The sequence below is a fragment of the Canis aureus genome, chromosome 7 (assembly GCF_053574225.1).
Source record: "Canis aureus isolate CA01 chromosome 7, VMU_Caureus_v.1.0, whole genome shotgun sequence".
NCBI lineage: Eukaryota > Metazoa > Chordata > Mammalia > Carnivora > Canidae > Canis > Canis aureus.
In genome coordinates, this window is record NC_135617.1 from 73,169,715 (window position 1) to 73,313,893 (window position 144,179).

The following is a 144,179-nucleotide window of genomic DNA, read 5'->3' on the forward strand; positions in this document are numbered from 1 at the left end:
GAGCCTGCCTCCTGGTGTGGGTGTGGGTGTGGGTGGGGCCCACCAGCCTACCCCTCCTCTCCCCACCCTGGGGTGTACCGGGATCCCCCGGTCTGCCCTAGGTCAGCGACCTGGATCTGTGGGGCACGCCCAGTGCCCAGGATGCCACCTCCAACTGTGAGAAGGCTCGCTCAGACCGGGGCCAGAATCCAGGGCTGGCCAGGGCCATGGGGGGCTGGATCCCATTAGTCTTTGTGTTGGGCCTGGTGGGGGCTCAAATCAACCCAGCTCCCCAGAGCCTGGTGCCCAGTCAGCCCAGGTCCCTCTAGGTTAGGGGCTGGTGTCCTGTGCAGGGTGTGCCATGCTCCAGGATGGACAGTGGGGGGAGGCAGGGCACAGTGGGTCCTCTGCACCACTCACCTGCACACACCCTGTTGGGGGCTCCCTGTCTTCCCTCCTCCCTGCAACCCCTGGGTACTCTATGGAACACCCGGGCTTCTGATGGGAGCAGGGTATCCAGAGAACCCCGTGGAGGCTGAGCATGTCCCACAGGGAGCAGCTGCACCAGGTCCTTGCTCAGGGCCGATGGTGTGGTGGTGGATGGTGTGGGGGCATGGGTATGATGGTGGTGGAGTCTGGGGGCCAGTGTAGGGGGGATAGTGTTGAGGTATAGTGTGGGTGGGGATTGTGTGGGGCTTTGTGTGTGTGAGGGGGATGGTGTAGGGGCAATGCCATGGGGGATGATGATGTAGGGGGATGATGTGTTTCTGGCAAATTAGGGGATGGGGTGGGGGGCTGGCAGACACACGGCAAACCCTTTCTCTAAGATGCACAAGGAGACGTCTACAGATAAAGGTGACCCCAGTCTGGGGTTTGCTGTGACACCTGCCCCTGGGTCTCCGTGTGGTCAGTGCAGAGCCCTGGCTGGACCGGGGGCAATATCTTGGATCATCATACTCTGTATGTTTACAAATTGCATATTGTCTCAAATTAAATGCATAGAATTTAGAAATAAATAAAGCACTGAGAAGGGGTGACACCCTGACCCGTCCGACCCTCATCGGATCGATGTGTGTCCTCCTCCAGTCACAGCCATGCACCCAGCCCACAGATCCCCTTACTGCCCCCCACGGCCCGCAACCCCGCCCCCTGCTTTTCAGAGGGCCGTCCCTCACACCTTTGGGGTTCAGCTCACATGGCAACCCCTGGAGCCCCCATCCTAGTGGCCTCCTCATCCCTGAGGCCCCGGTGGAGGGGGCACGGGGGTTATCCCCAGCACCTTACCATGCAGCTGTGTGTTGCTGGCTGCTGTTCTTCTCCCGGCCTCAGAAACCCTGTGTTCCCGACCCAGAAGCCCCTGGTCTTCCCCTGGAGCCCAATCCCACCTGGCCCCTCAACCTCACCCTACCCTTTAGAAGTACCAAAACATGATGTGACTGCTGAATGTCCTGTTGACGTCCAGGTCTACCTGCGTGATGTCCTACGAAGAGACCAGGGCCTCCTCCTTCATTTCCTGTGGGAAAACCGGGGAGGAGGAGCAGGTGTCAGGAATACAGACCCCCACCTGTCACGAGCTGCTGTGCTCGACAGGGAGCCCTGGGGCAACCATGGGAGTGTGTCCTGCAGAAACCTCCTTCCTTCCTCTGGGAGGCCGGGGAAGGTGGGAGTGCCCTCTGTGCCCGTGGAACTGTGTGAGGGCCTGTGCCCAGCTGTTGTGGGCAGGGAGGTGACTGAGGGTCAGCCTGGGTGGGATGGCATAGGGGTTCAGCCCAGGTGGGAGGGGACATAGGGTTGTTGTGCTCAGGATTGCGAATCTGAGAAACCACTACGGAGTTGATACCAATGCAAACACATGAGGGTTGATTTCCAAACTCGAGCTTGTGTCCAAGTACACCCGAACCCAACACAGCGGAGCAGGGACCTGGACCCCGAGTTGGGTTTTAGCTTATTTTTAAGGCCTTGTCTCACGGACCTCCAGAAGGGCTGGAACAATTCCTCAAGTTCTGTTTACATTTTGATATGGGGCCTTCATGGGCATTGAGCTCTGTTCTCATTCTAATAGGTGCTTCCAGCCCTTGGTGTGGGCTCAGTTCTTATTCTATTGTGGGACTTTCCAGGGCAATAAGCTGTAAACTTTTGTTTTTTTCCTGTAACTGAAGTAATGTAAATTTCAGCTGTTCTTCACAGGGTCCTGGGATGGCTGGACGTGTTCGAACGCTGAACTTAAAGTGGAAAGGCCTTTATTTTGTCGGCTTCTTGCGTCCATTCCCATCCTATCTAGCTCCTTCCCCCTTACCTGGAGCTCCTAAGAGATTAATTGCAAATGACCTCAGCCTGACAGCCAGTGTTGGGGGACAGGCCCAGGGATTTGGGATCAGGAAGACCTGGCTCCTGGGCGTCCCAGCTGTGCAGTGGGATTCGATGCTGCAGACTCTTACTCCCTGAGGCTATCTTGACAACTGACTTTGTACATACAAAACCTGTCCTTTCTCTTTAGAAGATGAAGAGTGAGTCAAAGTGTTTTTTCTCCGCACTTCTGATTGCTCAGATTCCAATCTGAGACGTATTTCCTGTTAATAAGGATAATTTACTATCCGTAGTACTATGGTTAAAATATTCTGACACAAGTAAATCAGAGGGATGAGGGATTGTCTTCTCTTTCTTCACAGCTCAGTCACTCATTAGGAAGTGCATCTTTATCATTTGGAAAGAACTGAGAGACATTATTACCAATGGTCCTATTCTTATCTGAAGGATTCTTCCCTGAGATTCTTCCCCTTTTTCAACTGGCACTGAAACACTGTTAACTTTTTGGAAGACAAATGTCCAGGAAATAAATGTTATGCATTGCTAATTTTAAATGCACTTGCAATATGGTGTCTATTATAAAAGAAGTATTTTTATCTGATTTTTGCTATTTATTATCCGTTCCTGCTTTTCAGGTTGAGGAGGCATTATACGTGTTCATAAGTGTTTTTCTTTCCTTCTGATATAAAATTCTTACTTTGTTCCCATCGAAGGAACTCTTTTAGAATAAGGCAAAAGTTAATTCAACGATTCTTAAAATGTCTTTACACTTGGAGGCTGATTCATTTAAGTCAATTTTCAAAATAAATCTTATTTATTAGGAAAAAACAAAGATTTATAGGGAAATTGAGAAGATAGTACAGAGCATTCACATGCACTTGCACTCAATTTCTCCAATTATTGATATATTAGTACGGTACAAATATTAGCTAATGAATCAATATTAAAATATTCGCATTAAAAAAATATTCGCATTAACCAAAGACCATACTTTATTCAGATTTCCTTAGTTTTTGCTAAGTTACCACCCCTCATATGACATTCCATTTGTCCTCCTGTTTTCTTAGGCTCCTCTGGATTGTGACAGTCTTTCAGCCTTTCCTTGTTTTTGTTGAACTGGAACACTTTGAGAAGTAGAGTATTTTGTAAAATTTCCCTCAGTTGGGACATGTCTGTTGTTTATATCATGATTTAAATATTTCTGTGGATTATATACAGAGATATACTCCCATTTTCATCATATCATATAAAGAATAGATACTATCTACATGATTTATCAGTCTTGGCATCATTCTGGTCATCTTGCTGAAGTAGGGTTTGTCAGCTTTCTCCGTAGTAAACTGATTCTTTTATTATTATTATTATTATTATTATTATTATTATTATTCTATTAGCATTATTATTTTAAGTTTTTCATAATATATTTTGTAGAAGGAAGTTACTATGTGTATTGCACACATAAGAGTGGGAAGCTATGCTCATGAACTTGACGGTGGAATGTCTGCACAAATTGTTTGAAATTCTTCTACATGGGAGATTTCTCTTCCCTCTAGGTTTGTTTCATTGTTTTTCTTCAAAGATGTTATTTATTTATTTTAGAGAGAGTGGAGAGAAAAAGCATGAGTGAGCGGGACAGAGGGAGAGGGAGAAGCAGGTTCCCAGATGAACTGGGAGCCTGCCTTGGGACCTGGATCATGATCCGAGCCTAAGACAGAAGCTTAACTGACTGAGCAACCCAGGTGCCACACTTTGTTTCTTTCTTTTTTTTAATAATAAATTGACTTTTTATTAGTGTTCTATTTGCCAGCATACAGAATAACACCCAGTGCTCATCCCGTCTAGTGCCCCCCTCAGTGCCCGTCACCCATTGACCCCCACCCACCGCCCTCTTCTCCTTCAATCACCCCTAGTTTTTTTCCCAGAGTTAGGAGTCTTTATGTTCTGTCTCCCTTTCTGATATTTCCCACTCATTTCTTCTCCCTTCCCCTATATTCCCTTTCACTATTATCTATATTCCCCAAATGAATGAGAACATACAATGTTTGTCCTCCTCCAATTGACTTACGTCACTCAGGATAATAGCTTCCAGTTCCATCCATGTTGAAGCAAATGGTGGGTATTTGTCGCTTCTAATGGCTGAGCAAGGCCCACCTTTTCTCTCTCTTCATCTTCTCAGTCTCCTATGATATGAATATTATTGTTTTAATAAGTGGCTGAGTTCCCAAAATCTGCCTCTATGGTCCATAAAGTTTCTTGTTTTTAAGGCTTCCACTTGGGACTGCATCAGAGTTATAGCATTTTTAACGTTGGCCTGACTAGATTTTACTTCTTTTATTTCTCCAGTAAGGGATTTTCTAGTTTTCTTCTGTGCTCTTTTTCCAGCCTAGCTGCTATCTTGATAATCATTGTTTTATTTTTATTTATTTATTTATTTTTTTTGATAATCATTGTTTTAAACTGTATTTAGACATTATATATGTGTATTGATGAACTTCCTGGCTGTGAGTAATACCTCATGTTATTTTATGGAGGAGAATTTCTCCATTTCATTATTTTTTCCAGAAAAGAAAGAAGGAAGAAAAAGAAAAACCAAGAAAAACAATAACAACTGCCCCCCCCCAAAAAAAACCCACCAGATTATTTTGGCCTGCTCATTAAAAGATTCTAAATCCCAAACTATGAAACCCAATTAAAGTACCATGAAAGTAAAAATAAGAAATATATAAGGTACATACATAAAAGTTAAAATAAGGCAATTAATAAAATAGAATCAAAGAAAATAAATGCAAAAAGAGCACAAACTACAAAGGAATCTAGACTCTACTTTCGAGGAGGAGCTGAAGCCCTGCAGCCTCTCTGGTCTGACAACTTGGTGGCAGCAAATGGTCTGTGTGGGGTCTGGGCATGGGCCATGGCGCTGATTGTCAGGTGCACATCTGCCTGGGAGTTGCACCTGTGGGGGTCAGAAGCGGGGTGGGCGTCAGCGCCTCTGGGCTCCAGCGGGCGGCGCTGTGCTGATGGGCGGGATGCGGGTGGGGTCTCTGTGTCCTCTGGCTCTGGGGCTGAGTATCCTGCCCCCCAGTCAGCTGGCGCCTCCACAGGAGAGCTCCCAAGCCCCCGGGTCTCCGCTGCTTCTCTCAAAACCCTGCGTTCACTCTACCTGCGTCCGAGCTTCTTTTGGTTTTGTTTTTTCATCTCAGACTGTTGTGCCCAAGATTGCGAATCCGAGAAACCACCGAGAAGCTGACACTGATGCAAACACACGAGGATTTATTTACAAACTCGAGCTTGTGTCCATGTATACCCTACACAATGGAGCAGGGACTAGGAACCGGAGGTGGTTTTTAGCTCAGTTTTAAGGGCTGGTCTCGGGGAACTCCCGAAGGGCTGGAGCAATTCCTCAAGTTCTGTTTACATTTTGATATGGGGCCTTCAAAGGCATTGAGATCTGTTCTAATAGGGGCTTCTTGCATTTGGCCTGGGCTCAGTTTTTATTCTATTGTGGGGCTTCCTGTGTCCTGACAATGAGCACCCAGGAAGGAAATGACGGATGTGACTCCCTTCTCAGGAGCATCACAGAGAATAAATAATCAGACAGGACCAAAGGAGCACAAGACTTGTGCACTGAGCCATACCAGGCTCTGGGAGGCCATCTTGGGCTCGTGGTTTGGGAGCCTCATCTTGTGAAAATGTCCGCAGTTCCTGAAGCCACCCTCTATTTCAATGTCATTCCTGTCAAGTCATGGTGACAGATCCTATAAATAGGAAAAAAAAACCCCATAACATCCATCTGCCCCCACAAATGACCCCAGAGAGCAAATCAGTATTGGAGAAGCAGGACAGAGCGGGACGCAGCACTTTCCTATTTCAAACGATGTCACAGAGACACAGGATAAAGCAGTGTTGTCCTCGGGACCCCGCCTGGCTCCGTCGGTTAAGCATCCGACACTTGACCTCACCTCCCGTCCTGATCTCGGGGTCGTGAGTTCTAGCCCTGGGCTGGTCCATGGACGAGGCCTAACGCCTACTTAAACAAACCAGACCCACGAGAGTTGGTCCCACCATAAGCTGAAGGAGCAGAACAGAGAGTCCAGAAGGAAACGTGCTCTGATACAACTGATTTTTTTAACTTAATTTAATTTAAACCCAATTAATTAACGTATAGTGTATTATACTTTCAGAGGAAGAATTCAGAGATTCACCAGTTGGAGATAACCGCAGTGCACGTGACATCACATGCCCTCCTTCATGCCAGTCCCGTTATGCTCTCCCACGTCCCCTCCCCTGTTGTGACACTCAGTTTGTTTCCTAAATATAAGAGTCTGTATTCGCTGCATCTGTTTTCATCTTATTTGTTTTTCCTTCCCTGCACAGATGTTCATCTGCTTTGCTTCTTTAATTCCACCTATGAATGACACCACACGGTCATTCTCTTTTCCGACTGACCTATTTCACTTAAGATGATCCCTCTCCTTCTATCCACGTCATTGAAATGGCAAGATTTCCTGCTCTTTGATAGCTGAGTACCATTCCTCTCTCTATGACCATCATCTCTCTATCATCCTCTTTATCCATCATCTGCCACAGGGCACCGAGGGTCCTCCCGCAGTGTGGCTACTGTGGACCCGGCTGCTGTGGACATTGGGGTGCAGTTGTCCCATGTCTCACTGCATCTGTATCTTCGGAGTGAGCTCTAGGCTTTACACATGCTGGTCGCAGGTCGGCTCTATTTGTAACTTCAGGAGGCGCCTCCACACTGTTTCCATGGCGTCTGCATCACCCCGCGGTCCTGCCCACAGCGGAAGAGGGTTGAGTGAGTTTTGCAGGACATGGTAAAAGTCTGGTCCACATTTCGTTTCGCGTCCTTTGGGCTCCAGTTCCTTCTCCTTAAGTATTTTTGGGGAAGCTGTGTGTTGGGCTCCTTTTCAGTCAGACGTTTCCAAAGCTAACAGGCCACAGCTGGAGCGTGGAAGGAGGCAGAGGTGGGCCTGGGGACGGGCACGTGCCTCCTGTAGCGCCTGAGGATCCCACAGGGGTGCCTGAGCCCAGGCACCGCCAAGGGGCAAGCATGTGCAGTAGGCCTCATCTGCCTGCACTAACAGGAGCCAGCCTGTGCTGGGTAGGCCTGAGGAAGACGGGGGGACATGTCCACACTGATGAGCCACAGCCTCCTCAGAACCTGCAGGGAGTCTTCAGGGGGATATTGGGCAGCCTTCATGCTGACAGGAGCCCCGGTCTCCTCAGGACACACGGTGAGGCTTCAGGAAGATGTGGGCCCACATCCACCCTGACAGGAGCCCTTGGACCACTTCAGGACCTGAGGGGAGACATCAGGAAATTGTGGGCCCGCACCCACCCTGACAGGAGCTCCTGGGCTGCCTCAGGACCCGCGGGGAGGCTTCAGTAAGATGTGGGCCCCCATCCACGCTGACAGGAGCCCCTGGGCCGCCTCAGAACGTGGGGAGGCTTCTGAAAGATGGGGCACCGCTTCCACTCCGGCAGGAGCTAATTGGCCCTTCAGGACATAAGTTGAGTCTTCTGGAAGCTGGGGGCCGCATCCACAGTGACAGGAGCCTCGGCCACCTCAGAACCTGCGGTGACACTTCGGGAGGATGTGGGGCCTCGTCCACACAACCGGACGCTGATGTCCTCAGGACCCCCGGTGTAGACATCGGGAAATATGGGGATGCGTCCATGCGGACAGAAGACCCCAGCCTTGTCATAGCCAGTGGTGAGGCCTAAGAAATATGTGGATGCCAACACTGATAGAAGTCTCCAGCCTCCTCAGGACACACTGAACGATTCGGATGATTTGGGACCAGGTCCATTCTGACAAGAGCCCCCAGCCTCCTCAGGTCTTATGGTGAGGCTGAGGAAAATGTGGGGCCACGTCAAGACTGAGAGGACCCCCCGTCCTCCTCAGGACCTGCACTTTGGCTTCGGGACACATGGGGTTGTGTCTAAGCTGACAGGAACCCACAGCCTCCTCAGGACCCGGGGTGAATTTTCAGGGGACATGGGGCCATGTCCAGGCTGACAGGAGCCCCCGGCCTCCTGAGAACCTGCTGTGAGGCTTCCAGAGGATGTGAGGCATCCAGAAGGATGTTCCTTCTCCTTCCAGAGGTGGCATACTCCACATTGACAGGAGACCCGGCGTACTCAGTACCCGCTGACTATGACTCTGGAACACGTGGGGCCACGTCTGCATTCACAGCAGCCCGGCTTCCTCAGGACCCCTTGGAGGACTCTGGAGGCACCGTTGGGGGCCACGTCCATGTCAGAAGGGACTCCTCAGAACCATAGGATAAGTGAATGGGTAGAATGAATGGTAGGGTCAGGGGAGGGGAGGTGGTTGGTGGTTAGGCTTAGGTTAGATGTTGGGATAGTGATTATGCTTATGGTTACAGATTAGAGGTTAGGGTGAGGGATAAGGGTAAGGTCAGTGGTTAGGAGTTAGGATGGGGGTTTGGGTTAGGGACAGGAGTTAGAGTTAGGGTTAGGGTTTAGACTTTAGGGATTAGGGCACGAGGTTAGGAGTTGGGGTTTGGGTTATGTTTAGAGTTAGGGTTCGGCTACGCTTGCAGTTAGGGTTAGGGGTTAGGATGTGAATTAGGGTTAAGGGTTAGCGTTAGGGGTTAGTTAAAGTTAGGGCTAGGTTTAGGGTTAGGGTGAGGGTTAGGTTTAGGATACGGGTTAGGGCTAGGATTAGGGTTAGAGTTTGGTTAGGGGTTATGGTTAGGGTCAGGTCAGGGTCAGGGTACGGTTTTGGAAAAGGGTAAGAAAGTGTTAGGCAGTGGGTTAGGGATTAGTTTTAGGGTCCGGGTTAGGGTACAGTTTGGGATATGAGATAGAATTAGTATTAGAGGGTTAGGGTTAGGGTACAGGTTAAGGTTAAGAAAAGGATTTGATTACACTAAGTTGAGGTTATGGTTAGAGGTTAGGTTAAGGGTTAGATTTAAGATAAGGGTCAGGGTTAAAGGTTTAAAAGAGGTTTAGGAGTTAGGGTGAGGGTTGGCAGGAAGGTTCAGTGAATGTGTTTTGGTCTTGGGGTTTGTGTTTGGTTTTTGATTAGTGATAGTACTTGTTTAAGGGTTAGGTTAACATTAGGCTTAAGTTTAGGGTTAGGGTTATGTCTCTGTATGGTTAGAGTTTGTGTCTTGGCATGTGCCTGCAGTGGGACTCCTAGCATCTTGGGCAGTTTATTTTTATGCACTCTATTTAGATTTTGGTTTCAAAGATAGCCTGACTCCACCAAGTCAGCGGCCTTCCCTGAGAATCAAAATCCAGGCTTCTCTGGGGTGAGAATAGGCATAGCAGGCTTCTCCTGAGCTCAGCTTAGGGGAGGGGATTTGTGGCTCTAAAGACTCTAAGGATTTTCAGTTTCCTTTCTGATTTTATCTCTTGTGTGCCCATGTTTCCTCTATACTACTAATTATTATTTTAAAGTTTTACTTGAAGTCCTGTTTATAAACATATGATATAGTTTCAGTTTTACCACATAGTGATTCAACCCTTGAATACAACGCCTGGTACTGGTCAGAAGTGACCTCCACAATCCCCATCCCCTGATTCCCCATCCCCCCCACCTTCCCCTGGTATTTATTAGTTTATTCTCTGTGGTTAAGAGTGTGTTTTTTTGTTTGCTTCTCTCATCCCCCCCCTCTTCCCCTTTACCAGTTTGTTTGGTTTCTTAAAATTCACATGTGAATGCAATTGTATGGTATTTGGTATCTGTCTTTCTCTGACTGACTGAGTTCATTTAGCATAAGTCCCTTCCACTTCTCCCACGTCATTGTAAATGGCTTCATTTCATCCCTTCTGATGACCGAGTGATGTCGCAGTGTGTATATTTACCACATCGTCTCTGCCCATTCTTCTGTCGATGGACATCTGGGCTCTATACACAGTTTTGCTGTTGGTAACGCTGCTACCAACACTGGGCTGTGTGTTCCTCTTCGAATCTACTAAACTACTTTTGTATTCTCGGGGTAAATACCTGGGTTTGCAATTTTGGAATCGTAGGGTAGCTCTATTTTTAACTACTTTTTTTAAATTTTTTTTTATGATAGTCACAGAAAGAGAGGCAGAGACACAGGCAGAGGGAGAAGCAGGCTCCATTCACCGGGATTCTGACGTGGGATTCGATCCTGGGTCTCCAGGATCACGCCCTGGGCCAAAGGCAGGTGTCAAATCACTGCGCCACCCAGGGATCCCCTATTTTTAACTTCTCGAGGACCCTCCAGACTGTTTTCCACAGTGGCTGCACCTTTATTTATGTATTCATGAGAGACACAGAGAGGCAGAGGTATAGACACAGGGAAAATGAGGCTCCATGCAGGAAGCCTGATGTGGGACTTGATTCCCCAGGACCTCGGGATCATGACCTGAGCCAAAGCACATGCTCCACCACTGAGGCACCCAGGTGCCTTGCTGATTCAATTTCTTTGTTACTCATGGGTCTGTTCATATTTTATATTTCTTCCTATTTCAGTTTTGCTCGTTTGCACATTTCTAGGGATTTTTCCATTTCTTCCAGGTCTCCCAGTTTGTTAGCATATAATCTTTCATAGTATTCCCTTATCATTGTCTTATTTTTCTGGTGTTGATTGTGATCTCTCTTCTCTCATTTGTGATTTTATTTATTTAGTTCTTTTCTCTTTTCTCATTGATAAGGCTGGCTAGGGCTTGATCCATTTTATTAATTATTTTAAAGAACTAGCTCTTAGTTTTGTTACTCCATTCTACTGTTTTGTTGTTTCTGTATTGTTTATTTCTGCTCTCATCTTTATTTTTTCCCTTCTTCTTAGGCTTTAGGCTTTGTTTGCTATTCCTTTTTCAGCTCCTTCAGGTGTAGGGTTAGGATGTGTATTGGAGACTTTTGTTTCTTGAGGTAGGCCTGTATTGCTATGTACTTCCCTCTTAGGACTGCCTTTGCTACATTCCAGAGGTTTGGAGAAACATGTTTTCATTTTCATTTGTTTTAAATTTCCTCTTTAATTTCCTGGTTGCTCCATTCATTCTCTAGTAGGATGATTATAAACTTAACATATTTTTGGTCTGTCCAAATTTTTTCTTACTGTCGACTTCCAGTTTCATAGTGCTGTGTTCCGAAAATGTACATGGTGTGTTATCAACCTTCTTGTACCTGTTGTACCTGTTGAAGGCTGATTTGTGGGCCCTGATATGATCTGTTCTGGAGAATGTCCTATGTGCACTTGAAAGGAATGTGTATTCTGCTTTCGGATCTAATGTTCTGACTATATCTGTTGAGTCCCTGTGGTCCAGTGTGTCAAGGCTTTGTTCCCTTGTTGATTTTCTGCTAGACGATTGGTCCATTGCCATAAGTGGGTGTTGAAATCCCGTCATTGTATTATTATCAGTGAGTTCCTCTACATTTGTTGTTAATTGGTTTCTATATTTAGGTACTCCCATGTTGGCAGCATAAATATTTAGTTCTTTGATCTTGATAGTCTTTTTAATTATGAAATAATGTTCTTCTTCATTTCTTCCTACAGTATTTGTTTTTTCTTTTTGAGATTTAAATATTTTATTTATTTTTTCATAAGAGATACACAGAGAAGCAGAGGCAGAAACATAGGCTGAGGGAGAGGCAGGCTCGCCTAAGGGAGGCCGATGTGGGACTCGATCCTGTGATCCCAGGTTCACACCCTGTGCTGAAGGCAGATGCTCAACCACTGAGCCACCAGGTGTCCCCCAGTGTTTGGATTCAAATCTCGTTTGTCTGATATAAGTATGGTTCCTCCAGCTTTCGTTTGATATCCATTAGCGTGGTAGATGTTTTTCCCTCCCCTGACTATCAATCTGCTGGTGTGTATAGGTCTAAGGTGAGCATCTTGTGGGCAGCGTAAGGATGGATCATGTTTTTTTAATAACGATTTTATTTATGAGAGACAGAGAGAGAGAGAGAGAGAGAGAGAAAATTAGGGAGAAAGAGAAGCAGACTCCCCACCAGGAGCCCAATATGGGACTCGATCCCAGACTCCAGGATCACAGCCTGAGTCAAAGGCAGATGCTCAACCCCTTGAGCCACCCAGGCATCCCGGATCCTGTGTTTTAAGCCACTCTGATATGCTATATCTTTTGAATGGAGCACTTAGTCTATCAGCATTCAGAGTGATTATTCAAAGATATGAACTTTGTGCCTTTGTGTTACAGGAGGAGTTGGAGTTTCTGGTGACGTTCTCTGGTCCTTTCTAGTCTTTGTTGCTTTTGGTCTCTTTTTTTCCCCCACTAGAAGAGTCCCTCTGAAAATTCCTTACAGGACATGTTAAGTGGTAATGAACTCCTTTATATTTTGCCTATCTGGGAATTCATGATCTCTCCTTCTCTCCTGAATGACACCCTTGCTGAAGCATGAATTCATACAAATTGGACTCCAATAAAAAGAAATTTAAAAACATAAAATAAATTTTTGGTTTTATGATTGAGGAAAATGGCATTTAGGAGGAAAACCCGAAGCTGAAAGAGAGCAGGACAGATTTCACCATCCGTAGCCTTCACAGGGACATGATGTCCTTTCCAAGGAGGGGCCTCCCCTCCGTAGGATGCTTCCTGCCCCTCTGTGTTCCTTGTTGGCACCCAGCAGGCACATCTCTGTGCCTACAGCACCTCTGCAGTCGTGGTTTATTGCGTCTTTCATGTATCCTATTGGGGACCACAGCATCGTGTATGTAACCATCCAGCTGGTGTTAGACAACATTGGGGGGATTCCGACTTTTGTTGGTTTTGTGGTGTGTGTGTCTCTATCACATGCAGCTATCATGTGCAGCTACTAATCCTCTGGCTGGGTCACCCAAATGCCGAAATGGTTAGCACAACATCATTTCTGGTGCTGGCGCTGGGTTGCTAGCTAGGCTCTCCTGGCAGACCCGGGGCTGGCTCTTGCAGTGACTTTCTGCTGGAGGGTCACCTGAGCTGGAAGGACCGGCTTGGCCATATTCCCATGTGTAGCAGTGGGTCGTGCCATGCGCTGGCTGCTTATCTTCTTCCCAATGTCTCTCCAGCAGGGAGCCAGACCTCGGGGCCGCCCTGGTGGAAACTCCTGAGGATCCAGCTGCCCATTGGGGGGAGCCCTGGGACTGCCTGTGTTTGGGAGTCTGGGTAGGGACGGGGCTGGGGTTCCTTGGTCCCCTGTGCTGCCTGGCCTTCAGGCCGAGCCCCATGCTCACCCAGCCCCTATTCACTAAAGCGAGGAGGGTACCCTGAACCTGCTAGTGTGAGAGATCTAGCACCACAAGGTGTGCAGGCTGAGTACACCTTGCGAAGGTGGCCCACGTGCATTAGCTGCAGTGTGGGACCCTGGAATTTTAACAAAAATCCCTTACCCCTGGACAGGCAGAGCAGGACTGATTCCATTTTGTGCTCCAAATAATCATAGGCCATCTCCCCTATGACCGGACATGACCTACTTATGGCTTAAGGCACTGCTCCACCCTACTCAAGCCACTGGGCACACCCTAATCCGAAATCCGTTCATAACAATGCAACCCTGCTTTGTGCCCCACAAAGCTGTGCGCCAATTCTGACCAAAGTAATAGGCCAGTTCAAGTCGATACTATAGGATAAAATGTAATTCAATCAGCCACCTGCGTGTGGACCGACATGACTACGCATCTTTCAGCGTTCCCTTGGGCCACTGGCTCCTATAAAGCTGCTACACGTCTTAGTCTTGGGGTCCAAGTCCCTACTCCTCTGTGTCGGGTGCACTTGGACCCAAGCTCCAGCTTGTAGAGAAACCCTCGGGAGTTTGCATCAGTGTGGTCTCCTTGGTGGTTTCGAATTCGAATTGCGAATTCGCAATCTTGGGCACAACACAAGGGCCTGTTGTCCTGACATCCCTTCCAGGGCCACGCTACCGTCCTGCAGGCCCTCTGTGCCCCAGGCACACAGGCACGGGGTTGCGGGGAGGGGAGGAAGTGCCCCGGAACCCGGCCAGCCCCGGCCCCCTGGACAGGCGGAGAACAGACCTCCCAGGTCACTTCCACAGACCCTGGTGACCTGAGGCTCCCTGGCTGTCACTCTGTCCCAGCCCCTCCTGGCCTGCTGGGCACAGGCTGAGTCCCAGTAAAGTCTGTAGGGCCTGACCCTGGCGTCTGGGCACCCCTGGAAGGCATGTGGGAACGTCAGCTGTGTGTGCCTGGCAGCGCCACTGCAGGAGCTGTTTGGGGTGTGGATGTAGCCCCCTCCTCGTCTCTTGGGGTCTCTCCAAGCCCTCTGCTCAGAGTTCTGGGAGACACAGAAACGGGCTGGCTGTGCAATTCCGCACCACAACACTTTATTGACTTTCTACAGCAAAGGGGCTCAGAGCCAAGGGTGCGTGCTTTCCCCTGGGGAGGGAGAACATTCTGTCCTTTAGGGGAGAGCAAGAGTCACATGTGGGGTGGGGGCGGGTGCTGGAGTCCCCCACCTGGGAGCATGTTTGGACTCAGGGTGGGTTCGTGTCCTGAGGTTTCATCATGAGAGACAGTTCTGAGGGCAGCAGACCTGACCTGGACCTGCAGTTCATGGGCTCCTGCTTTGGGTCCCCGCAGGGCAGCTGGACCCCGGTCTCAGGCCCCCTGGGGCCTCAGAACCTGGTGGACCCTGTCTCCTGCTGTGGGTGCGGGTGGGGCCCACTGGCTTACCCCTCCTCTCCCCAACCTGGGGTGTCCCGGGATCCCCAGGGCTGCCCTAGGTCAGCGACTTGGATCTGTGGGGCACGCCCAGTCCCCAAGAGGCCACATCCAGCTGTGGGAGGGCTCTCTCAGCCTGGGGCCAGAATCCCGGGCTGGCCAGAGCCATGGGGGGCTGGATCCCATTAGTCTTTGTGTTGGGCCTGGGGGAGGCTCAAATCAACCTAGCCCACACAGACCCTGGGGCCAGGCCAGCCCTTGTCCCTCTGGGTTAGGGGTTGGTGTCCTTTACAGGGTGTGCCTCCCTCCAGGAGGGACAGTGGGTGGAGGCCGGGCACAGTGGGTCCTCTGCACCACTCACCTGCACCCATCCTGTCGGGGATTCCCTGCCTTCCCTCCTTCCTGCAACCCCTGGGTACACTATGGGAAACCCGGTCTTCTGGTGGGAGCAGGGTATCCAGAGAACCCCGGTGAGGCTGAGTATGTCCCACAGGGGGCAGCTAAACTGGGTCCTTGCTGGAGGCAGATAGAGTGGGGGTGGATGTTGTGGGGGCAGGGGCATGATGGTGGTGGAGTGTGGGTGATGGAGCAGGGGGGATGGTGGGGGTATAGTGTGGGTGGGGATTGTGTGGGGCTGTGTGGGTGTGAGGGGGATGGTATGGGTCGGAGCCATTTGGGATGATGATGAAGGGGGATGGTGTGGGGGTGTGGAATGAGGGGAATGACATGGGGGCCTGCCGACACAGGGCATCCACTTTCTCTCAGACGCACATGGATACATCTACAGATAAAGGTGACCCCAGTCTGGGGTTTGATGTGACACCTGCCCCTGGGGCCCTGTGTGGTCAGTGCCGGGCGCTGGCTGTACCGGGGGCATTATCTGGTGGTCATCATACTATGTATGTTTACAAAGTGCAAATTGTCTCAAATGCATAGAATTTAGATATATATAAAACACCGAGTGTGGGTGTCACCCTGACCCGTCCGACCCTCATGGGATCGATGTGTGTCCTGCTCCAGCCACGGCCATGCCGCCTGGCCCCCAGGTCCGGTTACTGCCCTCCACGGGCCGTCCCTCGCCCCTCTGGGGTTCAGCTCCCATGGAAACCCCTGGAGGCACCGACCTAGTGACCTCCTCATCCCCGAAGCTCCGGGGGTTGAGGCATGGGGGTTATCCCCGGCACCCTACCATACAGTGGTGTGTTGCTGGCTGCTGTTGCTAAACCCGGCCTCTTAAGACCCGTGTTCCCTACCCAGAAGCCCCTGAGCCTCCCCCAGGGCCCTGAAGCCCCCTAACTCAACAGCCTCACCCCACTCTCTAGCAGTCCCGAAATATGATTTGGCTGCTGAACATCCTGTTGATGTCCAGGTCTATCTGCATGATGTCCCTGGAGGAGAGGAGGCCTCCTCCTTCATTTCCTGTGGGAAAACCAGGGAAGAGGAGCCGGTGTCAGGGACACAGATACCGGCCTGTCACCAGCTGCCATCCTGGGCAGGGAGCCCTGGGGCCACCATGGGAGTGTGTCCTGCCAAAACCTCCTTTCTTCTCCTTGGAGGCAGGGGACATCCAGAGTGCCCACCGTGGCCCTGGGACCTCTGTGAGGGGCTGTGGTGAGCTGCTGTGGGCGGGAGTTTACTGAGGGTCAGCCTGGGTTGGAGGGGACAGGGGACCAGCCCAGGTGGGGAGGGGACTTGCGGGTGTTGTGCCCAAGATTGCGAATCAGAGAAACAACTAAGGAGCCGACACCGATGCAAACAAACAAGGGTTGATTTACAAACTCGAGCTTGGGTCCAAGTATACCCCCACACAGCGGAGCAGGGACTTGGACCCCGAGGTGGATTTTAGCTTAGTTTTAAGGGCTGGTCTCAGGGTCCTCCAGAAGGGCTGGAGAAATTCCTCAAGTTCTGTTTACATTTTGATATGAGGCCTTCAAGGGCATTGAGCTCTGTTCTCATTCTAATATGGGGCTTTCTGGGACCTTAAGCTGTAAGCTGTTTTTTTCTTTTTTCCTGTAACTGAAGTAATGTAAATTTTAGCTCTTATTCACAGGGTCCTGGGATGGCAGTACTTGTGCTAACAGTGAACTTAAGGTGGAACAGCCTCAATTTTCTCAGCCTCCCCACAGACAAGTGACTGAATTATAAAACTCCAAATTTTAGGGGCTACCCTGGTGGAGACCTGTTCTCTTCCTGCCGGGAGGGTGTCCTCGCACTCCTGGCCTTTGCTGGCCTGTCCCAGGAACTGGGCCCCGTGACTGCACAGGGGTTTGTAGCTTATGGCCACACAGGGCAGACAGCTGGCCCGAGTGCGCTGCTCTCAGCCGGGTTCCTCCTGTGACTGGGAACAGTTGGCGCCACTGTCCTTGGGACCCCTGGGAACCTGAGCCCACCCTGTCGTTCCAGGGACTGCCCCCCACTTCTCCACCTGAACACCTTAAGGCTGGTGTGTCCCCCATCTAGGAGACTTCTGAAAGTTCAGATTTTGTGCACTGCTGCATATAATATTGTGCGTAGAACTGTCAGTTGGCTCTCTGCCCTTGTGGGATCCAGGGCTGTGTCTCACCAAGATCAACTGATTGACTTTTTTCAAGATTTTATTTTTCTGTAATCTCTACAGCCAACATGGGGCTAGAACTTGCTACCCCAAGAACAAGAGTCCCATGTTCTTACGAACCACACAGAACCGGTCAGGCTCTCTTTGATTGATTGATACATGTTAATTGAAGCAGGGGTCTTGCATGTGTCAGGGCAGAAACTGAGGCCACGCTTTGAGGTGTGGTAGAGTCATTTGGACCTGATCAATGTGAAAGAAACCATAGCTTCCCTGGGAGCCCAGGGAGCAGGGCCCACACACGTGAAAAGTTGATAATTTCCTTTACGGTAGTAGTTATTTTACTATTTATTTAAAGTGCTATTCAATGGTAAATGTCAATCTAGGATTGGGATACAGTGAGAACGTTCTAGGATTCGGAGGTAACTAAAGCTTCCTGTCAAGGACTTAATGTTCCAGTTGGATGCAGAGATAGGCAAGGAAGCAAAGAGTTATGAAACATGGCACTGGGGTGCCTGGCTGGTCTGGTTGGTGGATCTTGATCTCAGGGTTGTGGGTTTGAACTCCATGTTGGGTATAGAGAGGACATTAAATGAAAATATTTAACAAATAATAAATGGATGAACAAATAAAGCCTGACATCAAAGGTAAGTGTTTGCTTATGTCTCACCTGCAAACTATTCTTGATCGCCCCGCTTGCACTACTTGGCCCAGATGACGTCCTCCAGAAATAATAGTCCCGCCCGAGTGGAAGTGGGCGTCTTTCATTGTAAGACCTGTGGTTCCCCTCATTCTGCAGGGAGAGAAGAGCCGTGAAGCCACAAGTTCGGGGGATCAGCATACACCTAGGCAATGACCATTTCTGAACTCGGTAGCCAAAACTCGGCCTCCTTTTAGGATGTGATGTCATAACGAAGCCTCTTTGGTCATTGTCTTGGATGCAGGGTGGAGGCTAAACTAGAATTAGGAAGAACAAAAGAGGAAGAAAACCAGAAGCTGAAAGAGAGGAGGACAGATCCATCCATAGCCTACACAGGGACCTGGTGTCCTTTCCTAGGAGGGGCACCCCCTCCGTAGGATGCTTTCTGCCTCTCTGTGCTCCTTTTTGAAACCCAGCAGGCACATCTCCGTGCCTCCAGTACCTCGGCAGTCATGGTTTATAGCGACTTCTATGTATCCTATTGGGGACCACAGCGTCGTGTATGTAACCATCGGCTGCTGTTTGACAACATTGGGGGGATTCCGACTTTTTTTTTTTTTAAACTACTATTAACATGCTAAGAATTCTAAATTTTTTTTAAATTTTTTATTTATTTATGATAGTCACAGAGAGAGAGAGGCAGAGACACAGGCAGAGGGAGAAGCAGGCTCCATGCACCGGGAGCCCGACGTGGGATTCGATCCCGGGTCTCCAGGATCGCGCCCTGGGCCAAAGGCAGGCGCTAAACCGCTGCGCCACCCAGGGATCCCGGATTCCGACTTTTGTTGGTTTTGGGTGTGTGTGTGTGTGTGTGTGTGTGTGTGTGTGTGTGTGTGTCTATCACAGGCAGATACCAAGTGCAGCTATCTGATCCTCTGGCTGGGTCACCCAAATGGCAGAATGGTTGGCACAACATCATTTCTTGTGGTGGCGCTGAGCAGATAGCTGGGTTCTCCTTGCCGACTCGGGGCTCGCTCCTGCAGTGATTCAGCTGCAGGGTCAGCTGAGCTGGAACATGCGACTTGGCCAAATTCCCATGTCAGGCAGGGGATCCTGCTGAGCGCTGGCTGCTTCTCTTCTCCCTGATGCCTCTCCAGCAGGAACCCGGACCTCAGCGCCACCCTGTGGGGAGATCCTGAGGACCTGGCTGCCCATGGCGGAAAGCCCTGTTGCTGCCTGTGTGTGGGAGTCGAGTTGGGGTCAGGGCTGGGATTCCCGGTCCCCTGTGCTGCCTGGCCTCTGGCAAGCCCCATGCTCACCCAGCCCCTACTCACTAGAGCGAGGAAGGTGCTCTCCACACGCTGGTGTAAGAGATCCAGCACCACAAGGTGTGCAGTCTGAGTCCACCAGGTGAGGGTGGCCCAGGTTCGTGAGCTGCAAGTGTGGGACCCAGGAAAGTTAACAAAAATCCCCTACCCCTGGACAAGCAGGATAGGACTGATTCTACTTTGTGCTACACCCGCCACCTCCCTTATGACCCCGACATGACCTGCTTATTGCTTAAGGCACTGCCCCACCCTAGTCAGGCCTCTGGGCACACCCTAATTGGAAATCGGCTCATAACAATGTAACACTGCTTTGTGCCCCCCAAAACTGTGCGACGATTCTGACCAAAGTAATAGGCCAGCTCAAGTGGATAGTATAGGGTAAGGTGTAATTCAGTCAGCCACCGACGTGTGGACTGGCATGATTGTGGAACTTTCTGCGTTTCCCATGGGCCACTAGCCCCTATAAAGCTGCTATGCCTCTTAGTCTTGGGATCCACGTCCCTGCTCCGCTGTGTCCGGTGCAATTAGACCCAAGCTCCACCTTGTAAAGAAACCCTTGGGAGTTTCCATCGGTGTGGGCTCCTTAGTGGTTTCCCTGATTTGAAATCTTGGGCACAACACCAGGGCCTGGTGTCCTGGCATCCCTTCCAGGGCCACGCTGACGGCCCCACAAGCCCTCTGTGCCCCAGGCACACAGGCACAGGGATGTGGGGAGGGGAGGAAGTGCCCCAGAACTTGGCCATCCGCAGCCCTCTGGACAGAGAGAGCACAGACCTCCCACGTCGCTGTTCACAGACCCTGGTGACCTGAAGCTCCTTGGCTGTCACTCTGTCCCAGCCCCTCCTGGCCCGGGGGGCAGAGCCTGAGTCCCAGTAAAGTCTGTGGGTCCTGACCCTGGCGTCTGGCCGCCCCTGTAAGGCACATGGGGACGTCAGCTGTGTTTACCTGGCGGCGCCCCTGCAGGATCTGTTTGGGGTCTGGATGGTGCCTCCTCCTCCTCTCTGGGTGTCTCTCCACACCCCATGCACAGAGTTCTGGGAGACACAGAAATGGCCTGGCTGTGCATTTTCGCATCACAACACTTTATTGATTTCTACAGCAAACAGGCTCAGAGCCTATTGTGCGCCTTCCCTTGGGGAGGGAGACCTTTCTGTCCTTTAGGGGAGGGCAAGAATCCCACGGTGTGGGGGGGCGCGTGCTAGAGTCCACATCGTGGGAGCATGTGTGGACTCTGGGTGGGGGCGTTTGCCCTGAGATTTCAGCCTGAGTGAGTAACTGTTCTGAGGACAGCAGAGATGACCTGGACCTGCAGCTCATGGGGTCTTGCACTGGGCCCCCGCAGGGCAGCTGGACCCCGGCCTTGGGCCCTCTGGGCCCCAATACCTGGAGGAGCCTGCCTCCTGGAGTGGGGTCGGGTGGGGCCAACTGGACTATCCATCCTGTCCCCATTCTGGGGTGTCCCGGGATCCCACAGCCTGCCCTAGGTCAGCGACCTGGATCTGTGGGGCACGCCCAGGGCTCAGGAGGCCACATCCAGCTGTGAGAGGGCTGGCTCACCCTGGGGCCAGAATCCAGGGCTAGACAGGACCATGGGGGCCTGGATCCCATTAGTCTTTGTGTTGGGCCTGGGGGTGGCTCAAATCAACTCAGCCCCCACAGAGCGTGGGTCCAGGTCAGCCCAGGTCCCTCTGGGTTAGGGGCTGGTGTCCTGTGCAGGGTGTACCCGCCCTCCAGGAAGGACAGTGGGCGGAGGCAGGGCCCAATGTGTCCTCTGCTCCACTCACCTGCACCCACCATTTCGGGGATCACTGCCTTCCCTCCTCCCTGCAACCCCTGGGTTCTCTACGGGACAATCGGGCTTCTGATGGGAGCAGGGTATGCAGAGAACCCTGGGGAGGCTGAGCATGTCCCACCGGGCAGCTGCACTGGGTCCTTCTGGGGGCCGATGGTGTGAGGGTGGATGGTGTGGGGCAGGGATATGACTGTGGTGGTATATTAGTGCGGTACAAATATTAGCTAATGAATCAATATTAAAATAGTTGCATTAACCAAAGACCATACTTTATTCAGATTTCCTTAGTTTTTGCTAAGTTACCATCCCTCATATCCCATTCCATTTGTACTCATGTTTTCTTAGGCTCCTCTGGATTGTGACAGTCTTTCAGCCTTTCCTTGTTGTCGTTGAACTGGAACACTTTGAGAAGTATTTTTAAAATTTACCTTAGTTGGGAAATGTCTGTTGTTTATCTCATGATTGAACTGTTTTTGTGGATTATATATAGAGAGATAATGCCATTTTTATTATATAAAGTATAGATATTATCAACATGATTTATCAGTCTTGGTATTGATCTGATCATCTTGCTGAGGTAGTGTTTGTCAGCTTTCTCCATAGTAAAGTGATTCTTTTTATTATTATTATTATTATTATTATTTATTATCATTTTTATATTAAGATTTTCATATTATATTTTGTAGAAGGAAGTTACTATGTGTATTCGACACATAAGAGTGGGAGGCTATGCTAATCAACTTGAGGGTGGAATGTCTGCACAACTTCTTTGAAATTATTCTACATGGGAGATTTCTCTTCCTTCTGGGTTTGTTTGTTTCTTTTTCAGGATGTTATTTATTTATTTGAGAGAGAGAGGAGAGAAAAACCATGAGCGAGAAGGGCAGATGGAAAAGGACAAGCAGGTTCCCTGCTGAACAGGGAGCCTGCCTTGGGACCTGGATCATGATCTGAGCCTAAGGCAGAAGGTTAACTGACTGAGTCAACCAGATGCCACTTTTTCTTTCTTTCAAACTTTTTTTTTAATAATAAATTTACTTTTAATTGGTGTTCAATTTGCCCACATACAGAATAACACCCAGTGCTCATCCCGTCAAGTGCCCCCCTCAGTACACGTCACCCATTCACCCCCACCCCCGCCCTCCTCCCCTTCCATAACCCCTAGTTTATTTCCTAGAGTTAGGAGTCTTTATGTTTTGTCTCTCTTTCTGATATTTCCCACACATTTCTTCTCCGTTCCCTTATTTTCCCTTTCACTCTTATTTATATTCACCAAGTGAATGAGAACATACAATGTTTGTCCTTCTCCGATTGACTTACTTCACTCAGCATGATACCATCCAGTTCCATCCAAGTTGAATCAAATGGTGGGTATTTGTCGTTTCTAATGGCTGAGCAAGGCCCGCCTTTTCTCTCTCTTCATCATCTGAGTCTCCTATGATATGAATGTTATTGTTTTAATAAGTGGCTGAGTTCCCTATGTCTGCCTTTGTGGTCCATAACCTTTCTTGTTTTGAAGGCATCCACTTGGGACTGCATCTCAGTTATAGCATTTTTAACATTGGCCTGACTAGATTTTAGTTCTTTTATTTCTACAGTAAGGGATTCTCTAGTTTTCTTCTGTGCTTTTTTTCCAGCCCAGCTGCTATCTTTATAATCATTGTTTTAAACAGTAGTTAGACATCATATATGTGTATTGATGAACTTCCTGGCTGTGAGTACTACCTCATGTTATTTTATGGAGGAGAATTTATCCATCTCACTTTTTTTTTCAGAAAAGAAAGAAGGAAGAAAAAGGAAAACCAAGAAAAACAATAACTATCCTCCCAAAAAAAAATCAGATTATTTTGGCCTGCTTGTTAAAGATTCTAAATCCCAAAATAAGAAACACAATTAAAGTACCATGATAGTAAAAGTAAGAAATATATAAGGTACATACATAAAAATTAAGTTAAGCAATTAATAAAATAGAATCAAATAAAATAAATGAAAATAAAGCACAAAGTACAAAGGAAGCTACACCCTACTTTCCAGGCAGAGCTGAGGCTCTGCTGCCTCTGTAGTCTGACAACTTGGTGGCAGTGAGTGGTCTGTGCAGGGTCTCGGGAAGGGCCTTGGCGCTGATTCTCAGGTGCACATCTGCCTGGGAGATGCACCTGCGGGTCAGAGGCTGGGTGGGTGTCATCGCCTCTGGCCTCCAGTGGGCGGCGCTGTGCTGCTCCCTTAGACTCTGCGCTGATGGCCGGGATTCCCGTGGGGACACTGGGTCCTCTGGCTCTGGGGCTGAGTATCCCCCCCCATCTGCAGGGGCCTCCACAGAAGAGCCACCAACCCCCCGGGTCTCCGCTGTTCCTCTTAGAACCCTGCTTTTAGTGGAGACTTTTGGGTTTTCTATGTAGAGTATCATGTCATCGGCGAAGAGGGAGAGTTTGACTTCTTCTTTGCCAATTTGAATGCCTTTAATGTCTTTTTGTTGTCTGATTGCTGAGGCTAGGACTTCCAGTACTATGTTGAATAGCAGTATTACTCAGCTATTAGAAATGACAAATACCCACCATTTGCTTCAACGTGGATGGAACTGGAGGGTATTATGCTGAGTGAAGTAAGTCAGTCGGAGAAGGACAAACATTATATGTTCTCATTCATTTGGGGAATATAAATAATAGTGAAAGGGAAAAGAAGGGAAGGGGGAAGAAATGTGTGGGAAATATCAGAAAGGGAGACAGAACGTAAAGACTGCTAACTCTGGGAAACGAACTAGGGGTGGTAGAAGGGGAGGAGGGCGGGGGGTGGGAGTGAATGGGTGACGGGCACTGGGTGTTATTCTGTATGTTAGTAAATTGAACACCAATAAAAAAAAAAAAAAAAAAAAAAAAAGAACCCTGCTTTTACTCTGCGTGAGTCTGAGCTTCTTTTGGTTTTGATTTTTTATCTCAGACTGGTTTGCCCAAGATTGGGAATCCGAGATACCACCGAGAAGCTGACACTGATGCAAACACACGAGGGTTTATTTACAAGCTCGAGCTTGTGTCCCAGCGCCCCCGACATAGCGGAGCAGGGACTTGGACCCCGAGATGGGTTTTAGCTTAGTTTTAAGTGCTGGTCCTGGGACCTCCAGGAGGGCTGGAGCAATTCCTCAAGTTCTGTATACATTTTGATATGGGGCCTTCTAGGGCATTGAGCTCTGTTCTCATTCTAATAGGGGCTTCCTGCCCTTTGCCTGGACTCAGTTTTTATTCTATTGTGGGGCTTTCTAGGGCATTAAGCTGTAAACAGCAAAGGTTACACAACTGGAAGGGGAACTCACACTGTCCCTATATGCTGAAGATGTGGTACTAGAAACAGGAAACTCGAGAGCCTCCACCAAGCCTCTTAGAACTAACAAGTGAGTTCAGTAAAGTCAGGGGACACAAACTGACCCTACAGAGCAGAGTAGCCTTGCTGTGTCCTGGCAATGAGCATTCAGGAAGGAAATGAAGGATGTGACTTCCTTCTCAGGAGCATCACAGAGAATAAATAATGAGACAGAACCAAAGGAGCACAAGACTTGTGCACTGAGCCATACCAGGCTCTGGCAGGCCTTCCTGGGCTCGTGGGGTGGGAGCCTCATCTTGGAAAATGTCCGCAGTTCCTGAAGCCACCCTCAGTTTCAATGTCATTCGTATCAAAATCATGGTGGCAGATCTTAGAAATAGGAAAAAAAAAAAAAAACCTTAACATCCATCTGCCCCCACAAATGACCCCGGACAGGAAATCAGTATTGGAGAAGCAGGACAGAGTGGGACATAGCACTTTCCTATTTCAAATGATGTCACAGAGACACAGGATATAGCAGTGTTGTTCTCGGGCCCCTGGCTGGCTCTGTGGGTTAAGCATTCGACACCTAACCTCACCTTCTGTCCTGACCTTGGGGTCCTGAGTTCTAGCCCTGGGCTGGGCCATGGACGAGGCGTGGAGTCTACTTAAACAAACCAGACTCAAGGGTGGTATTCTTGACATAAGCTGAAGGAGCAGAACAGAGAGTCCAGAAAGAATTGTGCTCTGATACAACTTATTTTTTTAACTTAATTTAAACCCAATTAATTAATGTATAGTGTATTATACTTTCAGAGGAAGAATTCAGGAATTCACCAGTTGGAGATAACAGCAATGCACATGACATCACATGCCCTCCTTCATGCTGGTCCCCTGTGATCCCCTCACCTGTCCCCTACTCTCCAGCGACCCTCATTTTTTCCCTATAATTAAGAGTCTGTATCCTGCATCTGTTTTCATCTTATTTTTCCTTCCCTTCACAGATGTTCATCTGCTTTGCTTCTTTAATTCCACCTATGAATGACACCTCACGGTCATTCTCTTTCCCGACTGACTTATTTCACTTAACATGATTTCTCTAGTTCTATCCACGTCATTGCAAATGGCAAGATTTCCTTCTCTTTGATAGCTGAGTACCATTCCTCTCTTTATGACCATCACCTATCTCCCATCCTCTTTATACATCATCTGCCTGTGGGCACCGAGACTCCTCACACAGTGTGACTACTCTGGACACGGCTGTTGTGGACATTGGGGTACAGGTGTCCTGAGTCTCACTGCATTTGTATCTTCGAAGTCAGCTCCTGTCCCTGCACCTGCTGGTTGCAGGGCGGCTCTATTTGTACCTTCCTGAGGAGCCTCCACACTGTTTCCAGGGCGGCTGCACCAGCCCGCGTTCCCATCCACAGTGGAAGAGGGTTGAGTGAGTTTTGCAGGACTTGCTCAAAGTCTTGTCCACATTTCATTTTGCGGTCTGTGGGCTCCAACTCCTTGTCCTTAATATTTCTGGGGAAGCCGGGTGTTGGGCTCCGTTTCAGTGAGACATTTCCGATGCTAACAGGCCACAGCTGGAGCCTGGAAGGAGGCAGGTGCCGCCCCGTGCACCAGCAAGCCACCTCCTACACAGCTTCCTGTACTGCCTAGCATCCCAAAGGGGGCGCCCGAGACCAGGCCCCACCCACGGGACCCGCATGTGCAGTAGGCCTCCTCTGCCAGCATTAACAGGAGCCAGCCTATGCTGGGGAGGCCTGAGGAGGACATGGGGATGCATTGACCCTGATGAGCCGCAGCATCCTCAGGTCGCTCAGGGAGTCTAAAGGGGGACATTGGGCTGCATTCACGCTGACAGGAGCCCGGGTCTCCTCAGGACCCGCAGTGAGGCTTCTGGAAGATGTGGGCCCGCATCCACGCTGACAGGAGACCCTGGGCCACCTCAGGACCTGCGGGGAGGCTTCAGGAAGATATGGCACTGCGTCCACGCTGACAGGAGCACTTGGCCGCCTCAGGACCCACGTGGAGGCTTCAGGAAATTGTGGGCCCGCATCCAGGCTGACAGGAGCCCCTGGGCCGCCTCAGGACCCGCGGGGAGGCTTCAGGAAGATGTGGCACCGCGTCCACTCTGGCAGGAATTCCCAGGCCCCTCAGGATATAAGTTGAGGCTTCTGGAAGCTGGGGGCCGCATTCAGGATGACAGGAGCCGTGGCCTCCTAGATCCATCGGTGACAATTCGGGAGTATGTGTGGTAACGTCCACACAACAGGACGCTGATGTCCTCAGGACCCCTGGTGTAGTCTTTGGGAAATATGGGGATGCGTCCATGCTGACAGAAGAGCCCAGCCTCGTCAGGGCCTCTGGTGAGGCCTAAGAAAGATGTGGGTGCTGCATCCACACTGACAGGAATCTCTGGCCTCCTCAGGACGAACTGTGAAGTTTTGGGAATATTTGGGGCCACGTCCATGCTGACAGGAGCCCCCAGCCTCCTCAGGGCTTATGGTGAGGCTGAGGAAAATGTGGGTCCACCTCAACACTGACAAGACCCCCGTTGTCCTCAGGACCTGCACTTTGGCTTTGGGATATATGAGGCTGGGTCTTTGCTGACAGGAGCCCACAACCTCCTCAGGACCCACGGTGAGTGTTCTGGGTGGCGTGGGGCCATGTGCAGGCTGACAGAAGCCCCCGGCCTCCTGAGGACCTGCTGTGAGGCTTTCAGAGGATGTGAAGCATAGTCCACAGTGACAGGAGACCCGGCGTCTTCAGGACCCACTGACTATGGCTCAGGAACACGTGGGGCCACGTGCACGCTCACAGGAGCCTGGTTTCCTCAGGACCCCCTGGAGGACTCTGGAGGCGCTGTTGGGGGCCACGTCCATATCAGAAGGGACTCCTCAGAATCACAGAGTAAGTGAATGGGTAGAATGAATGGTTGGGTCAGGGGAGGGGAGGCAATTGGTGGTTAGCCTTACGTTAGATGTTAGGTGTTAGTGATTATGTTTATGGTTATGGATTAGAGGTTAGGGTGAGGAATAAGGGTAAGGGTCAGTGGTTAGGAGTTAGGATGTGGGTTAGGGCTAGGGACAGGATTTGGTGTTAGGGTTAGGGTTTAGGCTTTAGGGATTAGGGCAGGAGGTTCGGAGTTGGGGTTAGTGTTATGGTTAGAGTTAGGGTTGAGCTTAGGTTTGCAGTTAGGGTGAGGGGTTAGAGTTAGGGGTTTGAGTTAAGGGTTAGAGTTAAAGCTAGGGCTGGGTTTAGGATAGAGGTTAGGGCTAGGGTTAGGGTTAAGGTTTGGTTAGGGTTTAGGGTTAGGGTCAGGTCAGGGTCACGGTACGGTTTTGGAAAAGGGTCAGATATAGGGTTAGGGAGTGTATTAGGGGTTGGTTTTAGGGTACGGGTTAGGGTACAGTTTGGGGTATGAGATAGGATTAGTATTAGAGGGTTAGTGTTATGGTAAAGGTTAAGATTAGGAATAGGATTTGAATACCTTATTTTAAGGTTACGTACGGTTAGAGGTTAGGGTTCGGGTTAGATTTAACTTAGGGTTCAGGGTTAAGGAAACCTAAGCTTAGGTGAACCGACGTTTAGGAGTTAGGGTGAGGGTTGGCAGGAAGGTTCAGTGAATGTGTTTCGGTCTTGGGGTTTGTGTTTGGTTTTCGACTAGTGATAGGTCTTGTTTAAGGGTTAGGTTAACATTAGGATTAAGTGTAGGGTTAGGGTTATGTCTGTGTATGGTTAGTTTGGGTCTTGGCATGTGCTTGCACTGGGACTCCTAGTATCTTGGGTAGTTTAGTTTTATGCACTCTATTTAGGTTTTGGGTTCAAAGATAGCTTGACTCCACCAAGTCACTGGCCTCCCCAGAGAATCAAAATCCAGGGTTTTACTTGGGTGAGAATAGGCATGGCAGTCTTCTCCCGAGCTGAGGTAAGGAGGGGTTTTGTGGCTCTAAAAACTCTTTATTTGGATTTTCAGTTGCCTTTCTGATTTTATCTCTAGTGTGTACATGTTTCATCAATACTACCAATTATAATTTTAAAGTTTTACTTGAAGTCCTCTTTGTAAACACAGTATGATATAGCTTCAGGTTTACCACATAGTGATTCAACCCTTGAATACAACACCTGGTACTGGTCACAGGTGCCCTCCACTATCCCCATCCCCTGATTCCCCATCCCCCCACCTTCCTCTGGTATTTATTAGTTTATTCTCTGTGGTTAAGAGTGTGTTTTTTTGTTTGCTTCTCTCATCCCCCTCTGCCCCTTTGCCAGTTTTTTTGGTTTCCTAATATTCACATGTGAATGCAATTGTATGGTATGTGGTATCTGTCTTTCTATGACTGACTGAGTTCATTTAGCATAAGTCCTTTCCACTTCTCCCACGTCATTGTAAATGGCTTCATTTCATCCTTTCTGATGACTGAGTGATGTCGCAGTGTGTATATTTACCACATCTTTCTGCCCATTCATCTGCCAATGGACATCTGTGCTGTATCCACAGTTTGGCTGTTGTTGATAATGCTGCTAAAAACACTGGGCTATGTGTCCCTCTTGGAATCTACTAAATGACTTTTGTATCCTCGGGGTAAATACCTAGCTCTGCAATTTTGGAATCTTAGTGTAGCTCTATTTTTAACTTCTTTTTATATTTTTTTTATGATAGTCACGGAGAGAGAGGCAGAGACACAGGCAGAGGGAGAAGCAGGATCCATGCACTGTGAGTCCGGCGTGGGATTCGATCCCGGGTCTCCAGGATCACGACATGGGCAAAGGCAGGTGCCAAACCAGTGCGCCACTCAGGGATCCCCTATTTTTAACTTCTTGAGGACCCTCCACAGTGTTTTCCACAGTGGCTGCACGTGTTCGCATGCCCACCAGGAGTGTAAGGGGGCTACCCTTTCTCCAAAGCCTCAACAACACCTGTTGTTTCTTCTCTTGTTAATTTTAGCCATTCTGATGGCTGTCAGGTGACATCTTATTGTGGTTTTGATTTGCATTTCCCTGATGATGGGTGACGCTGAGTGTCTTTCGGTGTCTGGTGGCCATCTGGATGTCTTGTCAGAGACAAAGTCCATTAATGTCTTCTGCCCATCTGCAGTTGGATAATTTGTGTTTAGGATGCTGAGATTTATATTTGCTTTATGTATTTTGCATACTAACTGTTTATTGGATGTGTTGTTTACAAATATCTCGTTTCATTTTGTATGTTGCCTTTTAGCGTTGGTTGTGTCTTTCAATTTGCAGAAGCTTTTGAATTTGATGAAGTCCCAATAGTATTTTTGCTTTTGTTTCCCTCAACTCAGAGGCATATCTAGAAAGAAGATCCAATGGACAACGTCAAAGATGTTCCTGCCTATCTTTTCTTCTTTGTATGGTTTCAAGTCTCACATTTAGGTCTTTCATCCATTTTGAATTTATTTTTTATATATATGGTGTAAGAAAGTGGTCCAGTTTCATTCTTCTGCATGTGGCTGCCTGGTTTTCCCAACACCATTTGTTCTTATCCTGGGGTCAGGTTAGGGTTTGTTGAAGAGACTGTCTTTGTGCCATTGGATATTCCTTCCTGCCTTGTTGTCGATTAATGGATCATAGAGTTACAGGTTTGTATCTTGTTTCGGCTGTGCATTCTGTTCTATTGATCTAAGCGTCTCATGTTGGGAGATTCTTGAGTGCTGATTCAATATCTTTGCTGGTTATCTGTCTGTTCAAGTTTCTTATTTCTTCATTTCTCCTTTTTGCTATGTTATATATTTCCAGGAATTGATCTATGTCTTCTAGGTTCTAGGTTGCTGGCATATACTTTTTTATCATATTCTCTTATTATCGTTTGTATTTCTCTAGTGTTGGTTGTTATTTCTCTTTTCTCATCTGTGATTTTATTTGGCTCCTTTCTCATCTTTTTATCTTTTTTTTTTAAAGATTTTATTTATGGATTCATGCGAGATGCAGAGAGGCAGAGGTATAGGCAGAGGAAAAATGAGGCTCCATGCAGGGAGGCTGATGTGGGACTTGATCCACCAGGATCCTGGGATCATGACCTAAGCCAAAGCACATGCTCAACCACTGAGGCACCCAGGTGCCTTGCTGATTCAATTCCTTTGCTAGTTATGGGTCTCTTCACATTTTCTATTTTTTCCTATTTCTGTTTTGCTCATTTGCACATTTCTAGGGATTTGTCCATTTCTTCCAGGTATCCCAGTTTGTTAGCATATAATCTTTTATAGTATTCCCTTATAATTGTCTTATTTTTCTGGTGTTGATTGTGATCACTCTTCTCTCATTTGTAATTTTATTCATTTAGTTCTTTTCTCTTTTCTCGTTCCTAAGGCTGGATAGGGTTTGATCCATTTTATTAATTATTTTAAAGAAATAGCTCTTAGTTTCATTATTCCATTCTAATGTTTTTATTTCTGTATTGTTTATTTCTGCTCTCATATTTATTTTTTCCCTTCTTCTGTAGGCTTTAGGATTTGTTTTCTATTCCTTTTCCAGCTCCTTTAGGTGTAGGGTTAAGCTGTGTATTGGAAACCTCTTGTTTCTTGAGGTAGGCCTGTATTGCTATGTACTTTCCTCTTTGGACTGCCTTTTCTACATCCCAGAGGTTTGGAGAAACATGTTTTCATTTTCATTTGTTTTAAATTTCCTCTTTAATTTCCTGTTTGCTCTATTCATTCTCTAGTAGGATGTTCATAATCTCCAAGTATTTTTGGTCTGTCCAAATTTTTTCTTACTGTTGACTTCGAGTTTCATAGCGTCATGGTCCGAAAAGGTAAAGGGTGTGATATCAACCTTCTTGTACCTGTTGTACCTGTTGAGGGCTGATTTGTGGCCCATATGATCTGTTCTGGAGAATGTCCCATGTGCACTTGAAAGGAATGTGTATTCTGTTTTAGGAAGAAATGTTCAGACTATATCTGTTGAGTCCCTGTGGTCTAGTGTGTCTAGGCTATTGTTCCCCTGTTGATTTTCTGCATAGAAGATCAGTCCATTGCCATTACTGGGTAGGTGATAAAATCCCCTGTCATTGTATCATTATCAGTGAGTTTCTGTACGTTTATTGGTAATTGGGTTCCATATTTAGGTACTCCCATGTTGGCAGCATAAATATTTAGTTGTTTGAATCTGATAGAGAGTCTTTTTAATTATGAAATAATGCCCTCCTTCATCTCTTCTTACAGTATTTGTTCTTTCTTTTTGAGATTTAAATATTTTATTTATTTATTCATGAGAGATACACGGAGAAGCAGAGGCAGAAACATAGGCAGAGGGAGAGGTAGGCTCCCCAAAGGGATGCCAATGTGGGACTCGATCCTAGGATCCCAGGATCACCCCCTGAACCGAAGGCAGATGCTCAACCACTGAGCCACCAGGTGTCCCCCAGGGTTTGGTTTCAAATCTAGTTTGTCTAATATAAGTATTGGTCCTCCAGCTTTCTTTTCATAACCATTAGCGTGATAGATGATTTTCCATCCCCTAACTTTCAAACTGCTGGTGTCTATAGGTCTAAGGTGAGCCTCTAGTAGGCAGCATACTGATGGATCTTGATTTTTTAATAAAAATTTTATTTTTGAGAGCATGAGAGAGAGAGAGAGAGGAGAGAGAGAGCGAGGCAGAAAATTAGGCAGAGAGAGAAGCATGCTCCCCACCAGGAGCACAATATGGGACTCGATCCCAGACTCCAGGATCACACCCTGAGTCAAAGGCAGAGGCTCAACCCCTGAGCCACCCAGGCATCCCAGATACTGTTTTTTAAGCCACTCTGACACCCTATATCTTTTGATTGGAGCATTTAGTATCAGCATTTAGAGTGCTTATTCAAAGATATGAACTTGTGCCTTGTTGTTAGTGGTAGAGTTGGTGTTTCTGGTGACGTTCTCTGGTCCTTTCTAGTCTTTGTTGCTTTTGGTCTCTTTTTTTCCCCCACTAGAAGAGTCCCTCTTAAAATTCCTTACTGGACTGGTTTAGCGGTCATGAATGCCTTTATACTTTGCCTGTCAGGGAAAATCTTTCTCTCTAGTTCTTTCCTGAATGACACACTTCCTGAAGAAATAATTCATACAAATTGGACTCCATTCTGTAGGTTGTCTTTGAGTTTTGTTGACTGTATCCTTTGCTGTGCAAAAGCTTCTTATCTTGATGAAGTCCCAATAGTTCATTTTTGCTTTTGTTTCTTTTGCCTTCGTGGATGTATCTTGCAAGAAGTTACTATGGCCGAGTTCAAAAAGGGTGTTGCCTGTGTTCTTCTCTAGGATTTTGATGGAATCTTGTCTCACATTTAGATCTTTCATCCATTTTGAGTTTATCTTTGTGTATGGTGAAAGAGAGTGGTCTAGTTTCATTCTTCTGCATGTGGATGTCCAATTTTCCCAGCACCATTTATTGAAGAGACTGTCTTTCTTCCAATGGATAGTCTTTCCTCCTTTATCGAATATTAGTTGCCCATAAAGTTCAGGGTCCACTTCTGGATTCTCTATTCTGTTCCACTGATCTATGTGTCTGTGTTTGTGCCAGTACCACACTGTCTTGATGACCACAGCTTTGTAGTACAACCTGAAATCTGGCATTGTGATGCCCTCAGATATGGTTTTCTTTTTTAAAATTCCCCTGGCTATTCGGGGTCTTTTCTGATTCCACACAAATCTTAAAATAATTTGTTCTAACTCTCTTAAGAAAGTCCATGGTATTTTGATAGGGATTGCATTAAACGTGTATATTGCCCTGGGTAACATTGACATTTTCACAATATTAATTCTCAACATCAAAGAAACAAACAATCCAATCATGAAATGGGCAAAAGACATGAACAGAAATCTCACAGACGAAGACATAGACATGGCCAACATGCACATGAGAAAATGCTCTGCATCACTTGCCATCCGGGAAATACAAATCAAAACCACAATGAGATACCACCTCACACCAGTGAGAATGGGGAAAATTAACAAGGCAGGAAACAACAAATGTTGGAGAGGATGCGGAGAAAAGCGAACCCTCATACACTGTTGGTGGGAATGTGAACTGGTGCAGCCACTCTGGAAAACTGTGTGGAGGTTCCTCAAACAGTTAAAAATATACCTGCCCTACGACCCAGCAATTGCACTGTTGGGGATTTATCCCAAAGATACAAATGCAATGAAACGCCGGGACACCTGCACCCCGATGTTTATTGCAGCAATGGCCACGATAGCCAAACTGTGGAAGGAGCCTCGGTGTCCAACGAAAGATGAATGGATAAAGAAGCTGTGGTTTATGTATACAATGGAATATTACTCAGCTATTAGAAATGACAAATACCCACCATTTGCTTCAACGTGGATGGAACTGGAGGGTATTATGCTGAGTGAAGTAAGCCAGTTGGAGAAGGACAAACATTATATGTTCTCATTCATGTGGGGAATATAAATAATAGTGAAAGGGAATATAAGGGAAGGGGGAAGAAATGTGTGGGAAATATCAGAAAGGGAGACAGAACGTAAAGACTGCTAACTCTGGGAAACGAACTAGGGGTGGTAGAAGGGGAGGAGGGCGGGGGGTGGGAGTGAATTGGTGACGGCCACTGGGGGTTATTCTGTATGTTAGTAAATTGAACACCAATAAAAAATAAATTAACTTTTAAAATAAAATTTACGTTTTAAAAACGTAAAATAAAATAAAAAAAACATAAAATAAATTTTTGCTCGTATGACTGAGGAAAATGGCATTTAGGAGGAAAACCAGATGCTGAAAGGGAGGAGGACAGATTTCACCATCTTTACCCTTCACTGGGACCTGGTGTCCTTTCCTAAGGGGACCCCCTCTGTAGGATGCTTCCTGCCCCTCTGCGCTCCTTTTTGGAACCCAGCTGGCACATCTCCGTGCCTCCAGCACCTCTGCAGTCGTGGTTTATAGCGTCTTCCATGTATCCTATTGGGGACCACGGTGTCATGTATGTAACCATCCAGCTGCTGTTTGACAGCATTGGGGTGATTCTGACTTTTGTTCGTTGTGGGGTGTGTGTGTGTCTATCACATGAATCTATGATGTGTAGCTATCGGATCCTCTGGCTGGGTAACCCAAACACCGAAATGGTTGGTACAACATCATTTCTGGTGCTGGTGCTGGGTGGCTAGCTGGGCTCTCCTGGCTGACCCGGGGCTCGCTCCTGCAGTGAATTTCAGCTAGAGGTTCAGCTGAGGTGGAAGGACTGGCTCGGCCAAATTACCATGTCCGACAGTGGGTCTTGCCGAGCGCCGGCTGCTTCTATTCTCACCGATGCCTCTCCAGAAGGGAGTCAGACCTCAGAGCAACCCTGGGGGGAGCTCCTCAGCAGTCGGGTACCCATGGCAGGGAGCCCTGTGGCGGCCTGTGTGTGGGGGTCGGGGTGGGGACGGGGCTGGGATTCTTTGGTCCCCTGTGCTGCCTGGCTTTCAGGCCGAGCCCCATGTTCACCCAGCCCTTACTAGGGCAAGGAGGGTGCCCTCCACACGCTGGTGTGAGAGATCCAGCACCACAAGGTGTGCACGCTGAGTCCACCTGGTGAGAATTGCCCAGGTTGGTGAGCTGCAAGTTGGGACACAGGAAATTTAATAAAAATCCCCTACCCCTGGACAAGCAGCGCAGGACTGATTCCATTTTGTGCTACACCCGCCACCCCCCCTATGACCCCCACATGACCTGCTTATGGCTTAAGGCGCTGCCCCACCCGAGTCAAACCACTGGGTAAACCCTAATTGGAAATCGGCTTATAACAATGTAACCCTGCTTTGTACCCCCCAAAACTGTGAGCCAATTCTGACCAAAGTAATAGGCTAGCTCAAGTGGATACTATAGGGTAAGGTGTAATTCAATCAGCCTCTTGTGTGTGAACGAACATGACTGTGCAAATTTCTGCATATTCCACGGTCCACTGCCCCTATAAAGCTGCTATGCCTCTTAGTCTTGGGGTCCAAGTCCCTGCTCCGCTGTGTCAGGTGCACTTGGACCCAAGCTACAGCTTGTAGAGAAACCCTCAGGAGTTTGCATCGGTGTCAGCTCATCGGTGGTTTCTCAGATTCGCAGTCTTGGCACAACACAAGGGCCTGCTGTCCTTACATCCCTTCCAGGGCCACTCTGAGCGCCCCACAGGCCTTCAGTGCCCAGGCACACTGGCACGGGGATGCAGGGAGGGGAGTATGTGCCCCGGAACCGGGCCAGCCTCAGCCCCCTGGACAGAGGGAGCACAGACCCTCCAGGTCGCTTTTCACAGACCCTGGTGACCTGAGGCTCCCTGGCTGTCACTCTGTCCCAGGCCCTCCTGGCCCATGGGGCACAGGCTGAGTCTCAGTATAGTCTGTGGGGTCCTGACCCTGGCATCTGGCCGTCCCTGGAAGGCACGTGGGGACGTCAGCTGTGCCTTGCAGTGCCCATGCGGGGCTGTTGGGGCCTGGGTGGTTCCCCCTCCTCCTCTCTGGGGGTCTCTCCATGCTCCATACACAGAGTTCTGGGAGACACAGAAACAGGCTGGCTGTGCATTTTCACACCACAATACTTTATTGACATTCTACAGCAAATGGGCTCAGAGCCAAGGGTGCATGCCTTCCCCTGGGAAGGGACCATATGTCCTTTAGGGGAGGACAAGAATCACATGGGTGGGGCGGCAAGTGCTGGAGTCCCCCACCGGGGAGCATGTGTGGACTCCGGGTGGGGGCGTGTGTCCTGAGGTTTCAGCATGAGAGATGGTTGTGAGGACAGCAGAGCTGACCTTGACCTGCAGCTCATGGGTTCCTGCACTGGGTCCCCGCAGGGCAGGTGGACCCCAGTCGTGGGGACCCTGTGGCCCCAGCCCCTGGAGGAGCCTGCCTCCTGGTGTGGGTGTGGGTAGGGTCCACCGGCCTACCTCTGCTCTCCCCAACCTTGGGTGTCCCGGGATCCCCAGGGCTGCCCTAGGTCAGCGACCTGGATCTGTGTGGCACCCCCAGGACCCAGGAGGCCACATCCAGCTGTGAGAAGGCTCGCTCAATGTAGGGTCAGAATCCAGGTCTAGACAGGGCCATGGGGGGCTGGATCCCATTAGTCTTTTTGTTGGGCCTGGGGCGGGGTCTCAAATCACCCCCACCTTCACAGAGCCTGGGGCCAGGCCAGCCCAGATCCCCCTGGGTTATGGGCTGGTGTCCTGTGAAGGGTGTGCCACCCTCCAGGAGGGACAGTGCATCCTCTGCACCACTCACCTGCACACACCCTGTCGGGGGCCCCTTGTCTTTGCTCCTCCCTGCAACCCCTGGGTACTCTATGGGACCCCTGGGCTTCTGATGGGAGCAGGGTATCGAGAGATCCCCGGGGAGGCTGAGCATGTCCCACAGGGGGCACGTGCACCGGGTCCTTGATGGGGGCTCATGGTGTGGGGGTGGATGGTGTGGGGGCATGGTGTTGGGGTATAGTGTGGGTGGGGATTGTGTGGGGCTGTGTGGGTTTGAGGGGGATGGTGTAGGTGGGATGTCATGGGGAATGATGATGTAGGGGGATGGAGTGGGAGTGGGGAATGAGGGGGATGTCATGGGGGGCCTGCGGACACAGGGCATCCCCTTCCTCTAAGATGCACAAGGAGATGTCTACACTTAAAGGCAACTCCAGTCTGGGGTTTGCTGTGACACCTGCCCCTGGGGCGGGGTGTGGTCACTGCAGGACCCTGGCTGGACCGGGGGCATTATCTGGGGTTCATCATACTATGTGTGTTTTCAAATTGCAAAATGTCTCAAATTAAAAGCATAGAACTTAGAAATATATAAATCACCCAGAGTGGGTGTCACTCTGACCCGTCCGACCCTCATGGGATCAATGTGTATCCTGCTCCAGCCGTGCCCATGCCGCCTGGCACCCAGGTCCGGTTCCTGCCCCCCACGTCCCCCACCCCATCCCGTGCTACTCAGAGGGCCGTCCCTCTCCCCTTTGGGGTTCAGCTCCCATGGCAAGCCCTGGAAACCCCATCCTAGTGGCCTCCTCATGTCCGAGGCCCCGGAGGTGGGGGCACAGAGGTCATCCCCAACACCCTACCATGGAGCGGTGTGTTGTTGGCTTCTGTTCTGCCCTCCGACTCATCATCCCCGTTTTCCCTACCCAGAATCCCCCGGTCCTCCACTGGGTCCTGATACCCCCTGGCCCCTCAACCTCACCCTATCCCGTAGTAGTCCCAAAATATGATGTGACTGCTGAACGTCCTGTTGACATCCAGGTCCACCTGTGTGATGTCCCTGGAGGAGACCAGTGCCTCCTCCTTCATTTCCTGTGGGAAAACCGGGTGGAGGAGCTGGCGTCAGGGACACAGACCCCGACATGTCACCAGGTGCTCTCCTGGGCTGGGAGCCCTGGGGCCACCATGGGAGTGTGTCCTGCCGAAACCTCCTTCATCCCCTGGGAGTCCAGGGATGGCGGGAGTGCCCACCATGCCCGTGGAACTGTGTGAGGGCCTGTGCCCAGCTGTGGTGGGTGGGTGGTGACTGAGGGTCAGCCTGGGTGGGAGGGGACAGGAGGTCATTCCAGGTGGGGAGGGGTCATGCGGGTGTTGTGTCCAAGATTGCGAATCCGGGAAACCACTAAGGAGCCGACACTTATGCAAACACACGTGGGTTGTTTTACAAACTCAAGCAAGGGTCCATGTATACCCCACACAGTGGAGCAGGGACTTGGACCCTGAGGAGGGTTTTAGCTTAGTTTTAAGGGCTGGTCTCGGGGACTTCCAGAAGGGCTGGAGCAATTCCTCAAGTTCTGTTTACATTTTGTTATTGGGCCTTCAAGGGCATTGAGCTCTCTTCTCATTCTAATTGGGGCTTCCAGCTCTTGGCTTAGGCTCAGTTTTTATTCTATTGTGGGGCTTTCTAAGACATTAAGCTGTCAACTTTTGTTTTATCCAGTAACTGAAGTTATGCAAATTTCAGCTTTTCTTCACAGGGGCCTGGGATTGCTGGACGTGTGCTAATACGGAACTTAAAGTAGAATGGCCGTAATGTTCTCGGCCTCCACGCATCCCGTCCTGTCCTATCTAGCCCGTGCCCCCCTCCCTGGAGCTCCTAAGAGAGAAATTGCAAATGACCTCAGCCTGGCAGCCTGTGTTCGGGGACAGGCCCAGGGATTTGGGAACAGGAAGACCTGGGGCTCGGGCGTCCCGGCAGTGCAGCAGGATTCGATGCTGCAGAATCTTATTCCCTAAGGCTATCTTGACAACTGACTTTGTACATAGAAAAGTTCTCCTTTGTCTTTAAAACTTGAGGAGCGTGATCCCTGGGTGGCGTAGCGGTTTGGCGCCTGCCTTTGGCCCAGGGCGCGATCCTGGAGACCCGGGATCGAATCCCACATCAGGCTCCCAGTGCATGGAGCCTGCTTCTCCCTCTGCCTGTGTCTCTGCCTCTCTCTCTCTCTCTCTCTGTGACTATCATAAATAAATAAAAAAAATTAAAAAAAATAAAACTTGAGCGATTTAAGGCATTTTTCTCTGCCCATCTGATTTCTCAGATTTTAATCTGAGATGTATTTCCTGTTAATAAGGATAATTTACTATCCGTAGTACTATGGTTAAAATATTCTGACACAAGTAATTCAGAGGGATGAGGCTTTCTCATCTATTTCTTCACAGCTCAGTCATTCATCAGGAAATGAATCTTTATGGATTTGGAAATAATTGAGAGACAATAGTACCAATGGTCCTATTATTAAGTTACGGATTCTTCCCTGAGATTCTTCCCCTGTTTCAACTGACACTGAAACACTATGAACTCTTTGGAAGACAAATGTCAAGGAAATAAATGTTATACATTGCTAATTTTAAATGCACTTGCAATATGGTGTCTATTATACTAGAAGTATTTTTACTGATTTTTGCTCTTTATTATCCTTTCCTGCTTTTCAGGTTGAAGAGGCATTATACATGTTCATAAGTGTTTTTCTTTCCTTCTGATATAAAATTCTTACTATGTTCCCATCGAAGGAACTCTTTAAGAATAAGGCAAAAGTTAATTCAACGATTCTTAAAATGTCTTCACACTGGAGCCTGATTCATTTAAGTCAATTTTCAAATTAAATCTTATTTCTTAGAAAGAAAACAAAGCTTCATAGGGAAATTGAGAAGATAGTACAGAGCATTCTCATGCACTTGCACTCAATTTCTCCAATTATTGATATCTTATATCAGTACGGTACAAATATTAGCAAATGAATCAATATTAAAATATTCGCAATAACCAAAGACCATACTTTATTCAGATTTCCTTAGTTTTTGCTAAGTCACCATCCCTTATATCACACTCCATTTGTCCTCATGTTTTCTTAGGCTCCTCTGGATTGTGAGAGTCTTTCAGCCTTTCCTTGCTTTTGGTGAACTGGAAAACTTTGAGAAGTAGAGTATTTTGTAAAATTTCCCTCAGTTGGGACATGTCTGTTGTTTATCTCATGATTGAACTGTTTTGGTGGATTATATATAGAGATATAGTGTCATTTTTATTATATCATGTAAAGGATAGATACTATCAACACGATTTATCAGTCTTGGTATCGATCTGATCATCTTGCTGAGGTAGTGTTAGTCAGGTTTCTCCATAGTAAAGTGAATCTTTATTGTTATTAATATTATTATTATTATTATATTATCATTATTAAGTTTTTCATAATATATTTTGTAGAAGGAAGTTACTATGTGTATTACACACATAAGAGTGGGAAGCTATGCTCATGAACTTGAGTGTGGAATGTCTACACAAATTGTTTGAAAATCTTCTACATGGGAGATTTCTCATCCCTCTGGGTTTGTTTGTTTCTTTATCAAAGATGCTATTTATTTATTTGAGAGAGAGAAGAGTGAAAAACATGTGCTAGAGGGGCAGAGGGAGAGGGAGAAGCAGGATCCCTGCTGAACAGGGAGCCTTCCTTGGGACCTGGATCATGATCTGACCCTAAGGCAGAAGCTTAAGAGACTAGGACACCCAGGTGCCACTTTCTTTCTTTCTTTCTTTCTTTCTTTCTTTCTTTCTTTCTTTCTTTCTTTCTTTCTTTCTTTCTTTCTTCCTTTCTTTCTATTCTTAATAATAAATTTACTTTTTATTGGTGTTCAATTTGCCAACATACAGAATAACACCCAGTGCTCATCGCGTCAAGTGCCCCCCTCAGTGCCGGTCACACATTCACCCCCACCCCCTCCTCCTCACCTTACATCACCCCTAGTTCGTTTCCCAGAGTTAGGAGTCTTTATGTTCTGTCTCCCTTTCTGATATTTCCCACACATTTCTTCTCCCTTCCCTAATATTCCCTTTCACTATTATCTATATTCCCCAAGTGAATGAGAACATACAATATTTGTCGTTCTCTGATTGACTTACTTCACTCAGGATAATACCCTCCAGTTCCATCCACATTGAAGGAAATGGTGGGTATTTGTCATTTCTAATGGCTGAGCAAGGCCCACCTTTTCTCTCTCTTCATCTTCTGAGTCTCCCATGATATGAATGTTATTGTTTTAGTAAGTGGCTGAGTTCCGAAGTCTTCCTTTGTGGTCCATAACCTTCCTTGTTTTAAGGCTCCACTTGGGACTGCATCTCAGTTATAGCATTTTTAACGATGGCCTGACTAGATTTTAGTTCTTTTATTTCTACAGTAAGGGATTCTCTACTTTTCTGTTGTGCTCTTTTTCCAGCCCAGCTGCTATCTTTATAATCATTGTTTTAAACTGTAGTTAGACATCATATATTTGTATTGATGGACTTTCTGGCTGTGAGTACTACCTCATGTTTTTTTATGGAGGTGAGTTTCTCCATCTCATTATTTTTTCCAGAAAAGAAAGAAGGAAGAAAAAGAAAAACCAAGAAAAACAATAACAACTGCCCTCCCCAAAAAAACCCACCGGATTATTTTGGCCTGGTTGTTAAAAGATTATAAATCCCAAAATAAGAAACACAATTAAAATACCATGAAACTAAAAATAAGAAATATATAAGGTACATACATAAAAATTAAAATAAGGCAATTAATATAAAAGAATCAAAGAAAATAAATGAGGGATCCCTGGGTGGCGCAGCGGTTTGGCACCTGCCTTTGGCCCAGGGCGTGATCCCGGAGACCCGGGATCGAATCCCACGTCGGGCTCCCGGTGCATGGAGCCTGCTTCTCCCTCTCTCTGCCTGTGTCTCTGCCTCTCTCTCTCTCTGTAACTATCATAAATAAATAAAAATTAAAAAAAAGAAAATAAATGAAAATAAAGCACAAAGTACAAAGGAATCTAGACCCTACTTTCCAGGCAGAGCTGAATCACTGCAGCCTCTGTGGTCTGACACAATGGTGGCAGTGATTGGTCTGTGTGGGGTCTGGGGATTGGCCATGGCTCTGATTGTCAGGTGCACATATGCCTGGGGGATGGACATGCGGGGTCAGAGGCGTGGTGGGCGTCAGCACTTCTGGCCTCCAGTGGGCAGTGCTGTGCTGCTCCCTGAGACTCTGCGCTGATGGGCGGGATGCGGGTGGGGACACTGGGTCCTCTGGCTCTGGGGCTGAGCATTCCGTCCCTCAGTCTGCAGGCCCTCCACAGAAGATCACCAAAGCCCCCGAGTCTCTGCTGATTCTCTCAGAACCCTGCTTTCACTCTGCTGCGTCCGAGCTCCTTTTGTTTTTGTTTTTTTATCTCAGACTTTGGGCCCAAGATTGCAAATCTGAGAAACCACCGAGAAGCTGATTCCGATACAAACACATGAGGGATTATTTACATGCTCGATCTTGTGTCCAAGTATACCCGACACAGCGGAGCAAGGACTTGCACCCCGAGGAGGGTTTTAGCTTAGTTTTAAGGGCTGGTCTCGGGGACCTCCAGAAGGGTTGGAGCAATTCCTCAAGTTCTGTTTACATTTTGATATGGGGCCTTCAAGGGCATTGAGCTCTGTTCTCATTCTAATAGGGGCATCCTGCCCTTGACCTGGGCTCAGTTTTGATTCAATTGTGGGGCTTTCTAGGACATTAAGCTGTAAACAGCAAAGGTTCCACACCTGGAAGGGGGACGTCAAACTGTCCCTACATGCTGAAGATGCAGTACTTGAAACAGGAAACCCGAGAGCCTCCACCAAAACTTGTTAGAACTTAGGAGTGAGTTCAGTAAAGTCACGGGACACAAACTGACCCTACAAAGCAGAGTAGCCTTGCTGTGTCCTGACAATGAGCACTCAGGAAGGAAAGGAAGGACATGAAGGCCTTCTCAAGAGCATCAAGGAGAAGAAATAATGAGACTGAACCAAAGGAGCACAAGACTTGTGCACTGAGCCTACCAGGCTCTGGGAGGCCGTCCTGGGCTTGTGGGGTGGGAGCCTCATCTTGTGAAAATGTCCGCAGTTCCTGAAGCTACCCTCAGTTTCAATGTCATTCCTATCAAAATCATGGTGGCAGATCTTAGAAATAGGAAAAAAAAAAAACTATAACATCCATCCCCCCCAACAAATGACCCCGAACAGCGTATCGGTACGGGAGAAGCATGACACAGTGGGATGCAGCACTTTCCGATTTCAAATGATATCACAGAGACACAGGATAAAGCAGTGTGGTTCCAGGCCCCTGGCTGGCTCCATCGGTTAAGCATCCGACTCCTGACCTCACCTCTGGTCCTGATCTCAGGGGTCTTGAGTTCTAGCCCTGGGCTGGGCCATGGACGAGGCGTGGAGCCTACTTAAACAAACCAGACCCACGTGGGGTGGTCCCGGCATAAGCTGAATGAGCAAAACAGTCCAGAAGGAAATGTGCTCTGATACAACTGATTTTTTTAATTTAATTTAAACCCAATTAATTAATGTATAGTGTATTATACTTTCAGAGGAAGAATTCAGGGATTCACCAATTGGAGATAACAGCAGTGCCCGTGACATCACGTGCCCTTCTTCATGCCGGTCCCATGTTATCCTCCCCCCTCCAGCGACCCTCAGTTCATTTCTTATCGTTAAGAGTCTGTATTTCCTGCATCTGTTTTCATCTTATTTGTTTTTCCTTCCCTTCACAGTAGTTCATCTGCTTTGCTTCTATAATTCCATCTATGAGTGACACCACACGGTCATTCTTTCCGACTGACTTACTTTCACTTAACATGATCCCTTTAGTTCTATCCACATCATTGCAGATGGCAAGATTTCCTTCTCTTTGATAGCTGAGTACCATTCCTCTCTCTATGACCATCATTTATCTCCCATCCTCTTTATCCATCATCTGCCACAGGGCACCGAGTCTCCTCCCACAGTGTGACTACTTTGGACCCGGCTGCTGTGGACATTGGGGTGCAGGTGTCCCGAGTCTCACTGCATCTGTGTCTTCGGAGTGAGCTCCAGGCTGTTCACCTGCTGGTCGCAGGGCGGCTCTATTTGTAACTTCCTGAGGGGCCTCCACACTGTTTCCATTGCGGCTGCACCAACCCGCTGTCCCGCCCACAGTGGAAGAGGATTGAGGAGTTTTGCAGGACGTGGTAAAAGTCCGTTCCACATTTTATTCGCGTTCTGTGGGCTCCAATTCCTTGTCCTTAAGTATTACTGGGGAAGCCGGGTGTTGGGCTCCTTTTCAGTGAGATGTATCCGAAGCTAACAGCCCCAGCTGGAGCCTGAAAGAGGCAGGTGTGGCCCATGAAGCACCCGCTGCCTCCTACACAGCCTCCTGCAGCACCTGAGCATCCCGCACGGGGCGCGGGAGACCGGAACCCTCCCATGGGGTGCGCATGTGCAGTAGGCCTCCTCTGCCTGCACTAACAGGAGCCAGCCTGTGCTGGGGAGGCCTGAGGAGGAGGTGGGGACGCATCTATGCTGATGAGCCGCAGCCTCCTCAGGACCCGCAGGGAGTCTTCAGGGGGAAATTGGGCCGTGTTCACGCTGTCAGGAACCCCGGTCTCCTCAGGACCCAAGGTGAGGCTTTAGGAAAATGTGGGCCCGCATCCACCCTGACAGGAGCCCCTGGGTGCCTCAGGACCCGCGGGGTACTTCAGGAATATGTGGCTGACATCCTCACTGACAGGAACCCTGAGCCTCCTCAGGACCCCCGGGAGGCTTCAGGAATTGTGGGCCCACATTCATGCTGACAGGAGCCCCTGAGCAGCCTCAGGACCCGCGGGGAGGGTTCAGGAAGATATGAGCCCACATCCATGCGGACAGGAGCCCCTGAGCAACCTCAGGACTTGCGGGGAGGCTTCAGGAAAATGTGGCACCACGTCCACTCTGGCAGGAGCTCCCGGGCCCTTCAGGACATAAGTTGAGACATCTGGAAGCTGGGGCCGCATTCATGGTTACAGGAGCCCCGGCCTCCTCAGAACCCTCGGTGATGCTTCGGGAGGACTTGGGGCCACATGGACACAACAGGACGCTGACTTCCTCAGGACCCCCAGTGTAGACTTTGCGAAATATGGGGATGTGTCCATGCGGACAAAAGACCCCAGCCTTGTCAGAGCCTGTGGTGAGGCCTAAGAAAGATGTGGATGCCGAATCCACACTGACAGGTTTCTCCAGCCTCCTCAGGATGCACTGTGAAGGATTGGGATGATTTGAGGCCACGTCCATGCTGACAGGAGCCCCCAGCCTCCTCAGGTCTTATGGTGAGGCTGAGGAAAATATGGGGCCACGTCAAGACTGAGAGGACCCCCGTCCTCCTCAGGACCTGCACTTTGGCTTCGGGACACATGGGGCTCCATCAAGGCTGACAGGAACCCACAGCCTCCTCAGGATGCGCGGTGAGTTTTCAGGGGATGTGGGGGCATGTCCAGGCTGACGGGAGCCCCCGGCCTCCTGAGAACCTGCTGCGAGGCTTCCAGAGGATGTGAGGCATACTCCACGGTGACAGGAGACCCGGCGTACTCAGGACCCGCTGACTATGACTCTGGAACACGTGGGGCCACGTGCGCACTCACAGGAGCCCAGCTTCCTCAGGACCCTCTAGAAGACTCTGGAGGCGCCGTTGGGGGCCACGTCCACATCAGAAGTGACTACTCAGAACCACAGGGTAAGTGAATGGGTAGAATGAATGATAGGATCAGGGGAGGGGAGTCAGTTGGTGGTTAGGCTTAGGTTAGATGTTAGGGGTTAGTGATTATGCTTATGGTTACGGATTAGAGGTTAGGGTGAGGGATAAGGGTAAGGGTCAGTGTTTAGGAGTTCGGATGGGGGTTTGGGTAACGGACAGGAGTTAATGTTAGGGTTAGGGTTAAGATTTTAGGGATTAGGGCAGGAGGTTAGGAGTTGGGGTTTGGGTTATGGTTAGATTTAGGGTTGGGCTAGGTTTGCAGTTAGGGTTAGGGGTTAGGGTGTGAGTTAGGGTTAGGGTTAGGGGTTAGAGTTAAAGTTAGGTTAGGTTTAGGGTTAGGGCGAGGGTTAGTTTTAGGATAGGGATTAGGGCTACGATTAGGGTTAGTGTTTGGTTAGGGGTTAGGTATAGGGTCAGGTCAGGGTCAGGGTACGGTTTTGGAAAAGGGTAAGAGAGGGTTCGGCAGTGGGTTAGAGATTAGTTTTAGGGTACTGGTTAGGGTACACTTTGGGGTACGAGATAGGATTAGTATTAGAGGGTTAGTGTTAGGGTATAGGTAAAGGTTAGGAATAGAATTTGAGTACATTAAGTTAAGGTTATTGGTAGAGGTTAGGGTTAGGGTGAGATTTAAGGTAAGGGTCAGGGTTAAGGGTTTAGAATAGGTTTAGGAGTTAAGGTGAGGGTAGGCAGGGAGGCTCAGTAAATGTGTTTCGGTTTTGGGGTTTGTGATTGGTTTTTGATTAGTGATAGTTCTTTTTTTTAATTTTTATTTATTTATGATAGTCACAGAGAAGGAGAGAGAGGCAGAGACACAGGCAGAGGGAGAAGCAGGCTCCATGCACCGGAAGCCCGATGTGGGATTAGATCCCGGGTCTCCAGGATCGCGCCCTGGGCCAAAGGCAGGCGCCAAATCGCTGCGCCACCCAGGGATCCCGTGATAGTTCTTGTTAAAGGTTTAGGTTAACATTAGGCTTAAGTGTAGGGTTAGGTTATGTCTGTGTATTGTTAGAGTTTGGGTCTTGGCATGTGCCTGCACTGGGACTCCTAGCTTCTTTGGCAGTTTAGTTTTATGCACTCTATTTAGGTTTTGGTTTCAAAGATAGCCTGACTCTACCACGTCAGTGGCCTCCCCAGAGAATCAAAATCCAGGTTTCTCTGGGGTGAGAATAGGCATAGCAGGCTTCTCCTGAGCTGAGCTAAGGAGGGGATTTGTGGTTCTAAAGACTCTTTGGATTTTCAGTTGTCTTTCTGATTTATCTCTTGTGCGCACATGTTTCCTCTATACTACCAATTATTATTTTAAAGTTTTAATTGAATTCCTCTTTGTAAACACAGTATGATATAGTTTCAGGTTTACCACATAGTGATAACACAGTATGATATAGTTTCAGGTTTACCACATAGTGACTCAACCCTTGAATACAATGCCTGGTACTGGTCAGAGGTGACCTCCACTATCCCCATCCCCTGATTCCCCATCCCCCCCCACTTTCCTCTGGTATTTATTAGTTTATTCTCTGTGGTTAAGAGTGTGTTTCTTGGTTTGCATCTCTCATCCCTCCTTCGCCCCTTGACAGTTTGTTTGGTTTCTTAAAATTCACATATGAATGCAATTGTATGGTATTTAGTATCTGTCTTTCTCAGACTGACTGAGTTCATTGTGCATAAGTCCCTTCCACTTCTCCCATGTCATTGAAAATGGCTTCATTTCATCCCTTCTGATGAACGAGTGATGACGCAGTGTGTATATTTATCACATTGTCTCTGACCATTCATCTGTCGATGGACATCTCGGCTCTATACACAGTTTCGCTGTTGTTGATAACACTGCGACCAACACTGGGCTGCGTGTTCCTCTTCGAATCTACTAAACTACTTTTGTATCCTTTGTGTATCCTCTGTGCAATTTTGGAATCATAGGGTAGCTCTATTTTTAACTTCTTTTTAATTTTTTTTTATTATAGTCACAGAGAGAGAGGCAGAGACACAGGCAGAGGGAGAAGCACGCTTCATGCCAGGAGCCCGATGTGGGATTCGATCCCGGGTCTCCAGGATCGCGCCCTGGGACAAAGGCAGGCGCCAAACTGCTGTGCCACCCAGGGATCCCCTATTTTTAACTTCTCGAGGACCCTCCAGACTGTTTTCCACAGTGGCGGCACCTTTATTTATGTATTCATGCGAGACACAGAGAGGCAGAGTTATAGGCAGAGGGAAAGTGAGGCTCTATGCGGGGAGCCGGATGTGGGACGTGATCCCCTAGACCCCGGGATCATGACCTGAGCCAAAGCCGATGCTCAACCACTGAGGCACCCAGGTGCCTTCCTGATTCAATTTCCTTGCTAGTTATGGGTCTGTTCATATTTTCTATTTCTTCCTCTTTCAGTTTTGCTCATTTGCACATTTCTAGGGATTTGTCCATTTCTTCCAGGTCTCCCAGTTTGTTAGTGTATAATCTTGCATAGTATTCCCTTATAATTGTCTTATTTTTCTGGTGTTGATTTGATCTCTCTTCTCTCATTTGTGATTTTATTCATTTAAGTTTTCTCTTTTCTCGTTGATAAGGCTGGCTAGGGCTTGATCCATTTTATTAATTACTTTGAAGAACCAGCTCTTATTTTCGTTATTCCATTCTACTGTTTTGTTCATTCTGCATTGTTTATTTCTGCTCTCATCTTTATTTTTTCTCTTTTTCTGTTGGCTTTAGGCTTTCTTTGCTATTCCTTTTCCAGCTCCTTTAGGTGTATGGTTAGGTTGTGTATTGGAGACTTCTTGTTTCTTGAGGTAGGCCTGTATTGCTATGTACTTCCCGTTAGGACTGCCTTTGCTACAACCCAGAGGTTTGGAGAAACATGTTTTCATTTTCATTTGTTTCAAATTTCCTCTTTAATTTCGTGGTTGCTCCATTCATTCTCTATTTGGATGTTCATAATCTCCACGTATTTTTGGTATGTCCAATATTTTTTCTTACTGTCGACGTCGAGTTTCATAGCGTCATGGTTCGAAAATGTACAGGGTTGATATCAACCTTGTTGATATCAACCATGTACCTGTTGTACCTGTTGAGGGCTGATTTGTGGCCATGATATGATCTGTCCCATGTGCACTTGGAAGGAATGTGTATTCTGCTTTAGGTTGAAATGTTCAGACATTATCTGTTGAGTCCCTGTGGTCCATTGTGTCAAGGCTATTGTTCCCCGGTTGATTTTCTGCATAGACGATCGGCTCATTGTCATGAGTGGGTGTTAAAATCCCCTGTAATTGTATTATTATCAGTGAGTTCCTGTACGTTTGTTGCTAATTGGTTTCTATATTTAGGTACTGCCATGTTGGCAGCATAAATATTTATTTGTTTGAACTTTCTTTTTAAATAAATTTATTTTTTATTGGTGTTCAATTTACCAACAAGCAGAGTAACACCCATGATCATCCCGGCAAGTGCCCTTCTCAATGCCCGTCACCCATTCACCCGTACCCCCTGCCCTCCTCCTCTTCCAGCTCCCTAGTTCCTTTCTCAGAGTTAGGAGTCTTTATGTTCTCTCTCCCTTTCTGATATTTCCCACACATTTCTTCTCCATTCCCTTATATTCCATTTCACTATTTTTTATATTAACCAATTGAATGAAAACATACGTTTGTCCTTCTCCAATTGCCTTACTTCACTCAGCATAATACCCTCCAGTTCCATCCACGTTGAAGCAAATGGTGGGTATTTGTCGTTTCTAATGGCTGAGTAATATTCCATTGTATACATAAACCACATCTTTATCCATTCATCTTTCAGTGGACACCATGGCTCTGTCCACAGTTTCGCCTTTGTGGACATTCCTGCTAAAAGCATCAGGGTGCAGGTGTCCCGGCGTTTCAGTGCATCTGAATCTTTGAGGTAAATTCCCAACAGTGCAATTGCTGGGTCATAGGGCAGGTCTATTTTTAACTCTTTGAGGAACCTCCACACAGTTTTCCAGAGTGGCTGCACCAGTTCACACTCCCATCAACAGTGTAAGAGTCTTCCCTTTTCTCCGCATCCTCTCCAACATTTGTTCTTTCTTGCTTGTTAATTATCCCCATTCAGTGGTGTGAGGTGGTATCTCATTGTGGTTTTGAGTTGTATTTCCCTGATGGCAGTGATGCAGAACGTTTTTTCATGTTCATGTTGGCCATGTCTATGTCTTCCTCTGTGAGATTTCTCTTCATGTATTTTGCCCATTTCATGATTGGATTCTTTGTCTCTTTGGAGTTGATTTTAAGAAGTTCTGTATAGATCTTTGAAACTGGCCCTTTATCTGATACGTCATTTGCAAATATCTTCTCCCATTCTGTAGGTTGTCTTTTAGTTTGGTTGACTGTATCCTTTGCTGTGCAAAAGCTTCTTATCTTGATGAAATCACAACAGTTCATTTTTGCTTTTGTTTCTTTTGCCTTCGTGGATGTATCTTGCAAGCAGTTACTGTGGCCAAGTTCAAAAAGTATGTTGCCTGTGTTCTCCTCTACGATTTTGATGGACTCTTGTCTCACATTTAGATCTTCCATCCATTTTGAGTTTATCTTTGTGTATCATGAAAGAGAGTGGTCTAGTTTCATTCTTCTGCATGTGGATGTCCATTATCCCTGCACCATGTAGTGAAGAGACTGTCTTTCTTCCATGGATAGTCTTTCCATCTTTATCGAATATTTGTTTACCATGAAGTTCAGGGTCCACTTCTGGGTTCTCTATTCTGTTCCATTGATCTATTTGTTTTTGTGCCAGTACCACACTGTATTGAACCACAGCTTTGTCGTACAACCTGAAATCTGCCATTGTGATGCCCTCAGATATTGTTGTTTTTTTTTTTTTAAATTCCCCTGGCTATTCAGGGTCTTTTCTGATTCCACAAAAGTCTATTTTTTATGATAGTCACACACACAGAGAGAGAGAGACAGAGAGAGAGAGAGAGGCAGAGACACAGGCAGAGGGAGAAGCAGGATTCATGAACCGGGGTCCTGAAATGGGATTCGATTCCGGGTCTCCAGGATCGTGCCCTCGGCCAAAGGCAGGCGCCAAACTGCTGTACCACCCAGGGATCCCGATTCCACACAAATTTTAAAATAATTTGTTCTAACTCTCTGAAGAAAGTCCATGATATTTTGATAGGGTTTGCATTAAACCTATACATTGTCTTGGTAACATTGACATTTTCACAATGTTAATTCTGCCAATCCATAAGCATGGAATATTGTTCCATTTCTTTGTGTCTTCCTCAATTTCTTTCAGAAGTGTTCTATAGTTTTTAGGGTATAGATCCTTTGCCTCCTTGGTTAGGTTTATTCCGAGGTATCTTATGCTTTTGGGTGCAATTGTAATTGAGATTGACTCCTTAATTTCTCTTTCTTCAGTCTCATTGTTAGTGTATAGAAATGCCATTGATTTCTGGGCATTGATTTTGTATCTGGCAATGCTACCATTTGCTGTATGAGTTCTAGCAATCGTGGGGTGGAGGCTTTTGGCTTTTCTAGGTAGAGTATCATGTCATCAGCGAAGAGGGAGAGTTCGACTTCTTCTTTGCCAATTTGAATGCCTTTAATGTCTTTTTGTTGTCTGATTGCTGAGGCTAGGACTTCCAGTAATATGTTGAATAGCAGTGGTGAGAGTGGATATCCCTGTCTTGTTCCTGATCTTAGGGGAAAGGCTCCCAGTGCTTCCCCATTGAGAATGATATTTGCTGTTGGCTTTTGTAGATGGCTTTTAAGATGTTGATGCATGTTCCCTCTATACCTACTCTCTGAAGTGTTTTGATCAGGAATGGATGCTCTATTTTGTCAAATTCTTTCTCTGCATCTAATGAGAAAATCATATGGTTCTTGGTTTTTCTCTTGATGATATGATGAATCACATTGTTTGTTTGACGAGTGTTGAACCAGCCTTGTGTCCCTGGGATAAGTCCTACTTGTTCATGGTGAATAATTTTCTTAGTGTACTGTTGGATCCTATTGGCTAGTATCTTGTTGAGAATTTTTGCATCCATGTTCATCAGGGATATTGGTCTATAATTCTCCTTTTTAGTGGGGTCTTTGTCTGGTTTTGGAATTAAGGTGATGCTGGCTTCATAGAACTAATTTGGAAGTACTCCATCTCTTTCTATCTTTCCAAACAGGTTTAGTAAGATAGGTATGGTTTCTTCCTTAAACGTTTGATAGAATTCCCCTGGGAAGCAATCAGGTTCTGGAGTTTTGTGTCTTGGGAGGTTTTGGATGACTGCTTCAATATCCTCCCTGGTTATTGGCCTGTTCAGGTTTTCTATTTCTTCCTGTTCCAGTTTTTGTAGTTTCTGGCTTTCCAGGAATGCGTCCATTTCTTCTAGATTTCCTAATTTATTGGTGTATGGCTTTTCATAATATGTTTTTATAATTGTTTGTATTTCCTTGGTGTTGGTAGTGACCTCTCCTTTCTCATTCATGATTTTATTAATTTAAATATTCTCTCTTCTTTTTAGTAAGTTTGGCTAATGGTTTATCTATCTTATTAATTCGTTCAAAGAACCAACTCCTCGTTCCATTGATCTGTTCCACCATTCTTCTGGTCTCGATTTCCTTTAATTCTGCTCGAATTTTAATTAACTCTATTCTTCTGTTGGGTGTAGGATCTATCTGCTGTTTTTTCTCTAGCCTCTTTATGTGTAAGTTTAGCTTTTGTATTTGAGTAGTTTCCGGTTTTTGAATGGATGCTTGTATTGTTATGTATTTCCCCCTTAGGACTGCTTTTGCTGCATCTCAAGGATTTTGAACGGTTGTATGTTCATTCTCATTAGTTTCCATGAATATTTTTAATTCTTCCTTAATTTCCTGGTTGACCCTTTCGTCTTGTAGCAGGATGATCCTTCACCTCCACATGTTTGAGGTCCTTCCAAACTTCTTGTTGTTATTTAGTTCTAATTTCAAGGCATATGGTCTCAGTATATGCATGGGGTGATCCCAATACTTTGATATCAGTTCAGACCCTATTTGTGACCCAGTATGTGGTCTATTCTGGAGAAAGTTCCATGTGCACTTAAGAAGAATGTGTATTCATTTGAGTTTGGATGTAAAGTTCTGTAGATATCTGTGAAATCCAACTGGTCCAGAGTATCATTTAAAGCTCTTGTTTCTTTGGAGATGTTGTGCTTAGAAAACCTATTGAGGGTAGAAAGAGCTGGATTGATGTCACCAAGTGTAAGTGTATTATTATCTAAATTTTCTTCACTTAAGTTATTAATTGGTTTAAATATTTGACAGCTCCTACATTCGGGGCATATATTGAGGATTGTTAAGTCCTCTTGTTGTATAGATCCCTTAAGTGTGATTTAGTGTCCCTCTTCATCTCTCACTACAGTCTTTGGGGTAAATTTTAGTTTATCTGATATAAGGATGGCTACCCCTGCTTTCTTTTGAGGAACATTTGAATGGTAAATGGTTCTCCAATATTTTATTTTCAGATTGTAGGTGTCCTTCTGTCTAAAATGAGTCTCTTGTAGACAACAAATTGATGGGTCCTGCTTTTTTATCCAGTCTGAAACCCGGCGCCTTTTGATGGAGTCATTAAGCCCATTCACGTTCAGAGTTACTATTGACAGATATGAGTCTAGTGTCATCATGATATGTATTCAGTCCTTGTTTTTGTCGATTGTTCCACTGAACTTCTTCTGAAAGGGGAATTTTAAGAGTCCCCCTTAAAATTTCTTGCAGACCTGGTTTGGAGATCACATATTCTTTCATTTCCTTCCTGTCTTGGAAGCTCTTTATCTCTCCTTCCATTTTGAATGAGATCCTTGTTGGATAAAGTATTTTTGGTTGCATGTTCTTCTCATTGAGGACCCTGAATATATCCTGCCAGCCTTTTCTGGGCTGCCAGGTCGCTGTGGAGACATCTGCTGTTACCGTAATGCTCCTTCCCATAAAGGTCAGGGATTTCTTGTCTCTTGCTGCTTTAAGGATCTTCTCTTTATCCTTGGAATCTGCAAATTTCACTATTAAATGTCAAGGTGTTGGACGGTTTTTATTGATTTTAGGGGGGATCTCTCTATTTCCTGGATCTGAATGCCTGTCTACCTTCCCAGATTAGGAAAGTTTTCAGCTATGATTTGTTCAAATAACTACTCTGGCCCTCTGTCCATTTAGGCACCCTCGGGAACCCCAATTACACATAGCTTTTTCTTCCTCAGGTTGTTGTTTATTTCCCTTAATCTGTCTTCCTGGTCTTTTAATTGTCTGTCTCTTTATTCCTCAGTTTCCCTCTTTGCCATAAACTTTTCTTCTATGTCACTCACTCGTTCTTCCACCTCGTTAACCCTCATCGTTAGGACTTCTAGTTTGGATTGCATCTCATTCAATTGATTTTTACTTTCTGCCTGATTGGATCTAAATTCTGCAGTCATGAAGTCTCTTGAGTCTTTATGCTTTTTTCTAGAGCCACCAGTAGCTGTATAATAGTGCTTCTGAATTGGCTTTCTGACATTGAATTGTAATCCAGATTTTGTAACTCTGTGTGAGAGGGGACTGTTTCTGATTCTTTCTTTTGAGGAGAGCTTTTCCATCTAGTCATTTTGCTGAGTGCAGTGTGGCCAAAAACAAATTGTATTGGGAAAAGGAGAAAAAGAGAGGAGAGAAAGAAGGAAAGAAAAGAGAAAAAGAAAAAAGAATAAAGGAAGAAAGAAGGAAAAAAGAGAATAAAAGAGAAAGAAAAAGAAAGAAAGGGGGAAAAGGTTGGGGGAAGCAATCAGAAATGAAAAAAAATATGGGGGAGTATCTTCTGATTCTGTATACTTTAAGTCCCTTGACTTCCCCTGGAACTTGTCCGTCTAGCTGATCTTCTGGGGGAGGGGCCTGTTGTGCTGATTTTCAGGTGTTAGCACTTGGGGGAGCTGCTCTGTCCCCTGCCTGGTGCAGGGCTCAGTGGGTGTAGTTTACACCGTGAGGCCCCAGGAGGAACAACCCCAGTGTCAGCGGCCATCTCTGGAAACCTGTATTCAGCCCCCGCAGTAACTCGGGAGTAGTCCATCTGAAGGGCCTGGAGGCTCTGGGGCGGGGCCGCTGATCTGCTCAGCTCTGGGAAGGAGCGGCCTTGCTGTCCTGGGCCCTCTGGGCCTCTGCCTGTCCTGGGGGAGGCCGAATCCTGGGCTGTATCCCGAAGCCCTGTACTCCGGGGCCTGCGCTGTTGGATTCTCGCTCCCGGCCGCAAAGCCGCCTCACTGCAGAGCCACCGCCCAAGCCCCTCTGAGTTGCTCCCGGAGCCCCACAGCACCCTCCACACGGAGCCTCTTCCTCTGCAGGAGGAGCCGCTGCCAAGCTGCTCCTGGGGACATGCAAACCCCTCCTCACAGATCCGCCACCCGAGGCCCACAGAGCTGCTCCCGGGTCAATGCATGTGCCCTGCAGCCCTCAGGGAGCTCGGTGGACTCTCCTGGGAGTGCAGGTGTCTGTCAGAGTCCCAGGGAGCCCTAGGGCATCCCCACCTTCCTGGGGTCCTGCTCTGACTCCTTGAAGGCGCTATTCCGCCCTGGAAGATTGGTGCAGCTCCTCCTTCTCTCAGCACAGAGCTCTTCTGTCCTGGGGGAACTCGCCCCGGCCTTAGCCGGGCTCCTCGCAGTGCTCCTCACACTTGGATGCCTTTTGTTTCTTTATTTCTTTTTCCCGTCTTCCTACCTTGATAGAATCATGAACTTTTCTCACTGTAGCATTCTATCTGGTCTCTGTTTAAATCTCAGGCCAAATTCGTAGATTTTCTGGATGATTTGAAGGTTATCTAGGTAATTTCGTGGGGACAGGTGATTTGGAGACACTACACTTCTGCCATCTTGCCCCTCCTCCTGTATGTTGCCATTTACCTTTGGTTGTTTCCTTCACTTTGTGGGTACTTTTCAATCTGATGAAGCCCCAATAGTATTTTTGCTTTTGTTTCCCTCACCTCAGAGGCATATCTGAAAGAACATTCAACGGCCAATGTCAAAGTCATTGCTGCCTATCTTTTCTTCTTTGTATGGTTTCAGGTTTCACTTTTAGGTCTTTCATCCATTTTGAATTTATGTTTTATATATATGGTGTAAGAAAGTGGTCCAGTTTCATTCTTCTGCATTTGGCTGCCTGGTTTTCCCAACACCATTTGTTCTTATCCTGGGGTCAGGGTTAGGGTTTGTTGAAGAGACTTGTCTTTGTGCCATTGGATATTCCTTCCTGCCTTGTTGTCGATTAATGGATCATAGAGTTACAGGTTTGTATCTTGTTTCAGATTTCCATTCTGTTCTATTGATCTAAGCGTCTCCTGTTGGGAGATTCTTTTTTTTTTTTTTTTTTCTGTTGGGAGATTCTTGATTGCTGATTCAGTTTCTCTGCTGATTATCTGTCTGTTCAGGTTTCTTATTTCTTCCTTTTTCATTTTTGCAATGTTATATATTTCCAGGAATTTATCTATTTCTTCCAGGTTCTTGGTTGCTGGCATATAATTTTTCATAATGTTCACTTATAATTTTTTGTATTTCTCTAGTGTTGGTTGTTATTTCTCTTTTCTCATTTGTGATTTTATTTGGGCCCTTTCTCATCTTCTTATCTTTTTTCTTTTTTAAAGATTTTATTTATGTATTCATGAGAGACACAGAGAGGCAGAGGTATAGGCAGAGGGAAAATGAGGCTCCATACGGGGAGCCTGATGTCAGACTTGATCCCCCAGGTCTGCGGGATCATGAACTGAGCCAAAGCACATGCTCAACCACTGAGGCACCCAGGTGCCTTGCTGATTCAATTCCTTTGCTAGTTATGGGTCTGTTCACATTTTCTATTTCTTCCTATTTCAGTTTTGCTTGTTTGCACATTTCTGGAGAATTTTCCTATTCTTCCCGGTCTCCCAGTTTGTTAGCGTATAATTTCTTAGTATTCCCTTATAATTGTCTAATTTTTCTGGTGTTTAATTGATCTCTCTTCTCTCATTTGTGATTTTATTTATTTAGGTCATTTCTGTTTTCTCACTGATAAGGCTGGCTAGGGCTTGATCCATTTTATTATTTATTTTGAAGAACCAGCTCTTAGTTTCGTTATTCCATTCTACTGTTTTATTGTTTCTGCATTGTTTATTTCTGCTCTCATCTTTATTTTTTCCTTTCTGTAGGCTTTCGGATTTGTTTGCTATTCCTTTTCCAGCTCCTTTAGGTGTAGGGTTAGGTTGTTTATTGGAGACGTCTTGTTTCTTGAGCTAGGCCTGTATTGCTATGTGTTTCCCTCTTAGGACTGCCTTTGCTACATCCCAGAGCTTTGGAGAAACATGTTTTCATTTTCATTTGTTTTAAATTTCCTCGTTAATTTCCTGGTTGCTCCATTCATTCTCTAGTAGGATGTTCATAATCTCCACGTATTTTTGGTCTGTCTAATTTTTTTCTTACTGTCGACTTCAAGTTTCATAGCGTCATGTTCCAAAAATGTACAGCCTGTGATATCAACCTTCTTGTACCTGTTGTACCTGTTGACGGCTGCTTTGTGGGCCATGATATGATCTGATCTGGAGAATGTCCCATGTGCACTTGAAAGGAGTGTGTATTCTGCTTTAGGATGAAATGTTCATACTATATCTGTTGAGTCCCTGTGGTCCAGTGTTTCAAGGCTATTGTCCCCGGTTGATTTTCTGCATAGATGATCAGTCCATTGCCATAAGTGGGTGTTAAAATCCCCTGTCATTGTATTATTATCAGTGAGTTCCTGTACGTTTGTTGTTAATAGGTTTCTATATTTAGGTACTGCCATGTAGGCAGCATAAATATTTAGTTGTTTGATCTTGATAGAGAGTCTTTTTAATTATGAAATAATGCCCTTCTTCATCTCTTCTTGCAGTATTTGTTCTTTCTTGTTTGAAATTTAAATATTTTATTTATTTATTCATGAGAGATACACAGAGGAACAGAGGAAGAAACATAGCAGAGTGAGAGGCAGGCTCCCTAAGGGGAGGCAGATGTGGGACTCGATCCTGGGATCCCAGGATCACCCCCTGATCTGAAGGCAGATGCTCAAACACTGAGCCACCAGGTGCCCCCCTGGGTTTGGTCTCAAATCTCGTTTGTCTGATATAAGTATGTGTCCTCCAGCTTTCTTTTGATATCCATTAGTGTGATAGATGATTTTCTATTCCCTGACTTTCAATCATTGGTGTCTATAGGTCTAAGGTGAGCAACTTGTTGGCAGCGTACAGATGGATGTTGTTTTTTTAATAATAATTTTATTTATCAGAGAGACAGAGAGAGAGAGAGAGGCAGGAAATTATGCAGAGAGAGAAGCAGTCTCCCCACCAGGAGCCCAGTATGGGACTCGATCCCAGACTCCAGGATCACACCCTGAGTTAAAGGCAGAGGCTCAACCCCTGAGCCACCCAGGCATCCCGGATCCTGATTTTTACCTACTCTGTTACCCTATATCTTTTGATTGGAGCATTTAGTCTATCATCATTCAGAGTGACTATTTAAAAATATGAACTTTGTGCCTCTGTGTTACCGGAAGAGTTGGTGTTTCTGGTGACGTTCTCTGGGCCTTTCTAGTCTTTGTTGCATTTGGTCTCTTTTTTTCCCCCCACTAGAGGAGTCCCTCTTAAAATTCCTTACTGGACTGGTTAAGTGGTCCTGAACTCCTTTATATGTTGCCTGTCTGGGAAAATCTTTATCTCTCCTGAATGACACCCTTGCTGAAGCATGAATTTATACAAATTGGACTGCAATAAAAAGAAATTTAAAAACATAAAATAAATTCTTGCTAATATGATTGAGGAAAATGGCATTTAGGAGGAAAACCAGAAGCAGAAAGAGAGGAGGACATATTTCACCCTCCGTAACCTTTACAGGGACCTGATGTCCTTTCCTAGGAGGGGACCCCCTCCGGAGGATGCTTCCTGCCCCTCTGCCTCCTTGTTGGAACACAGCAGGCACATCTCTAGCACCTCTGCAGTCGTGGCTTATAGCGTTTTCCCTGTATCCTATTGGGGACCACAGCATTGTGTAAGTAACCATCTGGCTGCTGTTTGACAGTATTGGGGGGATTCCGTCTTTTGTTGCTTTTTTGTTGTTGTTGCTTTTGAGGTGTGTGTGTGTCTATCCCATGCAGCTATCAAGTGCAGCAATCAGATCCTCTGGCTGGGTCACCAAAAAAACCCAAAATGGTTGGCACAACATCATTTCCGGTGCTGGCGCTGGGCAGTTAGCTGGGCTCTCCTGGCAGCGCTGGGGCTCGCTCATGCAGTGACTTTCAGCTGGAGGGTCAGCTGAGCTTGAAGTTACGGCTCGGCCACATTCCCATGTCCAGCAGTGGGTCTGGCCGCTCCTGGAAGGCACGTGGGGACGTCTGCTGTGTGTGCCTGGTGGCGCCCCTGCACAGGCTTGTTGGGGCCTAGGTGGTGCCCCCTCCTCCTCTCTGGGGGTCTCTGCACACCCTGTGCACAGAGTTCTGGGAGACACAGAAACGGGCTGGCTGTGCATTTTCGCACCACAACATTTTATTGACTTTCTACAGCAAATGGGCTCAGAGCTGTGGGTGCATGCCTTCACCTGGGGAGGGAGACCTTTCTGTCCTTTACGGGAGGACAAGTATCACATGGGTTGGGGGTCGAGTGCTGGAGTCCCCCACCTGGGAACATGTGTGGACTCCGTGTGGGGGCGTGTGTCCTGAGGTTTCAGCCTGAGAGATGGTTCTGAGGACAGCAAAGCTGAACTGGACCTGCAGCTCATGGGCTCCTGCACTGGGTTCCCGCAGGGCAGCTGGACCCCAGCCTTGTGCCCTCTGGGGCCCCAGCAGCTGGAGGAGCCTGCCTCCTGGTGTGGGTGTGGGTGGGGCCCACCGGCTTGCCCCTCCTCTCCCCACACTGGGGTGTCCCAGGATCCCCAGGGCTGCCCTAGATCAGCGACCTGGATCTGTGGGGCACGCCCAGGGCCCAGCAGGCCACATCCAGCTGTGAGAGGGCTTGCTCAGCCCGGGGCCAGAATCCAGGGCTGGCCAGGGCCATGTGGGCCTGATTCCATTAGTCTTTGTATTGAGACTGGTGGGGGCTCAAATCAACCCAGCCCCCACAGAGCCTGGGCCCAATCAGCCCAGGTACCTCTGGGTTAGGGCCTGGTGTCCTGTGCAGGGTGTCCCACCCTCCAGGAGTGACAGTGGGTGGAGGCAGGGCACAGTGGGTCCTCTGATTCACTCACCTGCTCACACACTGTTGGGGGCTCCCTGCCGTCCCTCCTCCCTGCAACCCCTGGGTACTCTATGGGATACCCGGGCTTCTGATGGGAGCAGGGTATCCAGAGAACCCCGGGGAGGCTGATCATGTCCCACAGGGGGCAGCTGCACCGGGTCCTTGCTCGGGGTCGATGGTGTGGGGGCATGGGTATGATGGTGGTGGAATGTGGGGGATGGTATAGGGGGGATAGTGTTGGGGTATACTGTGGGTGGGGATTATGTGAGGCTGTGTGTGTGTGAGGGGGATGGGGTAGTGGCGATGCCATGGGGGATGATGATGTAGGGGGATGGTGTGGGTCGGGGGAATGGGGGGATGGCGTGGGGGGCCGGCGGACACAGGGCATCCCTGTTCTCTAAGATGCACACACATCTACAGATAAAGGCGACCCCACTCTGGGGTTTGTTGTGACACCTGCCCCTGGGGCCCCATGTGGTGAGTGCAGGGCCCTGGCTGGACCGGGGGCATTATCTGGGGGTCATCATAATATGTATGTTTAAAATTGCAAATTGTCTCAAATTAAATGCACAGAATTTAGAAATATATAAAGCACCGAGAGTGGGTGTCACTCTGAACCGTCTGACCCTCTTGGGATCGATGTGTGTCTTGCTCCAGCCGCGGACATGCCGCCTGGCCCCCAGGTCCGGTTCATGCCCCTCACGTCCCCCACCCCATCCTCTGCTTCTCAGGGGGCCGTCCCTCTCCCCTTTGGTGTTCAGGTCCCATGGCAACCTTTGGAGGCCCCATCCTTGTGGCCTCCTCATCCCTGAGGCCCCAGGGGTGTGGTCATCCCCATCACCCTACCATGGAGCGGTGTGTTGTTGGTTACTATTGCTCTCCCTGGCCTCAGAGGCCCCGTTTTCCTTACCCAGAAGCCTCCAGGGTCCCAAAGCCCCCTGGCCCAGCAGCCTCATCCGACCCCCTAGCAGTCCTAAAACATGATGTGGCTGCTGAACTTCCTGATGATGTCCAGGTCTACCTGCGTGATGTCCCTGGAGGAGACCAGGGCGTCCTCCTTCATTTCCTGTGGGAAAACCGGGGAGGAAGAGCAGGCGTCATGGACACAGACCCGACCTGTCACGAGGTGCCGTGCTGGGCAGGGAGCCCTGGGACCACCATGGGAGTGTGTCCTGCCAAAACCTCCTTCCTTCCTCTGGGAGGGCAGGGAAGGCGGGAGTGCCCACCATGCCCATGGGACCTGTGTGACGGCCTGTGCCCAGCTGTTGTAGGCGGGGAGGTGACTGAGTGTCACCCTGGGTGGGAGGGGATAGGGGTTCAGCCAAGGTGGGAGAGGACATGGTGGTGTTGTGCCCAAGATTGTGAATCCGAGAAACCACTAAGGAACTGACAACAATGCAAACACACAAGGGTTGATTTCCAAATTCGAGCTTGTGTCCAAGTACACCCAACACAGCGGAGCAGGGACTTGGACCCCGAGGTGGTGTTTTGCTTTTAAGGGCTTGTCTCGGGGACCTACAAAAGGGCTGGAGTAATTCCTCAAGTTGTGTTTACATTTTGATATGGGGCCTTCAAGGGCATTGAGCTCTGTTCTCATTCTAATAGGCGCTTCCAGCCTTTGACGTGGGCTCTGTTCTTATTCTATTGTGGGGCTTTCCAGGGCATTAAGCTGTAAACTTTTGTTTTTTTCCTGTAACTGAAATAATGTAAATTTCAGCTCTTCTTCACAGGGGCCTGGGATGGCTGGACTTGTGCGAACACTAAACTTAAAGTAGAAAGGCCTTCATTTTAACAGCCTCTTTGCATTCTGTCCCATCCTATCTAACTCTTTCCCCCTTCCCTGGAGCTCCTAAGAGAGCAATTGCAAATGACCTCAGCTTGGCAGCATGTGTTGGGGGACAGGACCAGGGATTTGGGATCAGGAAGAACTGGCTCGTGGGCGTCCCAGCTGTGCACCGGGATTCCATGCTGCAGACTCTTTTTCCCTAAGGCTATCTTGACAACCGACTTTGTACATAGAAAAGCTCTCCTTTATCTTTAAAAGATGAGGAGCGAGTAAAAGTGTTTTTACTCTGCCCATCTGATTGCTCAGATTCCAATCTGAGACGTATTTCCTGTTAATAAGGATAATTTACTATCCGTAGTACTATGGTTAAAATATTCTGACACAAGTAATTCAGAGGAATGAGGGTTTCTCATCTCTTTCTTCACAGCTCAGTCACTCATCAGGAAATGCATCTGTATGGATTTGGAAATAATTGAGAGACATTAGTACCAATGGTCCTATTATTATGTGAAGGATTCTTCCCTGAGATTCTTCCCCTGTTTCAACTGACACTGAAACACTGTGAACTCTTTGGAAGACAAATGTCAAGGAAATAAATGTTATGCATTGCTAATTTTAAATGCACTTGCAATATGGTGCCTATTAGAAGTATTTTATCTGATTTTTGCATTTATTACCCTTTCTTGCTTTTCAGGTTGAGGAGGCATTATACGTCTTCATAAGTGTTGTTATTTCCTTCTGATATAAAATTATTACTTTGTTCCCATCGAAGGAACTCTATAAGAATAAGGCAAAAGATAATTCAACAATTCTTAAAATATCTTCACACTTGGAGCCTGATTCATTTAAGTCAATTTTCAAAATAAATCTTATTTATTAGGAAAAAAACAAAGATTTATAGGGAAATTGAGAAGATAGTACAGAGCATTCGCATGCACTTGCACTCAGTTTCTCCAATTATTGATATCTTATATTAGTATGGTACAAATGTTAGCTAATGAATCAAGAGTAAAAAATTCGCATTAACCAAAGACCATACTTTATTCAGATTTCCTTAGTTTTTGCTAAGTTACCATCCCTCATATCACATTCCATTTGTCCTCCTGTTTTCTTAGGCTTCTCTGGATTGTGACAGTCTTTCAGGCTTTCCTTGTTGTTCTTGAACTGGAACACTTTGAGAAGTAGAGTATTTTGTAAAATTTCCCTCAGTTGGGATATGTCTTTCGTTTATCTCATGACTGAACTGTTTTTGTAGATTATATACAGAGATATACTGCCATTTTCATTATATCATATAAAGGATAGATACTATCAACATGATTTATCAGTCTTGGTATCGATCTGATCATCTTGCTGAGGTAGTATTTCTCAGCTTTCTCCGTAGTAAAGTGATTCTTTATTATTATTGTTATTAATTATTATTATTATTATCAATATTATTTTAAGTTTTTCATATTATATTTTCTAGAAGGAAGTTACTATGTGTATTCCGGAAATAAGAGTGGGAAGCTATGCTCATTAACTTGACGGTGAAATGTATGCACAAATTGTTTGAAATTCTTCTACATTGGAGATTTTTCTTCCTTCTGGGTTTTTTGTTTGTTTCTTTTTCAAAGATGTTTTCTATTTATTAGAGAGAGGGGAGAGAAAAAGCATGAGCGAGAGGGGCAGAGGGAGAGGGAGAAGCAGGTTCCCTGCTAAACAGGGAGCCTGCCTTGGGACCTGGATCATGATCTGAGCCTAAGGCAGAAGCTTAACTGACTGAGCCACCCAGGTGCCACTCTTTCTCTTTTTCTTTCTTTTTTAATAATAAATTTATTTTTTTATTGGTGTTCAGTTTGCCATCATACAGAAGAACACCAAGTGCTCATCACCCATTCACCCCCACCGCCTGCCCTCCTCCCCTTCCATTACCCCTAGTTCGTTTCCCTGAGTTAGGAGTCTATGTTATGTCTCCCTTTCTGATATTTCTCACACATTTCTACTCCCTTCCCTTATATTTCCTTTCACTATTACCTATATTCCCCAAACGAATGAGAACATACAATATTTGTCCTTCTCTGATTGACTTACTTTACTTAGCATAATACCTTCCAGTTCCATCCACGTTGAAGGAAATGGTGGGTATTTGTCATTTCTGATGGCTGAGCAAGGCCCACCTTTTCTCTCTCTTCATCTTCTGAGTCTCCTATGATATGAATGTTATTGTTTTAATAAGTGGCTGACTTCCCTACGTCTGCCTCTGTGGTCCATAACCTTTCTTGTTTTTAAGGCTTCCACTTGGGACTGCATCTCAGTTATAGCATTTTTAACATTGGCCTGACTAGATTTTAGTTCTTTTATTTCTACAGTAAGGGATTCTCTAGTTTTCTTCTGTGTTCTTTTTCCAGTCCAGCTGCTATCTTTATAATCATTGTTTTAAACTGTAGTTAGACATCATATATGTGTATTGATGGACTTCCTGGCTGTGAGTATTACCTCATGTTATTTTATGGAGGTGAATTTCTCCATCTCATTATTTTTTCCAGAAAAGAAAATGGGAAGAAAAAGAAAACCAAGAAAAACAATAACAACTGCCCTTTAAAAAAAAACACCAAATTATTTTGGCCTGCTTGTTAAAAGATTCTAAATCCCAAAATATGAAACACAATTAAAGTAACATGAAAGTAAAAATAAGAAATATATAAGGTAGATACATAAAAATTAAATAAGGCAATTAATAAAAAAGAATCAAAGAAAATAAATGAAAATAAAGCACAAAGTACAAAGGAAGCTAGACCCTACTTTCCAGGCAGAGCTGAAGCTCTGCAGCATCAGTGGTCCAACAACTTGGTGGCAGTGAGTGGTCTGTGTGGGGTCTGGGGATGGGCTGTGGCACTGATTATCAGGTGCACATCTGCCTGGTAGATGGAACTGAGGGGTGAGAGGCGGGTTGGGCGTCAGCGTCTCTGGAGTCTAGCAGGAGGCGCTGTGCTGCTCCCTGAGACCTGACCCTGATGGGCGGGATGCGGGAGGGGTCTCTGGGTCCTCTGGCTCTGGGGCTGAGCATACTGCCCCCCAGTCTGCAGGGGCCTCCACAGAAGAGCCCCCAAGCCCCCAGGTCTCTGCTGCTTCTCTCAGAACCCTGTGTTCACTCTACCTGCGTCCGAGCTTCTTTTGTTTTTGTTTTTTTATCTCAGACTGTTGTGCCCAAGATTGCGAATCTGAGAAATCACCGAGAAGCCGACACTGATGAAAACACACGAGGGTTTACTTACAAGCTCGAGCTTGTGTCCAAGTATACCTGACAGAGCGGAGCAGGGAGTTGGACCCCGAGGAAGGTTTTAGCTTAGTTTTATTTTATTTTTTTTTAAATTTTTATTTATTTAGAATAGTCACAGAGAGAGAGGCAGAGACACAGGCAGAGGGAGAAGCAGGCTCCATGCACCTGGAGCCCGACGTGGGATTCATTCCCGGGTCTCCAGGATCGTGCCCTGGGCCAAAGGCAGGAGATAAACCGCTGCGCCACCCAGGGATCCCTAGCTTAGTTTTAAGGGCTTGTCTCTGGGACCTCCAGAAGGGCTGGAGCAATTCCTCAATTTCTGTTTACATTTTGATATGGGGCCTTCAAGGGATTGAGCTCTCTTCCCATTCTAATAGGGACTTCCTGCCCTTGGCCTGGGCTCAGTTTTGATTCAATAGTGGGGCTTTTTAGGTCATTAAGCTGTAAACTTTTGTTTTTTTCCTGTAACTGAAGTAATGTAAAATTCAGCTCTTCTTCACAGGAGCCTGGGATGGCTGGGCATGTGCTAACAGTGAATTTAAATTGGAATGGCCTTAATTTTCTAGGCCTCCATGTGTCCTGTCCCATCCTATCTAGCTCCTTCCCCCTTCCCCAGAGCTCCTAAGAGAGCCATTGCAAATGACCTCAGCATGGCATCCTGTGTTAAGGGACAGGCCCAGGGATTTGGGATCAGGAAGACCTGTAGCGCGAGCGTCCTAGCTGTGCAGCGGGGTTCGATGCTGCAGACTCTTATTCCCTAAGGCTATCTTGACAACTGTCTTTGTACATAGAAAACCTCTCCTTTAGGGATCCCTGGGTGGCACAGCGGTTTGGCGCCTGCCTTTGGCCCGGGGCGCGATCCTGGAGACCCGGGATCGAATCCCACGTTGGGCTCCCTGCATGGAGCCTGCTTCTCCCTCTGCCTGTGTCTCTGCCTCTCTGTCTCTCTCTGTGTGGCTATCATGAATAAATAAATAAAATCTTAAAAAAAAAAAGAAAAAGAAAACCTCTCCTTTATCTTTAAAAGACGAGGAGCGAGTTAAAGCATTTTTTCTCAGCCCATCTCATTGCTGAGATTCCAATCTGAGACATATTTCCTGTTAATAAGGATAATTTACTACTATCCGTAGTACTATGGTTAAAATATTCTGACACAAGTAATTCAGAGGGATGAGGGTTTCTCATCTCTTTCTTCACAGTTCAGTCACTCATCAGGAAATGCATCTTTATGGATTTGGTACGAACTGAGAGACATTATTGCCAATGGTCCTATTATTATGTGAAGGATTCTTCCCTGAGATTCTTCCCCTGTTTCAACTGACACTGAAACACTGTGAACTCTTTGGAAGACAAATGTCAAGGAAATTAATGTTATGCATTGCTAATTTTAAATGCACTTGCAGTATGGTGTCTATTATACTAGAATTATTTTTATCTGAGTTTTGTTATTTATTATCCGTTCCTGCTTTTCAGGTTGAGGAGGCATTATACGTGTTCATAAGTGTTTTTCTTTCCTTCTGATCTAAAATTCTTACTTTGTTTCCATCAAAGGAACTCTTTAAGAATAAGGCAAAAGTTAATTATTCTTAAAATATTCTTAAAATGTCTTCACACTTGGAGCCTGATTCATTTAAGTCAATTTTCAAAATAAATCTTATTTATTAGGAAAAAAACAAAGATTTATAGGGAAATTGAGAAGATAGTACAGAGCATTCGCATGCACTTGCACTCAGTTTCTCCAATTATTGATATCTTATATTAGTACGGTACAAATATTAGCTAATGAATCAAGAGTAAAAAATTCGCATTAACCAAAGACCATACTTTATTCAGATTTCCTTAGTTTTTGCTAAGTTACCAACCCTCATATCACATTCCGTTTGTCCTCCTGTTTTCTTAGGCTCCTCTGGATTGTGACAGTCTTTCAGCCTTTCCTTGTTGTTGTTGAACTGGAACACTTTGAGAAGTAGAGTATTTTGAAAAATTTCCTTCAGTGGGACATGTCTGTTGTTTATCTCATGATTGAACTGTTTTTGTGGATTATATACAGAGATATAATGCCATTTTCATTATATCATATAAAGGATAGATACTATCAACATGATTTATCAGTCTTGGTATCAATCTGATCATCTTGCTGAGGTAGTGTTTCTCAGCTTTCTCCGTAGTAAACTGATTCATTATTGTTATTATTTTATTATTATTATTATGTTATCATTATTATTTTAGGTTTTTCTAAATATATTTTGTAGAGGAAAGTTACTTTGTGTATTGCACACTTAAGAGTGGGAAGCTATGCTCATGATCTTGTGGGTGGAATGTCTGCACAAATTGTTTGAAATTCTTCTACATGGGAGATTTCTCTTCCTTCTGGGTTTGTTTGTTTCTTTTTCAAAGATGTTATTTATTTATAGGAGAGAGAGAGGAGAAAAACATGAGCGATAGGGGCAGAGGGAGGGGGAGAAGCAGGTTCCCTGCTGAACAGGGAGCCTGCCTTGGGACCTGGATCATGATCTGTGCCTAAGTCAGAAGCGTAACTGAGCCACCCAGGTGCCACTCTTTCTTTCTTTCTTTTTTTAAATAATAAATTTATTTTTTATTGGTGTTCAGTTTGCCAAATCAGAATAACACCCAGTGCTCATCCCGTCTAGTGCCCCCCTCAGTTCCCGTCACCCATTTACCCTCAACCCTGCCCTCCTCCCCTTCAGTCACCCCTAGTTCAATTCCAAGTTAGGAGTCTTTATGTTCTGCCTTCCTTTCTGATATTTCCAACATATTTCTACTCCCTTCTCTTATATTCCCTTTCACTATTACCTATATTCCCCAAATGAATGAGAACATACAATGTTTGTCCTTCTCCGATTGTCCGACTTCACTCAGCATAATACCTTCCAGTTCCATCCACCTTGAAGCAAATGGTGGGTATTTGTCATTTCTGATGGCTGAGTAACGCCCACCATTTCTCTCTCTTCATCTTCTGAGTCTCTATGATATGAATGTTATTGTTTTAATAAGTGGCTAACTTCCCTACGTCTGCCTCTGTCATCCATAACCTTTCTTGTTTTTAAGGCTTCCACTTGGGACTGCATCTCAGTTATAGCATTTTTAACATTGGACTGACTTGATTTTAGTTCTTTTATTTCTACAGTAAGGGATTCTCTAGTTTTCTTCTGTGCTCTTTTTCCAGCCCAGCTGCTAACTTTATAATCATTGTTTTAAACTGTAGTTAGATACCATATATGTTTATTGATGAACTTCCTGGCTGTGAGTACTACCTCATGTTATTTTATGATGGAGATTTTCTCCATCTCATTATTTTTTCCAGAAAAGAAAGAAGAAAAAGAAAAACCAAGAAAAACAATAACAACTGCCCTCCAAAAAAACCACCAATTTATTTTGGCCTGATTGTTAAAAGATTCTAAATCCCAAAATATGAAACTCAATTAAACTACCATAAAAGTAAAAATAAGAAATATATAAGGTAGATACATAAAAATTAAAATAAGGCAATTAATAAAAAAGAATCAAAGAAAATAATTGAAATTAGAGCAGAAACTACAAAGGAATAGACCCTACTTTCCAGGTAGAGCTGAAGTTCTGAAGCCTCTGTGGTCTAACAACTTGGTGGCAGCGAATGGTCTGTGTGGGGTCTGGGGATGGGCCTTGGCGCTGATTGTCAGGTGCACATCTGCCTGGGATTTGCACCTGCGGGGGTCAGAGACAGGGTGTGCGTCAGTGCCTCTGGGCTCCAGCGGGCGGCGCTGTGCTGCTCCCTGAGTCCTGGCTCTGATGGGCGGGATGCTGGTGGGGACTCTGGGTCCTCTGGCTCTGGGGCTGAGCATCCCGCCCCCCAGTCTGCTGGGGCCTCCACAGAAGAGCCCCGAAGCCCCGGGTCTCCGCCGCTTCTCTCAGAACCCTGTGTTCACTCTACCTGAGTCCGAGCTTCTTTTGTTGTTTTTTTTTTTTTATCTCAGACTGTTGTGCCCAAGATTGCGAATCTGAGAAATCACCGAGAAGCCAACACCAATGCAAACACACGAGGGTTTATTTACAAGCTCGAGCTTGTGTCCAAGTATACCCGACAGAGCGGAGCAGGGACTTGGACCCCGAGGTGGGTATTAGCTTATTTTTAAGGGCTGGTCTCGGGGAATTCCCGAAGGGCTGGAGTAATTCCTCAAGTTCTGTTTACATTTTGGTATGGGGCCATCAAGGGCATTGAGATCTGTTCTAATAGGGGCTTCCTGCCCTTGGCCTGGGCTCAGTTTTTATTCTATTGTGGGGTTTGCTGTGTCCTGACAATGAGCATTCAGGAAGGAAATGATGGATGTGACTCCCTTCTCAGGAGCATCACAGAGAATAAATAATGAGACTGAACCAAAAGAGCACAAGACTTGTGCACTGAGCCATGCCAGGCTATGGGAGGCCGTCCTGGGCTCGTGGGTTGGAACCCTCATCTTGTAAAAATGTCCGCAGTTCCTGAAGCACCCTCAATTACAATGTTATTCCTGTCAAATCATGGTGACAGATCCTATAAATAGGGGGAAAAACCCCATAACATCCATCTGCCCCGAAATATGACACCGGACAGCAAATCAGTATTGGAGAAGCAGTACAGATCTGGATGCAGCAGTTTCCTATTTCAAACGATGTCACAGAGACACAGGATAAAGCAGTGTTGTCCTCGGGACCCCGCCTGGCTCTGTTAAGCATTGGACTCCTGTCCTCACCTCCGGTCCTGATCTCCTGGTTGTGGGTTCTAGCCCTGGGCTGGTCCATGGACGAGGCCTGACGCCTACTTAAACAAACCAGACCCACGAGGGTTGGTCCCAGCATAAGCTGGAGGAGCAGAATAGAGAGTCCAGAAGGAAACGTGCTCTGATACAACTGATGTTTTAACTTAATTTAATTTAAACCCAATTAATTAACATATAGTGTATTATACTTTCAGAGGAAGAATTCAGGGATTCACCAGTTGGAGATAACCACAGTGCTCATGACATCACGTGCCCTCCTTCATGCCGGTCCCCTGTTAACTCCCCCACCCTGCTTCCAATGACCATAAGTTTGTTTCCTATCACTAAGTCTGTATTTCCTGCATCTGTTTTCATCTTATTTGTTTTTCCTTCCCTTCACATTTGTTATCTGCTTTGCTTCTTTAATTCCACCTATGAGTGACACCACACGGTCATTCTCTTTCCCGTCTGACTTATTTCACTGAACCTGATCCCTCTAGTTCTATCCACGTCATTGCAAATGGCAAGATTTCCTTCTCTTTGATAGCTGAGTACCATTCCTCTCTCTATGACCATCATCTATCTCCCATCCTTTTTATCCATCATCTGCCAAAGGGCACCGAGGCTCCTCCCACAGTGTGACTACTGTGGACCCGGATGCTGTGGACATCGGGACATGCAGGTGTCCCGATTCTCACTGCATCTGTATCTTCGGAGTGAGCTCAGGCCATTCACCTGCTGGTCGCAGGGAGGCTCTATTTGTAACTCCTGAGGAGCCTCCACACTCTTTCCAGGGCGGCTGCACCAACCAGCCCGCAGTCCCGCCGACAGTGGAAGAGGGTTGAGTGAGTTTTACGGGACGTGGTAAAAGTCTGGTCCACATTTCATTTCGCATTCTGTGGGCTCCAATTCCTTGTCCTTAAGTATTTCTGGGGAAGCCGGGTGTTGGGCTCTATTTCAGTGAGACGTTTCTGAAACTAACAGGCCACAGCTGGAGCCTGGAAGGAGGCAGGTGTGGCCGCTGGAGTGCCCGCTGCCTCCTGCAGCGCCTGAGCATCCCACAGGGGGCGCTGGAGCCCAGGCCTCACCCAGGGGGCATGAATGTGCAGTACGCCTCCTCTGCCTGCACTGACAGGAGCCAGCCTGTGCTGGGAAGGCCTGAGGAGGACCTGGGGACGCGTCCATGCTGATGAGCCGCAGCTTCAGGAAATTGTGGGCTCACATCCACACTGAAAGGAGCCCCTGGGCCGCCTCACACCCAGGGGTTGTTTTCAGGAAGATGTGGGCCCGCATCCACACTGATAGGAGCACCTGGGCCACCTCAGGACATAAGTTGAGGCTTCTGGAAGCTGGGGGCCGCATTCACGGTGACAGGAGCCCCTGCCTCCTCAGAACCCTCGGTGACGCTTTGGGAGGACGTTGGGTGACATCGACACAACAGGATGCTGATTTCCTTAGGACCCCCGGTGTTGACTTGGGGAAATATGGGATGCGTCCATGCAGACAGAAGACCCCCGCCTTGTCAGGGCCTTTGGTGAGGCCTAAGAAAAATGTGGCTGCCTCATCCACACTGACAGGATTCTCCAGCCTCCTCAGGACCCACTGTGAAGGTTTGGGATGATTTGGGGCCACATCTATGCTGACAGGAGCCCCAGCCTCCTCAGGTCTTATGGTGAGGCTTGAGGAAAATGTGGGTCACCTCAACACTGACAGGACCCCCGTCCTCCTCAGGACCTGCACTAAAGCTTCAGGAAATATGGGGCTGCATCTCTGCTGACAGGAGCCCACAGCCTCCTCAGGATCCGCGGTGAGTTTTCAGGGGACGTGGGACCATGTCCAGGCTGACAGGAGCCCCCGTCCACCTGAGAATCTTCTGTGAGTCTTCCAGAGGATGTGAGGCATAGTCCACAGTGACAGGAGACCCGCCGTCCTCAGGACCCGCTGACTATGACTCAGGAACACGTGGGGCCATGTCCACACTCACAGGAGCCCTGCTTCCTCAGGACCCCCTGGAGGACTTTGGAGGCGCTGTTGGGGGCCTCATCCACATCAGAAGGGAATCCTCAGAACCACAGGGTAAGTGAATGGGTAGAATGAATGATAGGATCAGGGGAGGGGAGTCACTTGGTGGTTAGGCTTAGGTTAGATGTTAGGTGTTTGTGATTAAGCTTATGGTTACGGATTACAGGTTAGGGTGAGGGATAAGGGTAAGGGTCAGTGGTTAGGAGTTAGGATGCGGGTTAGGGATTAGGGAACGAGGTTAGGGTTAGTGACAGTATTTAGAGTTAGGGTTAGGGTTTAGGCTTTAGGGATAAGGCAGGAGGTTTGGAGGTGGGGTTAGGGTTATGGTTACAGTTAGGGTTGGGCTTAGGTTTGCAGTTAGGGTGAGGTGTTAGGGTGTGAGTTAGGGTTAGGGGTAAGGGTTAGGGGTTAGGGTAAAATTTAGGGCTAGGTTTAGTGTTAGGGCGAGGGTTAGGTTTAGGATAGGGGTTAGGGCTAGGGTTATGATTAGTGTTTAGTTAGGGTTTAGGGTCAGGTCAGGGTCAGGGTATGGTTTTGGAAAAGGGTAAGAGATAGGTATAGGGAGTGGTTTAGGAGTTAGTTTTAGGGTACAGGTTAGAGTACCATTTGGGGTATGAGATAAGATTAGTATTAGAGGGTTAGGGTTAGGGTACAGGTTAAGGTTAGGAATAGGATTTGAGTACATTAAGTTAAGGTTAGGGTTAGAGGTTAGGGTTAGATTTAAGGTAGGGGTCAGGGTTAAGGGTTTAGAATAGGTTTAGGATTTAGGGTGAGGGTTGGCAGGAAGGTTCAGTGAATGTGTTTTGTCTTGGGTTTGTGTTTGGTTTTCGATTAGTGATGGGTCTTAAGGGTTAGGTTAACATTAGGCTTAAGAGTAGGGTTACGGTTATGTCTGTATATGGTTAGAGTTTCTGTCTTGGCATGTGCCTGCGCTGGGACTCCTAATATCTTGGGCAGTTTAGTTTTATGCACTCTATTTAGGTTTTGGGTTCAAAGATAGCCTGACTCCACCAAGTCAGTGGCCTCCCCAGAGAATCAAAATCCAGGCTTCTGCTGGGGTCAGAATAGAAATGGCAGGATTCTCCTGAGCTGAGCTAAGGAGGGGATTTGTGGCTCTAAAGACTCTTTATTTGGATTTACAGTTGCCTTTCTGATTTTATCTCTTGTGTGCACATGTTTCCTCTATACTACCAATTATTATTTTAAAGTTTTATTGAATTCCTGTTTCTGAACACAGTATGATATATTTTCAGGTTTACCACATAGTGGTTAGACCCTTGGATACAACGCCTGGTACTTGTCACAGGTGCCCTCCACTGTCCCTATCCCCTGACTCACCATCCCCCCCCACCTTCCCCTGGTATGTATTAGTTTATTCTCTGTGGTTAAGAGTGTGTATCTTGGTTTGCTACTCTCAAAAAATTCACATGTGAATGCAACTGTATGGTATTTGGTATCTGTCTTTCTCTGACTGACTGAGTTCATTTAGCATAAATCCTTTCCACTCCTTCCACGTCATTGTAAATGGCTTCATTTCATCCCTTCTGATGACCCAGTGATGTCGCAGTGTGTATATTTACCACATCTTTCTGCCCATACATCTGTCGATGGACATCTGGGCTGTATCCACAGTTTGGCTCTTGTTGATAATGCTGCTACAAACACTGGGCTGCGTGTCCCTCCTCGAATCTACTAAAGTACTTCTGTATCCTCGGGGTAAATACCTAGCTCTGCAATTTTGGAATCATAGGGTAGCTTTATTTTTAACTTCTTTTTTTTTAATTTTTTTATTATAGTCACAGAGAGAGAGGCAGAGACACAGGCAGAGGGAGAAGCAGGCTCCATGCACCGGGAGCCCAAAGTGGGATTCGATTCCAGGTCTCCAGGATCGCGCCCTGGGCCAAAGACAGGCACCAAACCACTTCACCACCCAGGGATCCCCTTTTTTTTTAACTTCTCGGGGACCCTCCACAATGTTTTCCACAGTGGCTAAATGTGTTCGCATGCCCACCATGAATGTAAGGAGGCTACCCTTTCTCCAAAGCCTCACCAACACACCAACACCTGTTGTTTCTTGTGTTGTTAATTTTAGCCATTATGACAGCTCTCAGGTGACATATCATTGTGGTTTTGGTTTGCATTTCCCTGATGATGGGTGACGCTTTGTGTCTTTCCATATGTCTGGTGCCATCTGGCTGTCTTGTCAGAGACAAAGTCCATTCATTTTTCTGCCCATTTCCAGTTGCATAATTTGTTTTTAGGATCTTGAGATTTATATTTCCTTTGTGTGTTTTTCATACTAACTCTTTATTGGATGTGTTGTTTACCAATATCTCCTTTCATTTTGTATGTTGCCTTTCAGCTTTGGTTGTTTCCTTCACTTTGTGGAAGCTTTTCATTTTGATGAAGTCCCAATAGCATTTTTGCTTTTGTTCCCTCACCTCAGTGGCATATCTAGAAAGAAAATTCATTGTCCAATGTCAAAGACTTTGCCGCCTATCTTTTCGTCTTTGATTGGTTTCAGGTCTCACATTTAGGTCTTTCATCCATTTTGAATTTATTTTTTATATATATGGTGTAAGAAAGTGGTCCAGTTTGATTTTTCTGCATGTGGCTGCCTGGTTTTCCCAACACCATTTGTTCTTATCCTGGGGTCAGGGTTAGGGTTTGTTGAAGAGACTTGTCTTTGTGCCATTGGATATTCCCCCCTGCCTTGTTGTCGATTAATGGATCATAGAGTTACAGGCTTGTTTCGGCTTTCCATTCAACTCTATTGATCTAAGCATCTCCTGTTGGGAGATTCTTCATTGCTGATTAATTTCGTTGCTGGTTATCTGTGTGTTCAAGTTTCTTATTTCTTCATCATTTTTGCTATGTTATATATTTCCAGGAATTGATCTATTTCTTCCAGGTTCTTGGTTGCTGGCATATAATTTTTCATAATGTTCTCTTATTATCTTTTGTATTTCTCTAGTGTTGGTTGTTATTTCTCTTTTTTCAGTTGTGATTTTACTTGGGTCCTTTCACATCTTTGTATCTGTTCTCTTTTTTAAAGATTTTATTTATGTATTCATGCGAGACACATAGAGGCAGAGGTATAGGCAGAGGGAAATGAGGCTCCATGCGGGGAGCCTGATGTGGGACTTGATCCCCCAGGACCCCAGGATCATGACCTGAGCCAAATCAGATGCTCAACCACTGAGGCACCCAGGTGCCTTGCTGATTCAATTCCTTTGCTAGTTATGGGTCTGTTTATATTTTCTATTTCTTCGTATTTCAGTTTTGCTCGTTTGCACATTTCTAGGGATTTTTCCATTTCTTTCAGGTCTTACAGTTTGTTAGCGTATAATCTTTCATAGTATTCCCTTATAATTGTCTTATTTTTCTGGTGTTGATTTGATCTCTCTTCTCTGATTTGTGATTTTATTTATTTAGGTCTTTTCTCTTTTCTCATTGATAAGGCTGGCTAGAGCTTGATCCATTTTATTATTTATTTTGAAGAACCAGCTCTTAGTTCTGTTTTTCCATTCTACTGTTTTGTTGTTACTGTATTGTTTATTTCTGCTGTCATCTTAAATTTTTCCCTTATTCTGTAGCCTTTAGGCTTTGTTTGCTATTACTTTTTCAGCTCCTTCAGGTGTAGGGTTAGGTTGTGTATTGGAGACTTCTTGTTTCTTGAGGTAGGCCTGTATTGCTATGTACTTCCCTCTTAGGACTACCTTTGGTACATCCCAGAGGTTTGGAGAAACATGTTTTCATTTTCATTTGTTTTAAATTTCCTCTTTAATTTTCTGGTTGCTCCATTCATTCTCTAGTAGGATGACCATAAACTCCAAGTACTTTTGGTCTGTCCAATTTTTTTCTTACTGTCGACTTCCAGTTTCATAGCGCCTTGGTCCGAAAATGTACATGGTGTGATATCAACCTTCTTGTACCGGTTGTACCTGTTGAGGGCTAATTTGTGGGCCCTGATATGATCTGTTCTGGAGAATGTCCCATATGCAATTCAACGGAATGTGTATTCTGCTTTTGGATCTAATATTCTAACTATATCTGTTGAGTACCTGTGGTCCAGTGTGTCAAGGCTATTGTTCCCTTGTTGATTTTCTGCATAGACGATTGGTCCATTGCCATAAGTGGGTGTTGAAATCCTCTGTCAGGATATTATTATCAGTGAGTTCCTGTACGTTTGTTGCTAATTGGTTTCTCTATTTAGGAACTCCCGTGTTGGCAGCATAAATAATTAGTTCTTTGATCTTGATAGAGAGTCTTTTTAATTATGAAATAATGTTCTTCTTCATCTCTTCTTACAGTATTTGTTCTTTCTTTTTGAGATTTAAATATTTTATTTATTTATTCATGAGAGATACACAGAGAAGCAGAGGCAGAAACATAGGCAGAGGGAGAGGCAGGCTCCCCTAAGGGAGGCCGATGTGGGACTCGATCCTGGGATTACAGGATCACACCCTGAGCCGAAGGCAGATGCTCAACCACTGAGCCACCAGGTGTCCCCCAGGGTTTCGTTTCAAATCTCGTTTGTCTGATATAAGTATGAGTCCTCCAGCTTTCTTTTCATATCCATTAGCGTGATAGATGATTTTCCATCCCCTGATTTTCAATCTGTTGGTGTCTATAGGTCTAAGGTGAGCATCTTGTAGGCAGCATACAGATGGATCTTGTTTTTTTAATAACAATTTTATTTATGAGAGAGAGAGAGAGACAGAGAGAGAGACAGAAAATTAGGCAGAGAGAGAAGCAGACTCCCCACTCGATCCCAGACTCCAGGATCACAGCCTGAGTCAAAGGCAGATGCTCAACCCCTGAGCCACCCAGGCATCCCGGATCCTGTGTTTAAGCCACTCTGATACGCTATATCTTTTGATTGGAACATTTAGTCTATCAGCATTCAGAGTGATTATTCAAAGATATGAACTTGTGCTTTTGTGTTACAGGAGGAGTTGTAGTTTCTGGTGATGTTCTCTGGTCCTTTCTAGTCTTTGTTGCTTTTGGTCTCTTTTTTTCCCCCACTAGAAGAGTCCCTCTTAAAATTCCTTACTGGACTGGTTAAGTGGTCACTGGTTAAGTGAAATCCTTTATATTTTGCCTGTCTGGGAATTCATGATCTCTCCTTCTCTCCTGAATGACACCCTTGCTGAAGGAAGAATTCATATAAATTGGACTCCAATAAAAAGAAATTTAAAAACATAAAATAAATTTTTGGTCTTATGATTGAGGAAAATGGCATTTAGGAGGAAAACCAGAAGCTAAGAGAGAGGAGGACAGATTTCACCCTCTGTAGCCTTCACAGGGACATGATGTCCTTTCCAAGGAGGGGCCTCCCTCCGTAGGATGCTTCCTGCCCCTCTGTCCTCCTTGTTGGAAACCAGCAGGCACATCTCTGTGCCTCTAGCACCTCTGCAGTCATGGTTTTTTGCGTCTTCCATGTTTCCTACTGGGGACAAGAGCATCGTGTCTGTAACTATCTGGCTGCTGTTAGACAACATTGGGGGGGTTTCTGACTTTGGAATTGGTTTTGGGGTGTGTGTGTGTCTATCACATGTTGCTATACGTGCAGCTATCTGATCCTCTGGCTGGGTCACCAAATGGCGAAATGGTTGGTACAACATCATTTCTGGTCCTGGCGTTGGGCGGGTAGCTAGGCTCTCCTAGCACACCCAGGGCTCACTCGTGCAGTGACTTTCAGCTGGAGAGTCAGCTGAGCTGGAAGGTGCGGCTTGGCCATATTCCCATGTGCTGCAGTGGGTCCTGCCATGCGCTGGCTGCTTATCTTCTCCCTGATGTCTCTCCAGCAGGGAGCCAGACCTTGAGGCCGCCCTGGCAAGAGCTCCTGAGGATTCAGCTGCAAATGGCGGGGAGTCCTGGGGCTGCCTGTGTTTGGGAGTCTGGGTGGGGACGGGGCTGGGTTTCCTTGGTCCCCTGTGTTGCCTGGCCTTCAGGCAGAGCCCCATGCTTACCCAGCCCCTACTCACTAGGGCGAGGAGGGTACCCTCCACACCCTGGTGTGAGAGATCTAGCACCACGTGGTGTGCACGCTGAGTACACCATGTGAGGGTGGCCCACGTTTGTGAGCTGCAGTGAGGGATGCAGGAAATTTTTTTTTTTTGATGCAGGAAATTTAACAAAAATCCCTTACCCCTGGACAAGCAGAGAAGGACTGATTCCATTTTGTGCTCCACCTGCCATCTCCCCTATGACCCCACATGGCTTGCTGAGGTGTAAGGTGCTGCCCCACCCGACTCAAGCCGCTGGGCACACCCTAATCCGAAATCGACTCATAACAATGTAACCCTGCTTTGTGCCCCACAAAACTGCGTGCCAATTCTGACCAAAGTAATAGGCCAGTTCAAGTCGATACTATAGAGTAAAGTGTAATTCAATCGGCCACCCGCGTGTGGACCAACATGACTACGCATCTTTCAACATTCCCATGGGCCACTGAGTCCTATAAATCTGCTACGCCTCTTAGTCTCAGGGTCCAAGTCCCTACTCCTCTGTGTTGGGTGCACTTGGACCCAAGCTCCAGCTTGTCAAGAAACCCTCGGGAGTTTGCATCGGTGTGGGCTCCTTGGTGGTTTCTCGGATTTGCCATCTTGGGCAAAGCACAAGGCCCTGTTGTCCTGACATCTCTTCTTGGGCCACGCTACCGCCCCACAGGCCCTCTGTGCCCCAGGCACAGGGATGCGGGGAGGGGAGGAAGTACCCCGGAACACAGCCAACCCTGGCCCCCTGGACAGAGGGAGCACAGACCACCCAGGTCACTTTCCACAGACCCTGGTGACCTGAGGCTCCCTGGCTGTCACTCTGTCCCAGCCCCTCCTGGCCTGCGGGGCACTGGCTGAGTCCCAGTAAAGTCTGTGGGGCCTGACCCTGGCTTCTGGCCGCCCCTTGAATGCATGTGGGGATGTCAGCTGGGTGTGCCTGGCAGCGCCACTGCAGGGGCTGTTTGGGGCATGGATGTACCCCCTCCTCCTCTCTCGGGGTCTCTCCTCACCCTCTGCACAGAGTTCTGGGAGACACAGAAAGGGGCTGGCTGTGCATTTTTGCACCACAGTACTCTATTGACTTTCTACAGCAAACGGGCTCAGAGCAATGGTGCGTGCCTTCCCCTGGGGAGGGAGACCATTCTGTCCTTTAGGGGAGGGCAAGAATCACATGTGGGGCGGGGGCTAGTGCTGGATTCCCCCACCTGGGAGCATGTTTGGACTCAGGGTGGGGACGTGTCCTGAGGTTTCAGCCTGAGAGACGGTTCTTAGGACAGCAGAGCTGACCTGGACCTACAGCTCATGGGCTCCTGTGCTGGGTCCCCACAGGGCAGCTGGACCCGGACATGGGTCCCCTGGGGTCCCAGAACCTGGTGGAGCCTGTCCCCTGGTGTTGGTGTGGGTGGGGCCCACCAGCCTACCCCTCCGCTCCCCAACCTGGGGTGTCCCGGCATCCACAGGCCTGCCCTAATTCAGCGACCTAGGCACGTGTTGGGCACGCCCAGGCCCCAAGAGGCCACATCCAGCTGTGGGAGGGCTCTCTCAGCCTGGGGCTAGAATCCAGGGCTGGCCAGGGCCATGCGGGGCTGGATCCCATTGATTGTTTTTAAGATTTTATTTTTCTGTAATCTCTACAGCCAACATGGGGCTAGAACTTGCTACCCCAAGAACAAGAGTCCCATGTTCTTACGAACAACACCAAGCCAGTCAGGCTCTCTTTGATTGATTGATTGATTGATACATGTTAATTGAAGCAGGGGTCTTGCATGTGTCAGGGCAGAAACTGAGCCCACGCTTTGAGGTGTGGTGGAGTCATTTGGACCTGATCAATGTGAAAGAAACCATAGCTTCCCTTGGAGCCCAGGGAGCAGGGCCCACACATGTGAAAAGTTGATAATTTCCTTTACTGTAGTAGTTATTTTACTGACTATTTATTTAAAGTGCTATTCAATGGTAAATGTCAATCTAGGAATGGGATACAGTGAGAACGTTCTAGGATTCGGAGGTAACTAAAGCTTCCCGTCAAGGACTTAATGTTCCAGTTCGATGCAGAGATAGGCAAGGAAGCAAAGAGTTATGAAACATGGCACTGGGGTGCCTGGCTGGCCTGCTTGGGGGATCTTGATCTCAGGGTTGTGAGTTTGAACTCCATGTTGGGTATAGAGAGGACATGAAACGAAAATATTTAACAAATAATAAATGGATGAACAAATAAAGCCTGACATCAAAGGTAAGTGTTTGCTTATGTCTCACCTGCAAACTACTCTTGATCGCCCCGCTTGTACTACTTAGCCCAGATGACGTCCTCCACAAGGGATAGTCCCGCCCGATGGGAAGTGGGCGTCTTTCATTGTAAGACCTGTGGTTCCCCTCTTTCTGTAGGGAGAGAAGAGCCATGAAGGCATGAGTTCGGGGGATCAGCATACACCTAGGCAATGACCATTTCTGAACCCGAGAGCCAGAGCTCGGCCTCCTTTTAGGACGGGATGTCATAACGAAGCCTCTTTGGTCATTGTCTTGGATGCAGGGTGGAGGCTAAACTAGAATTAGGAAGAACAAAAGAGGAGGAAAACCAGAAGCTGAAAGAGAGGAGGAAAGATTTCACCATTTGTAGCTTACACAGGGACCTGGTGTCCTTTCCTAGGAGGGACACCCCCTCCGTAGGATGCTTCCTGCCTCTCTGTGCTCCTTTTTGAAACCCAGAAGGCACATCTCCGTGCCTCCAGTACCTCTGTAGTCATGGTTTATAGCGTCTACCATGTATCCTATTGGGGACCACAGCGTCGTATATGTAACCATCCGGCTACTGTTTGACAACATTGGGGGGATTCCGACTTTTGTTGGTTTTTGCTTGTGTGTGTGACTATCACATGCAGATATCATGTGCAGCTATCTGATCCTCTGGATGGGTCACCCAAATGCCGAAATGGTTGGCACAACATCATTTCTGGTGCTGGCGCTGGGCAGATAGCTGGGCTCTCCTTGCCGACTCGGGGCTCGCTCCTGCAGTGACTCTCTGCTGGAGGGTCAGCTGAGCTGGAAGGTCCAACTTGGCCAAATTCCCATATCCGGCAGGGGGTCCCACTGAGCGCATGCTGTTTCTCTTCTCCCAGATGCCTCTCCAGCAGGGAGCCAGACCTCAGCGCCGCCCTGGGGGGAGATCCTGAGGAGGTCGCTGCCCATGGCGGGGAGCCCTGTTGCTGCCTGTGTGTAGGAGTCGAGTTGGGGTCTGGGCTGGGGTTCTCGGTCCCCTGTGCTGTCAGGCTTCTGGCGAGCCCCATTCTCACCCAGCCCCTACTCACTAGGGCGAGGAGGGTGCCCTCCACACGCTGGTATGAGAGATCCAGCACCACAAGGTGTGCAGGCTGAGTCCACCTGGTGAGGGTGGCCCAGGTATGTGAGCTACAAGTGTGGGACCCAGGAAAGTTAACAAAATTCCCCTACCCCTGGACAAGCAGAGCAGGACTTATTACATTTTGTGCTACACCCGCCTCCTCCCGTATGACCCTCACAAGAGCTGCTTTTTGCTTAAGGCGCTGCCCCACCCTAGTCAGGCCGCTGGGCACACCCTAATTGGAAATTGGCTCATAACAATGTAACCCTGCTTTGTGCCCCCCAAAACTGTGCGACAATTCTGACCAAAGTAATAGGCCAGCTCAAGTGGATACTATTTGGTCAGGTGTAATTCAATTGGCCACCTGCGTGTGGACCATCATGACTGTGCAACTTTCTGCGTATCCCATGGGCCACTGGCCCCTATAAAGCTGCTATGCCTCTTAGTCTTGGGATCCACGTCCCTGCTCCGCTGTGTTGGGTGCAATTACACCCAAGCTCCAGCTTGTAAAGAAACCCTCGGGAGTTTCCATCGGTGTGGGCTCTTTGGTGGTTTCCCTGATTTACAATCTTGGGCACAACACCAGGGCCTGGTGTCCTGACATCCCTTCCAGGGCCACGCTGACTGCCCCACAGGCCCTCTGTGCCCCAGGCACACAGGCACGGGGATCCGGGGAGGGGAATAAGTGTCCCGGAACTCGGCCATCCTCGTTCATCAGGACAGAGGGTTCACAGACCTCCTGGTCGCTGTGCACAGACCCTGGTGACCTGAAGCTCCCTGGCTGTCACTCTGTCCCAGCCCCCCCTGGCCCGGGGGACACAGCCTGAGTCCAATCAAAGTCTGTGGGGTCCTGACCCTGGCGTCTGGCTGCCCCTGGATGGCACGTGGGGACGTCAGCTCTGTGTACCTGGCGGCGCCCCTGCAGGGGCTGTTTGGGGCCTGGATGGTGCCCCTTCCTCCTCTCTGGGTGTCTCTCCACGCCCCATGCACAGAGTTATAGAAGACACAGAAATGGGCTGGCTGTGCATTTTCGCACAACACTTTATTGACTTTCTACAGCAAAGGGGCTCAGAGCCTAATGCGCGCCTTCCCCTGGGGAGGGAGACCTTTCTGTCCTTTAGGGGAGGGCAAGAATCACATGGTGTGGAGGGGCGGGCGCTAGAGACCACATTGTGGGAACATGTGTGGACTCCGGGTGGGGGCGTGTGTCCTGAGATTTCAGCCTGAGTGACTGTTCTGAGGACAGCAGAGATGACCTGGACCTGCAGCTCATGGGCTCCTGTACTGGGGCCCCGCAGGGCAGCTGGACACCTGCCTTGGGCCCTCTGGGGCCCCAATACCTGGAAGAGCCTGCCTCCTGGTTTGGGGTCAGGTGGGGCCAACCGGCCTATCCATCCACTCTCCACCCTGGGGTGTCCCGGGATCCCCCATCCTGCCCTAGGTTAGTGACCTGGATCTGTGGGGCATGCCCAGGGCCCAGGAGGCCACATCCACCTGTGAGAGGGCTCGCTCAGCCTGGGGCCAGAATCCAGGGCTGGCCAGGACCATGGGGACCTGGATCCCATTAGTCTTTGTGTTGGGCCTGGGAGGGGCTCAAATCAACATAGCTCCCACAGAGCACAGAGCCAGGTCAGCCCAGGTCCCTCTGGGTTAGGGGCTGGTGTCCTGTGCAGGGTGTGCCGCCCTCCAGGACGGACAATGGGTGAGGACAGGGCCCAATGTGTCCTCTGCACCACTCACCTACCCCCAGGCTTTCGGGGATTGCTGCCTTCCTTCCTCCCTGCAACCTCTAGGTTCTCTATGGGAGAATTGGGCTTCTGATGGGAGCAGGGTATCCAGAGAACCCCAGGGAGGCTGAGCATGTCCCACAGGGGGCAGCTGCACTGGGTCTTTGCTGGGGGCCGATGGTGTGGGGGTGGATGGTGTGGGGTAGGGATATGATGGTGGTGGTATATTAGGAAGGTACAAATATTAGCCTTGAATCAATATTAAAATATTCTCATTAACCAAAGACCATACTTTATTCAGATTTCCTTAGTTTTTGCTAAATTACCATCCCTCATATCCCATTCCATTTGTACTCAAGTTTTCTTAGGCTCCTCTGGATTGTGACAGTCTTTCAGCCTTTCCTTGTTATCGTTGAACTGGAACACTTTGAGAAGTAGAGTATTTTGTAAAATTTACCTCAGTTGGGAAATGTCTTTGTTTATCTCATGATTAAACTCTTTTTGTGGATTATATAAAGAGATATAATGCCATTTTCATTATATCATATAAAGGATAGATATTATCAACATGATTTATCAGTCTTCGTATCGATCTGATCATCTTGCTGAGGTCGTGTTTGTCAGCTTTCTCCATAGTAAAGTGATTCTTCTTCTTCTTCTTCTTCTTCTTCTTATTATTATTATTATTATATCAATTTTATATACTGATTTTCATATTATATTTTGTAGAAGGAAGTTACTATGTGTATTCCGGAAATAAGAGTGGGAAGCTATTCTAATCAACTTGAGGGTGGAATGTCTGCACAACTTCTTTGAAATTCTTCTACATGGGAGATTTTCGTCCTTCTGGGTTTGTTTGTTTGTTTCTTTTTAAAGGTGTCATTAATTTATTTGAAAGAGAGAGGAGAGAAAAACCAAGAGCGAGAGGGGCAGATGGGGAGGGAGAAGCAAGTTCCCTGCTGAACAGGGAGCCTGCCTTGGGACCTGGATCATGAACTGAGCCTAAGGCAGAAGCTTAAGTGACTGAGCCACCCACATGCCACTTTTTCTTTCTTTTTCTTTTAATAATAAATTTACTTTTTATTGGTGTTCAATTTGCCCACATACAGAACAACACACAGTGCTCAGCCTGTCAGTACCCGTCATCCATTCACACCCACCCCCGCTCTCCTCCCCTTCCATCACCCCTAGTTCATTTCCCAGAGTTAGGAGTCTTTATGTTCTGTCTCCCTTTCTGATATTTCCCACACATTTCTTCTCCGTTCCCTTTTATTCCCTTTCACTCTTATTTATATTCCCCAAGTGAATGAGAACGTGCAATGTTTGTCCTTCTCCGATTGACTTACTTCACTCAGCATAATACCTTCCAGTTCCATCCACTTTGAAGCAAATGGTGGGTATTTGTCTTTTCTAATGTCTGAGCAAGCCCACCTTTTCTATCTCTTAATCTTCTGAGTCTCCTATGATATGAATATTATTGTTTTAATAAGTGGCTGACTTCCCTATGTCTGTCTTGTGGTCCATAACCTTTCTTGTTTTGAAGGCTTCCACGTGGCAATGCATCTCAGTTATAGCATTTTTAACATTGGCCTGACTAGATTTTAGTTATTTTATTTCTACAGTAAAGGTTTCTCTAGTTGTCTTCTGTGCTCTTTTTCTAGCCCAGCTGCTGTCTTTATAATCATTGTTTTAAACTGTAGTTAGACATCATATATGTGTATTGATGAACTTCCTGGCTGTGAGTAGAACCTCATGTTATTTTATGGGGGTGAATTTCTCCATCTCATTATTTTTTCCAGAAAAGAAAGAAGGAAGAAAAAGAAAAAGAAAAACAATAACAACTGCCCTCCCCCCAAAAAAACCCACCAGATTATTTTTGCCTGCTTGTTAAAGATGCTAAATCCCAAAGTAAGAAAAACAATTAAAGTACCATGAAAGTAAAAATAAGAAATATATACGGTACATACAGAAAAATTAAAATAAGGCAATTAATAAAAAAGAATCAAAGAAAATAAATGAAAATAAAGCACAAAGTACAAAGGAATCTAGTCCGTACTTTCCAGGCAGAGCTGAAGCTCTGCAGCCTCTGTGGTCCGACAACTTGGTGGCAGCGAATGGTCTGTGCAGGGTCTCGGAATGGGTCTTGGCACTGATTCTCAGGTGCACATCTGCCTGGGAGATGCACCTGTGGGGTCAGAGACGGGGTGGGTGTCAGCCCCTCTGGCCTCCAGTGGGCAGAACTGTGCTGCTCCCTGAGTCTCCGTGCTGATGGGAGGGATGTGGGTGGGGACGCTGGGTCCTCTGGCTCTGGGGCTGAGTTTTCCGCCCCCCCCACCTGTCTGCAGGGGCCTCGACAGAAGAGCCGCTAGGCCCCCGGGTCTCCGCTGCTTCTCTCAGAACCCTGTTTTTACTCTGCCTGCATCTGAGCTTCTTTTGGTTTTGTTTTTTTTTTATCTCAGACTGTTGTGCCCAAGATTGCGAATCCGAGAAACCACCGAGATGTCGACTCCGATGCAAACACACGAGGGTTTATTTACAAGCTCGAGCTTGTGTCCAAGAATATCCGACAGAGCGGAGCAGGGACTTGGACCCCGAGGTGGGTTTTAGCTTAGTTTTAAAGGCTTGTCTTGGGACCTCCAGGAGGGCTGGAGCAATTCCTCAAGTTCTGTTTACATTTTGATATGGGGCCTTCTAGGGCATTTAGCTCTGTTCTCATTCTAATAGGGGCTTCCTGTCCTTGACCTGGACTCAGTTTTTATTCTATTGTGGGGCTTTCTAGGACATTAAGATGTGAACAGTAAAGGTTTCACAACTGGAAGGGGAACTCACACTGTCCCTATATGCTGAAGACATGGTACTAGAAACAGGAAACCTGAGAGCCTCCACCAAAACCTGTTAGAACTAAGGAGTGTGTTCAGTAAAGTCAGGGGACACAAACTGACCCTACAGCTCTATTTGTAACTTCCTGAGGAGCCTCCACACTGTTTCCAGGGCGGTTGCACCAGCCCGCGGTCCCGCCCACAGTGGAAGAGGGTTGAGTGAGTTTTGCAGGACTTGGTAAAAGTCTGGTCCACATTTCGGTCTTGGGGTTTGTGTTTGGTTTTCGATTAGTGATAGGTCTTGTTTAAGGTTTAGGTTAACATTAGGCTTAAGTGTAGGGTTAGGCTTATGTCTGTGTATGGTTAGAGTTTGGGTCTTGGCATGTGCCTGCACTGGGACTCCTAATATCTTGGGCAGTTTAGTTTTATGCAGTCTATTTAGGTTTTGGGTTCAAAGATAGCCTGACTCCACCAAGTCAGTGGCCTCCCCAGAGAATCAAAATCCAGGCTTTTACTTGGGTGAGAATAGGCATGGCAGTCTTTTCCTGAGCTGAGGTAAGGAGGGGTTTTGTGGCTCTAAATACTCTTTATTTGGATTTTCAGTTGACTTTCTGATTTTATCTCTAGTGCGCACATTTTTCATCAATACTACCAATTATTATTTTAAAGTTTTACTTGAATTCCTGTTTGTAAACACAGTATGATATAGTTTCAGGTTTACCACATAGTGATTCAACCCTTGGATACAACGCCTGGTACTGGTCAGAGGTGACTTCCACAATCCCCATCCCCTGATTCTCCTCCCCCCCCACCTTCCTCTGGTATTGATTAGTTTATTCTCTGTGGTTAAGAGTGTGTATCTTGGTTTTTTCTCTCATCCCTCCCCTCCGCCCCTTTTCCAGTTTGTTTGGTTTCCTAAAATTCACATGTTAATGCAATTGTATGGTATGTGGTATCTGTCTTTCTCTGACTGACTGAGTTCATTTAGCATAAGTCTTTCCAATTCTCCCACGTCATTGGAAATGGCTTCATTTCATCCCTTCTGATGACCCAGTGATGTCGCAGTGTGTATATTTACCACATCGTCTCTGCCCATTCATCTGTCGATAGACATTTGGGCTGTATCCACAGATTGGCTGTTGTTGATAACGCTGCTACCAAGACCGGGCTGCGTGTCCCTCTTTGAATCTAATCATCTACTTTTGAATCATCAGGGTAAATACCTAGCTGTTTAATTTTGGAATGAGAGGGTAACTCTATTTTTAACTTCTTTTTTCAAAAATTTTTTATGATAGTCACAGAGAGAGGGGCAGAGACACAGGCAGAGGGAGAAGCAGGCTACATGGACCGGGAGCCCGATGTGGGATTCGATCCTGGGTCTCCAGGATCACGCCCTGGGCCAAAGGCAGGCACCAAACCGCTGCGCCACCCAGGGATCCCTTATTTTTAACTTCTCGAGGACCCTCCAGACTGTTTTGCACAGTGGCTGCACCTTTACTTAAGTATTCATGAGAGACACAGAGAGGCAGAGGGAAAATGAGGCTCTATGTGGGGAGCCTGAAGTGGGAGGTGATCCCCCAGGACCCCGGGAACATGACCTGAGCCAAAGCAGATGCTCAACAAGTTAGGCACCCAGGTGCCTTGCTGATTCAATTCCTTTGCTATTTATGGGTCTGTTCACATTTTCTATTTCTTCCTATTTCAGTTTTGCTCATTTGCACATTTCAAGGGATTTGTCCATTTCCTCCATTTCTTCCAGTATGTTAGTGTATAAGCTTTCATAGTTTTCCCTTATAACTGGCTTATTTTTCTGGTGTTGATTGTGATCTCTCTTCTCTCATTTGTGATTTTATTTATTTAGGTCTTTTCTCTTTTCTCGTTGATAAGGCTGGCTAGGGCTTGATCCATTTTATTAATTATTCTGAAGAACCAGCTCTTAGTTTTGTTATTCCATTCTACTGTTTTTTTATTTCTGTATTGTATATTTCTGCTCTCATCTTTATTTTTTCCCATCTTCTGTAGGCTTTAGGCTTGTTTGCTATGCATTTTCCATCTCCTTTAGCTGTAGGGTTACGTTGTGTGTTAGAGACTTCTTGTTTCCTTTTTTTAAAAAACATTTTATTTAATTTTTATTTATTTATGATAGTCACACACAGAGAGAGGCAGAGACATAGGCAGAGGGAGAAGCAGGCTCCATGCACCGAGAGCCCGACATGGGATTCAATCCCGGGTCTCCAGGATCGCGCCCTGAGCCAAAGGCAGGCGCTAAACTGCTGCGTCACCCAGGGATCCCAGACTTCTTGTTTCCTGAGGTAAGCGTGTATTGCTATGTACTTCCCCCTTTGGACTGCCTTTGCTACATCCCAGAGGTTTGGAAAACATGTTTTCATTTTCATTTGTTTTAAATTTCCTCTTTAATTTCCTGGTTGCTCCATTCATTCTCTAGTAGGATGTTCATAATCTCCACGTATTTTTGGTCTGTCCAAATTTTTTCTTACTGTCAACTTCGAGTTTCATAGCGTCGTGGTCAAAAATATACAGGGTGTGATATCAACTTGTTGTACTTGTTGTACCTGTTGAGGGCTGATTTGTGGCCCATGATATGACCTGTTCTGGAGAATGTCCCATGTGCACTTGAAAGGAATGTGTATTCTGCTTTAGGAAGAAATGTTCAGACTATATCTGTTGAGTCCCTGTGGTTCAGTTTGTCAAGGCTATGGTTTCCCTGTTGATTTTCTGCATAGACGATCAGTCCATTGCCATAAGTGCGTGGGTTTTAAAATCCCCTGTCATTGTATTATTTTCAATACAGTGAGTTCCTGTACGTTTGTTGGTATTTGGTTTCCATATTTAGGTACTCCCATGTTGGCAGCATAAATATTTAGTTCTTTGATTGACATAGAGAGTCTTTTTAACTATGAAATAATGCCCTTCTTCATCACTTCTTACATTATTTGTTCTTTCTTTTTTGAGATTAAATATTTTATTTATTTATTCATGAGAGATACACAGAGAAGCAGAGGCAGAAACATAGGCAGATGTAGAGACAGGCTCCCCAAAGGGATGCCGATGTGGGACTCGATCCTGGGATCCCAGGAACACACCCTGAGCCGAAGGCAGATGCTCAACCACTGAGCCACCAGGTGTCCCCCAGGGTTTGGTTTCAAATCTAGTTTTTCTAATATAAGCATTGGTCCTCCAGCTTTCTTTTCATAACCATTAGTGTGATGGATGATTTTCCATCCCCTGACTTTCAATCTGCTGTTGTCTATAGTTCTAAGGTGAGCATCTAGTAGGCAGCATACCGATGGACCTTGTTTTTTTAATAAAGATTTTATTTTTGAGAGCATGAGAGAGAGAGAGAGAGAGAGGCAGAAAATTAGGCCAAGTGTGAAGCAGGCTCCCCACTAGGAGTCAAACATTGGACTCGATCCCACACTCTAGGATCACACCCTGAGTCAAAGGCAGAGGCTCAAACCCAGAGCCACCCAGGCATCCCGGATCCTGTTTTTTAAGGCACTCTGATACGCTATATCTTTTGATTGGAGCATTTAGCATCAGCATTCAGAGTGCTTATTCAAAGATACGAACTTTGTGCTTTTGTGTTACCGGTAGAGTTGGTGTTTCTGGTGACATACTCTGGTCCTTTCTAGTCTTTGTTGCTTTTGGTCTCTTTTTTCCCCCACTAGAATAGTTCCTCTGAAAATTCCTTACTGGACTGGTTTAGTGGTCATGAACTCCTTTATACTTTGCCTGTCTGGGAAAATCTTTCTCTCTATCCTGAGTGACACCCTTGCTGAAGAAAGAATTCATACAAATTGGACTCCAATAAAAAGAAATTTAAAAACGTAAAATAAATTTTTGCTATTATGATTGAGGAAAATGGCATTTAGGAGGAAAAGCAGAAGCTGAAAGAGAGGAGGAAAATTTCACCATCCGTGGCCTTCACAGGGACCTGGTGTCCTTTCCTAGGAGGGCCCCCCACTCCGGAGGATGTTTCCTGCCCCTCTGCACTCCTTTTTGGAACACAAGAGGCACATCTCCGTGCCTCCAGCACCTCTGCAGTCATGGTTTATAGCGTCTTCCAGGTATCCTATTGCGGACCACAGCATTGTGTATGTAACCATCCAGCTGCTGTTTGACAACATTGGGGGGATTCTGACTTTTGTTGGTTTTGGGGTGTTTGTGTGTCTATCACATGAAGCTATCACGTGCAGTTATCGGATCCTCTGGCTGGGTCACCCAAACGCCGAAATGGTTGGTACAACATCATTTGTGGTGCTGATGCTGGGTGGCTAGCTGGGCTCTCCTGGCCGACCCGGGGCTCGCTCCTGTCATGAATTTCAGCTGGAGGGTCAGCTGAGGTGGAAGGTCTGGCTCGGCCACATTCCCATGTCCGGCAGTGGGTCTCCCCAAGCGCCGCCTGCTTCTCTTCTCCCCAATGCCTCTCCAGCAGGGAGCCGGACCTCGGGGCTGCCCTGGGTGGATCTCCAGAGGTGCTGGGTGCCCATTACGGGGAGCCTTGGGGAGCCTGTGTGTGGGAGTAGGGGTGGTGATGGGGCTGGATTTCCTCAGTCCCCTGTGCTGCTTGGCCTTCAGGCCGAGCCCCATGTTCACCCAGTCCCTACTCACTAGGGTGAGGAGGGTGCCCTCTACACACTGGTGTGAGATATCCAGCACCACAAGGTGTGCACACTGAGTCCATTTGGTGAGGGTGGCCCAGGTGCATGATCTGCAAGTGTGGGACCCAGGAAATATTACAAAAATCCCCTACCCCTGGACAAGCAGAGCAGGACTGATTCCATTTTGTGCTACACCCGCCACCTCCCCTATGACCCCCACATGACCTGCTTATGTCTTAAGGCGCTGCCCCAACCCAGTCAAGCCGCTGGGCACACCCTAATCCGAAATCGGCTCATAACAATGTAACTCTGCTTTGTGCCCGCCAAAACTGCACACCGGTTCTGACCAAAGTAATAGGCCAGGTAAAGTGGATCCTATAGGGTAAGGTGTAATTCAATCGGCCACCTGCACGTGGACTGACAAGACTGTGCAACTTTCTGTGTATCCCATGGGCCACTGGCCCGTATAAAGCTGCTACGCCTCTTAGTCTCAGGGTCCAAATCCCTGATCCGCTGTGTTGGGTGCACTTGGACTCAAGCTCCAGCTTGTAAAGAAATCCTCGGAAGTTTGCATCAATGTCGGCTCATCGGTGGTTTCTTGGATTTGCAATTCTGGGCACAACGCAAGGACCTACTGTCCTGACATCCCTTCCAGGGTCACGCTGACGGCCCCACAGGCCCTCTGTTCCCCAGGCACACAGGCACAGAGATGCGGGGAGAGGAGGAAGTACCCCAGAAACCAGCCAGCCCCCGCCCCCTTGACAGAGGGAGCACAGACATCCCAGGTCCCTTTACAGAGACCCTGGTGACCTGAGGCTCCCTGGCCATCACTCTGTCCCAGGCCCTCCTGGCCTGCGGGGCACAGGCTGAGTCCCAGTATAGTTTGTGGGGTCCTCACCCTGTCATCTGGCCGCCCCTGGAAGGCATGTGGAGACGTCAGCTTGTGTGCCTTGCAGTGCCCGTGCAGGGGCTGTTTGGGGACTGGGTGGTGCCCCCTCCTCCTCTCTGTGGGTCTGTCCACGTCCCCTGCACAGAGTTCTGGGAGACACAGAAACGGGCTGCTGTGCACTTTCGCACCACATCACTTTATTGACATTCTACAGCAAACGGGCTCAGAGTGGAGGGTGTGCGCCTTCTCCTGTGGAGGGAATGTCTGTCCTTTAGGGGAGGGCAAGAATCACATGAGTGGTGTGTGAGTGCTGGAGTCCCCCACCTGGGAGCACGTGTGGACCTCTGGTGGGGACATGTGTCCTGAGGTTTCAGCCTGAGAGACGGTTCTGTGGACAGCAGAGCTGACCTTGACCTGCAGCTCATGGGTTCCTAGCTGGGTCCCCGCAGGGCAGCTGGACCCCAGCCACTTGGCCCCTGGGGCCCCAGCACCTGCAGGAGCCTGCCTCCTGGTGTGGGTTCGGGTGGGGCTCACCGGCCCACCTCTGCTCTCTCCAACCTTGGGTGTCCCGGGATCCCCAGGGCTGCCCTAGGTCAGCGACCTGGATCTGTGGGGCACCCCCAGGGCCCAGGAGGCCACATCCAGCTGTGAGAGGGCTCGCTCAGCGTGGGGCCAGAATCCAGCGCTGGACAGGGCCATGGGGGGCTGGATCCCATTAGTCTTTTTGTTGGGCCTGGGGCGGGGGCTCAAATCACACCCACCCTCACAGAGCCTGGGGCCAGGACAGTCCAGATCTCCCTGGTTAGGGGCTGGTGTTCTGTGCAGTGTAAGCCGCCCTCTGGGAGGGACAGTGGGCGGAGACAGGGCACAGTGTATCCTCTGCACCACTCACCTGCACACACCCTTTCAGGGGTTCCCTGACTTCCCTCCTCCCTGCAACCCCTGGGTACTCTATGGGACACCTGGGCTTCTGATGGGAGCAGGGTATCCAGAGAACCCTGGGGAGGCTGAGTATGTCCCACAGGGGGCACCTGCACCGTGTCCTTGCTGGGAGCTGTTGGTGTGGGGGTGGATGGTGTGGGGGCAGGGGTATGATGGTGGTGGATTATTGGGGATGGTGTAGGGGGGGATGGTGTTGGGGTATAGTATGGGTGGGGATTGCGTGGGGCTGTGTGGGTTTGAGGGGGATGGTGTAGGTGGGATGCCATGGGGAATGATGATGTAGGCGGATGGAATGGGAGTGGGGAATGAGGGGGATGTCATGGTGGGCCTGCGGACACAGGGCATCCCCTTCCTCTAAGATGCACAAGGAGATGTCTACACTTAAAGGAGACTCCAGTCTGGGGTTTGCTGTGACACCTGCCCCTGGGGCGTGGTGTGGTCATTGCAGGACCCTGGCTGGACCAGGGGCATTATCTGGGGTTCATCATACTATGTGTGTTTTCAAATTGCAAATTGTCTCAAATTAAATGCATAGAATTTAGAAACATGTAAAGCACCGAGAGTAGGTGTTACTCTGACCCGTCCGACCCTCATGGGATCGAAGTGTGTCCTGCTCCGCTGCGGCCATTCCACCTGGCACCCAGGTCCGGTTCCTGTCCCCCACGCCATCAACCCATCCCCTGCTTCTCAGGGGGTCTTCCCTCTCCCCTTTGGGGTTCAGCTCCCATGGCAAACCCTGGAGGCCTCATCCTAGTGGCCTCCTCATCCCTGAGGCCCCGGGGGTGGGGGCACAGAGGTAATCCCAACACCCTACCATGGAGCGGTGTGTTGTTGGCTGCTGTTCTGCCCCCCGACTCGGAAGCCCCGTTTTCCCTACCCAGAATCCCCCGGTCCTCTCCTGGGTCCTGATCCCCCCTGGCCCCTCAACCTCACCCTATCCCGTAGTAGTCCCAAAATATAATGTGACTGCTGAACGTCCTGTTGACGTCCAGGTCCACCTGCGTGATGTCCCTGGAGGAGACCAGTGCCTCCTCCTTCATTTCCTGTGGGAAAACCGGGGAGGAGGAGCTGGCATCAGGGACACAGACCCCGACCTGTCACCAGGTGCTCTCCTGGGCAGGGAGCCCTGGGGCCACCATGGGAGTGTGTCCCGCCGAAACCTCCTTCCTTCCCCTGGGAGGCTGGGGACGGAGGGAGTGCCCACCATGCCTGTGGAACTGTGTGAGGGCCTGTGCCCAGCTGTAGTGGGCGGGGAAGTGACTGAGGGTCAGCCTGGGTGGGAGGGGACAGGAGGCCAGTCCAGGTGGGGAGGGGTCATGGGGTTGTTGTGCCCAAGATGTCGAATCTGAGAAACCACTAAGGAGCCGACACTGATGCAAACACCCTAGGGTTGTTTTACAAACTTGAGCATGTGTTCAAGTATAGGCCACACAGTGGAACAGGAATTTGGACCCCGAGGAGGATTTTAGCTTAGTTTTAAGGGCTGGTCTCGGGAACGTCCAGAAGAGCTGGAGCAATTCCTCAAGTTCTGTTTACATTTTGATATGGGGCCTTCAAGGGCATTGAGCTCTGTTCTAATTCTAATAGGGGCTTCCTGCCCTTGGCCTGGGCTAAGTTTTGATTCAATTGTGGGGCTTTCTAGGACATTAAGCTGTAAATAGCAAAGGTTCCACACCTGGAAGAGGGACGTCACACTGTCCCTATATGCTGAAGATGCAGAACTAGAAACAGGCAACCCCAGAGCCTCCACATAAACCTGTTAGAACTAAGGAGTGAGTTCAGTAAAGTCACGGACAGAAACTGACCCTACAGAGCAGAGTAGCCTTGCTGTGTCCCGACAATGAGCACTCGAAGGAAAGGAAGGATGTGAAGGCCTTCTCAAGAGCATCAAGGAGAATAAATAATGAGACTGAACCAAAGGAGCACAAGACATGTGCACTGAACCATACCAGGCTCTGGGAGGCCGTCCTGGGTTCGTGGGGTGGGAACCTCATCTTGTGAAAATGTCCGCAGTTCCTGAAGCCACCCTCAGTTTCAATGTCATTCAATTCAAAATCATGGTGGCAGACCTTAGAAATAGGAAAAAAAACCCATAACATCCATCCTCCTCAACAAATAACCCCTGACAGCAAACCAGTATTGGAGAAGCAGGACAGAGTGAGACGCAGCACTTTCCTATTTCCCCTGTTATGCCCCCACCCCTCCAGCGACCCTCAGTTCGTTTCATATCATTAAGAGTCTGTATTTCCTGCATCTGTTTTGATCTTATTTGTTTCTCTTTCCCTTCACTGATGTTCATCTGCTTTGCTTCTTTAATTCTACCTATGAATGACACCACACGGTCATTCTCTTTCCCGAGTGACTTACTTCACTTAACATTTTCCCTTTAGTTCTATCCACATCATTGCAAATGGCAAGATTTCCTTCTCTTTGATAGCTGAGTACCATTCCTCTCTCTATGACCATCATCTATCTCCCATCCTCTTTATCCATCATCTGCCACAGGGCACCGAGTCTCCTCCCACAGTGTGGCTACTGTGAACCCAGCTGCTGTGGACATTGGGGTGCAGGTGTCCCAAGTCTCACTGCATCTGTATCTTCGGAGTGAGCTTCAGGCTGTTCACCTGCTGGTCACAGGGCGGCTCTATTTGTAACTACCTGAGGGGCCTCCACACTGTTTCCAGGGCGGCTGCACGAACCCACGGTCCCGCCCACAGTGGAAGAGGGTTGAGTGAGTTTTGCAGGATGTGGTAAAAGTCTGGTCCACATTTCATTTCACGTCCTGTGGGCTCCAATTCCTTGTCCTTACGTATTTCTGGGGAAGCCGGGTGTTGGGCTCCTTTTCAGTGAGACGTTTCCAATGCTAACAGGCCACTGCTGGAGCCTGAAAGGAGGCAGGTGGGGCCCATGGAGTACCTGCTGCCTCCTGCACAGCCTCCTGCAGCGCCTGAGTGTCCCGCAGGGTGCGCCCGAGCCAGGCCCCTCCCATGGGGCAGGCATCTGCAGTAGGCCTCCTCTGCCTGCACTAACAGGAGCCAGCCTGTGCTGGGGAGGCCTGAGGGGGACGTGGGGACGCATCTACGCTGATGAGCTGTAGCCTCCACAGGACCCGCAGGAAGTCTTCAGGGGGAAATTGGGTCGCGTTCATGCTGACAGGAGCCGCAGTCTCCTCAGGACCCGCGGTGAGGCTTTAGGAAGATGTGGGCCCGCATCCACCCTGACAGGAGCCCCTGGGCTGCCTCAGGACCAGCGGGGAGTCTTCAAGAAGATGTGGGCCCACGTCCACACTGACAGGAACCCTGAGCCACCTCAGGACCCTCGGGGAGGTTTCAGAAAATTGTGGGCCCGCATCCACGCTGACAGGAGCCCTCAGCAGCCTCAAGACCCGCGGGGAGGCTTCAGGAAGATATGGGCCCGCATCCATGCTGACAGGAGCCCCTAAGCCACCTCAGGACCTGCGGGGAGGCTTCAGGAAGATGTGGTGCGACATCCACTCTGGCAGGAGCTCCCAGGCCCCTCAGGACATAAGTTGAGGCTTCTGGAAGCTGGGGGCCGCATTCATGGTTACAGGAGCCCCGGCCTCCTCAGAACCCTTGGTGACACTTCGGGAGGAATTGGGGCCACATGGACAGAACAGGACCCTGACTTCCTCAGGACCCCTGGTGTAGACTTGGGGAAATATGGGGATGCGTCCATGGGGACAGAAGACCCCAGTCTTGTCAGGGCCTGTGGTGAGGCCTAAGAAAAATGTGGGTGCCGCATCCACACTGACAGGATTCTCCAGCCTTCTCAGAACCCACTGTGAAGTTTTGGGAAGATTATGGGCCACATCCATGCTGACAGGAGCCCCGAGCCTCCTCAGGTCTTATGGTGAGGCATGAGGAAAATGTGGGGCCATGTCAACCCTGACAGGAACCCCGTCCTCCTCAGGACCAGCACTTTGGCTTCAGGACATATGGGGCTGCGTCTATGCTGACAGGAGCCCACAGCCCCCTCAGTACCCGCGGTGAGTTTTCTAGGGGACGTGGGGCCATGTCCATGCTGACAGGAGCCCCCGGCTTCCTGAGGACCTGCTGTGAGGCTTCCAGAGGATGTGAGACATAGTCCACAGTGACAGGAGACCCGGTGTCCTCAGGACCTGCTGACTATGACTCAGGAACACGTTGGGCCATGTCCACACTCACAGGAGCCCGGCTCGCTTGGACCCCCTGGAGGACTCTGGAGGAGCCATTGGGGGCCACGTCTACATCAGAAGGGACTCCTCAGAACCACAGGGTAACTGAAAGGATAGAATGAATGGTAGGGTTAGGGGAGGGGAGGCAATTGGTGGTTAGCCTTAGGTTATATGTTAGGTGTTAGTGATTATGCTTATGGTTACAGATTAGAGGTTAGTTGAGGCATAAGGGTAATGGTCAGTAGTTAAGAGTTAGGATGGTGGTTAGGGTAAGGGACAGGATTTACTGTTAGGGTTAGGGTTTAGGCTCTAGAGATTAGGGCAAGAGGTTAGGAGTTGGGGTTAGAATTATGGTTAGAGTTAGGGTTGGGCTGAGGTTTGCAGTTAGGGTTAGGGGTTAGGGTGTGAGTTAGGGTTAGGGTTTAGGGTGAGGGGTTAGGGTTATAGTTAGGGCTAGGTTTAAAATTAGGGCGAGGGTTAAGGTTGGGATAGGGCTTAGGACTAGGGTTAGGGTTATTGCTTGGTTAGGGTTAGGGACAGGTCCGGGTCAGGGTACGGTTTTGGAACAGGGTAAGAGATACATTTAGGGAGTGGGCTAGGGGTTAGTTTTAGGGTACGGGTTAGGGTAAAGTTTGGGGTATGAGATAGGATTAGTATTAGAGGGTTAGGGTTAGGGTACAGGTTAAGGTCAGGAATAGGATTTGAGTACATTGTTAAGTTTAGGTTTAGAGGTTAGGGTTAGGGTTAGATTTAAGGTAGCAGTCAGGGTTAAGGGTTTAGAATAGGTTTAGGAGTTAGGTTGAGGTTTGGCAGGAAGGTTCAGTGAATGTGTTTTGGTCTTGGGGTTTGTGTTTGTTTTTCGATTAGTGATGGGTCTTATTTAAGGGTTAGGTTAACATTAGGATTAAGTGTAGGGTTAGGGTTATATCTGTGAATGGTTAGAGTTTGGGTCTTGGCATGTGCCTGCACTGGGACTCCTAGCATCTTGGGCCGTTTAGTTTTATGCACTCTATTTAGGTTTTGGGTTCAAAGATAGCCTGACTCCACCAAGTCACTGGCCTCCCCGGAGAATCTGTAATTCTCCTTTTTGGTGGGGTCTTTGTCTGGTTTTGGAATTAAGGTGATGCTGGCCTCATAGAACGAATTTGGAAGTACTCCATCTCTTTCTATCTTTCCAAACAGCTTTAGGAGAATAGGTATGGTGTCTTCTTTAAACGTTTGATAGAATTCCCCTGGGAAGCCATCTGGCCCTGGACTTTTGTGTCTTGAGAGGTTTTTGATGACTGCTTCAATTTCCTCCCTGGTTATTGGCCTGTTAAGGTTTTCTATTTCTTCCTGTTCCCGTTTTGGTAGTTTGTGGCTTTCCAGGAATGCGTCCATTTCTTCTAGATTGCCTAATTTATTGGCATATAGCTTTTCATAATATGTTTTTAAAATCGTTTGTATTTCCTTAGTGTTGGTAGTGATCTCTCCTTTCTCATTCATGATTTTATTAGTTGAATCTTCTCTCTCTTCTTTTTAATAAGGCTGGCTAATGGTTTATCTATCTTATTAATTCTTTCAAAGAACCAACACCTGGTTCTGTTGATCTGTTCCACAGTTCTTCTGGTCTCGATTTCGTTGAGTTCTGCTCGAATCTTTATTAACTCCCTTCTTCTCCTCGGTGTAGGATATATGTGCTGTTTTTTCTCTAGCTCCTTTATGTGTAAGGTTAGCTTTTGTATTTGAGTTCTTTCCAGTTTTTGAATGGATGCTTGTATTGTGATGTATTTCCCCCTTAGGACTGCTTTTGCTGCATCCCAAACATTTTGAACAGTTGTATCTTCATTCTCATTAATTTCCAATAATCTTTTTAATTCTTCCTTAATTTGCTGATTGACCCTTTCATCTTTTAGCAGGATGGTCCTTAACCTCCACGTGTTTGAGGTCCTTCCAAACTTCTTGTTCTGATTTAGTTCTAATTTCAAGGCATTATGGTCTGAGAATATGCTGGGGTGAGAATAGACATGGCATGCTTCTCCCGAGCTGAGCTAAGGAGGGGATTTGTGGCTCTAAAGACTTTATTTGGATTTTTCAGTTGCCTTTCTGATTTTATCTCTAGTGCATACATGTTTCATCAATACTACCTATTATTATTTTAGTTTTACTTGAATTCCTGTTTGTATACACAGAATGATATAGTTTCAGGTTTACCACATAGTGATTCAACCCTTGGATACAACGCCTGGTACTGGCCACAGGTGCCCTCCACTATCCCCATCCCATGATTCCCCATCCCCATCACATTCCTCTGGTATTTATTAGTTTATTCTCTGTGGTTAAGAGTGTGTTTTTTTGTTTGCTTCTCTCATCCCCCTTCTGCCCCTTTGCCAGTTTGTCTGGTTTCTTAGAATTTACATGTGAATGCAATTGTATGGTATTTGGTATCTTTCTCTGACTGAGTTCATTAAGCATAAGTCCTTTCCATTTCTCCCATGTCATTGTAAATGGCTTCATTTTATCGCTTCTGATGACCCAGTGATGTCGCAGTGGGTATATTTACCACATCGTCTCTGCCCATTCATCAGTCGATGGACATCTGGGCTGTATCCACAGTTTGGCTGTTGTTGATAACGCTGCTACAAACAATGGGCTGCGTGTCCCACTTGGAATCTACTAAATGACTTTTGCATCCTCGGGGTAAATACGTAGCTCTGCAATTTTGGAATCGTAGGGTAGCTCTATTTTTAACTTCTTTTTTAAATTTTTTTTTATGATAGTCACACAGAGAGAGGCAGAGACACAGGCAGAGGGAGAAGGAGGCTCCGTGCACTGTGAGTCTGACATGGGATTCGATCCTGGGTCTCCAGGATCGCGACATGGGCCAAAGGCAGGTGCCAAACCCCTGTACCACCCAGGGATCCCCTATTTTTAACTTCTCGAGGACCCCCCACAGTGTTTTTCACAGTGGCTGCACCTGTTCGCATACCCACCAGGAGTGTAAGGGGGCTTCCTCTTCTCTATAGCCTCAACAACACCTGTTGTTTCTTCTGTTCTTAATTTTAGCCATTCTGATGGCTGTCAGGTGACATCTTATTGTGGTTTTCATTTCCATTTCCCTGATGATGGGTGACGCTGAGTGTCTTTCGATGTCCGGTGGCCATCTGGATGTCTTGTCAGAGACAAAGTCCATTCATTTCTTCTGCCCATCTGCAGTGTTTAGGATGCTGAGATATATATTTGCTTTACGTATTTTGCATACTAACTGTTTATTGGATGTGTTGTTTACAAATATCTCCTTTCATTTTGTATGTTGCCTTTTAGCGTTGGTTGTTTCTTTCACTTTGCAGAAGCTTTTGAATTTGACGAAGTCCCAATAGTATTATTGCTTTTGTTTCCCTCAACTCAGAGGCATATCTAGAAAGAAGATCCAATGGCCAATGTCAAAGACGTTGCTGCCTATCTTTTCTTCTTTGTATGGTTTCAGGCCTCACATTTAGGTCTTTCATGCATTTTGAATTTATTTATTTTTTTTTTATTTATTTTATTTATTTATTTAGGATAGTCACAGAGAGAGAGTGAGAGGGAGAGACACAGGCAGAGGGAGAAGCAGGCTCCATGCACCGGGAGCCTGACGTGGGATTCGATCCCGGGTCTCCAGGATCGCGCCCTGGGCCAAAGGCAGGCGCCAAACCGCTGCGCCACCCAGGGATCCCCTTGAATTTATTTTTTAAATATATTGTGTAAGAAAGTGGTCCAGTTTCATTCTTCTGCATGTGGCTGCCTGATTTTCCCAACACCATTTGTTCTTATCCTGGGGTCAGGGTTAGGGTTTGTTGAAGAGACTGTCTTTGTGCCATTGGATGTTCCTTCCTGCCTTGTTGTCAATTAATGGGTCATAGAGTTACAGGTTTGTATCTTGTTTCGGCATTCCATTCTATTCTATTGATCTAAGCATCTCCTGTTGGGAGATACTTGATTCCTGATTCAATTTCGTTGCTGGTTATCTGTCTGTTCAAGTTTCTTATTTCTTCCTTTTTCATTTTTGCTATGTTATATATTTCCAGGAATTGATCTATTTCTTCCAGGTTCTAGGTTGCTGGCATATAATTTTTCATAATGTTCTCTTATAAACGTTTGTATTTCACTAGTGTTGGTTGTTATTTCTCTTATCTCATTTGTGATTTTATTTGGATCCTTTCTCATCTTTTTATCTTTTTTCTTTTTTAAAGATTGTATTTATGTCTACATGCGAGACACAGAGAGGCAGAGGTATAGGCAGGGGGAAAATGAGGCTCCATGCAGGGAGCCTGATATGGGTCATGATTCCCCAGGACCCCGGGATCATGACGTGAGCCAAAGCAGATGCTCAACCACTGAGGCACCCAGGTGCCTTTCTGATTGAATTCCTTTGCTTGTAATGGGTCTACTCACATTTTCTATTTCTTCCTGTTTCAGTTTTGCTCGTTTGCACATTTCTAGGGATCTCTCCAATTCTTCCTGGTCTCCCAGTTTGTTTGCGTATAATCTTTCATAGTATTCCCTTATAATTGTCTTATTTTCTGGTGTTGATTGTGATCACTCTTCTCTCTTTTGTGATTTTATTTATTTAGTTCTTTTCTGTTTTCTTGTTGATAATGCTGGCTAGGGCTTGATCCATTTTCTTAGTTATTTTGAAGAACCAGTTCTTAGTTTCATTATTCCATTCTACTGTTTTGTTGTTTCTGTATTGTTTATTTCTGCTCTCATCTTTATTTTTCCCTTCTTCTGTAGGCTTTAGGCTTTGTTTCCTATTCCTTTTCCAGCTCCTTTAGGTGTAGTGTTGGGTTGTGTATTGGAGTCTTCTTGTTTCTTGAGGTAGGCCTGTATTGCTATCTACTTCCCTCGAAGGATTGTCTTTGCTACATCCTAGAGGTTTGAAGAAACATATTTTCATTTTCATTTGTTTTAAATTTCCTCTTTAATTTCCTGGTTGCTCTTTTCCTTCTCTAGTAGGATGATCATAATCTCCATGAATTTTTGGATTGTCCAAATTTTTTCTTACTGTCGACTTCCAGTTTCATAGCCTCAATGTCCAAAAATGTACTGGTGTGATACCATCGTTCTTGTACCTGTTGTACCTGTTGAGGGCTGATTTGTGGTCCATGATATAATCTATTCTGCAGAGTTTCCCATGTGCAGTTGAAAGGAATGTGTATTCTGCTTTTGGAAGAAATGTTCAGACTATATCTGTTGAGTCCCTGTGGTCCAGTGTGTCAAGGCTATTGTTCCCCTGTTGATTATCTGCATAGACGATCGGTCCATTGCCATAAGTGGGTGTTAAAATCCCCTGTCATTGTATTATTATCAGTGTGTTCCTGTACGTTTGTTGTTAATTGGTTTCTATATTTCGGTACTCCCATGTTGGCAGCATAAATGTGTAGTTTGATCTTTTTTAAAAAATAAATTTATTTTTTATTTGTGTTCAATTGACCAACATACAGAATAACATGCAGTGCTCATCCCCTCAAGTGTCCCTCTCAGTGCCCGTCACCCATTCACCCCCACCTCCCTCCCTCCTCCCCTTCCAGCAACCCTAGTTCTTTTCCCAGAGTTAGGAGTCTTTATGATCTCTCACCTTTTCTGATATTTCCCAAACGTTTCTTCTCCATTCCCTTATATTCCCTTTGAGTATTATTTATATTCTCCAAAGGAATGAGAACATACACTGTTTGTCCTTCTCTGATTGACTTACTTCACTCAGCATAATACCCTCCAGTTCCATCCATGTTGAAGCAAATGTTGGGTATTTGTCGTTTCTAATGTCTCAGTAATATTCCATTGTATACATAAGTCACATCTTCTTTATCCATTCATTTTTTGATGGACATTGAGGCTCCTGCCACAGTTGGCTATTGTGGACATTCTGCTATAAACATCGGCGTGCAGGTGTCCCGGCGTTTCATTGCATCTGAATCTTTGGGGTAAATCCCCAACAGTGCAATTGCTGAGTCATCAGGCAGGTCTATTTTTAACTCTTTGAGGAACCTCCACACAGTTTTCCAGAGTGACTGCACCAGTTCACATTCCCACCAGCAGTGTAAGAGTCTTCCCTTTTCTCCACATCCTCTCCAACATTTGTGGTTTCCTGCCTTGTTAAATTTCCCCATTCTCACTGGTGTGAGGTGGTATCTCATTGTGGTTTTGATTTGTATATCCCTAAGGGCAAGTGATGCAGACCATGTTTTCATGTGCATGTTGGCCATGTCAATGTCTTCCTCTGTGAGATTTCTCTTCATGTCTTTTGCCCATTTCATGATTGGATTGTTTGTATCTTTGGTGTTGATTTTAAGGTGTTCTTTATAGATCTTGGAAACTAGCCCTTTATCTAAAACATCTTTTGCATATATCTTCTCCCATGCTGTAGGTTGTCTTTTAGTTTTGTTGACTGTATCCTTTGCTGTGCAAAAGCTTCTTATCTTGATGAAGTCACAATAGTTCATTTTTGCTTTTGTTTCTTTTGCCTTCATGGATGTTCCTTGCAAGAAGTTGCTGTGGCCAAGTTTAAAACAGGGGTTGTCTGTGTTCTCCTCTATGATTTTGATGGACTCTTGTCTCACATTTAGATCTTTCATCCATTTTGAGTTTATCTTTGTTTATGGTGAAAGAGAGTGGTCTAGTTTCATTCTTCTGAAGGTGTATGTCCAATTATCCAGCACCATCTATTGAAGAGACTGTCTTTCTTCCAATGGATAGTCTTTCCTCCTTTATTGAATATTTCTTGACCATAAAGTTCAAGGTCCACTTCTGGGATCTCTATTCTGTTCCATTGATCTATGTGTGTTTTTGTGCCAGTACCACACTGTCTTGATGACCACAGCTTTGTAGTACACCCTGAAATCTGGCATGTGATGCCCCCAGATATGGTTTTCTTTTTAAAAATTCCCCTGGCTTGGGATCCCTGGGTGGCGCAGCGGTTTGGCGCCTGCTTTTGGCCCAGGGCGCCATCCTGGAGACCCGGGTTCGAGTCCCACATAGGGCTCCCTGTGTATGGAGCCTGCTTCTCTCTCTGCCTGTGTGCTTGCCTCTCTCTCTCCGTGTGTGACTATCATAAATAAATAAAAATTAAAAATAAAATAAAATAAACTTCCCCTGGCTTTTCGGGGTCTTTTCTGATTCCACACAAATCTTAAAATAATTTGTTCTAACTCTCTGAAGAAAGTCCATGGTACTTTGATAGGGATTGCATTAAACGTGTACATTGCCTGGGTAACATTGATATTTTCACAATATTAATTCTGCCAATCCATAAGCATGTAATATTTTCCATCTCTTTGTGTCTTCCTCAATTTCTTTCAGAAGTTTTCTATAGTTTTTAGTTATAGATCATTTATCTCCTTGGTTAGGTTTATTCCTAGGTATCTTATGCTTTTGGGTGCAATTGTAAATGAAATTGACTCCTTAATTTCTCTTTCTTCAGGCTCATTGTTAGTGTATAGAAATGCCATTGATTTCTGGGCATTGATTTTGTATCCTGCCATGCTACCAAATTGCTGTATGAGTTCTAGCAATCTTTACGGGGAGGGTTTTGGGCTTTCTAGGTAGAGTATCATGTCATTGGCAAAGAGGGAGAGTCTGACTTCTTTGCCAATTTGAATGCCTTTATTTTTTTTTAATTTTTATTTATTTATGATAGTCACACAGAGAGAGAGAGAGAGGCAGAGACATAGGCAGAGGGAGAAGCAGGTTCCATGCACCGGCAGCCCGACGTGGGATTCGATCCCGGGTCTCCAGGATCGCGCCCTGGGCCAAAGGCAGGCGCTAAACCGCTGCGCCACCCAGGGATCTCTTGAATGCCTTTAATGTCTTTTTGTTGTCTGATTGCTGAGGATAGGACTTCCAATACTATGTTGAATAGCAGTGGTGAGAGTGGACATCCCTGTCTTGTTCCTGATCTTAGGGGAAAGGCTCCCAGTGCTGCCCAATTGAGAATGATATTTGCTGTGGGCTTTTCCTAGATGGCTTTTAAGATGTTGAGGATTGTTCCCTCTATCCCTACCCTCTGAAGTGTTTTGATCAGGAATGGATGCTCTATTTTGTCAAATTCTTTCTCTGCATCTAATGAGAGGATCATATGGTTCTTGGTTTTTCTCTTGCTGATATGATGAATCACATTGATTGTTTTACGAGTGTTGAACCAGCCTTGTGTCCCGGGGATAAATCCTACTTGGTCATAGTGAATAATATTCTTAATGTATTGTTGGATCCTATTGGCTTTATCTTGTTGAGAATTTTTGCATCCATGTTCATCAGGGATATTGGTCTGTATTCTCCTTTTAGGTGGGGTCTTTGTCTGGTTTTGGAATTAAGGTGATGCTGGCTTCATAGAACGAATTTGGAAGTACTCCATCTCTTTCTATCTTTCCAAACCGCTTTAGTATGATAGGTATGGTTTCTTCTTTAAACGTTTGATAGATTTCCCCTGGGAAGCCATCTGGCCCTGGTCTTTTGTGACTTGGGAGTTTTTTGATGACTGCTTCAATTTCCTCCCTGGGTATTAGTCTGTTTAGGTTTTCTATTTCTTCTTGTTCCAGTTTTGGTAGTTTGTGGCTTTCCAGGAATGCCTCCATTTCTTCTAGATTGCCTAATTTATTTCCATATAGCTGTTCATAATATGTTTTTAAAATCGTTTGTATTTCCTTGGTGTTGGTAGTGATCTCTCCTTTCTCATTCATGGTTTTATTTTATTTTATTTTATTTTATTTTTAATTTTTTTTTAATTTTTATTTATTTATGATAGTCACAGAGACACAGAGAGAGAGAGGCAGAGACATAGGCAGAGGGAGAAGCAGGCTCCATGCACCGGGAGCCTGATGTGGGATTCGATCCCGGGTCTCCAGGATCGCGCCCTGGGCCAAAGGCAGGCGCCAAACCGCTGCGCCACCCAGGGATCCCTGGTTTTATTTTATTTTATTTTTCATTCATGGTTTTATTTTTTGAGTTTTCTCTCTCTTTTAATAAGACAGGCTAATGGTTTATGTATGTTATTAATTCTTTCAAAGAACCAACTCCTGGTTTTGTTTATCTATTCCACATTTCTTGTGGTCTCAATTTCCTTGAGGTCTGCTCAAGTTTTAATTAAATCTCTTATTCTCTTGAGCGTAGGATCTAGCTGCTGTTTTTTTCTCTAGCTCCTTTATGAGTAAGGTTAGCTTTTGTATTTGAGTTCTTTCCAGTTTTTGAATGGATGCTTGTATTGTGATGTATTTCCCCCTTAGGACTGCTTTTGCTGCACACAAAAATTTTGAACGTTTGTATCTTCATTCCAATTAGTTTCCATGAATCTTTTTAATTCTTCCTCAATTTCCTGGTTGACCCTTTCATCTTTTAGCAGGATGGTCCTTAACCTCCATGTGTTTGAAGTCGTTCCAAACTTCTTTTTGTGATTTAGTTCTACTTTCAAGACATTATGGCCTGAGAATATGCAGGGGACGATCTGAATCTTTTGGTATCGGTTCAGACCCTATTTGTGACCCAGTATGTGGTCTATTCTGGAGAAAATTCCATGTGCACTTGAGAAGAATGTTTATTCAGTTCAGTTTAGATATAAAGTTCTGTAGATATCTGTGAAATCTATCTGCTCCAGTGTATCATTTAAAGCTCTCGTTTCTTTCTCGTTTCTCGTTGTGTGAGATCTATCGAGGGTAGAAAGACCTAGATTGATGTCACCAGTATTTCTTCACTTTCGTTATTAATTGGTTTATTTTTTTTTTAATTTTTATTTATTTATGATAGTCACAGAGAGAGAGAGAGAGAGAGAGAGAGAGAGAGGCAGAGACATAGGCAGAGGGAGAGGGAGAAGCAGGCTCCATGCACCAGGAGCCCGACGTGGGATTCGATCCCGGGTCTCCAGGATCACGCCCTGGGCCAAAGGCAGGCGCCAAACCGCTGCGCCACCCAGGGATCCCTTAATTGGTTTAAATATTTGGTAGCTCCGATATTCGGGGAGTGTATATTGAGGATTGTTAAGTCCTCTTATTGGATAGATCCTTTAAGTATGATTTAGTGTCCGTCTTCATCTCTCACTATAGTCTTCGGGGTAAATTTTAGTTTATCTGATATAAGGATGGCTACCCTGCTTTCTTTTGAGGACCATTTGAATGGTAAATGGTTCTCCAACCCATTATTTTCAGATTGTAGGTGTCCTTCTGTCTAATATGAGTCTCTTGTAGGCAGGAAATAGTTGGGTCCTGCTTTTTTATCCAGTCTGAAACCCTGCGCCTTTGAGGGGGTTATTAAGCCCGTTCACGTTCAGAGTTACTATCAACAGATATGAGTTTAGTGTCATCCTGATATCTATTCAGTCCTTGTTTTTGTGGATTGTTCCACTGAACTTCTTTTTAAAGGGGAATTTTAAGAGTCCCCCTTAAAATTTCTTGCAGAGCTGGTTTGGAGGTCACATATTCTTTCAGGTCTTGCCTGTCCTGGAAGCTCTTTATCTCTCCTTCCATTTTGAATGAGAGCCTTGCTGGATAAAGTATTCTTGGTTGCATGTTCTTCTCATGGAGGACCCTGAATATATCCTTCCAGCTCTTTCTGGCCTGCCAGGTTGCTGTGGAGACCTCTGCTGTTACCCTAATGCACCTCCCCATAAAGATCAGGATTTTCTTGTCTCTTTCTGCTTTAAGGATCTTCTCTTTATCTTTGGAATTTGCAAGCTTCACTATTAAATGTCGAGGTGTTGGACGGTTTTTATTGATTTTAGGGGGGGATCTCTCTACTTCCTGGATCTGAATGCCTGTTTCCCTTCCCAGATTAGGAAAGTTTTCAGCTAGGATTTGTTCAAATACATATTCTGGCCCTCTATACCTTTTCGCGCCGTCGGGAACTGCATTTACACATAGGTTTTTCTTCCTCAGACTGTCGTTTATTTCCTTTAATCTGTCTTCCTGGTCTTTTAATTGTCTGTCTCTTTTTTCCTCAGTTTCCCTCTTTGCCATCAACTCATCTTCTATGTCACTCACTCATTCTTCCACCTCGTTAACCCTCATCTTTGGGACTTCTAGTTTGGATTGCATCTCATTCAATTGACTTTTAAATTTCAGCCTGATTGGATCTAAATTCTGTAGTCATGAAGTCTCTTGAGTCCTTTATGCTTTATTCTAGAGCCACCAGTAGCTGTATAATAGTGCTTCTGAATTTGTTTTCTGACATTGAATTGTAATCCTGATTTGTAACTCTGTTGGAGAGACAACTGTTTCTTTCTTTTGGGGTGAGCTTTTCTTTGTAGTCATTTTGCTCAGTGCAGAGTGGCCAGAAACAAGTGTATTGGGAATAAGAGAAAAAGAGAGGATAGAAAAAAGGAAAGAGAAGAGAAAAAGAAAAAAGGAAAAAGGACTAAAAAAAGCAAAAAAGAGAATAAAAGGAGAAAGAAAAAGAAAGAAAGGGGGAGAAAAAGGGTGGGGGAAGCAATAGAAATAAATAAAACATGGGGGAGTATCTTCTGATTCTGTATACTTTAAGTCCCTTGACTTCCCCTGGAACTTGTCCGTCTAGCTGGTCTTCTGGGGGAGGGGCCTGTTGTGCTGATCTTCAGGTGTTAGCCCTTGGGTGAGCTCCTCTCCCCCTGCCAGGTGAAGCGCTCAATGGGGGTAGTTTACCCCATGAAGCCCAGGGAGAAACAACCCCAGTGGCAGTGGCCAGGTCTGAAAACCGGTATTCAGCCCCCACAGTAACTCTAGAACAGTCCATCTGCAGGGCCTGGAGGCTCCGGGGTGAGGCTGCTGATCTGCTGAGCTCTTGGCAGGAGCGTCATTGCTGTCCTGGGCCCTCCGGGCCTCTGCCTGTCCTGGGGGAGGCAAAATCCTGGGCTGTGTCATGGCGCCCTGTGCTCCGGGGCCTGTGCTGTTGGATTCTCGCTCCCAGCCGTGCAGCCACCTCTCCACGGAGCTGCCGCTCTAGCCCCTCTGAGCTGCTGTAGGAGCTGCGCAGCCCCCTCCACATGGAGCCTCTTTTCTGCCCTAGGTGCTGCCACCTAGCTGCTCCCAGGGACCCGCAGCCCCCTCCACACAGAGCCGCCACCTGAGCCCCTCAGAGCTGATCCTGGGTCAATGCATGTGCCCTGCAGCCCTTAGGGAGCTCGGTTCACTCTCTTGGGAGTGCAGGTGTCTGTTAGTTTCCCATGGACCCTGAGGGTATCCCCACGTTCCTGGGGTCCTGCTCTGAATCCCTGCGGGCGCCATTCCACCCTGGAAGATTGGTGCAGCTCCTGCATCTCTGGGACAGAGCTCTCCTGACTGGGGGGCACTCGCCCTGGCCTTAGCCCGGCTCCTCGGGGGCCTCTCCCCCTTGGATGCCTTTTGTTTCTTTACTCCTTTTTTGGTCTTCCTACCTTGATAGAAGCGCGAACTTTTCTCTCTGTAGCATTCCAGCTGATATATGTTTAAATCTCAGGTCGAATTCCTAGATTTTCAGGATGATTTGAAGGTTATCTAGGTAATTTGGTGGGGACAGGTGACTTGGGGACCCTTCTCTTCTGTCATCTTGCCCTTCTTCCTGTATGTTGCCTTTTAGGTTTGGTTGTTTCCTTCACTGTGCAGAAGCTTTTCAATTTGATGAAGTCCCAATAGTATTTTTGCTTTTGTTTCCCTCACCTCAGAGGCATATCTAGAAAGAAGATCCAATGGCCTATGTCATAGATGTTGCTGCCTATCTTTTCTTCTTTGTATGGTTTCAGGTCTCACATTTAGGTCTTTCATCCATTTTGAATTTATTTTATATATATATGGTGTAAGAAAGTGGTTCATTTTCATTCTTCTGCATGTGGCTGCCTGGTTTTCCTAACACCATTTGTTCTTATCCTGGGGTCAGATTTAGGGTTTGTTGAAAAGACTGTCTTTGTGCCATTGGATATTCCTTCCTGCCTTGTTGTCCACTAATGGATCATAGATACAGGTTTGTATCTTGTTTTGGCTTTCCATTCTGTTCTATTGATCTAAGCATCTCCTGTTGGGAGATCCCTGATTGCTGATTCAATTTCTTTGCTGGTTATCGGTCTTTTCAAGTTTCTTATTTCTTCCTTTTTCATTTTTGCTATGTTATATATTTCTAGGAATTGATCTATTTCTTCCAGGTTCTAGGTTGCTGGCATATAATTTTTCATCATATTCTCTTATTATCGTTTGTATTTCTCTAGTGTTAGTTGTTATTTCTCTTTTCTCATTTGTGATTTTATTTCAGTACTTTCTCATCTTTTTATCTTTTCTCTTTTTAAATATTTTATTTATGTATTCATGAGAGACACAGAGAGGCAGAGGTATAGGCAGAGGGAAAATGAGGCTCCATGCGGGGAGCCTGATGTGGGAATTGATTCCCCAGGACCCCGGGATCATGACCTGTGCCAAAGCAGATGCTCAACCACTGAGGCACCCAGGTGCCTTGCTGATTCAATTCCTCTGCTAGTTATGGGTCTGTTCACATTTTCTATTTTTTCCTATTTCAGTTTTGCTCTTCTGCACATTTCTAGGGATTTCTCCATTTATTCCACGTCTCCCAGTTTGTTAACATATATTCTTTCATAGTATTCCCTTATAATTGTCTTATTTTTCTGGTGTTGATTGTGATCACTCTTCTCTCATTTGTGATTTCATTTATTTAGGTCTTTTCTCTTTTCTCATTCCTAAGGCTGGATAAGGCTTGATTTCATTTATTAATTATTATTTTTTTTTATTTATTTATGATAGTCACAGAGAGAGAGAGAGAGAGAGAGAGAGAGGCAGAGACACAGGCAGAGGGAGAAGCAGGCCCCATGCACCGGGAGCCCGATGTGGGATTCGATCCCGGGTCTCCAGGGTCGCGCCCTGGGCCAAAGGCAGGCACTAAACCGCTGTGCCACCCAGGGATCCCCATTTATTAATTATTTTGAAGAACCAGCTCTTAGTTTCGTTATTCCATTCTACTGTTTTTTTAATTTCTGTATTGTTTATTTCTGCTCTCATCTTTATTTTTCCCTCTTCTGTAGCCTTTAGGCTTTGTTTGCTATTCCTTTTCCAGCTCCTTTAGGTGAAGGGTTAGGTTGTGTATTAGAGACTTCTTGTTTCTTGAGGTAGGCCTGTATTGCTATGTACTTCCCTCTTTGGACTGCCCTTTCTACATCCCAGTGGTTTGGAGAAACATGTTTTCATTTTTATTTGTTTTAAATTTCCTCTTTAATTTCCTGTTTGCTCCATTCATTCTCTAGTAGGATGTTCATAATCTCCACGTATTTTTAGATTGTCCAAATTTTTTCTTACTGTCGACTTCGAGTTTCATAGAGTCGTGGTCCGAAAAGGTACAGGGTGTGATATCAACCTTCTTGTTCCTGTTGTACCTATTGAGGGCTGATTTGTGGCCCATGATATGATCTGTTCTGGAGAATGTCCCATGTGCACTTGAAAGGAATGTGTATTCTGCTTTAGGAAGAAATATCCAGACTATATCTGTTGAGTCCCTGTGGTCCAGTTTGTCAAGGCTATTTTTCCCCTGTTGATTTTCTGCATAGACAATCAGTCCATTTCCATAAGTGGGTGTTGAAATCCCCCGTCAGTGTATTATTATCAGTGTGTTCCTGTGTGTTTGTTGTTAATTGGTTTCCATATTTAGGTACTGCCATGTTGGCAGCATAAATATTTAGTTGTTTGATCCTGATAGAGATAATTTTTAATTATGAAATAATGTCCTTCTTCATCTCTTCTTACAGTATTTGTTCTTTCTTTTTTGAGATTTAAATATTTTATTTATTTATTTTTGAGAGATACAAAGAGAAGCAGAGGCAGAAACATAGGCAGAGGGAGAGACAGGCTCCCCAAAGGGATGCCAATATGGGACTCGATCCTGGGATCCCAGGATCACACCCTGAGCCGAAGGCAGATGCTCAACCACTGAGCCACAAGGTGTCCCCCAGGGTTTGGTTTCAAATCTAGTTAGTGTGATATAGGTATGGGTTCTCCAGCTTTCTTTTCATAACCATTAGTGTGATAGATGATTTTCCATCCCCTGACTTTCAATCTCCCGGTTTCTATAGGTCTAACGTGAGCATCTAGTAGGCAGCATACTGATGGATCTTGTTCTTTTAATAACGATTTTATATTTGAGAGCATGAGAGAGAGAGAGAGAGAGGGGGGCAGAAAATTAGGCAGAGAGAGAAGCAAGCTCCCCACTACTAGCATACTATGGGACTCAATCCCAGACTCCAGGATCACACCCGGAGTCAAAGGCAGAGGCTCAAAACCTGAGCCACCCAGGCATCCCGGATCCTGTTTTTTAAGCCACTCTGATACCCTCTATCTTTTGATTGGAGCATTTAGTGTATCAGCGTTCAGAGTGATTATTGAAAGATATGAACTTACTGCCTTTGTGTTACCGGTAGAGTTGGTGTTGCTGGTGACGTTCTCTGGTCCTTTCTAGTCTTTGTTGCTTTTGGTCTCTTTTTTTTCCCCCACTAGAAGAGTCCCTCTTAAAATTCCTTATTGGATTGGTTAAGTGGTCATGAACTCCTTTATATTTTGCCTGTCTGGGAAATCTTTATATCTCCTTCTATCCTGAATGACACCCTTGCTGAAGAAAGAATTTATAAAAATTAGACTCTTATAAAAAGAAATTTAAAAACATAAAATAAATTTTTGTTGTTATGATTGAAGAAAATGGCATTTAGGAGGAAAACCAGAAGCTGAAAGGGAGGAGGACAGATTTCACCCTCCGTAGCCTTCACAGGGACCTGGTGTCCTTTCCTAGGAGGGCCCCCCTCCATAGGATGCTTCCTGCTCCTCTGCACTCCTTGTTGGAACCCAGCAGGCACATCTCCGTACCTCTGACACCTCTGTAGTCGTGGTTTATAACATCTTCCATGTATCCTTTTGGGGACCACAGCGTTGTGTATGGAATCATCTGGCTGCTGTTTGACAACATTGGGGGGATTCTGATTTTTGTTGGTTTTGGGGTGTGTGTGTGTCTATCACATGCAGCTATCACATGCAGCTATCGGATCCTCTGGCTGGGTCACCGAAACGCGAAAATGGTGGGCACAACATCATTTCTGGTACTGGCGCTGGGCGGCTACTGGGGTCTCCTGGCCGACCCTGTGCTGGCTCATGCAATGACTTTCCGCTGGAGTGTCTGCTGAGATGGAAGTTCCGGCTTGACCACATTCCTAGGTCCTGCAGTGGGTCCTGCCAAGCACCATGTGCTTCTCTTCTCCCTGATGCCTCTCCAGCAGGGAGCCAGACCTCAGGGTCGCTCCGGGGGGTGCTCCTGAGGAGGCGGGTGCACATGGAGGGGAGCCCTGGGGCTGCCTGTGTGTGGGAGTCGGGGTGGGGACGGGGATGGGGTTCCTCAGTCTCCTGTGCTGTCTGGCCTTCAGGCCGAGTCCCATCCTCACCAAGCTCCTACTCACTCGGGCAAGGAGGGTGCCCTCCACACGGTCGTGTGAGAGATCCAGCACCACAAGGTGTGCAGGCTGAGTCCACCTGGTGCAGGTGGCCCAGGTGCATGAGCTGCAAGTGTGGGACCCAGGAAATTTAACAAAAATCTCCTATCCCTGAGCAAGCAGAGCAGGACTGATTCCATTTTGTGCTACACCCGCCACCTCCCCTATGACCCCCTCATCACCTGATTATGGCTTAAGGCGCTGCCCCACCCTAGTCAGATTGCTGGGCACACCCTAATCAGAAATCAGCTCATAACAGTGAACCCCGCTTTGTGCCCACCAAATCTGTGCGCCGATTCTGACCAAAGTAATAGACCAGCTCAAGTGGATCCTATAGGGTAAGGTGCAATTCAATCGGCCACCTGCGTGTGAACTGACATGACTATGCAAATTTCTGCATATCCCATGGTCCACTGGCCCCTATAAAGCTGATATGCCTCTTAGTCTCAGGGTCCAAGTCCCTGCTTCGCTGTGTCGGGTGCACTTGGACACAAGCTCCAGTTTGTAAAGAAAGCCTTGGGAGTTTCCATCAGTGTTGGCTCCTCAGTGGTTTCTCGGTTTCACAATCTTGGGCACAACACAATGGACTACTGTCCTGACATCCCTTCTAGGGCCATGATGACTGCCCTGCAGGCCCTCTCTGCCCCAGGCTCACAGGCAAGGGGATGGGGGGAGGGGAGGAAGTGCCCCGTACCTGGCCAGCCACGACCTCCTGGACAGAGGGAGCACAGACATCCGGTACGCTTTGCACAGACCTTGGTGACCTGAGGCTTCTTGGCTGTCACTCTGTCCCAGGCCCTCCTGGCTCATGGGGCACAGCCTGAGTCCCAGTAAAGTCTGTTGGGTCCTGACCCCGGCATCTGGCCACCTGTGGAAGGCACGTGGGGACGTCAGCTGGGTGTTCCTGGTGGCGCCCCTGCAGGGGCTGGTGGGGCCAAGGTGGTACCCCCTCCTCCTCTCTTGGTGTCTTTCCATGCCCCGTGAACAGTGTTCTGGGAGACATAGAAACGGGCTGGCTGTGCATTTTTGTACCACAACACTTTATTGACTTTCTACAGTAAACGGGCTCAGAGTCGAGGGTGCACGCCTTCCCCTGGGGAGGGAGACCTTTCTGTCCTTTAGGGGAGGGCAAGAATGACATGTGTTGGGGGGCGGGTGCTGGAGTCCCCCACCTGGGAGCAGGTGTGGAATCTGGGTGGGGGCGTGTGTCCTGACATTTCAGTCTGAGAGACAGTTCAGAGGACAGCAGAGCTGACCTGGACCTGCACCTCATGGGCTTATGTTCTGGGCCCCGCAGGGCAGCTGGACCCCGGCCTCGGGATCCCTGGGGCCCCAGCACCTGGAGGAGCCTGCCTCCTGGTGTGGGTGCAGGTGGGGCCCACCATCCTACCCCAGGGCCCAGGAGGCAACATCCAGCTGTGAGAGGGCTCCCTCAGTCCGGGGCCAGAATCCAGGGCTGCCCAGGGCCATGTGGGCTGGATCCCATTAGTCTTTGTGTTGGGCCTGGGGTGAGGGCTCAAATCACCCCAGCCCTCACAGAGCCCAGGGCCAGGCCAGCCCAGATCCCCATGGGTTAAGGGCTGGTGTCCTGTGCAGGGTGTGCCGCCCTAAATGAGGGACAGTGGGCGGAGGCAAGGCACAGTGGGTCCTCTGCACCACTCACCTGCACCCACCCTGTTGGGGGCTCCCTGTCTTCCCTCCTCCCTGCAACCCATGGGTACTCTATGGGACACCCGGGCTTCTGATGGGATCAGGGTATCCAGAGAACCCCAGGGAGGCTGAGCATGTCCCACAGGGGGCACATGCACTGGGTCCTTGCTGGGGGTCAATGGTGTGGTGGTAGATGGTGTGGGAGCAGGGGTATGATGGTGGTGGAGAGTGGGGAATGGTGTAGGGGTGATGGTGTTGGGGTATGGTGTGAGTGGGAATTGTGTGGGGCTGAGTGGTTTTGATGGGGATGGAGTCTGTGGGTTGCCATTGGGGATGATGATGTAGGGGGATGGTGTGGGAGTGGTGAATGATGGGTATGTCGTGGGGGGCCTGTGGAAAAAGGGCATCTCCTTCCTCTAAGATGCACAAGGAGACATCTACAGTTAAAGGCGACTAGTCTGGGGTTTGCAGTGACACCTGCCCCTGGGGCACCGTGTGGTCAGTGCAGGGCCCTGGCTGGACTGGTGGCATTATCTGGGGGTCATTATACTATGTATGTTTTCAAATTGCAAATTGTCTCAAATGAAATGCATAGAATTTAGAAATATATAAAGCACCGAGAGTGGGTCTCACTCTGACCCGTCCGACCCTCATGGGATCAATGTGTGTCCTGCTCCAGCCACGGCCATGCCGCCTGGCCCCCAGGTCCCTTTCCTGCCCCCCACGTCCCCCACCACATCCCCTGCTTCTCAGGGGGCCGTCCCTCTTCCCTTTGGTTTCAGCTCCCATGGCAACCCCTGGAGGCCCCATCCTATTGGCCTCCTCATCCCTGAGGCACCGGGAGTGTGGGCACGGGAGTCATCCCCAGCATCCTACCATGGAACAGTGTGTTGTTGGCTGCTATTGCTCCCCCCGGCCTCAGAAACCCGTTTTCCCTACCCAGAAGGCCCCGGGCCTCCCTCGGGGCCCCGAAGCCCCCTGGCCTAGCAGCCTCACCCGACCCCCTAGCCATCCCAAAATACGGTGTGGCTGCCGAATGTCCTGTTGACGTCCAAGTCTACCTGGGTGATGTCCCTGGAGGAGACCAGTACCTCCTCCTTCATTTCCTGTGGGAAAACTGGGGAGGAGGAGCAGGCATCAGGGACACACACCCCCACCTGTCACGAGCTGCCGTGCTGGCCAGGGAGCCCTGGGGCCACCATGGGAGTGTGTCCTGCCGAAACCTCCTTCCTTCCCCTGGGAGCCCGGGCATGGCGGGAGTTCCCACCATGCCCGTGGGACCTGTGTGAGGGCCTGTGCCCAGCTGTTGTGGGCGAGGAGGTGACTGAGGGTCAGCCTGGGTGGGAGGGGATAAGGGTTCATCCCAGGTGGGAGGGGACATGGGGATGTTGTGCCCAAGATTGCGAATCTGAGAAACCACTATGGAGCTGACACTGATGCAAACCCACAAGGGTTGATTTCCAAACTCGAGCCTGCGTCCTAGTACACCCGACACAGCAGAGCAGGGACTTGGACCACGAGGTGGGTTTTTGCTTAGTTTTAAGGGCTTGTATCGGGGACCTCCAGAAGGGCTGGAGTAATTCCTCAAGTTCTGTTTACATTTTGATATGGGGCCTTCAAGGGCATTGACCTCTGTTCCCATTATAATAGGTGCCTCCATCCCTTGGCATGGGCTCAGTTCTTATTCTATTGTGGGGGTTTCTAGGACATGAGGCTGTAAACTTTTGTTTTTTTTTCCTGTAACTGAAGTAATGTAAATTTCATCTCTTCTTTACAGGGGCCTGGGATGGCTGGACGTGTTCGAACGCTGAACTTAAAGCGGAAAGGCCTCCATTTTCTCAGCCTCCTTGCATCCCATCCCATCCTATCTAGCTCCTTTCCCCTTCCCTGGACCTCCTGAGAGAGCAATTGCAAATGACCTCAGCGTGGCAGCGTGTGTTGGACAGGACCAGGGATTTGGGATCAGGAAGACCTGGGGTGTGTGCACCCCGGCTGTCCAGCGGGATTCGATGCTGCAGATTCTTATTCCCTAAGGCTATCTTGAAAACTGACTTTTACATAGAAAAGCTGTCCTTTATGTTTAAAAGATGAGGAGCGAGTCAAAGCCCTTTTTCTCTGCCCATCTGATTGCTCAGATTCCAATCTGAGATGTATTTCCTGTAAATAAGGATAATTTACTATCCATAGTACTATGGTTAAAATATTCTGACACGAGTAATTCAGAGGGATGAGTGTTTCTCATCTCTTTCTTCACAGCTCAGTCACTCCTCAGGAAATGCATCTTTATGGGTTTGGAAAGAACTGAGAGACATTATTACCAATGGTCCTATTATTATGTGAAGGATTCTTCCCTGAGAATCTTCCCCTGTTTCAACTGACACTGAAACACTGAACTCTTTTGAAGACAAATGTCAAGGAAATAAATGTTATGCATTGCTAATTTTAATTGCACTTGCAATATGGTGTCTATTATACTAAAAGTATTTTTATCTGATTTTAGCTATTTATTATCCGTTCCTGCTTTTGAGGTTAGGGAGGCATTATAAGTGTTCATAAGTGTTTTTGTTTCCTTCTGATCTGAAATTTTTACTTTGTTTCCATCAAAGGAACTCTTTAAGAATAAGGCAAAAGTTAATTCAACTATTCTTAAAATGTCTTACACTTGGAGCCTGATTCATTTAAGTCAATTTTCAAAATAAATCTTATTTATTAGGAAAAAAACAAAGATATATAGGGAAATTAAGAAGATAGTACAGAGCATTCACATGCACTTGCACTCAATTTCTCCAATTATTGATATCTTATATTAGTACGGTACAAATGTTAGCTAATGAATCAATATTAAAATAGTCGCATTAACCAAAGACCATACTTTATTCAGATTTCCTTAGTTTTTGCTAAGTTACCATCCCTCATATCACATTCCATTTGTCCTCCTGTTTTCTTAGGCTCCTCTGGATTGTGACAGTCTTTCAGCCTTTCCTTGTTGTTCTTGAACTGGAACACTTTGAGAAGTAGAGTATTTTGTAAAATTTCCCTCAGTTGGGACATGTCTGTTGTTTATCTCATGATTGAATTGTTTTTGTGGATTTTATGCAGAGATATATTGCCATTTTTATTTTATCATATAAAGGATAGATACTATCAACATGATTTATCAGTCTAGGTATCGATCTGATCATCTTGCTGAGGTAGTGTTTGACATCTTTCTCCATAGTTAAGTGATTCTTTATTATTATTAATTATTGTTATTATCATCATCATATTATTTTGTTTTTCATAATATATTTTGTAGAAGGAAGTTACTACGTGTATTCCACACGTAAGAGTGGGAAGCTATGCTCATCAACATGAGAGTGGAATGTCTGCACAAATTGTTTGAAATTCTTCTACAAGGGAGATTTCTCTTCCTTGTGGGTTTCTTTTTTTTGTTTCTTTTTCAAAGATGTTATTTATTTATTTGAGAGAGAGAAGAGAGAAAAAGCATGAGTGAGAGAAGCAGAGGGAGAGGGAGAAGCAGGTTCCCTGCTGAAAACGGAGCCTTCCTTGGGACCTGGATCATGATCTGACTTAAGGTAGAAGCTTAACTGACTGAGCCACCCCGGTGTCACTCTTTCTTTCTTTCTTTTTTTTTAAATAATAAATTTATTTTTTATCGGTGTTCAGTTTGCCCAATCAGAATAACACTCAGTGCTCATCCCGTCTAGTGACCCCTCAGTGCCCGTCACCCATTCACCCTCAACCCTGCCCTCCTCCCCTCAATCACCACTAGTTCATTTCCAAGAGTTAGGAGTCTTTGTGTTCTGCCTCCCTTTCTGATATTTCCCACACATTTCTACTCCCTTCCCTTATATTCCCTTTAAGTATTACCCATATTCCCCAAATGAATGAGAACATACACTGTTTGTCCTTCTCCGATTGTCCTACTTCACTCAGCATAATACCTTCCAGTTCCATCCACCTTGAAGCAAATGGTGGGTATTTGTTGTTTCTAATGGCTGAGTAAGGCCCACCTTTTCTCTCTCTTCATCTTCTGAGTCTCCTATGATATGAATATTATTGTTTTAATAAGTGGCTGACTTCCCTACGTCTGCCTCTGTGGTCCATAACCTTTCTTGTTTTGAAGGCTTCCAGTTGGGACTGCATCTCAGTTATAGCATTTTTAACGTTGGACTGACTTGATTTTAGCTCTTTTATTTCTACAGTAAGGGATTCTCTAGTTTGCTTCTGTGTTCTTTTTCCAGCCCAGCTTCTATCTTTATAATCATTGTTTTAAACCGTAGTTAGACATAATATATGTTTATTGATGAACTGCCTGGCTGTGAGTACTACCTCATGTTATTTTATGGAGGAGAATTTCTCCATCTCATTATTTTTTCCAGAAAAGAAAGAAGGAAGAAAAAGAAAAACCACGAAAAACAATAACAACTGCCCTCCAAAAAAAAACCCACCAGATTGTTTTGGCCTGCTTGTTAAAAGATTCTAAATCCCAAAATATGAAACACAATTAAACTACCATAAAAGTAAAAATAAGAAATATATAAGGTACATACATAAAATTAAAATAAGGCAATTAATAAAAAAGAATCAAAGAAAATAATTAAAAAATAGAGCACAAAGTACAAAGGAATCTAGACCCTACTTTCCAGGCAGAGCTGAAGCTTTGCAGCCTCTGTGGTCTGGCAACTTGGGGGCAGCGAATGGTCTGTGTGGGGTCTGGGGATGGGCCTTGGCACTGATTGTCAGGTGCACATCTGCCTGGGAGTTGCACCTGTGGGGGTCAGAGTCGGGGTGGGCGTCAGCGCCTCTGGGCTCCAGCGGGCGGCACTGTGCTGCTCCCTGATTCCTGGCTCTGATGGGCGGGATGCCGGCAGGGACGCTGGGTCCTCTGGCTCTGGGGCTGAGCATCCCACCCCCCAGTCTGCTGGGGCCTCCACAGAGGAACCCTAAAGCCCCCGGGTCTCCGCAGCTTCTCTCAGAACCCTGCTTTCACTCTACCTGTGTCCGAGCTTCTTTTGGTTTTCTTTTTTTATCTCAGACTGTTGTGCCCAAGATTGTGAATCTGAGAAATCACCGAGAAGCCAACACCAATGCAAACACATGAGGGTTTATTTACAAGCTCGAGCTTGTGTCCAAGTATACCCAACACAGTGGAGCGGGGACTTGGACCCCGAGGTGGGTTTTAGCTTATTTTTAAGAGTTGGTCTCGGGAAACTCCCGAAGGGCTGGAGTAATTCCTCAAGTTCTGTTTACATTTTGATATGGGGCCTTCAAGGGCATTGAGATCTGTTCTAATAGGGGCTTCCTGCCCTTGGACTGGGCTCAGTTTTTATTCTATTGTGGGGCTTGCTGTGTCCTGACAGTGAGCATTCAGGAAGGAAATGATGGATGTGACTCCCTTCTCAGGTGCATCACAGAGAATAAATAAGGAGACTGAACAAAAAGAGCACAAGACATTGGGGGCTTCGTCCATATCAGAAGAAACTCCTCAGAACCACAGGGTAAGTGAATGGGTAGAATGAATGGTAGGGTCAGGGGAGGTGAGGCAGTTGGTTGTTAGGCTTAGGTTAGATGTTAGGTGTTTGTGATTAACCTTATGGTTACGGATTAGAGGTTAGGGTGAGGGATAAGGGTAAGGGTAAGTTGTTAGGAGTTAGGATGGGGGTTAGGGATTAGGGAATGAGGTTAGGGTTAGTGACAGTATTTAGAGTTGGGGTTAGGGTTCTGCTTTAGGGTTTAGGGCAGGAGGTTTGGAGGTGGGGTTAGGGTTATGGTTACAGTTAGGGTTGGGCTTAGGTTTGCAGTTAGGGTGAGGTGTTAGGGTGTGAGTTAGGGTTAGGGGTAAGGGTTAGGGGTTAGGGTAAAATTTAGGGGTAGGTTTAGGGTTGGGCGAGGGTTAGGTTTAGGATAATGGTTAGGGGGATCCCTGGGTGGCGCAGCGGTTTGGCGCCTGCCTTTGGCCCAGGGCGCGATCCTGGAGACCCGGGATCGAATCCCACATCAGGCTCCCGGTGCATGGAGCCTGCTTCTCCCTCTGCCTATGTCTCTGCCTCTCTCTCTCTCTCTGTGACTATCATAAATAAAAATAAAAAAAATAAAAAAAAAAAAAAAGGATAATGGTTAGGGCTAGGGATAGGATTAGTATTTAGTTAGGGTTTAGGGTCAGGTCAGGGTCAGGGTACGGTTTTGGAAAAGGGTAAGAGATAGGTATAGGGAGTGGTTTAGGAGTTAGTTCTAGGGTACAGGTTAGAGTACAGTTTGGGGTATGAGATAGGATTAGTATTAGAGGGTTAGGGTTAGGGTACAGGTTAAGGTTTGGAATAGGATTTGAGTACATTAAGTTAAGGTTAGGGTTAGAGGTTAGGGTTAGATTTAAGGTAGGGGTCAGGTTTAAGGGTTTAGAATAGGTTTAGGATATAGGGTGAGGGTTGGCATGAAGGTTCCGTGAATGTGTTTTGGTCTTGGGGTTTGTGTTTGGTTTTTGATTAGTGATGGTTCTTGTTTAAGGGTTAGGTTAACATTAAGATTAAGTGTAGGGTTTGGCTTATGTCTGTGTATGGTTAGAGTTTGGGTCTTGGCATGTGCCTGCACTGGGACTCCTAGCATCTTGGGCAGTTTAGTTTTATGCACTCTATTTAGGTTTTGGGTTCAAAGATAGCCTGACTCCACCAAGTCAGTGGCCTCCCCAGAGAATCAAAATCCTGGCTTCTGCTGGGGTGAGAATAGACATGGCAGGTTCTCCCGAGCTGAGCTAAGGAGGGGATTTGTGGGTCTAAAGACTCTTTATTTGGATTTTCAGTTGCCTTTCTGATTTTATCTCTTGTGTGCACATGTTTTCTGTATACTACCAATTATTCTTTTAAAGTTTTACTTGAATTCCTCTTTGTAAACACAGTATGATATAGTTTCAGGTTTACCACATAGTGGTTAGACCCTTGGATACAACGCCTGGTACTGGTCACAGGTGCCCTCCACTATCCCCATCCCCTGATTCACCATCCTCCCCACCTTCCCCTGGTATTTATTAGTTTATTCTCTGTGGTTAAGAGTGTGTATCTTTGTTTGCTTCTCTCATGCCTCCTCCGCCCCTTTGTCAGTTTGTTTGGTTTCTTAAAATTCACATGTGAATGCAATTGTATGGTATTTGGTATCTGTCTTTCTCTGACTGAGTTCATTTAGCATAAATCCTTTCCACTCCTTCCACGTTACCATAAATGGATTCATTTCATCCCTTCTGATGACCGAGTGATGTTGCAGTGTGTATATTTACCACATCTTTCTGCCCATTCATCACTCGATGACATCTGGGCTGTATCCACAGTCTGGCTGTTGTTGATAACGCTGCTACAAACAGTGGGCTGCGTGTCCTTCCTCGAATCTACTAAAGAACTTCTCTATCCTCGAGGTAAATACCTAGTTGTGAAATTTTGGAATTGTAGGGTAGCTCTATTTTTAACTTCTTTTTAAAATTTTTTTATGATAGTCACAGAGAGAGAGGCAGAGACATAGGCAGAGGGAGAAGCAGGCTCCATGCCCTGGAGCCCAAAGTGGGATTCGATCTCGGGTCTCCAGGATCGCACCCTGGGCCAAAGACAGGTACCAAACCACTGCACCACCCAGTGATCCAATTTTTTTAACTTCTCAAGGACCCTCCACACTGTTTTCCACAGTGGCTAAATCTGTTCGCATGCCCACCAGGAATGTAAGAAGGCTACCCTTTCTCCAAAGCCTCACCAACACCTGTTGTTCCTTGTGTTGTTAATTTTAGCCACTATGAAGGCTCTCAGGTGACATATCATTGTGGTTTTAGTTTGCATTTCCCTGATGATGGGTGACGCTTTGTGTATTTCCGTGTGTCTGGTGGCCATCTGGCTGTCTTGTCAGAGACAAAGTCCATTCATTTTCTGCCCATCTCTAGTTGCATAATTTGTTTTTAGGATCTTGAGATTTATATTTCCTTTATGTGTTTTGCATACTAACTCTTTAGTGGATGTGTTGTTCACCAATATCTCCTTTCATTTTGTATGTTGCCTTTTAGCTTTGGTTGTTTCCTTCACTTTGTGGAAGCTTTTCATTTTGATGAAGTCCCAATAGCATTTTTGCTTTTGTTCCCTCACCTCAGTGGCATATCTAGAAAGAAAAATCAGTGGCCAATGTCAAAGACGTTGCTGCCTATCTTTTCTTCTTTGATTGGTTTCAGGTCTCACATTTAGGTCTTTCATCCATTTTGAATTTATTTTTTATATATATGGTGTAAGAAAGTGGTCCAGTTTGATTTTTCTGCATGTGGCTGCCTGGTTTTCCCAACACCATTTATTCTTATCCTGGGGTCAGGGTTAGGGTTTGTTGATGAGACTGTCTTTCTGCCTTTGGATATTCCTTCCTGCCTTGTTATCCTTGATGGGTCATAGATACAGGTTTGTATCTTGTTTTGGCTTTCCATTCTGTTCTATTGATCTAAGCGTCTCCTGTTGGGAGAACCCTGATTGCTGATTCAATTTCTTTGCTGGTTATCTGTCTGTTCAAATTTCTTATTTCTTCATTTTTAATTTTTGCTATGTTATATATTTCTAGGAATTGATCTATTTCTTCCAGGTTCTAGGTTGCTGGCATATAATTTTTCATCATATTCTCTTATTATCGTTTGTATTTCTCTAGTGTTGGTTGTTATTTCTCTTTTCTCAGATGTGATTTTATTTGGGTCCTTTCTCAACTTTTTATCATTTTTCTTTTTTAAATATTTTATTTATGTATTCATGAGAGACACAGAGAGGCAGAGGTATAGGCAGAGGGAAAATGAGGCTCCATGCGGTGAGCCTGATGTGGGACTTGAACCCCCAGGACCCTGGGATCATGATGTGAGCCAAACACATGCTCAACCACTGAGGCACCCAGGTACCTTGCTGATTAAATTCCTTTGCTAGTAATGGGTCTGTTCACATTTTCTATTTCTTCCTATTTCAGTTTTGCTCATTTGCACATTTCTAGGGATTTGTCCATTTCTTCCAGGTCTCCCAGTTTGTTAGCGTATAATCTTTCATAGTATCCCCTTATCATTGTCTTATTTTTCTGGTGTTGATTGTGATCTCTCTTCTCTCATTTGTGATTTTATTTATTTAGGTCTTTTCTCTTTTCTCGTTGATAAGGCTGGCTAGGGCTTGTCTATTTTATTACTTTTTTAAAAGAACTGGCTCTTAGTTCTGTTATTCCATTCTACTGTTTTGTTGTTTCTGTATTGTTTATTTCTGCTCTGATCTTAATTTTTTCCCTTCTTTTGTAGGCTTTAGTCTTTGTTTGCTATTCCTTTTTCAGCTCCTTCAGGTGTAGGGTTAGGTTGTGTATTGGAGACTTCTTGTTTCTTGAGGTAGGCCTGTATTGCTATGTACTTCCCTCTTAGGACTGCCTTTGCTACATCCCAGAGGTTTGGAGAAACATGTTTTCATTTTCATTTGTTTTAAATTACCTCTTTAATTTTCTGGTTGCTCCATTCATTCTCTAGTAGGATGATCATAAACTCCACGTATTTTTGGTCTGTCCAATTTTTTTCTTACTGTTGACTTCCAGTTTCATAGCGCCTTGGTCTGAAAATGTACAGGGTATGAAATCAACATTCTTGTACCTGTTGTACCTGTTGAGGACTGATTTGTGGGCCCTGATATGATCTCTTCTGAAGAATGTCCCATATGCAATTGAACAGAATGTTTATTCTCCTTTTGGATCTAATATTCTAACTATATCTGTTGAGTCCCTGTTGTCCAGTGTGTCAAGGCTATTGTTCCCTTGTTGATTTTCTGCATAGACGATCGGTCCATTGCCATAAGTAGGTGTTGGAATCCTCTATCAGTGTATTATTATCAATCATTTCCTGTACGTTTCTTGTTAATCACTTTCTATATTTAGGTACTCATGTTGGCAGCATAAATAGTTAGTTGTTTGATCTTGATAGTCTTTTTAATTATGAAATAATGTTCTTCTTCATCTCTTCTTACAATATTTGTTTCTTTTTGAGATTTAAATATATTATTTATTTATTTTTGAGAGATACACAGAGAAGCAGAGGCAGAAACATAGGCAGAGGGAGAGGCAGGCTTCCCAAAAGGAGGGTGATGTGGGACTCGAACCTGGGATCCCAGGATCACACCCTGAGCTGACGGCAGATGCTCAACCACTGAGGCACCAGGTGTCCCCCAGGGTTTCGTTTCAAATCTCGTTTGTCTGATATAAGTATGGGTCCTCCAGCTTTCTTTTGATATCCATTAGCGTGGCAGATGATTTTGCCTCCCCTGACTATCAATCTGCTGGTGTCTATAGGTCTAAGGTGAGCATCTTCTGGCAGCATACAGATGGATCTTGTTTTTTTAATAACGATTTTATTTATCAGAGAGAGAGAGAGGCCAAAAATTAGGGAGAGAGAGAAGCAGACTCCCCACCAGAAGCCCAATATGGGACGCGATCCCAGACTCCAGGATCACAGCCTGAGTCAAAGGCAGATGCTCAACCCCTTGAACCACCCAGGTATCCTGGATCCTGTGTTTTAAGCCACTCTGATACCCTATATCTTTTGATTGGAACATTTAGTCTATCAGCATTCAGAGTGATTATTCACAGATATGAACTTTGTTCCTTTGTGTTACCAGAAGTTTGGTGTTTCTGGTGACGATCTCTGGTCCTTTCTAGTCTTTATTGCTTTTGGTCTCTTTTTTCCCCCACTAGAAGAGTCCCTCTTAATCCCTTACTGGACTGGTTAAGTGGTCATGAAATCCTTGATATGTTGACTGTCCAGAAAATCTTTCTCTCTCCTTCTCTCCTGAATGACACCCTTGCTGAAGCAAGAATTCATACAAATTAGACTCCAATAAAAAGGAATTTAAAAACATAAAATAAATTTTTGGTCTTATGATTGAGGAAAATGGCATTTAGGAGGAAAACCAGAAGTTAAGAGAGAGGAGGACAGATTTCACCATCCGTAGCCATCACAGGGACATGGTGTCCTTTCCATGAAGCGGCCTCCCCTCCATAGGATTCTTCCTGCACCTCTGTGCTCCTTGTTGGAAACCAGCAAGCACATCTCTGTGTCTCTAGCACCTCTGCAGTCATGGTTTATTGCATCTTCCATGTATCCTACTGGGGACAACAGCGTCATGTATGTAAAACCATCTGGCTCCTGTTAGAAAACATTGGGGAGGATTCCGACTTCTGTTGGTTTTGGGGTATGTGTGTGTCTATCACATGTAGCTATCCGTGCAGCTATCTGATCCTCTGGGTGGGTCACCCAAATGCTGAAATGGTTGGCACAACATCATTTCTGGTGCTGGTGCTAGGCGGGTAGCTAGGCTCTCCTGGCTGACCCAGGGCTCCCTCATGCAGTGACTTTCCGCTGGATGGTCAGCTGAGTTGGAAGGTCTGGCTTGGCCATATACCCATGTGCGGCAGTGGGTCCTCCCATGCGCTGGCTGCTTATCTTCTCCCTGATGCCTCTCCATCAGGGAGCCAGACCTTGGGGCCACCCTGCCCATGGGGGGAGCCCTAGGTCTGCCTGTGTTTGGGAGTCTAGGTTGGGACTGGGCTGGGGTTCCTTGGTCCCCTGTGCTGCTTGGCCTTCAGGATGAGCCCCATACTCACCAAGCCCCTACTCACTAGGGCGAGGAGGGTTCCCTCCACACCCTGGTGTGAGAGATTTAGCACCACAAGTTGTGCACGCCAAGTACACCTTTTGAGGGTGGCCCACGTGCGTGAGCTGCAGTGTGGGACCCAGGATATTTAACAAAAATCCCTTACCCCTGGACAAGCAGAGCAGGACTGATTCTATTTTGTGCTCCACCTGTCATCTCCCTTATGACCCCACATGACTTGCTTATGGCTTAAGGCGCTGCCCCACCCGACTCAAGCCGCTGGGCACACCCTAATTCGAAAATGGCTCATAACAATGTAACCCTGTTTTGTGCCCCACAAAACTGCGTGCCAATTCTGACTAAAGTAATAGGCCAGTTCAAGTCGATACTATAAGGTAAAGTGTAAAACAATCGGCCACCTGCGTGTGGACCAACATGACTACGCATCTTTCAGCATTCCCATGGGCCACTGGCTCCTATAAAGCTGCTACGCCTCTTAGTCTCAGTGTCCAAGTCCCTACTCCTCTGTGTCGGGTGCACTTGGACCCAAGCTCCAGCTTGTAAAGAAACCCTCGGGAGTTTGCATCGGTGTGGGCTCCTTGGGTGGTTTCTCGGATTCGCCATCTTGGGAACAACACAAGGCCCTGTTGTCCTGACATCCCTTCCAGGGCCACGCTACCGCCCCGCAGGCCCTCTGTGCCCTAAGCACACAGGCACAGGGGTTCGGAGAAGGGAGGAAGTGCCCCGGAACCCGGCCAGCCCCGGCCCCCTGGACAGAGGGAGTACAGACCTCCCAGGTCACTTTCCACAGACCCTGGTGACCTGAGGCTCCCTGGCTGTCACTCTGTCCCAGCCCCTCCTGGCCTGCTGGGCACAGGCTGAGTCCCAGTAACGTCTGTGGGGCCTGACTCTGGCATCTGGCCACCCCTGGAATGCACGTGGGGATGTCAGCTGGGTGTGCCTGGCAGCGCCACTGCAGGGGCTGTTGGGGCATGGATGTACCCCCTCCTCCTCTCTCGGGGTCTCTCCTCACCCTCTGCACAGAGTTCTGGGAGACACAGAAAGGGGCTGTCTGTGCATTTTCACACCACAACACTCTGTTGACTTTCTACAGCAAACGGACTCAGAGCCGAGGGTGCGTGCCTTCCCCTGGGGAGGGATACCATTCTGTCCTTTAGGCGAGGGCAAGAATCACATGTGGGGAGGGGTCTGGTGCTGGAGTCCCCCACCTCGGAACATGTTTGGACTCCGGGTGGGGACGTGTCCTGAGGTTTCAGCCTGAGAGACAGTTCTTGGGACAGCAGAGCTGACCTGGACTTGCAGGTCATGGGCTCCTGCGCTGGGTCCCCGCAGGGCAGCTGGACCCCGGACTTGGGCCCCCTGGGGCCCCAGAACCTGGTGGAGCCTGTCTCCTGGTGTTGGTGTGGGTGGGGCCCACCAGCCTACCCCTCCTCTCCCCAACCTGGGGTGTCCCAGAATCCCCAGGTCTGCCCTAGTTCAGCGACCTAGGCACATGTTGGGCACACCCAGGGCCCAAGAGGCCACATCCAGCTGTGGGAGGACTCTCTCAGCCTGGGGCCAGAATCTAGGGCTGGCCAGGGTCATTGGGGGGCTGGATCCCGTTAGTCTTTGTGTTGGGCCTGGGGGGGCTCAATCCCCACAGCCCCCACAGAGTCCGGGGCCAGGCCAGCCCATGTCCCTCTGGGTGAGGGGTTGGTGTCCTATGCAGGGTGTGCCGCCCTCCAGGAGGGACAGTGGGTGGAGGCAGGGCACAGTGGGTCTTCTGCACCACTCACCTGCAACCACCCTGTCAGGGGCTCCCTGCCTTCCCTCCTTCATGCCACCCCTGGGTACTCTAAGGGAAACCCGGTCTTCCGATGTGAGCAGGGGGTCCAGACATCCCTGGTGAGGCTGAGTATGTCCCACAAGGGGCAGCTGCACTGGGTCCTTGCTGGGGGCAGCTGGTGTGGGGGTGGATGTTGTGGGGGCAGGGGCATGATGGTGGTGGTGTGTGGGGTATGGTGTAGGGGGGATTGTGGGGGTGTGGTGTGGGTGGGGATTGTGTGGGGCTGTGTGGGTGTGAGGGGGATGGTATAGGTGGGATGCCATTGGAGATGATGATGAAGGGGGATGGTGTCGGGGTGGGGAATGAGGGGGGATGGCGTGGGGGGCCTGCCGACACAGGGCATCCACATTCTCTCAGATGCACACGGATATGTCTACAGATAAAGGCAACCTCAGTCTGGGGTTTGCTGTGACACCTGCCCCTGGGGCCCCGTGTGGTCAGTGAAGGGCGCTGGCTGGACTGGGGGCATTATCTGGGGATCATCATACTATGTATGTTTACAAATTGCAAATTGTCTCAAATTAAATGCATAGAATTTAGATATATATAAAACACCAAGTGTGGGTGTCTCCCTGACCCGTCCGACCCTCATGGGATCGATGTGTGTCCTGCTCCAGCCACTGCCATGCCGCCTGGCCCCCAGGTCCGGTTACTGCCCTCCACGGGCCACACCGCAGCCCCCTGCTTTTCAAGGGGCCGTCCCTCACCCCTTTGGGGTTCAGCTCCCATGGAAACCCCTAGTGGCGCCAGCGTAGTGACCTCCTCATCCCCGAAGCCCCGGGGGTTGGGGCACGGTGGTCATCCCCGGCACCCTACCATACAGTGGTGTGTTGCTGGCTGCTGTTGCTTCCCCCGGCCTCTTAAGCCCTGTGTTCCTTACTGTGAAGCCTCTGGGACTCCCCTGGGGCCCTGAAGCCCCCTGACTCAGCAGCCACACTCCACACCCTAGCAATCCCAAAACATGATTTGGCTGCCGAACGTCCTGTTGATGTCCAGGTCTATCTGCATGATGTCCCTGGAGGAGACGATGCCTCCTCCTTCATTTCCTGCAGGAAAACCAGGGAGGAGGAGCTGGCATCAGGGACACAGACCACGTCCTGTCCCCAGCTGCCATCCTGGGCAGGGAGCCCTGGGCCCACCATGGGAATGTGTCCTACCGAAAACTCCTTTCTTCTCCTGGGAGGCCGGGGACAGCCAGAATGCCAACCATGGCCGTGGGACCTCTGTGAGGGCTTGTGCCAAGCTGCTGTTGGCGGGAGGTGACTGAGGGTCAGCCTGGGTTGGAGGGGACAGGGGAGCAGCCCAGGTGGGGAGGAGACATGGTGGTCTTGTGCCCAAGATTCTGAATCGGAGAAACAACTAAGGAGCTGACACCAATGCAAACACAGGAGGGTTGATTTACAAACTCGAGCTTGGGTCCAAGTATACCCCACATAGTGGAGCAAGGACTTGGACCCCGAGGTGGGTTTTAGCTTAGTTTTAAGGGCTGGTCTCAGGGTCCTCCAGAAGGGCTGGAGGAATTCCTCAAGTTCTGTTTACATTTTGATATGAGGCCTTTAAGGGCATTGAGCTTTGTTCTCATTCTAATATGGGGCTTTCTGGGACCTTAGACTGTAACGTGTTTTTTTCTTTTTTTCCTGTAACTGAAGAAATGTAAATTTTAGCTCTTATTCACAGGGTCCTCGGATGGCAGTTCTTGTGCTAACAGTGAACTTAAAGTGGAACAGCCTCAATTTTCTCAGCCTCCCCACAGACAAGTGACTGAAGTTTAAAACTCCAAATTAAAAAAAAAAAAAATAAAAAATAAAAAAATAAAAAATAAAAAAAAAATAAAACTCCAAATTTTAGGGGCTGCCCTGGTGGAGCCCTGTGTTCTTCCTGCCTGGGAGGGTGTCCTCGCACTCCTGGCCTTTGCTGGTCTTCCCAGGAACGGGGCCCTGTGACTGCACAGGGGTTTGCAGCTTATGGCCACACAGGGCAGACAGCTGGCCCGAGTCCCGCTGCTCTCAGCCGGGTTCCTGCTCCTGTGCCTGGGAACAGTTGGCGCCACTGTCCTTGGGACCCTTGGGATCCTGAGCCCGCCCTGTTTCTCCAGGTACTGCCCCCTACTTCTCCACCTGAACACCTTAAGGCTGGTGTGTCCCCCACTCTAGGAGACTTCTGAAAGTTCAGATTTTGTGCACTGCTGCTTATAATATTGTGCGTAGAACTGTCAGTTGGCTCTCTGCCCTTGTGGGATCCGGGGCTGTGTCTCCCCAAGATCAACGGATTGATTGTTTTTAAGATTTTATTTTTCTGTAATCTCTACAGCCAACATGGGGCTATAACTTGCTACCCCAAGAACAAGAGTCCCATGTTCCTGCGAACAACACCAAGCCAGTCAGGCTCTCTTTGATTGATTGATACATGTTAATTGAGGCAGGGTTCTTGCATGTGTCAGGGCAGAAACTGAGCCCACGCTTTGAGGTGTGGTGGAGTCATTTGGACCTGATCAATGTGAAAGAAACCATAGCTTCCCTGGGAGCCCAGGGAGCAGGGCCCACACACGTGAATAGTTGATAATTTCCTTTACTGTAGTAGTCATTTTACTGACTATTTATTTATTTTTTTTAATTTTTTTTAATTTTTATTTATTTATGATAGTCACAGAGAGAGAGAGGCAGAGACACAGGCAGAGGGAGAAGCAGGCTCCATGCACCGAGAGCCCGACGTGGGATTCGATCCCGGGTCTCCACGATCGTGCCCCGGGCCAAAGGCAGGAGCCAAACCACTGCGCCACGCAGGGATCCCCTGACTATTTATTTAAAGTGCTATTCAATGGTAAATGTCAATCTAGGATTGGGATACAGTGAGAACATTCTAGGATTCAGAGGTAACTAAAGCTTTCTGTCCAGGACTTAATGTTCCAGTTCAATGCAGAGATAGGCAAGGAAGCAAAGAGTTATGAAACATGGCACTGGGGTGCCTGGCTGGCCTGGTTGGGGGATCTTGATCTCAGGTTTGTGAGTTTGAACTCCATGTTGGGTATAGAGAGGACATGAAACGAAAATATTTAACAAATAATAAATGGTTGAACAAATAAAGCATGACATCAAAGGTAAGTGTTTGCTTATGTCTCACCTGCAAACTATTCTTGATCGCCCCGCTTGTACTACTTAGCCCAGATGACGTCCTCCACAAGGGATAGTACTGCCCCAGTGAAAGTGGGCGTCTTTCATTGTAAGACCTGTGGTTCCCCTCGTTCTGCAGGGAGAGAAGAGCCGTGAAGCCACAAGTTCGGGGGATCAGCATACACCTAGGCAATGACCATTTCTGAACCCGGGAGCCAGAGCTCGGCCTCCTTTTAGGACGCGATGTCATAATGAAGCCTCTTTGGTCATTGTCTTAGAAGCAGGGTGGAGGCTAAACTAGAATTAGGAAGAACAAAAGAGGAGGAAAACCCGAAGCTGAAGAGAGGAGGACAGATTCCACCATCTGTAGCCTACACGGGACCTGGTGTCCTTTCCTAGAAGGGACACCCCCTCCGTAGGATGCTTCCTGCCTCTCTGTGCTCCTTTTTGAAACCCTGCAGGCACATCTCCGTGCCTCCAGTACCTCTGTAGTCATGGTTTATAGCGTCTACCATGTATCCTATTGGGGACCACAGCATTGTGTATGTAACTATCCGGCTGCTGTTTGACAACATTGGGGGGATTCCGACTTTTGTTGGTTTTTGGTTGTGTGTGTGTCTATCACATTCAGATATCACGTGCAGCTATCTGATCCTCTGGCTGGGTCACCCAAATGCCGAAATGGTTGGCACAACATCATTTCTGGTGTTGGCGCTGGGCAGATAGCTGGGCTCTCCTTGCCGACTCAGGGCTCGCACCTGCAGTGACTTTCAACTGGAGGGTCAGCTGAGCTGGAAGGTCCGACTCGGCCAAATTCCCATGTCCAGCAGGGGGTCCCGGTGAGCGCCTGCTGTTTCTCTTCTCCCAGATGCCTCTCCAGCAGGGAGCCAGACCTCAGCGCCGCCCTGGGGGGAGATCCTGAGGAGCTGGCTGCCCATGGCGGGGAGCCCTGTTGCTGCCTGTGTATGGGAGTCGAGTTGGGGTCTGGGCTGGGGTTCTCGGTCCCCTGTGCTGCCTGGCCTTCTGGCGAGCCCCATGCTCACCAGCCCCTACTCACTAGGGCGAGGAGGGTGCCCTCCACAGGCTGGTATGAGAGATCCAGCACCACAAGGTGTGCAGGCTGAGTCCACCTGGTGAGGGTGGCCCAGGTTCGTGAGCTGCAAGTGTGGGACCCAGGAAAGTTAACAAAAATTCCCTACCCCTGGACAAGCAGGGCAGGACTGATTCCATTTTGTGCTACCCCCACCTCCTCCCCTATGACCCTCACATGAGCTGCTTATTGCTTAAGGCGCTGCCCCACCCTAGTCAGGCCGCTAGGCACACCCTAATCGGAAATCGGCTCATAACAATGTAACTCTTCTTTGTGCCCCCCAAAACTGTGCGACGATTCTGACCAAAGTAATAGGTCGGCTCAAGTGGATACTATTTGGTCAGGTGTAATTCAATTGGCCACCTGCTTGTGGACCATCATGACTGTGCAACTTTCTGCGTATCCGATGGGCCACTGGCCCCTATAAAGCTGCTATTACTCTTAGTCCTGGGATCCACGTCCCTGCTCCGCTGTGTTTGGTGAAATTACACCCAAGCTCCAGCTTGTAAAGAAACCCTCAGGAGTTTCCATCGGTGTGGGCTCCTTGGTGGTTTCCCTGATTTACAATCTTGGGCACAACACCAGGGCCTGGTGTCCTGACATCCCTTCCAGGGCCACGCTGACCACCCCACAGGCCCTTTGTGCCCCAGGCACACAGGCACGGGGATGCGGGGACGGGAGGAAGTGCCCCGGAACTCGGCCATCCTTGGCCCTCTGGACAGAGGGAGCACAGACCTCCCAGGTCGCTGTGCACAGACCCTGGTGACCTGAAACTCCCTGGCTGTCACTCTGTCCCAGCCCCCCCTGGCCCGGGGGACACAGCCTGAGTCCAAGTAAAGTCTGCGGGGTCCTGACCCTGGCATCTGGCTGCCCCTGGAAGGCACGTGGGGACGTCAGCTCTGTGTACCTGGTGGCACCCCTGCAGGGGCTGTTTGGGGCCTGGATGGTGCCCCCTCCTCCTCTCTGGGAGTCTCTTCATGCCCCATGCACAGAGTTCTGGGAGACACAGAAATGGGCTGGCTGTGCATTTTTGCACAACACTTTATTGACTTTTACAGCAAAGGGGCTCAGAGCCTAATGCGCGCCTTCCCCTGGGGAGGGAGACCTTTCTGTCCTTTAGGGGAGGGCAATAATCACGCGGTGTGGAGAGGTGGGTGCTAGAGTCCACATTGTGAGAACATGTGTGGACTCCGGGTGGGGGTGTGTGTCCTGTGATTTCAGCCTGAGTGACTGTTCTGAGGACAGCAGAGATGACCTGGACCTGCAGCTCATGAGCTCCTGTACTGGGGCCCCGCAGGGCAGCTGGACACCTGCCTTGGGCCCTCTGGGGCCCAAATACCTGGAAGAGCCTGCCTCCTGGTGTGGATTGGGTGGGGCCAACCGGCCTATCCATCCTCTCCCTACCCTGGGGTGTCCCGGGATCCCCCAGTCTGCCCTAGGTTAGCGACCTGGATCTGTGGGGCACGCCCAGGTCCCAGGAGGCCACATCCACCTGTGAGAGGGCTCGCTCAGCCTGGGGCCAGAATCCAGGTCTAGCCAGGACCATGGGGGCCTGGATCCCATTAGTCTTTGTGTTGGGCCTGGGAGGGGCTCATATCAACCTAGTCCCCACAGAGCACAGAGCCAGGTCAGCCCAGGTCCCTCTGGGTTAGGGACTGGTGTCCTGTGCAGGGTGTGCCGCCCTCCAGGACAGACAGTGGGCGGAGGCAGGGCGCAATGTATCCTCTGCACCACTCACCTACACCCAGCCTTTCAGGGATCTCTGCCTTCCCTCCTCCCTGCAACCTCTGAGTTCTCTATGGGACAATCGGGCTTCTGATGGGAGCAGGGTATCCAGAGAACCCCAGGGAGGTTGAGCATGTCCCACAGGGGGCAGCTGCACTGGGTCCTTGCTGGGTGCCGATGGTGTGGGGGTGGATGTTGTGGGGTAGGGATATGATGTTGGTGGTATATTAGGAAGGTACAAATATTAGCCTTGAATCAATATTAAAATATTCTCATTAATCAAAGACCATACTTTATTCAGATTTCCTTAGTTTTTGCTAAGTTACCATCCCTCATATCCCATTCCATTTGTACTCATGTTTTCTTAGGCTCCTCTGGATTGTGACAGTCTTTCTGCCTTTCCTTGTTGTTGTTGAACTGGAACACTTTGAGAAGTAGAGTATTTTGTAAAATTTACCTCAGTTGGGAAATGTCTGTTATCTCATGATTAAACTCTTTTTGTGGATTATATAAAGAGATATACTGCCATTTTAATTATATCATATAAAGGATAGATATTATCAACATGATTTATCAGTCTTGGTATCAATCTGATCATCTTGCTGAGGTAGTGTTTGTCCGCTTTCTCCGTAGTAAAGTGATTATTATTATTATTATTATATTATCATTTTTATATACACATTTTCATATTCTATTTTGTAGAAGGAAGTTACTATGTGTATTCCATACATATGAGTGGGAGGCTATGCTAATCAACTTGAGGGTGGAATGTCTGTACAACTTCTTTGAAATTCTTCTACATGGGAGATTTCTCTTCCTTCTGGGTTTGTTTGTTTCTTTTTAAAAAGTGTCATTTATTTATTTGAAAGAGAGAGGAGAGAAAAACCAAGAGCGAGAGGGGCAGATGGAGAGGGAGAAGCAGGTTCCCTGCAAACAGGGAGCCTGCCTTGGGACCTGGATCATGATCTGAGCCTAAGACAATAGCTTATGTGACTGAGCCACCCAGATGCCACTTTTTCTCTTTTTCCTTTTTTTAATAATAAATTTACTTTTTTATTGGTATTCAATTTGCCCACATACAGAATAACACCCAGTGCTCAGCCCGTCAGTACATGTCACCCATTCACCCCCACCCCCGCCCTCTTCCCCTTCCATCACCCCTAGTTCATTTCCCAGAGTTAGGAGTCTTTATGTTCTGTCTCTCTTTCTGATATTTCCCACACATTTCTTCTCACTTCCCTTATATTCCCTTCACTATTATCTATATTCCCCAAATGAATGAGAACATACAATGTTTGTCCTTCTCCGATTGACTTACTTCACTCAGCATAATACCTTCTAGTTCCATCCACTTTGAAGCAAATCGTGGGTATTTGTTGTTTCTAATGTCTGAGCAAGGCCCACCTTTTCTCTCTCTTCATCTTCTGAGTCTCCTATGGTATGAATGTTATTGTTTTAATAAGTAGATGACTTCCCTACGTCTGTCTCTGTGGTCCATAACCATTCTTGTTTTGAAGGCTTCCACTTGAGACTGCATCTCAGTTATACCATTTTTAACATTGGCCTGACTAGATTTTAGTTCTTTTATTTTTACAGTAAAGGTTTCTCTAGTTTTCTTCTGTGCTCTTTTTCTAGCCCAGCTGTTGTCTTTATAATCATTGTTTTAAACTGTAGTTAGACATCATATATGTGTATTGATGAACTTCCTGGCTGTGAGTAGACCTCATGTTATTTTATGGAGGTGATTTTCTCCATCTCATTATATTTTCCAGAAAAGAAAGAAGGAAGAAAAAGAAAAAACAAGAAAAACAATAACAACTGCCCTCCCCCCCAAAAAACAAAACAAAACAAAATAAAACCCAGATTATTTTGGCCTGTTTGTTAAAAGATTCTAAATTCCAAAATAGAAACAATTAAAGTGATCCCTGGGTGACGCAGCGGTTTAGTGCCTGCCTTTGGCCCATGGCACGATCCTGTAGACTCTGGATCAAATCCCACGTCAGGCTCCCAGTGCATGGAGCCTGCTTCTCCCTCTGCCTGTGTCTCTGCCTCTCTCTCTCTCTCTCTCTCTCTCTCTTTCTCTCTGTTTGTGACTATCATAAATAAATTGAAAAAAAATTAAAAAAAGAATCACAATTAAAGTACTATGAAAAGGGGATCCCTGGGTGGCGCAGTGGTTTAGCGCCTGCCTTTGGACCAGGGCGCGATCCTGGAGACCCGGGATTGAATCCCACGTCGGGCTCCCGGCATGGAGCCTGCTTCTCCCTCTGCCTATGTCTCTGCCTCTCTCTCTCTCTCTCTCTGTGACTATCATAAATAAATAAAAATTAAAAAAAATAAATAAAGTACTATGAAAGTAAAAATAAGAAATATATAAGGTACATACATAGAAATTAAAATAAGGCAATTAATAAAAAAGAATCAAAGAAAATAAATGAAAAAAGAGCACAAAGTACAAAGGAATCTAGACCCTACTTTCCAGGCAGAGCTTAAGCTCTGCAGCCACTGTGGTTCAACAACTTGGTGGCAGCGAATGCTCTGTGTGGGGTCTGGGGATGGGCCATGGCGCTGATTGTCAGGTGCACATCTGCCTGGGAGATGCACCTGTGGGGGTCAGAGGCGGGGTGGGCGTCAGCGCCTCTGGGCTCAGCGGGCTGCACTGCCCTGTTCCTGAGACCTGACCCTGATAGGCAGGATGTGGGTGCGGTCTCTGGGTCCTCTGGCTCTGGGGCAGAGCATCCCCCACCCCAGTCTGCTGGGGCCTCCACAGAAGAGCGGCCAAGCCCCCAGGTCTCCGCGGCTTCTCTCAGAACCCTGTGTTCACTCTACCTGTGTCCGAGCTTCTTTTTTTTTTTTATCTCAGACTGTTACGCCCAAGATTGCTAATCCGAGAAACCACAGATAAGCTAACACCAAGGCAAACACATGAGAGTTTATTTACAAGCTTGAGCTTGTGTCCAAGTATACCCGACAGAGCAGAGCAGGGACTTGGACCCTGAGGTGGTTTTTAGCTTAGTTTTAAGGGTTGGTCTCGGGGTACTCCTGAAGGGCTGGAGCAATTCCTCAAGTTCTTTTTTTTTTTTTTTAAACTTCTTCTTTTTTTTTAAAGATTTTATTTTTTTTATGATAGTCACAGAGAGAGAGAGAGAGAGGCAGAGACACAGGCAGAGGGAGAAGCAGGCTCCATGCACCTGGATCCCGACGTGGGATTCGATCCTGGGACTCCAGGATCGCGCCCTGGGCCAAAGGCAGGCGCCAAACCGCTGTGCCACACAGGGATCCCCCTCAAGTTCTGTTTACATTTTGATATGGGGCCTTCAAAGGCATTGAGATCTATTCTCATTCTAATAGGGGCTTCCTGCACTTGGCCTGGGCTCAGTTTTTATTCTATTGTGGGGCTTTCCAGGGTATTAAGCTGTAAACTTTTGTTATTTTCCTGTAACTGAAGTAATGTAAATTTCAGCTCTTCTTCACAGGGGCCTGGGATGGCTGGACATGTCGAATGCTGAACTTAAAGTGGAAAGGCCTTCATTTTCTCGGCCTCCTTGTGTCCCTTTCCATCCTATTTAGCTTCTTCCCCCTTCCCCGGAGCTCCTAAGAGAGCAATTGCTAATGACCTCAGCTTGGCAGCCTGTGTTAGAGGACAGGCCCAGGGATTTGGGATCAGGAAGACCTGGGGCTCGGGTGTCCCAGCTGTGCAGCGGGATTTGATGCTGCAGACTCTTATTCCCTAAGGCTATCTTGACAACTGACTTTGTACATAGAAAAGCTGTCCTTTCTCTTTATAAGACGAAGAGCGAGTCAAAGTGTTTTTCTCTGCCCATCTGATTGCTCAGATTCCCAGGATAGATGTGGGCCCGCATCCACCCTGACAGGAACACCTGGGCCGCTTCAGGACCTGCAGGGAGGCTTCAGGAAGCTGTGGTGCCGCGTCCACTCTGGCAGGAGCTCCCGGGCCACTCAGGACATAATTTGAGTCTTCTGGAAGGTGGGGGCCGCATCCATGGTGTCAGGAGCCCTGGCCCCCTCAGAATCCGCAGTGACGCTATGGGAGGACTTGGGGCCACGCCCACACAACAGGACGCTGACGTCCTCAGGACCCCTGGTGTAGACTTCGGAAAATATGGGGATGCTTCCATGCCAACAGAAGACCCCAGCCTTGTCAGGGCCTGTGGTGAGGCGTAAGAAAAATGTGGGTGCCGAATCCAAACTGACAGGAGTCTCCAGCCTCTTTAGGATCAGCACTTTGGCTTCAGGACATATGGGGCTGCGTCTATGCTGACAGGAGCCCACAGCCCCCTCAGGACCCGCAGTGAGTTTTCTGGGGGACATGGGGCCATATCCAGGCTGACAGGAGCCCTCGGCCTCCTGAGGACCTGCTGTAAGGCTTCCAGAGGATGTGAGGCATAGTCCACAGTGACAGGAGACCCGGCGTACTCAGGATCTGCTGACTATGACTCAGGAACACGTGGGGTCACATCCACACTCACAGGATCCTGGCTTCCTCAGGACCCCCTGGAGGGCATTGGAGGTGCCGTTGGAGACCACATCCACATCAGAAGGGACTCCTCAGAACCACAGGGTAAGTGAATGGGTAGAATGAATGGTAGGGTCAGGGGAGGGGAGGCAGTTGGTGGTTAAGTTAGGTTAGATGTTAGGGTTTAGTGATTATGCTTATGGTTACAGATTAGAGGATAGCGTGAGGGATAAGGGTAAGGGTCAATGGTTAGGAGTTAGACTGGGGGTTAGGGATTAGGGAAAGGGGTTAGGGTTAGTGTTAGGGACAGGATTTAGAGTTACAGTTAGGGTTTAGGCTTAGGGATTAGGGCAGGATGTTAGGAGTTGGGGTTAGGGTTATTGTTAGGGTTGTGATTAGATTTGCTGTTAGGGTTAGGGGTTAGGGTGTGAGTTAGGGTTAGGGGTTAGCATTAAGGGTTAGAGTTAAAGTTAGGCCTAGGTTTAGGGTTAGGGCGAGGGTTAGGCTTAGGATAGGGTTTAGTGCTAGTGTTAGGGTTAGTGTTTGGTTAGGGGTTAGGGATAGGGTCAGGTCAGGGTCAGGGTAGGGTCAGGGTATGGTTTTGGAAAAGGGTAAGAGATAGGGTTAGGCAGTGGATTAGGGATTAGTTTTAGGGTATGGGTAGTGTACAGTTTGGGGTATGAGATAGGGTTAGTATTAGAGGGTTAGGATTAGGGTACAAATTAAGGTTAGGAATAGTATTTGAGTACATTAAGTTAAGGTTAGAGGTTAGGGTTACGATTAGATTTAAGGTAAGGGTCAGGGTTAAGGAAACCTCAGAATAGGTTTAGGAGTTAGGGTGTGGCTTGGCAGGTAGGTTCAGTGAATGTGTTTCGGTCTTGGGGTTTGTGTTTGGTTTTTGATCAGTGATAGTTCTTGTTTAAGGGTTAGGTTAACATTAGGCTTAAGTGTAGGGTAAGGGTTATGTCTGTGTATGGTTAGAGTTTGTGTCTTGGCATGTGCCTGCACTGGGACTCCTAGCATCTTGGGCAGTTTAGTTTTATGCACTCTATTTAGGTTTTGGTTTCAAAGATAGCCTGACTCCACCAAGTCAGTGGCCTCCCCAGAGAATCAAAATCTAGTCTTCTCTGGGGTGAGAATAGGCATGGCAGGATTCTCATGAGCTGAGCTAAGGAGGTGATTTGTGTCTCTAAAGACTCTTTGTTTGGATTTTCAGTTGCCTTTCTGATTTTATCTCTTGTGTGCACATGTATCCTCTATACTACCAATTATTATTTTAAAGTTTTACTTGAATTCCTGTTTGTAAACAGAGTATGATATAGTTTCAGGTTTACCACATAGTGATTCAACCCTTGAATACAACGCCTGGTACTGGTCAGAGGTGCCCTCCACTATCCCCATCCCCTGATTTCCCACCCCCCACCTTCCTCTGGTATTTATTAGTTTATTCTCTGTGGTTAAGAGTGTGTTTCTTCTTTTGCTTCTCTCATCCCACCCTTTGCCCCTTTGCCAGTTTGTTTGGTTTCTTAAAATTCACATGTGAATGCAATTGTATGGTATTTGGTATCTGTATTCTCTGACTGAGTTCATTTAGCATAAGTCCCTTCCACTTCTCCCACGTCATTGTAAATAGCTTCATTTTATCCCTTCTGATGACCCAGTGATTTTGCAGTGTGTATATTTAACACATCGTCTCTGCCCATTCATCTGTCGAAGGACATCTCGGCTCTATACACAGTTTCGCTGTTGTTGATAACGCTGCTACCAACACTGGGCTGCATGTTCCTCTTAAAATCTACTAAACTACTTTTGTATCCTCGGGGTAAATACCTAGCTGTGCAATTTTGGAATCGTAGGGTAGCTCTATTTTTAACGTATTTAAAAAATTTTTTTAATGATAGTCACAGAGACAGAGGCAGAGACACAGGGAGAGAAAGAAGCAGGCTACATGCACTGTGAGTCCGACGTGGGATTCGATCCTGGGTCTCAGGGATCACGACCTGGCCAAAGGCAGGAACCAAACCACTGCGCCACCCAGGGATCCCCTGTTTTTAATTTCTCGAGGACCCTCCAGACTGTTTTCCACAGTGGCTGCACCTTTATTTATGTATGCATGAGAGACACAGAGAGGCAGAGTTATAGGCAGAGGGAAAATGAGGCTTCATGCAGGGAGCCTGATGTAGGACGTGATCCCCCAGGACCCCGGGAACATGACCTGAGCCAAAGCAGATGCTCAACCACTGAGGCACCCAGGTGCCTTACTGATTCAAATCCTTTGCTAGTTATGGGTTTGTTCATATTTTCTATTTCTTCCTATTTCAGTTTTGCTCGTTTGCACATTTCTAGGGATTTGTCCATTTCTTCCAGGTCTCCCAGTTTGTTAGTGTATAATCTTTCATAGTATTCCCTTATAATCGTCTTATTTTTCTGGTGTTGATTGTGATTTCTCTTCTCTCATTTGTGATTTTATTTATTTAGGTTTTCTCTTTTCTCGTTGATAAGGCTGGCTAGGGCTTGATCCATTTTATTAATTATTTTGAAGAACCAGCTCTTAGTTTCGTTATTCCATTCTACTGTTTTGTTTTTTCTGCATTGTTTATTTCTTCTCTCATCTTTATTTTTTCCCTTCTTCTGTAGGATTTAGGCTTTGTTTCCTATTCCTTTACCAGCTCCTTTAGGCGTAGGGTTAGGTTGTGTATTGGTGACTTCTTGTTTCTTGAGGTAGGCCTGTATTGCTATGTACTTCCCTCTTAGGACTGCCTTTGCTACATCCCAGAGGTTTGGAGAAATATGTTTTCATTTTCATTTGTTTTAAATTTCCTCTTTAATTTCCTGGTTGCTCCATTCATTCTCTAGTAGGATGTTCATAATCTCCATGTATTATTGGTCTGTCCAATTTTTTTTCTTACTGTCAACTTCGAGTTTCATAGCGTCGTGGTCTGAAAATGTACAAGGGGTGATATCAACCTTCTTGTACCTGTTGTACCTGTTGAGGGCTGATTTGTGGCCTATCATATGATCTTTTCTGGAGAATGTCCCATGTGAACTTGAAAGGAATGTGTATTCTGCTTTAGGAAGAAATGTTCAGACTACATATGTTGAGTCTCTGTGGTCCAGTGTGTCAAGGCTATTGTTCCCCTGTTGATTTTCTGCGTAGACGATCGGTCCATTGCCATAAGTGGGTGTTAAAAATCCCATGTCATTGTATTATTATCAGTGATTTCCTGTATGTTTGTTGTTAATTGGTTTCTATATTTAGGTACTCCTATGTTGGCAGCATAAATGTTTAGATGTTTGAAATTTTTTTTTAGTAAAGTTATTTTTTATTGGTGTTCAATTTACCAACAAACAGAATAACACCCATGCTCATCCTGGCAAGTGTCCCCCTCAGTGCCCGTCACCCATTCACCCACACCCCCTGCCCTCCTCCCCTCCCAGCATCCCTAGTTACTTTCTCAGAGTTAGGAGTCCTTATATTCTGTCTCCATTTCTGATATTTCCCACACATTTCTTCTCCATTCCCTTATATTCCTTTTCACTATTATTTATATTAACGCATTGAATGACAACATACATTTGTCCTTCTCTGATTGACTTACTTCACTCAGCATAATACCCTCCAGTTCCATCCACGTTGAAGCAATTGGTGGGTATTTATCGTTTCTAATGGCTGAGGAATATTCCATTGTATACATAAACCACATCTTCTTTATTCATTCATCTTTCAATGGACACCATGGCTCCGTCCACAGTGTCGCTATTGTGGACATTCCTGGTAAAAACATCGGGGTGCAGGTGTCCTGGCGTTTCATTGCATCTGAATATTTTGGGTAAATAGGGAAGAGTGCAATTTCTGGGTCATAGGGCAGGTCTATTTTTAACTCTTTGAGGAACCTCCACACAGTTTTCTGGAGTGGCTGCACCAGATCACATTCCCACCAACAGTGTAAGAGGGTTCCCTTTTCTCCGCATCCTCTCCAACATTTGTGGTTTCCGGCCTTGTTAATTTTCCCCATTCTCACTGGTGTGAGGTGGGATCTCATTGTAGTTTTGATTTCTATTTCCCTGAGGGATGTGATGCAGAGCATTTTCTCATGTGCATGTTGGCCATGTCAGTGTCTCCCTCTGTGAGATTTCTCTTCATGTCTTTTGCCCATTTCATGATTGGATTCTTTGTCTCTTTAATGTTGATTTTAAGAAGTTCTTTATAGGTCTTTGAAACTAGCCCTTTATCTGATACATCATTTGCAAATATCTTCTCCCATTCTGTAGGTTGTCTTTTAGTTTGGTTGACTGTATCCTTTGCTGTGCAAAAGCTTCTTATCTTGATGAAATCACAACAGTTCATTTTTGCTTTTGTTTCTTTTGCCTTCATGGATGTATCTTGTAAGAAGTTACTGTGGCCAAGTTCAAAAAGGGTGTTGCCTATGTTCTCCTCTAGGATTTTGATGGAATCGTGTCTCACATTTAGATCTTTCATCCATTTTCAGATTATCTTTGTGTATGGTGAAAGAGAGTGGTCTCATTTCATTCTTCTGCATGTGGATGTCCATTTTCCCAGCCCCATTTATTGAAGAGACTGTCTTTCTTCCAATGGATAGTCTTTCCTCCTTTATTGAATATTAGTTGACCATAAAGTTCAAGGTCCACTTCTGGATTCTCTATTCTGTTCCATTGATCTATGTGTTTTTGTGCCAGTACCACACTGTCTTGATGACCACAGCTTTGTAGTACACCCTGAAATCTGGCATTGTGATGCCCCTATATAAGGTTGTTTTTTTAAATTCCCCTGGCTATTCGGGGTCTTTTCTGATTTCACACAAATCTTAAATAATATGTTCTAACTCTCTGAAGAAAGTCCATGGTATTTTGATAGGGTTTGCATTAAACGTTTTCATTGCCTGGGTACCATTGACATTTTCACAATGATAATTCTGCCAATCCATGAGCATGGAATATTTTTCCATCTCTTTGTGTCTTCCTCAATTTCTTTCAGAAGTGTTCTATTGTTTTTAGGGTATATCCTTTACCTCCTTGGTTAGGTTTATTCCTAGGTATCTTAAGCTTTTTGGTGCAATTGTAAATGAAATTGACTCCTTAATTTCTCTTTCTTCAGTCTCATTGTCAGTGTATAGAAATGCCATTGATTTCTGAGCATTGATTTTTTATCTTGGAACGCTACCAAATTGCTGTATGTGTTCTAGCAATCTTGGGGTGGAGGCTTTTGGGTTTTCTAGGTAAAGTATTATGTCTTCTGAGAAGAGGGAGTGTTGACTACTTCTCTGCCAATTTGAATGCCTTTAATGTCTTTTTGCTGTCTTCTGAGGCTGGGACTTCCAGTAATATGTTGAATAGCAGTGGGAGAGTGGACATCCCTGTCTTGTTCCTGATCTTTGGGGAAAGGCCTCCAGTGCGGCCCCACTGAGAATGATATTTGCTGTGGGCTTTTCCTAGATTGCTTTTAAGATGACGAGAAATGTTCCTTCTCTCCCTATGCTCTGAAGTGTTTTGATCAGGAATGGATGCTCTATTTTGTCAAATGCTTTCTCTGCATCTAATGAGAGGATCATATGGTTCTTGGTTTGTCTCTTGCTGATATGATGAATCACATTGATTGTTTGACGAGAGTTGAACCAGCCTGTGTTCCGAGGATAAATCCTACTTGGTCATGGTGAATAATTTTCTTAATGTACTTTTGGATCCTATTGGCTAGTATCTTGTTGAGAAATTTTGCATCCATGTTCATCATGGCTATTGGTCTGTAATTCTCCTTTTTGGTGGGGTCTTTGTCTGGTTTTGGAGTTAAGGTGATGCTGGCCTCATGGAACGAATTTGGAAGTACTCTATCTCTTTCTAACTTTCCAAACATCTTTAGTAGGATAGGTATGGTTTCTTCTTTAAACGTTTGATAGAATTCCCCTGGGAAGCCATCTGGCCCTGGACGTTTGTGTCCTGGGAGGTTTTGGAAGACTGCTTTAATTTCCTCCCTGGTTTTTTGCCTGTTCAGGTTTTGTATTTCTTCCTGTTCCAGTTCTGGCAGTTTCTGGCTTTCCAGGAATGCGTCCATTTCTTCTAGATTGCCTAATTTATTGGTGTATGGCTGTTCATAATATGTTTTTAAAATCCTTTGTATTTCCTTGGTGTTGGTAGTGACCTCTCCTTTCTCATTCATGATTTTATTAATTTGAATATTCTCTCTCTTCTTTTTAATAAGGTGGCTAATGGTTTATCTATCTTATTAATTCGTTTTACGAACCAACTCCTCCTTCCGTTGATCTGTTCC